At 53.5% G+C, this 137,702-nt stretch overlaps 7 protein-coding genes and 1 pseudogene across 17 annotated transcripts in view; 3 read left to right on the forward strand and 5 right to left on the reverse strand.

Annotated features, from left to right (window-relative positions):
- Positions 1 to 39,993: 39,993 nt before the first annotated feature.
- Positions 39,994 to 53,912, reverse strand: SLC4A3 (solute carrier family 4 member 3). 3 transcript variants are annotated; one of them, XM_087424769.1, is made up of 23 exons: positions 53,807 to 53,912; positions 52,916 to 53,059; positions 52,408 to 52,573; positions 51,530 to 51,804; positions 51,271 to 51,386; positions 50,637 to 50,836; positions 48,972 to 49,120; positions 48,661 to 48,841; positions 48,088 to 48,223; positions 47,649 to 47,832; positions 47,127 to 47,226; positions 46,502 to 46,686; positions 45,630 to 45,855; positions 45,197 to 45,415; positions 44,611 to 44,759; positions 44,250 to 44,444; positions 43,581 to 43,799; positions 43,142 to 43,231; positions 42,450 to 42,616; positions 41,747 to 42,000; positions 41,236 to 41,405; positions 40,891 to 41,064; positions 39,994 to 40,229 (listed from the first exon to the last, which is right to left on the reverse strand). In XM_087424769.1, exons 2-23 carry the CDS (start codon positions 52,964 to 52,966, stop codon positions 40,152 to 40,154), a joined length of 3,684 nt encoding a protein of 1,227 aa, XP_087280895.1. In that variant the 5' UTR covers positions 52,967 to 53,059; positions 53,807 to 53,912; the 3' UTR covers positions 39,994 to 40,151. The 3 variants fall into 3 exon arrangements, with proteins under 3 accessions (XP_087280895.1, XP_087280894.1, XP_004427669.3); XM_087424768.1 differs by lacking the exon at positions 53,807 to 53,912 and adding an exon at positions 53,211 to 53,318; XM_004427612.3 differs by lacking the exons at positions 50,637 to 50,836; positions 51,271 to 51,386; positions 51,530 to 51,804; ... (1 more) ...; positions 52,916 to 53,059; positions 53,807 to 53,912 and adding an exon at positions 49,540 to 49,874.
- An 8,795-nt stretch (positions 53,913 to 62,707) lies between these two features.
- On the reverse strand, positions 62,708 to 80,031 carry STK11IP (serine/threonine kinase 11 interacting protein). Of its 3 annotated transcripts, none has more exons than XM_087424771.1 (26): positions 79,960 to 80,031; positions 79,705 to 79,790; positions 77,420 to 77,625; positions 77,144 to 77,218; positions 76,769 to 76,864; positions 76,287 to 76,394; positions 76,092 to 76,163; positions 74,893 to 75,019; positions 74,547 to 74,650; positions 74,323 to 74,418; positions 74,029 to 74,070; positions 73,675 to 73,815; positions 73,389 to 73,473; positions 72,470 to 72,805; positions 72,086 to 72,291; positions 71,634 to 71,750; positions 71,353 to 71,530; positions 69,404 to 69,634; positions 69,182 to 69,285; positions 68,038 to 68,135; positions 67,761 to 67,939; positions 67,468 to 67,549; positions 67,180 to 67,250; positions 66,406 to 66,653; positions 65,571 to 65,716; positions 62,708 to 65,342 (listed from the first exon to the last, which is right to left on the reverse strand). In XM_087424771.1, exons 2-26 carry the CDS (start codon positions 79,763 to 79,765, stop codon positions 65,333 to 65,335), a joined length of 3,219 nt encoding a protein of 1,072 aa, XP_087280897.1. In that variant the 5' UTR covers positions 79,766 to 79,790; positions 79,960 to 80,031; the 3' UTR covers positions 62,708 to 65,332. The 3 variants fall into 3 exon arrangements, with proteins under 3 accessions (XP_087280897.1, XP_087280896.1, XP_004427666.1); XM_087424770.1 differs by having other exon boundaries at positions 63,656 to 65,342; positions 73,669 to 73,815; XM_004427609.3 differs by having other exon boundaries at positions 63,656 to 65,716; positions 73,669 to 73,815.
- A 7,329-nt stretch (positions 80,032 to 87,360) lies between these two features.
- On the forward strand, positions 87,361 to 88,078 carry LOC101400437 (UBX domain-containing protein 2B-like; annotated as a pseudogene).
- Positions 88,079 to 96,652: 8,574 nt separating this feature from the next.
- INHA (inhibin subunit alpha) lies at positions 96,653 to 99,811 on the reverse strand. Its single transcript, XM_004427608.3, has 2 exons — positions 99,434 to 99,811; positions 96,653 to 97,658 (listed from the first exon to the last, which is right to left on the reverse strand). Exons 1-2 carry the CDS (start codon positions 99,702 to 99,704, stop codon positions 96,826 to 96,828), a joined length of 1,104 nt encoding a protein of 367 aa, XP_004427665.1. The 5' UTR covers positions 99,705 to 99,811; the 3' UTR covers positions 96,653 to 96,825.
- A 645-nt stretch (positions 99,812 to 100,456) lies between these two features.
- Positions 100,457 to 123,305, forward strand: OBSL1 (obscurin like cytoskeletal adaptor 1). 5 transcript variants are annotated; one of them, XR_015550073.1, is made up of 22 exons: positions 100,457 to 101,801; positions 103,557 to 103,826; positions 103,911 to 104,162; positions 104,312 to 104,614; positions 104,768 to 105,064; positions 106,189 to 106,461; positions 107,620 to 107,892; positions 108,557 to 108,829; positions 111,630 to 111,902; positions 112,640 to 112,915; positions 112,989 to 113,276; positions 113,462 to 113,737; positions 114,313 to 114,582; positions 114,748 to 115,020; positions 115,937 to 116,203; positions 117,082 to 117,194; positions 117,762 to 117,918; positions 118,071 to 118,232; positions 118,560 to 118,664; positions 118,969 to 119,042; positions 119,147 to 119,238; positions 119,959 to 123,305. XR_015550073.1 is itself a non-coding variant. In XM_004427607.3 (21 exons), the coding sequence occupies exons 1-21, from the start codon at positions 100,790 to 100,792 to the stop codon at positions 119,964 to 119,966; spliced, it is 5,691 nt and encodes a 1,896-aa protein (XP_004427664.3). In that variant the 5' UTR covers positions 100,457 to 100,789; the 3' UTR covers positions 119,967 to 123,305. The 5 variants fall into 5 exon arrangements, 3 of the variants coding, with proteins under 3 accessions (XP_004427664.3, XP_087280898.1, XP_087280899.1); XM_004427607.3 differs by having other exon boundaries at positions 118,969 to 119,238; XM_087424772.1 differs by lacking the exon at positions 119,959 to 123,305 and having other exon boundaries at positions 118,969 to 119,361.
- On the reverse strand, positions 120,984 to 126,899 carry TMEM198 (transmembrane protein 198). The gene is made up of 5 exons (XM_014785333.2): positions 126,123 to 126,899; positions 125,601 to 125,805; positions 122,729 to 123,304; positions 121,477 to 121,679; positions 120,984 to 121,121 (listed from the first exon to the last, which is right to left on the reverse strand). Exons 2-5 carry the CDS (start codon positions 125,764 to 125,766, stop codon positions 120,984 to 120,986), a joined length of 1,083 nt encoding a protein of 360 aa, XP_014640819.1. The 5' UTR covers positions 125,767 to 125,805; positions 126,123 to 126,899.
- A 72-nt stretch (positions 126,900 to 126,971) lies between these two features.
- CHPF (chondroitin polymerizing factor) lies at positions 126,972 to 131,624 on the forward strand. Its single transcript, XM_004427602.3, has 4 exons — positions 126,972 to 127,285; positions 128,335 to 128,908; positions 129,415 to 129,594; positions 129,921 to 131,624. Exons 1-4 carry the CDS (start codon positions 126,972 to 126,974, stop codon positions 131,178 to 131,180), a joined length of 2,328 nt encoding a protein of 775 aa, XP_004427659.1. The 3' UTR covers positions 131,181 to 131,624.
- An 810-nt stretch (positions 131,625 to 132,434) lies between these two features.
- Positions 132,435 to 137,702, reverse strand: part of ASIC4 (acid sensing ion channel subunit family member 4) — a 21,307-nt gene continuing 16,039 nt past the window's right edge. Inside the window, exons 4-11 of one of the 3 annotated variants that reach the window (XM_087424776.1) lie at positions 137,466 to 137,628; positions 136,906 to 136,973; positions 136,469 to 136,535; positions 134,701 to 134,854; positions 133,437 to 133,528; positions 133,276 to 133,355; positions 132,856 to 132,960; positions 132,435 to 132,657 (exon numbers count right to left, since the gene is read on the reverse strand). In XM_087424776.1, coding sequence (XP_087280902.1) covers positions 132,544 to 132,657; positions 132,856 to 132,960; positions 133,276 to 133,355; positions 133,437 to 133,528; positions 134,701 to 134,854; positions 136,469 to 136,535; positions 136,906 to 136,973; positions 137,466 to 137,628 — 843 coding nt within the window. In that variant the 3' untranslated portion in view covers positions 132,435 to 132,543. The remainder of the gene's footprint in view (positions 132,658 to 132,855; positions 132,961 to 133,275; positions 133,356 to 133,436; positions 133,529 to 134,700; positions 134,855 to 136,468; positions 136,536 to 136,905; positions 136,974 to 137,465; positions 137,629 to 137,702) is intronic. The other 2 variants (XM_014785332.2, XM_087424775.1) reach the window with 2 other exon arrangements.

The following is a 137,702-nucleotide window of genomic DNA, read 5'->3' on the forward strand; positions in this document are numbered from 1 at the left end:
TTTTGGTACTAGGGTGGGGGTCCTGGAAGCAATCCCCCGCGGATACCGAGGGATGACTGTATACACATATTTTTTCTGAACCATGTGAAATAAGGTGCCAAAGTCATGACCCTTCACCCCTAAATCCATGCATCTCCCAAGTACAAGGACATTCTCTTCCATAATCACAGTGGCAATTATCAAATTCAGGAAATTTATCACTGATACAATGTTATCATCTAATTACAATCCACATTCAAATTTTACCAACTTAATTCTTATATTTAAACATCTTAAACAACTACCAATTGAGTACAGCTAAAAGCTTAGTCAACTGGACAGAACCCTGTCTCAGAAGTTCGCCAGAAAAGTATGAAAATATCCCCCAGTAAGACCCCAAAGCTGGGAAAGTTTCAGGGAAAGTAAAACCGCTGGGTTTTCTCTGAACAGAAGCAAACCAACTCTGAGCACAATTCCAGGATCAGTTTGGTCTCTTGAACATCCTGCAGAGACAACCTCCATGGGCTTAAGACACTTCCATCTGAGCAAATCCATCATTAATGCATTGCTAGATAGGTCAATAGCAGAGCCCCAGCTCCTTCCCAAATGTAAGTTCCTCCTCCCTCGACTGGACCAGAGTGAGACATGGACACCGAGTCTAGAAGGGCAGCGACAGCGGCCAGCTGTAGGACAAGCACGGCCAGGGGACACCTGGTAAATTAAATGGCCCAGGGGAGGCAGCTCACACTCGAAAGCGCAATTTAAACTATTTATGATCGCTGATGGGCCCTGAATTAGTTATAATTTCTTAAGGAAAAGATCTTGAAATTATCACAAAGAGAGGACTGAAGACGGCTGCTCGGTGCTCACTGGAGGTCACGGAGGAGAATGAGCTATTAGTCTGTATTAAGGAGGCGCGGGTGCCATGGTAATGGTGTTCTAGTGTGTAATACAAATGCGGGTGGCTCGACCTTGACCGCCATTCAGCTCTGGGCACTTCATCTCGAAAGGAAATAGAAGAGGCCACAGGGGGGCCACGGGATGATTCGAGCAGCGGCGAGGGCTCCAAACCTCTAACTCTGGAAACGTTTAATTATACAGTCAGCTAATTAGGGAGAAGAAAAGGGAAAATGGACAGAGGTGTGGACATGGGAAGAAGCGGATTCAAGGGTGACTGAGTGAGGCCCCGAAGGTTGTCAATTAGGCTTTTATAAAACATCCGTGAGGCTGCTTTTCAAAGAGAATTTTTAGTGGATCCACAAATTCTTTTGAGGAAATAAAAGGCTGACTCGGCCAAGCAGTTAAAACACCTACGCAAGTACGTGCCTGTTTGGAATTGACAAAAAAAACTTACTTTTTTTAAGTCTATAAATTAACCATTTATGAACTGTGTTTTATCCAGAAAACTGGATGGAACAGAGTTCTGAATCCGTCATTTATGGTTGTCAGAAAAATTGCCATCAGCTAGAAAGGGGGGTTGGAATACTCACTCTAATGTCCAAGTCAGCAAACCACTGTGGGCCAGTTCCAGCCTGTTGCCTGTTTTCGTACCATTGGCAAGCTCAGAATGATTTGTACATTTTAAAATGGCTGGAAAAAATCAAAAGAGGAATAGTATTTCATGACACATGGAAATTACATGAAATTCAATTTTTTGTATTCAGGAAGTTTTGCTGGAACACGTTAGTTTCCGTATTGCTTACGGCTGCTTTTGCGCAATAACAGCAGAAATGAGTGGTTGCGGCAGAGGCTGTAAGACCCACAAGTCTAAAATATTTACTTTCCGGCCCTTTGCAAAAAAAGTCTGCCCACCCCTGCTCTAGTGTGTTGTGAGCGTCAAATATTTTCAGCCAAGGCCCTGGACGGTCATCAGGGTGTTGCAGTGTCTGGTCTGCAGCTGAAGGATCATTTACATCTATTACCAGGGTTGGGGGGGGGGCAGGAGGTGGGTAGCAGGTGAAGATGCCCGTAGGAATGAAGGTAAAGAGACCAAAGGAAGCTCCAGCAAAGAGGACCACACACCACAGCAGACCCCAATCAGGGCTGCCCAACCGCCTGCTGGACTCTGCAGAGGCCCCTTGACCACCAGGAGTCAGATGCTCAGAAACTTGACATCACAGCAGCACTGGGTGAGTGGGAAAAGACTGTCTGTGCCCCAGACCCTGTAGAATACCTTATTTGTCAATGAGATGTCCAGGGTGTAAGACACATCTCAATTTTACGGAAAGTTTTTTGGAAAAAAAAATACATAAATTGTAAGGGAAAATATGAATTCATATAAATATAGTATACAGTATTGTGACTCCATGAAAAATAATAGATTTTTGATATGCAGTCATAGTCATATGCATTCCCTAAAAAGAAAACTAAAATCACAGAGCTCAAAAGAAATATCTTGGCATCTGTGAATCTATAACATAAAGGGCATTATCCAAATTCTTCAAGTAACCTTGACTAGTCACTTCGCTGTGCTCTATCAGACAATGCACAGAGTTTTCATGGCTAGTTTTTTCAGAAGTTTCTTCCTAGTCTGGAAGCTCCGCTGAAACCTGTCCACCATGGGTGACCCTGCTGGTATTAGAAATCCCGGCGGCATAGCCTTCAGCATCACAGCAACACGCAGCCACCGCAGTGTGACCCCCGACAGATAAGTGGTGTGTTCCCCGACCGAGAAACGAACCCCGGGCCACAGCAATGAGAACGCAGAATCTTAACCACTAGACCACTAAGGCTGGTTGTTTTTTGATCAGAAGAGGATATAAAACTTGCACCTTCGCTGAGATGTGTGTTGCCATGCTCTGCCACTAGGGGGCAGCATGACCCATTATTTTATCTCTTTTTTTCAGCTTTCCAAGCATCCCTAAAACCGTGTGTTAGACTCACAGGAAAACTTGTACATATAATATTCTATATTGCATGTATTATATATAATATATTCTATAACATACATTATATAAAATATAATCAAATGGTATATTGCATATATACCTTGGAAGAAAGTGGAGAATGGATCCTATGCACAGGTCAAAAAAGAAGGTCTTGCTGGAACACAAAGAATTCAGTTGGAATTCATGGGTTCTAACTAAAAGAAGGAGAGCAGTGATGTTCCATGTTAAGGAAGGAGTAGGTATATGAGAGCCTGCCCACTAGAATGCTCCAGAAAGGGCTTGGACCATCTAAAAGGCTGAGTGGCCATTGACGGGCTCGTGGAAGGAAAGGAAAGGCAGGATAGAGTCCACAGAACACGCAGAGTCAGCAGCCAAGAAATCTAAGAGATGCAAAAGCTAAACCAGAAACCAAGAGACGGTGACACACAAAACCAGAGGCCCGAGACTGAGATGACGCGAGAGAGCCCCGGGCTCTTCAGGTGAGTTCCGACCTCCAGGTGAAGCCAGGTTTAGATCCCAGGGTTATAAACAGCAGCAAACGGATCCTCCAGATAGCTCAGGGGCTCACATATTTAGAATCTCAAAAATGTGTCTTTAAGTCCATTTCCAAAATAAGACTAGGAGTGGCAGAAAGGAGATTAAAATTCCAGCCCGTTCAGACATTCTGAAATATAAAACTCTGAATGTTTTGGGGGAGTTAATCGGGAAAACATCTCAGTCAGCTTCTAATACCTGCCTCTGGGGTGAGGATGGGAAGCACTGAAAATGAAGAGCTTTCTGGAATCTTGAAATCTGGACAGGAGGGGCAGATCCCAGTGTGGGCATGAACATCCCTTTGCTGAGGTCAGGACTAAAGTTACCTTCTGCCAAGTCCATGGACATGAAACATCCTCATTGTGCTTTTCCTGTGAGTCATTTCATTTAATCTCCATAAAAGACCGCTGGGTAGATGCTAATATACCCATTGTACAGATGAAGAAACAGACTCAGAGAGCTGAAGTCTCTTGCCCAAGGTCACAACAGTGAGTGATGGTGGCAGCCCTTAAAACTGAAAACTCTTCTCACTCCGGAGTTGTCTGCTCTTTCTGCTACTAGAACTATTTCTCTAAGAGCCAAGAGGGGGGTCAGAAGGCAAGCTACAACAAGAGCAAAAGATTAGTCTATATTAAAAAGAAAAAGAAACCAACATAAGCAGTGGATTTTTTCCAAAGGCTGATCAGGAGCCTGAGGTCACAGAGAGTGAAAGAACAGACATAAGGGGAGACAAAATGTTGGATTCAGAAGGCAGGAGGGAGAAGAGGGCACTGGACTCAGAAGCGTCCCTCCAAAGCAGGGTTGGGGTGCCTGCCGCATTTGGTGGCTGAATGTTCTGGGGCAGTCTTTGCTTGGCCAAGGAATGGAACCAAGAAAAGTGCCCTGGACATAATATGAGCTCAATAAATAGTTGGGGAATGAGCGCAGGAAGAAGGTAGGTTTCTTGACTTATTTAGTGGCAAAGGACTGCAGTGGGACTCGGGGTTCCAGGGACCAAACAGAAACAATGAAATTCAGCACATCCACATTAGGTTTCTCCCCTGAGCTGCACAAAGCCCCATTCTTTGCCTAATGACTTAAGCCGGAGAGTCTCTGCCCTGAAAGGTTTCCAGCTGGTCAGAGGGGAAGCAGTTCTGTTTCTGCTGTTGATGCCTCAGTCGAGGGAGGGGCTCCAGGCAACCCTAGAGGCCAGGCCCCCAGGCAGGATTCCGGGGAGACGAGTCACGACAGAGGCCACCGGCCACCATCCAGCACCCTGGCCGAGGTGGAATGTCGGATGCCACGCTCCCCAGCCGTATTTGGTTCCATTTCAGCCCCGAGATAATGAAAGCAGCCTGGGATTTGCTGCTTTTCTCATCCTTCCTGTTACTTTCTTTGCTTCAATGTGAGAGAGAATGTGAGAGAGAGACACGTGCCTTAACGCTAAGAAAATGGTTGTACATTCAACAGGAAGGCAGGTGGAGGAAGAAAAAAAGATACGTGTGAGAGAAATTTCTGGCAAAGGTGGCCTGGTGAGAAACCTTGTAGTGTCCTCTGCAGGGGCTGCTGACTGCACAGCATGGCAAGCCCTGCCTTAGTTCATACTCGTCACCATTTCCATCAAGGAGGGGAGGCAGCTGCCTCAGATCAGGGGACCCTGAGACAAGTGCTCAAGAACACTTGAGCCCTATTGCTCCCTGATCTAGTGGTACCTGAATACATCGCTTCTCAAGGACTAGTCACTGTGGTTTTTGTCTACCCACCGTCTTCTGATGCCTTGGGGAACTCATCCCTCCCTCCCCCTGGACCCTTGGGGCTGTCACACATAGCGGAACATGGCGGGTGGGCCCCACTCAGGCTTTCCTTCCAGAGAGATCCCCCTTTCAGACTCCCTGTCTGTGCTGCACCCATTAGGCATGACCCAAGCCAGGCCAATGGTGGTCTTGACATATGCGCATTACAAGTCCAAACTCCTCTTACTCCAGAGGTTTCTAAGCTGGGAGAATGTGAGTCTAACCCTGCCGCTGGTCATCTTGTCTGTTACTGAAAGACAGCTCTCCAAGAACAAAGCCAGACAGAAAAGAGCTAAAAAGACAAGAGAAACAAACTCCTGAGGATGTAATTTACATTCCTGGATCCAGACAGGCCTGAAGCCGGTCCATTCTTGGATTCCCAATCACATGAGTAAATAACCATCCTTTGTTGTTCAATCTTGTTTGAGTTTGTTTTCTGCAACTTGGGAAATTGTTGGCACTAATTCACTGGTGGTCCCAGCTGTATCCTGCTTCCCACTTCTGCCTCCGCTCGAACTATAGCTTTTTCCGCCCGTCTCTACGTATTGAACCCTAAAGGCTTTTAAGTCCCAATTCAAATGCCACCATCACTTTCTCCGTGAAGCCTTTCCTCACCCCCACCCCATGCCAACTCATGTCTCCCGTCTTGACAGCCCCCTGACACTTCATCTGTATTTTTCTGTGTCCATCAGAATGACATTCTGCTGCAGGGAATGGAAAATCTGTCTTGCAGCAGCTTAGATAAATAGAGATTTATTTTTCTCCCATAACAGCTGCCAGCTTTTATTCGAAGGCCTCACAATATCAGGAACAGCATCTCCTCAGTGGCCTTCGTCCTAGGCTTGTTGCCTCATGGTTGCAAGATGGCTGCTGAACATCCAGCCATCATATTTGCCTTCCAGCTTCTTCTCTCTTTATCAAGAGATCAAAAGTTTTCCTGAAATCCATCAGCAGCCCTCTGCTTACTAACTCATGCCCGCAAACCACATCACCAACAACTTTTAGTTTCACTGGAGGATAGGAAGTGGAAATATAACTCCCCCGGTCTCTAAAGTAGATGAGGAAGGGGAGAAAGAAGTTAATAATGGCTGTGAGGCCAGGCCACGAAGATCTGCCCTGCTCTCTTAAGCCCCTGGTCACAGCAGCATCTTCTATTACAGTTTTTCGCTGCTGTACTCCTTCTGGGAAGAGGCTGAGTTCTCCATCACTGCATCAGTTGCAGGGCCCAGCCTAGAACGCTTGGCTAGATAGATGCTAGGTGAATGTGTGTGCTGCGTCTTGCTCCGGCTCATGGGGCCTCCTGGCGGGCTGAGCAGACGTGTGGCTGCCGTGGGGTAATTAAACGTGCGTCCTTCTTTGATCTCTGAGCTCTGCTGTTTGAAATTCATCTGGTTGGAGTGGGAAGATCCCAGGTACGTGTGTTGCTGGGCCTTGTCTAATCATCAGAAAGGGTTAAACCATTTCTGTTTCAGGTCTCCTGTGGTCAAGAAAGGTTGCCTGGCAGGAGTGTCTATTTGATGCCTTAAAGGTAAGCAATTGTGGGAATTAAGAATTAGCTCGCTCGCTCTCTGACTATCCCCTTGACTTAGTTAGAATAAAAGAAGCAGTGACATTGCCAATGACCCAGATGTTGGAGAAACCTTGGAATAAGCCACAGAGGCCCTTGCCTCCAATCCTATAATATTGCATTAACATGGGCTCAGCCCGCAGAATTGGATTTAAATCCAGCCCTTGAATGCTCGCCCTACCTCGCCCCTTCCCCACACCTAATCTCATTTTGTCCTCAGAGTGTTGAAAATAACGGCAATGTGGCTGCCACAGAAAGTGACTATGTGAGCATTTTTTACATTAGAAAGGCTCTTCATAAAGTAAAAGTGCTTTAAGTGCAGAAGTCTCTTCCTTTACGTTCCTCCTGCTGAGGGTATCCGTCTGCGCTGGGCTGTTGCATCTAGATCTGCACAGAAACACGGGACAGGAGCAAGTCAAGACGGGGACATCTTTATGGCCCAAACCCTCTCCCCCACCTTCACACATACGTGTCAGTAAAATAACAATTAATCATAATAATGGCAGTTACCATTTGTTAAGCTCTTACATACGACGTGCTAAGAACATTGCACACGTGACTTCGTTCAATCCTCTTGACCTCCCTAGAGGCTGGGTACCATCATCATCCCCATTTTACAGGTGAAGTAACGGGGCTCAAAGAGGTGAAGTCATCTACCCAGGATCCCACAGCTAACAGGTGAGGGATCTGCTCTCAGACCCACAGAAGCCCCCATTTTACCTGGGCCTCCTCTGTGTTAGTGTTGGGCATGGTTCTCAGCCAGGTGCGGTGGGAACTTTAGGGACCCCTGCCCAGACCAATTAGATCTGAATCTCTGGGTATGGGGCCAGGGCATCGGGAGTTTTAGCTCCAACTACACTACAGGTGAAGTGGAAAAGGCACCTTTCTTGGAGTCGGACCTCTGGGGTCACGCGTTCTGACACCACACCCAACTAGCTGTTTGACTTTAGGATGTGAGGACTGCCCTGCCAACCTCACAAGCAGAGGAGCCAATGGTGCAAACACACCGTGTGAACTCTAACGGGCTCTCTGATAGGTGACAACAGAGACAGACCCTGGCTCGGGGCAGCGAGGCTGGAAGCTGGCTGCTCGGGGAAGTGCACAAAGAGCTGTGATCCTGTGGCTGGTCCCTCCACCCACGGATTTGTCGATTCACCCAATCAACATTCACTAAACCAGCACTTATCATGTGCAAGGCTGTCAGCTGGAGAGGGAGGAAGACAAAAACTTCCTTCCGTCCAGAGGAATCGTCTCGCAGTTCCCTGTCTTCAACCCATTTGTGATCTAACTTGGGAGAGCTGTTGGCATAAGAAAAACAAGAGCCATGTTTACATCAAGTGCCAGATGAGGGGCCCAGAGCAGGAGGAATTCAAGAGTCCTAACAGAGAGTGACCCCCAAGGTCAAGAGGCTTCACGCAAGAGAAGGGACTTGAGCTGGCCTTCCCAATGTCAGCACAGACTTCCCACCGGGCTGCAGAACCCAATATGTACCAGTGGGTCCAGGAGAATCTGCCCCATCCCAGGTGGCCTCCAGCCCCAACAGGGCTGGTAGCTCATCATGGAGTTTGCGACCCAACGTTCGCCATGGGCAGAAGGGCATTGACGGTGGGAAAGAGAACCAATCAGAAAAGCCAACCGTCCTTAGCATGTGGGTAACAGCAGGACAGCAGGCATCTTCCGCTCCATCAGAAGACCCTCAGCAGACAGAAAGACCCGATTTTCTCATCTGATCAACCAGGACCAAGGTACCTCTTGGAGCCATTGGGAAGATCAACCATTACAACAGCCACCAGCTCCACCACCATCGTGGCGTTCCCTCCATGGGCCAGACGCAGTGTTCACCACTTTACCCACTTTCCCATCTCAGTGAATCCGCCCAACGATGATGGGAAAGGTGCCAATATTATATCCCATTTTCCAGAGAAGGAAACTGATCCTCAGAGAGATTAAGCCATTTTCTCAAGGTCACATAACTAGTCAATACCACAGCCAGCTCAAGCTGAGTCCTCCCAGTTTGCAAAGCCCTTACTCTAAACCAGCCACACCACACAACAGGAGTTAGTACCCTGGAGTCTGAAACTGCCAAGGGGTCCGGGGTTAGAATTCAGAGATATGCGAACTTTGATGGGGAAAAATTATACCTTTATTCAGTGGCATTCTGGGGTTGAGGGCTGGGGGCAGTGGGAATCTTTGGCCCCTGCAGGGAGGTTTTTTATCACTGATACTGTTTAAAATCGATGGTGCATAATGATAATAAAAGCAAGACTGATTTTGATTTTGTTATTGTTTTAAAATTTGCCACAGAGCATGTACCCTTCTTGGCTGCACTAACCTCTAACTAAAATTTAGCATTTCCCTCAACTATAAATGTAAACACCTCCCACGGAAGTATTAACTGTACCCGGGATTTTTGTCACCAATAGAAATTGCAGACATTTTGGACCACATTACAGTTGTCACAGGGACCTCCCAGGTCCCAGTACAGTCTGTACTCACTGCTACTTCAGAATTATGATGGTTATGAGACTGCTGCTGGGTCTTGTTATTTAATGGGTTAATACAGAAAATTAGCTGTTGCTACATTCACTAATTTGTTTTGGTTTGGGTTTTGGTTTTTAGATGATGTTGGTTTGGGGTTTGAATAGCCATATTTCAATAAGTTTGGTTCCCTCTGTTATCCTGCGTATTATAAAAGGAGTCCCTGGGCTCCATCAGACTCACAAAGAAGATGAAGAGCACCTGCTACCCACTCTCAGAGGTGAACATTCTATTTAAATGCTGGACATATTATAATCTTTGAGCTACCTTACTTTCCATATATGTGTCTTATTTCCCCAAATAAACTACCAGCTCTTGACAGCATGGATTAAGTCATATTGTTCTTTATTTCTTCCATAGGCCCTTAAAAAGAGTAGTCATTCTACCACTGTTTGTTGATTGACTGGCTGATGGAACTCCGTCAAGCTTCAGTGATCTAAACCCAATATCACATTCACTGAGCAGGAGATGAATAATATGACAGGAGGAGGAAAGGTATTGAGATTAAATCTTTCGAATGATTGGCAAACCCTGGAGGTGGGGTGCTGGAGCTTGCTTCTTAGAAACAAAACATAGCTCTAGGATAAAAAGGTCCATTGGAATTTTCCATCAAGGCTGATAGACTAGGGCAGAGTGCCCACATGTCACGGGAACCAAAGCAGACTTCAAGCTGGGAAAATACTCCTGGGCAAGATGGTATCATTTTTGTACATACTGGAAGACTTATAAAATGAAGACAGACAGCCTGGGATCCTAGTTTTTGCAAATAGCCTCGCTCTACACAGAACATTATACAACTACGAACTCTCTGGTACTAAGGAGTTGAAGAAGGTTCTGGCATCCTTGGTTGTAGTTGATATCAAAGACTCCAACAGTTCCAACTGTCTTTGTTTTGTAATAAAAACTCAAGACTGCATGACACAAAACAATCACCATTTTCTCTTGCTCACAGATTCTGTGGGCCTGGATTTCAGGCGCCGTGGGGATGGCTCCTCTCTTCTTCGTGATGTCTGGGGCTTCCAAGCTGGCTTCTGCAGGCACATGTCTGGCGCCTGGGCTGGGATGGCCAAAGGACAGCCCAGAGCATGTACATGTGGCCTCTCCATGTGGGTTGGGCTTCTCACAACATGGCAGGAGGGGACTTCTCAAGAGGGGGTCTCTGGAGAGCGAGCATTGTGAAAGGACCAAGTGGAAGCCACATGGCCTTTTCTAGCTCTTCCGCCATACTCTACTGGTCAAGGCGGTCACAACCTGCCCAGAATCAACAGGAAGGGACATAGACCCCACTCCTTGAGAGGAAGAGTGCCAGAAAACTGTTTTATAAGCACCACAATGACCAAGCCAACATTACTGCTCCCAAGCTGAAAGATAATATCTAGGGCCACAAGTGGGCCAGACATGGGATGGTTCTCACCTGGTGGGAGAAGAGGGGTCATGGGTGGCCCCAGCAAACCCCTCAGGGTTGTCTCTCAAGAGTGAATCCACCAGGCACCCCAAAGGAGTCTCAGCCACCAACAATGCTTCATAAAAGAAAAAAACCCTCTCCTCATGGTAACCCACCACCCCACCCTGATTGCCCTTCCTCCTACACATCCCTAAACATCCAAGTCACCCTGCAGTGAAAAACCTGCTCCCACAAAGCAAGCTCTGCATGCTGGTGTGTCTCATTGTTCTTCTCTTAAGACACATCATTCACGAACGCTGTGTTTCTGAAAAGATACCCTCAGCTGTCACTTACACAACAGAACTTGACAAAACAGATAGAGCGCTCCAGTGGTGTCTTTGCCTGGGGCAGTGTGTGCTAATATCTTGGCACAGGCACCTTGAACTACTCGGTTTCCCAGGAAAGTTCCATCAGCTGGAAAGTTCCAAGGAGTGAGCAAGATCAGGGAAGAGTGAGTAGAGGAAGCTTTTCCTTTTCCCCAAGAAAATAGAACCACCTTCTCGTCAGTCAAATGGTGGGAGAGATCTATGGAGCTACTCCCCAAAATCAACAAGAAGAGAGGAAGTTTGATGCTATGGAAAGAAAGGTACTACACATAGAAAGAAGGGACGTGCTACCCAGGACTAGGAGAAAAGGGCATTTCAGAGAGAGAGGAAGGCAGGCACAGAGATAGAGAGGCAGGAATGTGCCATGCTTATTCCCAGAGCATCAAGATGGCTGGCCTACCTGGAGTGGAGGGCTCGGGTTTGGGAGTTGTAGAGGACATTTGTTAGTTCGTCTAACCAGAACAGCACCCCCACCTTCTCTGGGAAACAGCTCCTCCCCCGTTTGGTTCTCTACAGCCCTGGGATGGGCATGTGACCCAGTCAGGGCTAATCCCAGTAACTGGTCCAAGGATGGGTAAGGGACCCAGCCAGGCCAACCAGAGCCCATGCTCAGGAATGTTTCCAACTGGAGTCCTTGGGAAGAGCTCACTTTTCTCTCTGCTCTTGGGAGGAGAGGCAAGAGAATGTACAGGGGTTGTGAGCCCAAGCTCTTCAACCAGAATGACCCCAAATCCAAGGCCCACCTCTTTAACTGGTTTTGTCTTCAAGGCTCCATTTCCTCATCTGTAAATTGGGGCTACCCATGCCCAGCTCATAGGGTTGTGCTGAGGGTTCAATGAGAATGTATGTCACGTGCTTAGAATAGTGCCTGGCTCTTACTAAGAGCTCAACAGATGGTTGTTATTACTTTAAAGACAACATCTCCAAAGCTGCCTACACCATAGCACCAGCTTTAGGGGTAAATCAGTCCTCAAAGGAGGCAGGAATGAGCAACCCAGCCTTCCCAGAGCTTGGTGACAGGAGTCAAGAAATTCTCCTTTTTTAACTTAAGCTGGTTTGATTTTGACTTCTTTCACCTGAAAAGTGCTTAAGTGGTTAAAAAAAAGAGGGGAGGCAAAATACACTTAGAAATATAGTCATAATATGCTCCCCTAATTACATAATCAGTCCATTAAAATAAGGCTAGTTTTGTGGCTATTTCTTTTTTGTTGTTCCTTTCCCAGAAGATGACTTGCTAAGCTCCAGAGAACACAAGTCAAGCTAGAGGAGGTTCCACGAAGAAGTTGGGATGGGGATAGGGATACACGTTATAGATGTGGAGAAAACTAAGTGGTCCATCAGCCTTGTGGGTACCAAGCCCTAAGAATTCCCTCTCCCCCTACCACCCCTGATTCACACACCTCAAACCAATGAGAGCCCAAAGTGCTAGGTCAGAATTCAGGTTTAGTATCCCAAATCATAGGTGGCATCAGAGAAGCAGACTCCTCATGAGAAACCAAAATGAAAAACTGAGCAAATAGAAGAATGCCCATTTTCACTGCTGTAACTTAACATTGCGGTGGGAGAATAAAAGTCATAAACATCAATAAGAAAAATCATCATTATTTACCACTAGTTTTGACTCTATACCTGGAAAACCAAAGAGAATCAAGTTAAAAAAAAAAAAAACTGTTAAAATCGATAGGAGGGCCGGCCCCGTGGCTTAGTGGTTAAGTGCGCGCACTCCGCTACTGGCGGCCTGGGTTCGGATCCTGGGCTCGCACTGACACACCGCTTCTCCGGCCATGCTGAGGCCGCGTCCCACATAGAGCAACTAGAAGGATGTGCAGCTATGACACACAACTATCTACTGGGGCTTTGGGGGGAAAAAAAAGGGAGGAGGATTGGCAATAGATGTTAGCTCAGAGCCGGTCTTCCTCAGCAAAAGAGGAGGATTAGCACAGATGTTAGCTCAGGGCTGATCTTCCTCACAAAAAAAAACAAAACAAAACAAAAAAAAAAAGAGGATAGGAGGAGGAACCAGCCTAGAACAGAATGGAAAAAAAAAAGTAGATAGGAGAATTCAATAAGGTGGTTATCTATAAAAATTGACATATGAAAATCAATAGCTTGCTACATACACACAACTAATTTGAAAATATAATGAAAGAAAAAAATCCCGTTTAAAAAGTAGTAACCAAAAACCGTCAAAAATTCAAAGCAAAACCAAAAAGAGCTAAACAGAAACCTAATAAGGAATGTGCAGACCCTATTATGAAGATAAACTTTAAAATTCTAATGAGGGCCTTACATACATTTTTAAACACTGGGCAGATGATGAGGCAGAGGAGGACAATATGCATATGGCGCCAGAGAGTAGAGATTAGAGAAACCAGATGAAAGAGAACACGGAAGCAGAGGTGGGAAGGCAGAGACTGGAATTCTTGGGCCAACGAGAGGTGATTGCAGGTGCTTTCCTGGGGTGCCCACAGCTCTGGGCATGGATGGGGAGGAACTGATGCCCACTCCCATCTCTGAGTCACCACTCCCTCTCTGGGGACATATTGCACACCAGGACCCCAAGATTCAGGGGGAAACCGGGGGACTGAGCAAGCCAGCAAAGGTGGACACCAGGCAGCAGAGGTGTTGCTGTCAGCAGAAGCAGGCAGCATCCCATCCCAGCTGAATGAAAATCAGACACTCTGTTTTAAAACATAGATTTTATCATTATTCAGGCATGGTGAGGTCAACAGATCAGGAGAGGACTGCCTTGAAAAGATAGTTTGTGTCTTTTCAACAAACGGTGCCGGAACAATCGGACATCCACGTGCCAAAAAAGGAATCTGGACACAGACCTTACACCCTTCACAAAAATTAACTCAAAATGGATCACAGACCTAAATGTAAAACACAAAACTATAAAACTCCTAGAAGATAACATAGGCGAAAACCTAGCTGACCTTGGCTATGGTGATGACTTTTTAGATACAACACCAAAGGCACAATCCATAAAAACGATAATTGAGAAGCTGGACTTCATTAAAATTTAAAACTTCTGCTCTGTGAAAGACAACGTCAAGAGAAATGAGAAGACAAGCCACAGGTGAGAGAAAATATTTGCAAAGGACACATCTGTCAAAGGACTGTTATACAAACTATACAAAGAACTCTTAAAATTCAACAATAAGAAAAAAAACAACCAGATAAAAAAATGCGCCAAAGATCTTAACAGATATCTCACCAAAAAAGATATACAGATGTCAAATAAGCACATGAAAGGTGCTCCACGTCATATGTCATCAGGGAACTACAAAGTTAAACGACATTGAGACGCAACCACACACCTATCAGAATCGCCAATTTCCAGAACACTGACAACACCAAACGCTGCTGAGGATATGGAGCATCAGGAACTCTCATTCACTGCTGGTGGGAATGCAAAATGGTGCAGCCACTTTGGGAGACAGTTTGGCAGTCTCTTCAAAACTGAACATACTCTTACCATACCATCCAGCAATCAGGATCCTTGGTATTTACCAAAGGAGTTGAAAACTTATGTCCACACAAAAACCTGCACACAGATTTTTATAGCAGGTTTGTTGATAATTGCTAAAATTCAGATGCAGCCAAGATGTCTTTCAGTAGGTGAATGGATAAATAAACCATGGGACATCTAGACAATGGAATATTGTTCAGTGCTAAAAAAGAAATGAGGGCCGGCCCCATGGCTTAGCGGTTAAGTGCACGCGCTCCGCTACTGGCGGCCGGGATTCGGATCCCGGGCCTGCACCGATGCACTGCTTCTCTGGCCATGCTGAGGCCGCGTCCCACATACAGCAACTAGAAGGATGTGCAACAATGACATACAACTATCTACTGGGGCTTTGGGGGAAAAAAAAAAAGGAGGAGGATTGGCAATAGATATTAGCTCAGAGCCGGTCTTCCTCAGCAAAAAAAAAAAAAAAAAGAGGAGGATTAGCATGGATGTTAGCTCAGGGCTGATCTTCCTCACAAATAAATAAATAAATAAACAAATAAATAAATAAAAAAGAAATGAGCTATCAAGCCATGAACAGACATGTAGCAACCTTAAATGCATATCACTAAGTGAAAGAAGCCAATCTGAAAAGGCTACATACTGTATAATTTCAACTATAGGACATTCTGGAAAAGGCAAAACTTCAGAGACAATAAAAACATCAGTGGCTCCTGGGTATTTATCCAAAGAACACGAAAACACTAATTCAAAAAGATATATGCACCCCTATGTTCATTACAGCATTATTCACAATAGCCAGAACTTGGAAACCTATGTGCCCATTGACAGATGAATGGGTAAAGAAGATGTGGTATATATATACATAATTGAATACTACTCAGCCATAAAAAAGATGAAATCCTACCATTTACAACAACATGGATGACCTGAGGTTATTATGCTAAGGGAAATTAAGTCAGATGGAGAAAGGCAAATACCGTATGACTTCACTCATATGTGGACAATAAACAAACAAACACATAGATATAGAGAACAGATTGGTGGTTACCAGAGGGGAAAGGGTGTGGGGGAGGGCGAAAGGGGTAAAAGGGCACATGTGTATGATGATGGATGGCAACTAGACTTTTGGTGGTGAACACGATGCAGTCTATACAGAAGTTGAAATATAATGACGTACACCTGAAACTTATACAATGTTATAACCAATGTTATCTCAATAAAAATAAATAAATAAAAATAAAAAGATCAGTGGTTACCAGGGATTGGGAGTGGATGAATAGATTGAGCACAGAGCACCTTTAGGGCAGAGAAAATACTCTGTATGATACCATAATAGTGGATACATGTCATTATATATTTGTCCAAACCCATAGAATATACAACACCAAGAGGAAAATCCTAATGTAAACTATGATTATGGGTGTTTATGACGTGTCAGTGTAGGTTCATCAATTGTAACAAATGTACCAGTCTGGTGGGGGATGTTGATAGTGGGAGAGGCTATGAATGTGGAGGAGGCAGGGGGTATATGGGAAATCTCTGTACCTTCCCCTCAATTTTGCTATGGATTTTAAACTGCTCTAAAAAAAATCTTGATTAAAATATAGCAAATTAGGGGGCCAGCCTGGTGGCCCAAGCAGTTAAGTGCGCGCGCTCCGCTGCGGCAGCCTGGGGTTCGCCGGTTCAGATCCCGGGCACGCACTGATGCACTGCTTGTCGAGCCATGCTGTGGCGGCGTCCCATATAAAGTGGAGGAAGATGGGCACAGATGTTAGCCCAGGGCCAGTCTTCCTCAGAAAAAAAGAGGAGAATTGGCATCAGATGTTAGCTCAGGGCTGATATTCCTCACAAAAAAAAATATATATATATAGCAAATTAATTAATTTTAAAAAGATAGTTTGTTATACTCACAGATCCCAAGAGAAGGGGGCATGCCACACCACCAAGGGCCACACGGGGCAGCACCAGGGGCAGTCAGGAGGCAGAGGGAGTGAGGGGAAAACAGGAGTGAGAGCCTTTATAGTGGTTTCCACGTGAAGAAACAGATGAGGCAGAGTAGGCAGGCTGGTTTGAATAATTTCAGCAGGCTCTAGGACGTGGGGCTGTCCCCAGTTGTCTGGTACGTGGCCCTGGGGTGATTAGGGCAGTGGTGGCCTAGAGCGCAGGAGTTTGATGCAGCAGGTGGTTGGGGTGTGGGCTCTGGGTTGGTGGGTTTGCAGGTGAGTCATCTGCTATGGCTAGGAATTAGCCAGCCCTGGCAGGGGCAGTCTCTCCAGGGTCAGCAAGGCCCCAAGATGTCAAAGCATCAAAAATACAGACTAAAAAGACATGGTGAATACACCCTCCCATCACATCCTCCCAGTTCACAGAGCATTTTCACTTTTATGAGCCGGTATCTTCTTCACAACTTCCCCGAAAGAGAAGAAACCTGGGGCAAATATCCGTGTGCCCAGTGTTCTAAAGCTCACCCTGGGAAAACCAGCTACCCAGGGTCACACGTGGCTCTCCGGCGGCAGATTCTGGACAAGAACGTGGATCTTCAAGGCAGTTAGTTTTTCCTCTACAACGCTCAAGAGACAACTTTATAAATATGTATCCACTTGTTTGATATAAAACATGGAGGAGGGGGTGAGGAATCTCCCATTCTGATCCAGTTGCCTAAAAACTCGTGACTTAGCAATGAGCTAAGGGTTAATGGCCCTGAAGCTCTCCTTTAAAATGCAAATATCATCTAGGAAAGTTGAGACACGAACCATCGTCTTTCATCCATCCCACAACCTAGAGCAGTTTACCAGTCACAAACTTTTCTCCGTGCTGCTCAGAGAACGCTAACTTGGGACGTGGCTGGACTAGACCCTGAATAGGGTGGGAACGGGGTCTGGCAGGAACACCTGTGTTCTGGCCTCAGTGTTTTCACCTGTAAAACAAGTAGGGCTGGATTTGATTATCCATAAAATCCTGAGGTCCGTGCCCCCGTTCCATCAGAGGTAAACTCTACCTTGTACATGTCTCGGGCACCCTGGCCCAATGGTGTCCCGCCCCGGATCCATCTCTGACTTTTAATTCAAATCTCTTTGTTCTGTCAGGCAGCTGTTTAGGGTTTTTTCCTCATTTAACAGGTAAAGCTTTCTGAAGTTCTCATTTAAAATAATTTGATATTCAAGCGATATGTGTGTGGCTGAAAATCATAAAATTATTCATTTGAAAGACTTCCCCTTTTTTCTTGGATACCAATTGAACTGTGTAGCAGTTCCCCCGAGCAAAGCTCGCTGCCTAGAAAGCCTTCTTTCAGCGATGCTTTGCCACCATCACTAAATTGAGTTATTCCGACAGCTTTTGATGCTCCGGGTTTTTTGTTTTTTTTTTTTCCTAAGTGTTCATATGAAAGCTGAACAGCAACATAATTTAATTCTTCAAGATTTACTTTTTAATCACCAGGGTGGTTATTCTGGAGGTACAGGGAGTTGACCCCATTTTCTCGAGTTGAAATTGACTTAGGTCAAATAATTCTTGGAATTTGAATTAGGTATTTTTCTCCTTATCAGCAGGAACTTCAAGCTTCATTTTCCAGTAGCTGGGAACATCTGTGCTACCTAGGAATCACAGATGATTTGAGGAAACCAAATGTGGGCAGAGAAGGTATTCACAACTCACTGAATCCTATCGGCAAAATTCTTCATGACGATCTGAATTGGCGTCAGGGTACAATTGTGTTAGGTGTCTGAATTCCTTTTACAAAAGGAAAATGAGACAATTATCAAGGACTAAGAGTGTAATCAAAATAACACAACCATTTTTCTGTTGAATAAGAAATCTTGCTGTAAACGCTATGGCATATTATTCCAGAATAAAAAACATTTACCGGGAGGGGATTCTATTGAAAAATCTGTCATGGAAAGTTAAGGGCCGTCTTCCCCTTACCTCCAATGTGCACCCCCAGCATTAAAGTCTGATTATTGGGCTGGCCCCGTGGCTTAGCGATTAAGTGCGCGCGCTCCGCTGCTGGCGGTCTGGGTTCGGATCCCGGGCGCGCACCGACGCACCACTTCTCCCGCCATGCTGAGGCCGCGTCCCACATACAGCAACTAGAAGGATGTTAAACTATGATGTACAACTACCTACTGGAGCTTTGGGGGAAAAATAAATAAATAAAAATTATAATTAAAAAAAATAGTCTGATTATTTATTCAATGAGCAAGGGACAAATCTATCTATAATAAAGCACCCTGCTTACATCAACAATGTGTTTCTCCACACAGGGACTGAGTTTGAGTATATAAATATTTCCATATGGTTTGCCAATTACTTTTAGTAATAAACATGCTGACTTAGGTTCCCCCAATGGAAAAGGATTCTCTGAAAACTGATTAAAGAACCAAAGCCAGGGATGGGTTCACTTAAACATCAAGGACCTAAGGCAGAGCCTCCCCCGTGACATCCACCTGCAGCTCTGCCCCTCAGCTGCCTGCAGATTCATACCTTCATTTATTTGACCGTCTGGGCACCCAGTGAAATAAACTCCATGGCTGTCCAGCTGTCCTCTAATACTTCCAGGTCAGGATTTTTTAGGAAGACAAAGAAGGGCTGGGGCAGATCCCCAGACCTGATCCCCAGGAAGATGTCAGTTTCAGAGAAGTCCTAGGGATTCAGACTGGACCAGGGTCTCATGAGCTTTTCTCCCTCAACCAAGGCAACCAAAACATCCCCAGCAGGAGAGAGAAGACTGAGACACTCTTATATCAATTCAATAAATACCTCCTGAGCACCAATTATGTGCCCAGCACTGTGATCATAAGATGACACAGGTGACATTCCAGCACACATTAAGCACTTGGTATTTTTGTGTGTGTGTACGGAAGATTAGCCCTGAGCTAACATCCCATGACAATCCTCCTCTCTTTTTTGCTGAGGAAGATTGGCCCTGGGCTAACATCCGTGCCCATCTTCCTCTGCTTTGTATGGGACGCCGCCGCAGCATGGCTTGACAAGCAGTGCATTGGTGCGAGCCCTGGATCTGAACGGGCAAACCACGGGCCCCTGAAGCGGAACACGTGCACTTAACTGCTACACCACCAGGCCGGCCCCAGCACTTGGCATTTTTTGAATGAAGAATCAGCTGAAGAAGAAGGCAATGTGAAGGGGAGAAATGAACAGAAAGGCGTTGAGCTCACAGTAATTGCACAGAAAACATTTGAGGAGCTAATGACTGGCTGGGTGGAGAAATGAAAGAGAAGGGAAAGTGAATTACCGCCCCAAAGGTTTCGAACTTTGGGGCCTATCTAACAGGAATACCATGGGTGCAAATAGGGAATTCGGAGGAAAGAAGTCAAAGATAATTTAGTTTACAGTAATAGGAGGACATTCTGGTAGAGACAGCAGGCCACCTCTCCTCACACTGAACCGGTCCAGAGCTGGCACAAACTGCCCTTGGATGGATCCCCAAGGCAGCCCCCAGGGGAGGATTCTGGAGGTCCAGGTATAAAGATATAGAAGCAGAAATTCTCGCCAGTGGGAGTTTTATTAAAGGCCTTTATTTCAACCACCCATATAACCTATTGATATATGGCTTACATTACCCAGATTTTCCTTAGATGGGCCCCAAGTCTACCTCTCTGAAATAATCCAGTTAGATCATGTCATTTCCAGAATTTCACATTTCCATCTTTTTTAATCTATTTGTCCATGGTATCTAAAAACACATTTCAGGTCTTTGTGCCTCCATCCAATTTTCCCCAGTCTTCTCCCTCAATAGAAACAGCTGATGTTCATTCAATTTGCCTTCCTAAGACATGGCAGATCTGATCTTTCTCATTTGGGAGAAGTGGGGAATCTGGTGTCTGGAGAGGGAAGCCATGAATAGGGCTTAACCAAACCCTGTCAGTTGTTCACAATTGATCGAAATGATCAATTTTTCACAATTCCACTTTCCAGTGTAGTGTGACACACACACACCCATTGTCCTGCACTGATGGTCAGAGTCTGTCTGTCTGTCTCCCCGGGGAGCCTCCATCCCAGTGGTCAGAGGAGGCGGGATCATGGAGAGGGTGTGGGCAGAGGATGGGCAGTCACTCAACTGACCCGGTGACGCATCTCTGTGGCCATTCACAAATGGAAAGGCAAGAGGAAGCCAGAGGGAGCTTCCTGTGAAGCACCGTCACCTGAATATAAAAATGCCCAAATGTATCAGCAATCATGACATTGATGTGCTGGAAGATCTTTTAGACAAGGTCGCCTAGTCTGCCGCTTCTGTCTGTCATGTCCTGCCTTCATAACTTACGCCTTCTTCATTTTCACCTATATCTACCATTTTCTTAATATTTTTGTTTAAATCAACTCACATTTTATTTAAATAAAGTTACTTTTAAAAAAATCTTTATGTACTGTTAGAGAAAACCGGTTTCACTTGCCATACAAATAGGAGGTAACCATAAAAATAAATATAATGAGGGTCTGGCCTGGTGGCATAGCAGTTAAGTTCACATGATCCACTTCAGCGGCCCAGGGTTTGCGGGTTCGGATCCCGGGTTTGGATCTACACACAGCTCGTTAAGCCATGCTGTGGCAGCATCCCACGTACAAAATAGAGGAAGATTGGCACAGATGTTAGCTCAGGGACAATCTTCCTCACCAAAAACAAAATTAAATTAAACTAATAAATATAATGAAAAATAGTATGACTACATTCTAACTAACTCTGAAACCAAGCCCTGCTCTCTAGCAAAGAGAGATTAGCAGGTGCCGAGAGAGGTTGTTAAAGATGTATTATCACCAAACCGAGACCTTCTCTTTACCTAATCAGAAGTACTGAAAATGACTTCATCATCATAGCAATGAACCCTTATATAGCCCACTGTGCCAGGCACAGTTCTCATGACAACCCCAACAGGCAGGTAACCTTATCCCCTTGAGAAATGTGGAAACTGAGACACAGAGAGATTAAGTAACTTGCCCCAGGCCATTTACCTAGTCCATGGTGAAGCCAAGATTCAAACCCAGCCAGGGTGACTCCAAACAGAATCCCTTTCTCGTGATGTTACTTAATGTTGTGCATCCCTCACCTAAAATCCCCTTCCCTTAGCAACCACTGATCAAGAGCAACCTGAATAAGAAGGGAAACGTGCCAGGCACAGTTCACACATTTAGAGTCAGGGCGAGTATTCAGTACACCGTGACCTTGATCAAAACAAATCCTGCTCTCAGGATCAATCTGCCTTATTAGCTTGTTACCTTCAACAAGTATTTCTTTTACAACTCACTTGTCGTTTCAGTTTCTAGGTGAACTCTGCCTGTCGCTCTGCTTCTTGTTCAAATAATGTAGTCCTTCGTAAAAGGAATGGGCACATTTCAAGATGCTTGAAGGTTTAATGCTGAATTTTTAGCTTTATCATCTTCAGGCTTCAAATCTTATCACAAGATTACTGGAGGGAGGAAAAAAAAAAAAAGACAACCCACCTGGGTTCCCTGAAAGAATTTCCCTGCAATTCTTTCAGGGAAAACATGACAGAGGCAGGAAAAAGAAGACTCTGGGCCTCCCCCTGCCTGAGACCTGATTAAAGAGGCAGCGGCAATTCCAACCGTTTTAGAATTATTGACCGACAAGGTGCCTTTGCTAATCACTAGAGCCAGGGTTGGCGACTTAATATACTTGTGTTTGGATTAGTTAATAGTTCAATTCCATGAAGGTATGATTTTAAATCCCAGGACTGCGGGCTGAGCTCTAATTTGCAGCTCAGGACTGTCTGTGAAGTTGTCATTTACATTCAATTTCCTCAGAGAGAAGGGGAGGGGAGAGAAGAAAATGAAAAGGAGTATTTGAATAGCAAATGAGCGCTTTCCATGGCCTATGTTAGTCCCTGGAGAATCACAGTGAAGTTGAGGGCACACGCGCTGAGACCACACACCACCCCCTAGGAGTGGCACATTCGTTCTTTAGAATCTAGAGGGTCCTGATGGTGGAAAATGGGTGAGCTTGATCCTCCATCCAGCTTCACCACCCATCCCTCAGCCCCTGGTGCCTGCCCCACCCCCCGCTCGTCTCTCTGCCTCTCCTGGCTTCGGTCCTGTCCAAACCTCTCAATTAATGCTCCTAAAGCCACCTTGATCGTGTCCCTGGTGACGAGAACTGGTTTCTGGCATAGTCCTGCCAGCCAAAATGGGGCCCAGAAAAAGACTCTTTCTAGAAGCTGCATATCTAGCTTTGCTACCTGCTAAATGACCTACATAAAAAGCCAGGTCCTTGCTGAGGCTAGAGCCAGGCTGCCCCCTAACTCGACCGTGTTTACAAAATGCGTGCAGAAACAGGGTAAAATAAGCACAAAGGCAGCGAGGGGGAGGGATTTGGGGTCATTTACTGCAGCCAGTGGCAGCCTGTCCCTTGGATCCCGGCGAGGAGAACGCCAGCTCCTTTTTTGGCAACAAGTCCACATGTCCTGATTCACAGCAGTGGGGTCCTAACTCGGGACTCGAGCACTGCAGAGCCCCCTACCCACCGCCTTAGCGTTAATAAACCACTGTTCTCCTCGATGAGGCAGGACGGAGCTTTCTTGCTCTCTCCCAAGCTAGAATGATAAAAGGGTCACCCCACGGCTTTGGTGAGATTAGAAACAAGAGACTCTTGGGCCGGCCCTGTGGCTTGGTGGTTAAGTGCGCGCGCTGCGATGCTGGTGGCCCGGGTTCGGATCCCGGGTGCGCATCGAGGCACCACTTCTCCGTTCATCCTGAGGCCGAGTCCCGCATACAGCAACTAGAAGGATGTGCAGCTACGACATACAACTATCCACTGGGGCTTTGGGGGGAAAAAAAAAAATAAAATAAATAAAATCTTTAAAAAAAGAAACAAGAGACTCCAAGAGCCTTAACGCGCTTGACTTTCGATCTAAGAGGGGACCAATATTGGCAAGAGAAAGATGCTCTCTTGTGGGCCTTCCACTCTGGGATGGTCGGAAAAGCCAGGCCCAGACCCAGAGGCAGATCTTCCGAGAAGCTAATGAGGCCCCCTCTGAGGCCCTGGGTTGGGAAGGGTGCTCGGCACGGACAAACAAGGTCAGTGGTTTTGTAAAATTTGCAAAAGTAAGACATTTTTGTATTCTTTTTCTTAAAGAAGTCACCCAAGATAGTATAAACTTCAGGCCCCATAAAATCCAGTTCCATCTCTGCCCAGACCTGGGACCACGCCCCCAGGCACCTCCTCCTGCCCATATCCTCCCACCCACTGATGCTAATCGGCTGACACACTGACCACAGAAACCAGAAAGTAGAGGAGGGAAGAGGGGGACTGAGGGAGAGGACAGAGTCAGAGCAGAGGAGGAAGGAGCCAGGAAAAAGGGACGTTCTGAAGCATCCCCCACCAAGAGGGCCTCCAAGGGGACTGGTGAGCAGCAAGGCAGAGAACTTTTTCCCAAGGTACTTTGGACTCAGAGTGTAGTCGAGGCAGCAGAGGGTACTGGAACCAGACTGCCTGGGTTCAATACAGGCTTGACCACTCACTGACTGGGTGATCTTGGGCAAGTTACTTGACCTCTCTGTGCCGCAGACCCAGATCATTGGTCAAATAAAGGAGTGGCTACCTCATTGGATTGTGAGGATTGAGTGAGCATATGCATGTAAAATGCTGAGAACAGTGTGTGTCATACAGAAAATGCTAGATGGTGACAGTACCTTCTTGTTCTTTTCAACACTAAATGCATAGCTAAGATATTCTGTAAGGAATGCCAACACCATACATTTTGTCACTCGAATCACAAATGTTGACACTATCTTCCTAAAAAGCATCAAGAGACCAGTTCCCCTCACCCCTGTGCACTTTCCCACCAGCAGGAGAGACCTGTCCGTCTCCCAGCATGGTTCCCACTCCCTCTCACACAACTGCCCTGTCTGGCTGGCGGTCTCCTCTCTCTCCCGTGATCAAGCCACGCCCCTCTCAACCTCAAACCATTTCCCCATCAGGAACGCCTTTCAGCCTCCTCTCTAAATCCAAACCTCTGAACTCCTAGGACACTCAAGTATGTCCTTCTCTTTCATTCTTCCACTTAATTACAGCCCTCTGGCTCAATAAATAAAGTATCGCTTTGCATTCCATGCTAATCATCATCTGAGCTTCTGCCAAAAAAGGAGAACATAGAAAGGAAGATGCACCGTGGCGGTTGTTACTCATATCCCCTCATTCACTCATTCGTTCATTCATTCAAACAATGGTCATCGGATGCCCATCAGGGCTTAGATTCTATAGGGGGGTGCAGTGTTATAGAACAGCAGGCATCAGGATCCCCTGGTGGGATTGTTAAAACACTGATTCCCAAGTCTGGGGTTGGCCCCATGAATTTGCTATTCTAACAAGATTCCAGATGATTCAGATGCTGCTGGTGCAGGACCACACTTTGAGTAGCACTGCCACAGAAGGCAGCCCTCACTGGGTGATTGATTAGTGATGATTAATAACTCACGGCCATCTCCCAAGCACTGTTCACTCACCCTTGCGTGCATTCATGCCTGCCTCGGGGCCTCTGCACATGCTCTTTCCTCTGTAAGATTCTTCAACCACCCCCTGCAGCCACCCACCTCCCTCCACCCTTCCTTACATAGCACACTTATCCTCTTCAGAAAGTCTTCCCACCCCCACACACGTATAACACACTATAGTCTTGTTTCTGCTCCCTATTTGTCTCTCTCATAGAACTTTTCCAAATCTGTATGAGGTATTGTTTGTTCACTCACCTCTCCCATGAGAACAGAAACTCCACGACAGCAGGAACAATGTCTGTTTTATTCTTCTGTGCGTCCCCAGTGCCTGGCACAGAGCATGGAAACAGTAGGTGCTCAATAAATATGTTGATCCCTTAACTAATTCCTTTGACAAATATTTAATGAGTATCAACTCTGCGCCAGGCTCTGTTCTAGATGTTGGGGTACAACAGGGGACAGAACTGGCTGAAACACTGGAGCATTTCATAGGGGAGACTGACAATAGTCAATGAGCATAATAAATAGCTGAATTGTATAACGTGCTGTAAAGTCTTAAGTGCTGGAGAAAAACAGGGCAGAACGAGAGGAGCAGGCATGATCAGAGCAGGGAGCTGGGCTGTGGGCTGAGATTTTAAAATGAGTGGGCAGGGTGGGCCTCTTGGAGAAGGTGAGCCAAGACTCGGGAGGGAGTTGAGGGAGTTTGCGTATCTTTGGAAAGAGCTTTCCAGGCACATAAAGTCCCTAAAGCAGCACTGTCCAGTAGAACTTTCTGCGACGATGAAGATGTTCCATATGTGCGCTGTCCAACACGATAGTCATTAACCACATGTGGCTAATGGGAAGAGAATTGGGCATTGCAGCCCTAAACATGGGAGGGACGTTGAGAGCAGGTGCAGCAGAGACAGTGGGGGAAAGTAAGAGCAGATGATCTCAGAAAGGGAGACAGGAGCCGGTAGGACCTTGTTAGTCATCCCAAGGACTCCAGGTTTTATTCCGAGTAAGATGGAGATGGGTGCCATTAGAAGGTTCTGAGAAGAGCAGTGATATGATATGATTTATGTTTTAAAAGGTCCTCTGGCTGCCGTGTTGAGAATAAACTGTAGGGACTGAGGGTGACACACGGAGACAAGTGGGGAGGCCAGTGGAGGCGGGCAGGTCAAAGACGATGGCAGATCAGAGCAGGATAGTAGCAGTTAAGGAGGTGCTAAGTGTCAGGTTCTGGATATATTTTGAAGATTGAGCCCAAAGGATTTCCGGACAGGTGCTGATTAAAACATATATTAAGCTCCTAATATATGCCAAGCACTAGCTATGAACTTCTTCGAAGCCAGATTTGCCAAAGAAATGTCACCCAGATTTTGACTGATACCAGCTTTTCCTAAGACAGATAGCACTACAGGGCATTTCTCACTTTGAGTGTCCTACAATTGGGTCTTCAAACACTGCCTCTTCAGATCAGAGCCAATATAGCCTACTGGCACCGTGAAATTTGTTGTTATTATTATTCACCCAGCATCACTCCATGGTACGTACATTAAGAAAATAGATGACTCGAGTTCTCCATAAATCCTTCATTCTCCTGTTTTATTCCCCTGTCCATCACCTCCTCATTTAGTCTTAATATTCAGGTTTTGCATTCAAGGCCAGGTCAGCTCTCTGGAGAACTTCCATCACCCTCCTCTCACATCTGCCCAGTCCTCCTCCTGGGACACGCACAGCCTGAGGATGGGAAATTGAGTCATCCGTCTTCTGTAACCATATGGATAAGATGTAGTCATTACCGTTGTCGGCATTGTTGTGCTTCGGAAGCTAATTAAGACAATTAGCTATTAAATACCAAAAACAATTAAGCTAATTGAAATAAACCATATGCAGTTTACACCCTTGCATAGATGAAAAATTAACATGTGGCTGGATGGTGGCACTACAGACATGCTGGTGCCAAAATAAATCAGGATATATGGGAGCGAAAGATGGAGGTGTCTTAGCACCCAATCACTTTCCTACCACAAATTGTCTCTCAAAAACATTTGGCTTGATTTTTTGGAGGTTTCTTCTATATTGAAAAAAAAAGTGTATTCCTTCCCAAATGTTTCTTTCAGGCTGTAAAACAGCAGAATCGTGCTGTTATCCTGCCTCTGACACAACTCTGTGGCTGGCTGCATTCAAAACACTCAGAGGAGAGAAGCAGCTGACTCAGGCGACCTCTGAAGAATATCTGTAAGTTAACCAGGTCTCTAGGTGGAAACGGGTTTCTCGTGGTTTTAGGTTGTGACTGGCAGTTTTAGACCACATATATAAATTCCAAATAGAGGGGATAGGGCTAGGGAGCCGGAGGAGGGAAGAGAAGCCACAGAGACCAGGGGAGGCTCTGTAAATAGCATGTGTTTATCTGGCATTTTGTTGGCTGCACGTGCCAAAAAAACTCAGCTAGAATTTACTTCAGCCAAAAATGGAATTTAGCTAGGAAGGACGAGCTGCAGGGAACAGGGCCTCAGGGGCTCCCAGGGACTCAGCCCAAATAAGACCCTGTCGGTCTGTCTCATCTCTGCCTAGCTCTGTGTCGGCCACACTTTGGCTGCAGAGAGGCCCTCTCTCTGCAGGGAGTGTGGATGCTGCCAGTGCCAATTTAGCAACTTGTCCATGCAAGCCACTGGACCAGTCACCATAGCCACAAGATGGGATAGGGTGGTTGATCAGATTGGTCTCCATCCACAGGCCCACCTCCCCCCACTCACATCCTCCCTGTGGCCAAATGGAAAAGCATGGGAAGGAAAAGTTTGCTGGAAGAGAAAAACCAATAGCTACACGGTCCCTAGATCGGGGTGCTAAAGAAAGGATCAGAATTTGACGGAGAGAGAGTAGAGAGGATGTTGACTAGGGAAAAGTACAAAGATAACTGAGCACTCATAGGGTTCTATTTTTTTGTAGTTCCGCCATCCTGCCATTTCTCCACTGAATATTCAAAAAACAAGATTATCAACAGCTGGGATTCCATTCTCCCAGTATCCTCTTCACCTACGGTCCACAATTACTTTGTATAAAATGAGAGTAGCAATGAAGTAGAGAGAAAACACCCTAAAGAAGAGCCCCGCTTCCTCCTCTCATAACTGATCTGAATCATTATCCATTTTTTGATGGACTTTTGATTTCTTTTGGTGGTGGGGGCCCAGTCTCTAAACCCACTTCCCATGTTTGGGAAATTCCTTGCCTTATAAGTAGTAGTGTCTTGGTAAAAGTTAAACAACCTGCTTTGAATGGAGGGGAGACCTCATTTGCAGTGTTTGCTCATTTTTGTGGTGTAGATACTCCCACTATGGCTGATTTCAAGCTAGCAATGTGATGTTGCCAAATGCAGAATTGGAAAGAGAGGCACAGTAGCACGTCATTACAGAATATTTCCACCATACTGATAGTGACAAATTTTGAGTATTTAATACCTTTGTTTTTAATATAATGTATTTAATTGAGTTTATGTAATTTACTTTTTTAAATTAGGTTTTTCATTCTGAGGTCAACATCACAACTAGGATATTGACCTTGACACAGCCAAGAGACAGAACAGCACCATCACAATAATGACCCTCATGCTGCCCTTTTATAGTCAGCCACCTCCCTCCTACCCACATCCCCCCCTTAACCCCTGGAAACTACTAACCTGTTCTCTATTTCTATAATTTTGTCACTTTCAGAATAATATATAAATGGAATCACACAGTGTGTAACCTTTGGGGATTGGCTTTTTTCACTCAACATCACTTTCTGGAGACACACACAGGTTATTGTGCATATCAAAAGTTCATTCCAGCCCCAGTGGCCTAGTGGTTAAGTTCAGTGCACTCCGCATCAGCCGCCAGGGCTCAGTTCCCAGGTGCAGACATACACCACTCATCAGTGGCCATGCTGTGGCGGTGGCCCATGTACAAAATAGAGGAAGATAGGCAACAGATGTTAGGTCAGGGTGAATCTTCCTCAGCAAAAAAAAAAAAAAAAGTTCATTCCTTTTCATTGCTGACTAGTATTCCAGTTTGTTTACCATTCACTCATTGAAGGACTTCTGCGTTGTTTCCTGGTTTTGGCTATTATAAATAAACCACTATAAACATGTGTGTGCAAGTTTTTGTATAATTACAAAAGAACATAAGCCTTCATTGCTCTGGGATAAATGCTCAGGAGTGTAACTGCTGGGTCATATGGTCCTTGCATGTCTAGGTTTTTAAGAAACTGCCTAACTGGTTTCCAGAGTGGCTGTCCCACTTTACCTTCCCACCAGTAAGGTATGAGTGATCCACTTTCTCCATATCTTCATCAGCCTTTCGTGTCATCACTATTTTTTATTTTAGCCATTCTGATAGGTGTGTGGTGATATCTCGTTGCAGTTTTATTTGCATTTCTCTAAGGGCTAATGACACTGAACCTCTTCTCATGTGCTTATTTGCCATCTGTATATCCTCTTCAGTGAAATGTTTCCGTATATGTTTTGCCTATTTTTCCAATTGGATTGTTTGGTTTTGCTGTTGAGTTTTGGGAATTCTTTATATATTCTAGATACTAGTCCTTTGTTAGATACGTGGTTTGCAAATACTTTCTCCTACTCTGTAACTTATCTTCTCATCCTCTTGGGGTCTTTTGCAGAGCAAAATTTTAAAATTTTGATGAAGTCCAATTTATCAAGTTTTCCTATTATGGATCATGCTCTTGTTGTCAAGTCTAAGAACGCTGCCTAGCCTTAGATCTCAAAGATTTTCTCCTGTCTTTTTTTTTTCTAAAATTTTTTTGGGGGAGGGGGTGAGGAAGATTGGCCCTGAGCTAACATCTGCATCAATCTTCCTCTATTTTGTATGTGGGCTGCCTCCACAGCATGGCTTGATGAGCGGTGCATAGGTCCGCGCCCGGGACCAGAACCCATGAATCCTCAGCCGCCAAAGTGGAGCTTGCAAACCCAACCATCATGCCACTGGTTTGGCCCCTCTAAGATTTTTATAGTTTTAAATTTTACATTTATGTCTGTAATCTATTTTCAGTTAATTTTTGTGTAAGGTGTGAGACTTAGGTCAGGGTTCATCTTTATGCCTGTGGATGTCTAATTGCTCCATCATCATCGATTGAAAAGGCTATCTTTCATCCATTAAATTGCTTTTGCACATTTTGTTAAAAGTCAGTTGGGCATATTTGTGTGAGTCTATATCTGAGGTCTCTATTCTGTTCCGCTAACCTATGTGTCTATCCCTCCACCAATACCACATCGTTTTGATGACTGTAGCAAGGTAATAAGTCTTGAAATCAGGTAGACTGATTCACCCCAGTTTATTCTTCTTCTTCAAAATTGTTTTAGCTATTAGGTCTTATACCTTTCCATATAAACTTTAGAAAAATCTTGTATATATCTACAAAAAAAACTTGCTTAGATTTTAATAAAAAATGCATTAAAACGAGTCAGCCCTGATGGCCTAGTGGTTAAAGATCGGTGTTCTCACTGCTTTGGCAGCCTGGGTTCACTTCCCAGTAGCAGAACCACACCACTCGTCTGTTAGTAGCCATGCTGTGTCAGCAGCTCACATTAAGAACTAGAAGGACTTTAGTTGTACTAGGATATACAACCATGTACTGGGGCTTTGGGGAGGAAAAAAAAGAAGGAAGATTGGAAACAGATGTTAGTTCAGGGCCAATCTTTCTCATCAAAAAAAAAAAATTTCTTGCATCTGTATTCATGAAGGATACTGGTTTTTAGTGTTCTTTTTCATATTATTTTTGTCTGGTCTTAGTATCAGGGTAACACTAGCTTCATAAAATGAATTAGGAAGTGCTCCCTGCTCTTCTATTTTCTGGACAAGATTGTGTTGAATTGGTGTTAATTCTTCTTTAAATGTTTAGTAGAATTCTCCAGTGAAACCATCTGGGCCTGGAGATTTCTTTTCCTGGAGTTTTTACATTAAGAATTCAATTTCCTCAATTGTTATAGAGCTATTCAAATTCCCTCTTTTATATTGAAGAAGTTATGGTAGTTTGTGTTTTTTGAGAAATGGTCCATTTCATCTAAGTTGTCAAGTTTATATGTACAGACTTGTTCACAGTATTCTCTTATTAGTCTTTGGATGTCTGCAGGGTTGGTAGTGATATGCCCTCTTTCATTCCTGATAGAGGTAATTTTTGTCTTTTTTTTTTTACTTCAGTCTAGCTAGAGGTTTGTCAATTTTATTGACTTTTTCAAAGAAGCGGCTCTTTGTTTCATTGATTTTCTCCATTGTTTTTCTGTTTTCAGTTTTACTGTTTCTGCTCTTATCTGAATTATTTCCTTCTTTCTGTTTGCTTTGGATTTAATTTGCCCATCTTAATTCTACATTCTTGAGGTAGGAGCTTAGATTATTGATTTGAGACTTTTCCTCTTTTCCAATGTAAGCCTTTAGTGCTATAAATTTCCCGCCCAGCACTGCTTTGGCTGTGTCCCACAAATTTTGACAGGTATTTTCATTTCACTTGGTTCAATACTTTTTTTCATTTCCCTGGAGATTTCCCTTTTGACTCATGGATTATTGAAAAGTGTGTTGTTTAGTTTAGAAGTGCTTAGAGATTTTCCTGTTATTTTTCTATATTGATTGATTGATTGATATTGATTTTCTAGTTTGATTCTGCTGTGGTCAGAGAACAAACTTTGTATGATTTCAACTCTTTTAAATGTGTTGCAATTTGTTTTATGGCCCAGGGTATGGTCTGTCTTGGTATATGCCCCACAAGCACTTGAAAAGAATGTGTATTCTGATGCTATTGGGTTACTGTCCTCTAAATGTCCATTTGATCCTCCTATTGGTCAATAGTGTCGCTGACTTCTTCTATATCTTTGCTGATTTGCTATCAATTGTTCTATCAATTGTCGAGATGAGGGTGTTGAACTCTCCAGCTATAATTGTGATTTGCCTGTTTCTCCTTTCAGTTCAATCAGTTTTTGCTTCACATATTTCGTAGCTCTGTTGTTTGGTGCATACACATTTAGGATTGTGAAGTCTTCCTAGTAGATTGACTCTTTTATCATTATATAATCTTCCTCTCTGTCTCCTACTGCTGGGCAATGGTGAAAGTTCTCACTAGGCCTCCTCTGAGACCACCCAGGCAGAAGGGAAGAGGGGGCCTCATTACTGCTATGTTGGGGTGAAGGTCCAGGCCCCCTACTTGGCCTTCTGTGACACCACCCCAGCAGGGGTGTTGAGGAGCCTCGTCACAGCCCCTCAAGGTTGGAAGTCTAGGCTCTCCACTTAGCCTTTCTTAGCACGGGTGGGGATGGGGCCACAGTTTTCTGTGGTCTTTGGCGGTTATTGTCTGAAAGTTTTCTGTCTTGCTCTGTTGCTCCTTTCCTGGTCCTTTGGCCAGAGAGAGCACACTTTCGTTGGAGCTTTTTTGTCTGCACTCATTGGCATTTCTGGGGTTGCCAGTTCCTTCAGCCTCCTGTTTGGGAAATATGAGGCAAAAGGAAATCCCAGGGAACTCACCGATGTGTTGGTCCTCCGGTTCCAAGGATCCTAGCCGGTCTGCCTTCTTCTCTCCTCCTTTCAGAGTCTTCTTGTGTTTCTTTTATATATAATGTCCAGGGGTTTTAGTTGTACTTTGTAGGAGGAATGGGGAAAAATACACTACTATAATTTACTTTTTTATAATGGCCGTGTTCAAGAACCAGCTCGCAGGTCCCTGGAATTTTAACAATCAGCTCTTGTCAGCTGGCTCCGACACACCACTACTATGAGTCTCAGAGGCAGCCAGCGCTCACCTCCCACCACAAAAGCTAAAAGTGCCCCCTACTCTCATTGCCAGCCTTCCCCGGAACTTGAGCACAGGCACATGGTGTAAGCTTAGCCAATCAAATGCATCCACCTGAGACCTTGGACCAGGCACTAGCGATGCTGAGAAGCAGGATAGTGGAGACTCCTTCTGGTGGCCATTCCAGGGGCAGCCATGACAGCAATACTGGGGATGGCACCCACCACCAGGGGCTTGAACTGTGGTATCTTTTGCTCAGTGGTGGCAGCAGCAATCTCACCAAATTTTTTCCTGTGGTAGATCTTTCATGGTGGTTCTGGGCAATATCACTTCTGAGTTGGATTTTCCCAGTGGTTCCGGGAGTGGCTTTTCAGCAGCTCGGTTTCGCTTAAATTGGCAAGAGCTGGCTTCTGTTGGGTGCAAATACTAATTCTGATTGCTGCATGTTCCGCTGGCTCTCAGCTGCAAAGCCCTCTGGGAAACAAAAACCTCAGGCTCTACCATAGAAGATCCTTATTCTTGCTCAGAGGAAATGATTGGAGGAATAACTTACAGCTAACAGAACAGCGCAACTCAACCTAGGAGGGCTTGCTGAGAGGGGCTCCTAGGAGCCCAAAGCCATCACGATTTAACCCACTATCTTAGCTGCCAAATACCCTCGTCAGCTATTCTGATCCCCCACACGGTGAGTGTGCACTTAATTATAGTCTCTCCCTGAGAGATGAGCAATTTGGCATTAGGTGGAATACACTAACTCACCTGACCTTGAGAATAAGACAACCCCGACACTAAACTCTTATTTTCCCTTCTCCACTTCCCACTCACTCTCCTCCCTCCTGCTCCACTGAAGACCCAGTCACTGGTTAGAGGAAAGTTTTTATGTCCTTGAGGGTGGCACAGAAAAGACCATTCAGAGCTTTACTTGGGTCTCGAAAATTAATATTTGATTTATTAAATGTACAGACTCAGAAATTTATGGCTCTTTTTTAAGCTTTTAAAATCAGCTTAGGAATCTTATTATCCTATTTATAAGTCTAGCAAATATTAACAATCACTTTGAGAGGGTTTTGATTCATGTTTAGTCCCATTTATATACTTAGTTAATTAAACCTCTTTAACATTTTAAGCAGCATTTATAAATTTAATATATTCAATTCCTTTTTAAGTACTTCACTGACTGACAAACCTTTCCAAGTGCTAAAGTGACTCTTAGAGATTTAATAAATTAAGCATACAAAAAACAGTGAAGCTTAAATTCTCTTAAATTTCCAATCTATATGTAAACCGGGATTTCAACTTAAAATCACAAATCTCAATCAATTATTCAAGTACAAATATTAAAGTGGAGTGCTGAGTAGTCTATTATTCTAATAGCCAAATTCTCTTCAAAACAGCATGTCCATAAAGTATCATTGCTATAGACTGAATGTGTCCCTCTAAAATTCATATGTTGAAATCCTAACTCCCAAGGTGATGGTAGTAGGAGGTGGGGCCTTCAGGAGGTGATTAGGTCATGAGGGCAGAGCCCTCATGAATGGGATTAGTGTCCTTATAAAAGAGACCCAGAGAGTTCTATCATCCTCTCTGTTATGTGAGGACACAGAGAGAAGATGACCATCTATGAACCAGGAACTGGGTTCTCACCAGGCACAGAATCTGCAGGCACCTTGATCTTGGACTTCCCCGCCTCCAGAACCGTGAGAAATAAATTTCTGTTGTTTATAACCCACCCAGTCTGTGGTATGCTGTTATAGCAGCCTGAATGGACTAAGACACTCATATACACACAAATTCTTTTAACTTGAAAATATTAAAACTACAGTTTTGATTCCCTTAAACATTTGCATGCTGAATTTTAAATTTTCCCTGGACTACTGAAATATATACCCATAAGGGAGATAATTTCCTTCTCAGCTGAGATTGCTAATCAACCAGAGATTTTGGCTGGGATGCTGACTGGATCCTCCTTGATGATTCTATGGACCCATCAAGCCCATTCCAGTCTCTAACTTCCTAACTTCAAGATGGAGGTGGCCAAGGAGCCCACTCCCTTAGACACGAGTGAGTGATTTTCAAACCAGAGTCCAGTCCATAACCCCCATCCAGGGCCCACATCTGATTTTGCATTTATTTGACTCTAAAGAATCCTGCTTTCTCTTCATATGCTTCTTACCTCTTAGGATTGCACAATTCTTATGGATATTAAACTTTCATCTAATTGAATTCTGGTTGTCTCTCAGAGCTTTGTCTGATTATTCAGTCATGACTCCCAAAGTCATTCCCCAAGGTCATCGCTCAGCCCCACTCCCTCACCTTACCTCCCCCCTGTCGTCCTTGAGTCCCTCATTCCCCTGGGAAGGGAAAAGGGGTTCCTCCAGGGCCTATGTTCCGTGTCACCTGGCAACACTAAGGAAAAAATTCTTAAGCCTGGTAACTTCGCCCAGAGGTTGTTTGGGGGATAACATGGCATATAGCCTCCTGCTTCCCACCCTTCCTGGAGCAGGCACTGCAGCAGTCAAGGTCTGTTGGAAAAGCGAGGTCCACACAAGAGACGCCAGAGCCAACCCTTAATCTCCCAGAAGGATGAGGCAACATGACCAAGGTCACCAGCTAGTGCCTGAGGTGAGGCTAGAACCCAGGACTCCTGACTCCCAGCCCCGTGCTCTGGCCACTCAACAGCAATGCCCTCCACAAGAGCAAAGTCAGCAGAGGCAGGAAGGAGCTCACCGATCGCAGGCCCAATCAATCAGCCCAAACGTTAGAACGTGCTACGGAGAGCTTTTTGGTGGCTTGGTAAACAGAATAGAAAGAGGCACGGTTCCTGCCCTTTCTAACATAAGTATGCACACCAGGTATTTGTACTTCCATACTAAGGAGAAGCAATAACAAGAAATCACTTTCAGCTATAGTGGGAATGGGAGGTAGCACTGGCTCCCAAAAAGCAGAAGCTGGAGGAGAAAAAACAAGACATAAGGGTGGCCTCCAGGGGTCCGGCCTTGGGGGAAGCGCTCACAAAAAGCCCTGTACCCAAGAGGCCCTCCAAAACCCAGAATGAAGATGCTCTGGTCCCTCCATCATCAGCATTTTGAAGAACCACTGCGAGAGCAGGAACAGGACAGCTAAGATGGAATACTAACCCTCCTGCTGATTGGAGCCCCAGGGCAATCTCTCAGGCTCCCCGTCCATCCCCCTTCTTGTCTCCTACAGTTCCTGGGGCTCTGATGGCACTTTCTCTTTCCCACTTGCCACTGTCTACTCATCGGCCTAGTATGCAAGATGTAGGATCACCAACATCTCTCCCTCCAGGTGGCTTGGAAAGAAACCCACAATGCCTCTTTGGGTTTTGAGGGTATTATTACCGACAGACACAGAGAAAGTGACAGCTGTGATTGAAACTAACAAACATGAGAACCAAGACATTTCCAGAATTCTTTAAAAGTTCTACTGCTGTCACCCTTGGCCTCCACTGCATCCTTGACCTCTTGGCCACTCCTTCTCTGTCACCTGCTCACTCTTATGCCCTTCATGCATCCCTGTGACCAGGCACTGCGGGAGGCATCAGGTGTTCAAGAAAGGCTCAGACTGGGTCTCTACCCACCCTATGGCCTAAGGGGAGACAGACAAGTACAGGTTACGGGTGTGCAGTGGGAGAGGGGCTGGGGCAGGCATGCTAAGGGAGCTCAAATGAAAGTCTTGTATTGCATGCTCCTCGATGCTCCCTCCTCCCTCCATCATCCCAGCAGCTCCCAGCCCCTGCTCCATCCCCAGCTGTGCCCCACCTCCTCTCCGCCCCTCACCTCCCATGATCCTGGCAGCCCTGTCCTGAGAGCTCCCTCTTCCTCCTCCTCCTCCAGGTCCCCAGATCCAAGTGTGACTCACCTCCCACCCAGAGAACACCCCAATGGCTGTCTGCTCAGTCAGCATTTGATAAAAGGGTTGTTCAATAAAAAGAAACATTTCCAACTAAATTAAAAATAATCCCAGCAGAGGGCTCAAATATTAAGTCTTCCTTCTAGAACATAAACCTGACAAATATTGGAGTTTGCTCTTTGCACAAGTGGTCAGTCACGCAACCGATCAAGTTCTCTTGCAGACAATCTTATAATTTATTTATCTGGAAACCAAACTCCTCACTTTGAGCTTCATATTTGCCACACACTGGATTCAGTCCACTGTTTAGAGCTTGCCCAGAACCTGTTTTATTGTTGTTTTCAGCAATGGCTTAAGCGCCAGCCGTATGGGCAGCCTATGGCACCAGTGCCCTTGAATTCTATTTCGCCTTTCCGTGGCTGCTCAGAATTCCCTCTGAGAGCTCTAAGTGTCAACAGGCATGATCATGATTTGAGTCAGCTGATGCGATACAAGAAGAGATGTCAAACAGGCTGCCAAACGGGACACATTATTGCCAGGTTCTGTGCCCTAAAGGAGGGGCCCAGGGCAATCCAAGCAGATGGTCTGTGAACTCTGACAGCCAGAAGCTTTCACGAGGGCATCAGAGGTCTTGAGTGAGCTGAATCCTCAGCGAGGAACAAGGAAACGCCAGCCGCCCTCTTTGCTCAAAGTCGAAGGATGAGTTAGCACTTCTCTGGGCTGAAGTGGGCTTGAACTTGTCCAAGGATAATGAAAGCTTTGGGCAGCCGCCAAAGATGTGGTCATAATCCCACTCAGAAAGCCTCAAGGGGAAGGGTAAGCTGGAGACGGGCCGGCTATCCTCCTTATTGGAGGGTCCTGTGCCACCTGGCTCGTGCCCACTTGCTAAGCTGCTTCCAATCTAAAGCAGACAGCAGCAAGGTCTGTCACTTAAAAATACTATGGCCTCTAACCCCTCATTAGTCTCCCAGAGCTGAGCCACCCGGGCCAGGGGTGGGGGGGGACGCTCCTCTCCATTGGTTCCCCTCTACATGTGGAAGAAGGCCGTGGTCAAGCTACCCAGCCCACCACTAGAACAAGGTTGAAGGTCAGTGAAGAGAAAGTCAAAGGAAACACAGGGGCGACAAAGGCTTCCAGACATATTCTGAATGGCCCCAAATGAAAGGATCTCTGATTGTCCAGGCCCTAAGCCAGGCTGGTTGCCTTCCTATAGGCTCACCACTGTCCCATCTTCCCTTGTCTTTCTCTCTTCCATGTCCAACCTGGCCCGCACTGTCACTCTTTCCTCTCCCATCCCTCAAGGTACCCATCCCCAGCAAACCTGTGGGTTGCTGCAGCCCCCTCGGTCCTCTCAGAGCCTCCACAGGCCTCCACCCCAGGTGAGGAACAATTCCCCCTAACCAGGCCCAGCTCAGTGTGTGTGTTGACCAACTCTGGCCTCCAGTACTCAATAAACAGCAGCTGCCTTCCCTTTGGGGGGGTGGGGGGGACAGGGAACGAAGGGGGCTTGCGGTGGTCTTCAAGGCCCCAGGCTCTCAGGCCTTATTCATGTTCTTCCACACTGGGTGACATGTTCCCTAGCAAGAGGTTCTACCTTTCACTGAAACTTTTTCACCTGTTGATCTGAGGCCTCAAAGTCTCGTTTTACACGAGGCCACCCTAAACCCGGCAGCCAGGACTAGGACTCATTGCCTTCTCAAAAGCCCCACCCTCGTGGTTTTCACTTTCCAGTTGAGGAACGCCCACAGTTCTCCGCTATTTGCCAAGCAGAGATGACTGACACAAGCTGTGTCCAATGAAGAGCGAGCCTTCCTGGTTCAGGGGCCCCCTCCCTCTCAGGGGCTCAGGAAGAAGCAGGCTTCTTCCTGTAGGGTCTTGGCATCTCCCAGAGCAAAGCAGGGAGCCCGCCCACACCGAGACCCACGGGCCCCAGGCAGCCTGGCCGAGGGCTCGGAAACAGAGTCTTGTGTGCAGAGCTCTCAGCCAAGCCCGTGCGCGTGGCCCCAGCCATCCCCGCGTTTGGAGTCTGCTCTGCACACACTTATGTTCTAGGTTTTTGTTGGACCTCCCCTTTGTTCCTTGGCAAAGTTCCCTCCTCTGGAATCCCACCTGGCCTTGGCCAAGCTAGATTTTGCCCTCACATAGGCCAGGGGAGTCGGAGGCCAGATGCTGCTAGAGGCCATCGTGGCACCAGGGACCAAAGGGGCCGGGGCGACTGGAATGAAACACTTAAACCTGGATGACAATCCGGGACAGCTGGATGCGTAGCTGGAATAGCATCTCTTCGTCATGAACACAACGAACAGCCTCACAGTGGTCTGTGCCTTCTGACCAGCGTCGGGGTCTAGCTGACGACCTGAAGGCCTGGGAGGAAACTGGGAAAAGAATAAGGAAGAAGCAAGGCCGGCTCCGGAGGCAACAGCCAAGGTGGGGCTGAGGGATCCCGGCTCTGGATGCTCAGAGCCGCCCAGAGCTGTGGAACCCCACGGAACCGCTCTGGGCCCCTTGTCTCCCGAGGAGGAACTGAATGTGCTTGAATGGGATCTTTGACCACAGCGGGTCCACCAGGTGGCAGTGCTACTCCGGCCGGGTCGGAACAGAGCCTGCAGTGTGCAAGAGCGGTCACCAGAGGGCATCACATGGACAACCGGCTCCACCACGCTGCTGGTTGCCTAGCAACTGTGACGCAACGGGTTCCTTTTGCACCCTCCTCAAGGCCTCCCAGGTTATTTCTGGCAAAACGGACTGTTGCACAAGGAGTGGCCTCAGGAATCCCAGAACTGCCTCTCTTTTAAGCCGGGAGAATCTAAAATGGTCCAGGGACCCCAAATCCAGCACCACCCTGGCGTCTAGGGGATTTGGGCTACTGTCCCTGCTCCTCGGGGTGCCAGGGATCAGGAAAAGAAAATCAAGGTTTTCCATTCCCCTCTGCAGCCATTGGGGACGCTCTGATGTCCCCAGTGGCTAAAGCCAAGCAACCTTCTCCCTCTGCCCTCCCCACCCTCCCCCTTCAAGCAGGGGCTGGATTAACAGCATGAGAGCTTCAGCCAGACCTTGAGCCTCCTGCTCTTCAGCTGTACTTGAAGGGGCTCCAGAGGGGGAGTGATAAGGCCCAGCTCTGACGTTCTGTGATCTTGATTCTCTCCCTTTCCCCCAAGAACTCTCTGTCCTTGCCTGAAACTTCTCCCCGGGCTTTGATGACCCTGGAAATAGAATTCTTCCAATTCTTCCAATTCCAGGTGGCTAAGTCTGACCTGAGAAACCAGAGATGGAACCAAGAAAGTGGGGCAGACACAAGACAAGGAGTGTGGTTACGATGAGCTCGAAGCCTGCGCCGGTCTGGTCTGTGAAAGGGCCCGGGTGAGATGAAGTCAGCACCCCGCCCCAGGCAGAGTCAGGGGGCCGCTCTGGCCGTGGCATTGGTAGTGGTTCCAGGCCCGTCTCTGGGTCATGGGGAGCCCACTGGCCCTGGGGCTGGGCTCTGACGGGGCCCAGGTGTCGGTCACTAAGGTGTCGGGGTCTCTGAGGGGCACCACGGTGGAGGGTCACACGGGCATGTGCAGCTCGTTGTACTCATCCTGGCCGTCCTCGTCGAAGTTCGGTTCAGCATCTTCCGAGTCCAGCTGCAGACAGGAGCAGAAGGTTGGGAGAGGCAGGGAGGCAGACTCGCCCCTCCCGTTCCCCAGCTCCTCCTCCGGCCAGCAGCCCTCACTGCCCTCAGACCTTTCCAGGCCTCACGGTCTGCAGGTCCCCAGGGGAAAGCTCTTCCCTCTGGCCAAAATTTTCGGGTCACTCCCCCAGTGACACCTCCTAATAATAACGACAGCAGCTAACACATATGAAGTACCTTCCTGGGGCCTCTCCTAGCTCCTCAGTACCTTTGTACACACCAGGTTTGGGTGGATGATTTTGTAAAAGATGCCCCTTCCTGTAGCTGACCCAAACAGGGCTCAGGACAGATTTCAGCGCCACCCTACCCCACCCCCACTCATCCCTCAGCGGTGGGCTTTTCTGCAGGGCACAACCTGCACAGCTGTCTGCAGCAGCCCTGTGCTCACTTCATACCAAACCATCGCACACAGCGCTTTACCTGGATTAGTGTTTAATCCTGACCACAATCCTGTGAGGGAGAATGGATCATCAGCCCCATTATACAGATGGAAGTCAGATTTCAGCTTAGGTACCTTGCCTGCGGTCACGTAACCAGCAGGTGGCACAGCAGAGACTGCAACCCAGGTCTCCCGGATTCCAGCCCCCCACTCCTGCCCCAAGCACATCCCTTACCGCCTGCAGCTCCCTGTCCTGGAAGAGCCGGGGCAGAAGACAACGCCTCAGAGGCACCGTGAGCAGCAGCAGGAAGGGGAAGGCGAGCGAGGCCGCCGTGGACTTGACCACCCAGAGCAGCGCGATGCAGCCCAGCTGGATGCAGGTGAACAGGTGCATCCGCCACGTCTTCACCTGGGGACCGGGCATCGGGTCTCAGCACACAGCGCCCGGCCTGCTCCACCCACATCTTTGGGGACGCAGCTCCCCAGGTCCCAACTTATCCTTCATAGTCATCCAGCCCAGGGATCCCTCGGACCCCCTCCCATCTCCCCATCTCCCCACCTCCACGCCTCCTGGCCCCACCTTGGTCACGTAGGGCTGCTCGGGATGGTGTTTGGCTGGCATGAGGATGAGCAAGAGACGCTGGGACAGCTGGATACCGGACAATGACGTGACCCCCATGTACAGGAAGATCCCAAAGAGCACAGCCAACGGGATCCGGCGCAGCACAGCCCCCATGACGATGGACAGGCCTGGAGGAGGTGACACAGACCTACGTGACCCCTCAGACAGCCCCGTGAGGATGGACGGGGCTGGGGGAGGGGACATAGACCATCTGACTGATCAGCTGGGCCTCATCGCCACAAACAAGGGTAGAGGGAGCAGGATAGAGATCCAGGAAAGGGCTCGGGGAAATGGGGCTCATGAGTGTCAGGAAGCATGTTTGGAGGGCAGGATGGGGGCCAGACATGATGCATTTTGAGATTCAGAAGGGACCTGGGTTAAGCCTGGGATAGAGAATGGACATAAGGCCATGGGACCCATGGCAACTCTGGTGGGGGCGGCACTGGGGCCTTGCGAGGTGGTCGCTCACCCACGAGGCTGGCGATGAGCACACCAGTGACCCGCTGCTCCCGGACCTCCTGGATCTGGGGCTTGTCACCTGGCGCGATGGCCGTGCGCATAACAGTCAGCGCATTGACGTGGGTGACCGAGCGGACGGTGGCAGCCGTGAGCCAGGGCAGCCCAAACAGCCCACAGAGCCCGCCCAGGGAGCCGATCAGAAGCAGGTCCAGGTGGAAGCCAGAGCCTTTGAGGAGCCTCCGCGCCTTCTGGCTGACAATGAGGCTGCAGGGAGAGGCCGGGAAGTAGGGGTGATGGGCCGGGTGGGCAGGGTAGCGGCAGGGACCCGGGGAGCGGGGAGCATGTGCAGAGAAGAGCCCTCCCCGGGACCTGCCAGCTTCCTCTTTCAAGTTCCCAGATTGAAGTTCTCACATTTAAGCAAATTCGAGCCAAGTTCCCATACTGTAGATATTTAAAATACCACAAAAGCCAGATGCCAGATCTCACCACGTTATTGTGGTTTACCCAAAATGAGATACATGTGAGCATCACTGGGTGACAGAACATACTGCCGGAACGTTCTGAGGACTGGCAAATGCCACCTTGCACGTGGTGGCAGCGACAGACAGCTATCATGCCAAAGCACCACAGGGAAACCGTGGCCCAGACGCATGTACCCCCCTGCCAAGCCCACTGCTCCCCACTCCTCCCCCAGAGCCCCCCAGCCCTCTCACGCAGTGATCTGTGTCTCCATGAAGATCAGGATGAGGACGAGGAGGGCAGGGACAGCGGCTGCCACCATCATCCAGGGCGGGAAAGGACGGGCACTGCCCAGCGGCGGGATGAACCACGTGCGCTTATGTGGGGAGGTCACCGAAAGCCCCGTGGGCACCGTCAGCTTCTGCACGGTCGGCAGGAAGACAGGGTTCAGGGACATGGCCTCCCCACGCCAGGAACCCCATGCAGCAGCTGCTCCCACCGAGCTCGGCGTCCCCAGCACCAGGGCTCCAGGGAATTTGGGTGTGAACAGGTTTGGGGGAAATTCGTTTTGCATCCTCCAAAGTCACTGTCCCTCCAAGGGTCCGGTAGAAGGCAGGGAAATGACATAGCTCCTCCCAGAGCCCTGGAGCTGTCAGGAGACCTGCTGTGGGGACAACTGTCATTCTGCCCCCAGCCCCACACCTGCTCCTCGAGGATTCTTGACTAAGGGTCACACACGTGGCCTCAGACGCCCTGGCTGGCCTCCTCAGCTGGACCACACAGCCCACCCCCCGCAGTGGGGACCCAGCAGGTCCTGGCCACTCCACTAGGAAAGGTGGGTTGCAGCCCCGATGCTGGCTGCTGGGGCAATGGGGATGTGTCGTGGCCTCTCTCTCAAGGCCCTGGGGTGAGCACCAGCTTCCAGAGGGGGTCGGGGCTCACTCACCTGTGTGTAGGTGTCTGTAATGGAGTAATCCACCAGGACCATCACCAGAATGGAGATGGGGATGCCAAAATCCCCGATGATACGGCGAGCCTTGAGAGACGGGCCAGTCAGGGGAAGGGAGCAGAAAGCAGAGGTGAGGTCGGGACACGAACATGGGGGCTATTAACCCCCACCTCTCTTGGGTCTGAGCTGGAGCCAGAAGTCCCTCAACCTGTCCCTTTAAGCCCCCCAGGTGCCAGCCCAGCCCAGGAGGACATTCCTCTCCTGATTAAACTTTTCTGGGCTTCTGACGGGGATGGGGGCTACACAGACTTGGTTTAGGTCCACGGGTTGACGAGGAGAAGGGGCAGCCCCTCTCTGGAGCAGAGCCTGGTGGTGACAGCAGGAACTGAGGGGACCCACGGGGGCTCCCCGGGCCCAACACCTGGCAGCCACGCACCTTGCCGCCCAGGAAGCGGCTGTTCCTGAACTTGCGTAGGAAAAAGGCGATGAGGAAGGTCCCAAGCATGAGGATGAGGGACAGCAGAGCCGTGTTGGGCTGGTTCCTCGGGCCTGGTGGCCCCTCGGTGGGGGGCAGGGCGCTCCCATTCACACCCAGCACAGGCTCCAGTGCCCCCGCAGGGGGGTAGAAAGGCAGCAGTGGGTGCTCCGTGAACACCTGTGTAACCGTGAGGTGGACCTATGGCTCATCTGAGCAGGTGACCCTGACTTCATCACCATCAGTACACCTGCGAGGGAGAGGGCTGGCCTCTCACATACCTGACCAGGCAACAGCGACACAGGACATCCAGCTACATGCCACACACACGCACCCCCCTCTACAAACAGTGACCAGAGGACACCCAGCCCCGCAGCACTGACAGTGCCCCCTCCATCACATACTGTGCAGCGGAATCCTGGAGTTCCAACCAGCACCTTCTGGGTCTGACTCCTCCCCTTCAGCTCCAACCTGGCCCTGGGTGTCCCCAACCCCCACGCCCAAACTCAACGGAGTCCCCCTCCTTGTCCCCTGGGCCCCCAATGCTCCGCCGCCCCTCCCTTGCTCTCCTCCCAGGGCACTGCCCAGCCCCCATCTCCACCCACCCCCACGACCCCTCTGGACCTCCACCTTGTAGAGCTTGTGGAAGGTCTCGTAGATGAAAATGAGCGAGATGAGGAAGGCAAAGATCTCCTGCGTGAAAGGCGAGATGTAGCGGACCAGGAAGCTGCCTTCCGCGGCCACCAGGGCGATGACGAAGACCACCAGCCAGAGGCCAACCCACACCCGGCCGGTGAGGTACTCCAGGCCCTGGGCGCGGCAGAACTGGCGGTGGGGAGGGAGGGGTGGTTACCCACAGTGGTCTGCCCTGGACAACGGGGCCCCAGGGGGTGGCGGGAGGTGAACTCCAAGGAGGAGGAGGGACCCATCACCGGGCTGAGGGACAGGAATGGGGCAGGTGATCTCTGGGGAGGGGAGGCAGGGCTGACACCTTGAAGAAGGCTTCTTCGAAGACAAGCAGTGGCCCCGAGAAGCCGACCACAAGCAGTGGCTGGGCTCCCAGCAGAGAGAAGAGGACACCAAGCACGGCCGTGGACACGATCAGCTCGGACACGCCCATCAGCCCCTCGGTCTTCTCCCCTGGGGCGGGCAAGGGTCAGCGGGACGACCCTGGCCTCGCCCCTCTTCCTCATCTAGCTTCCCCTAACCTGGGGACCCACCAAGAATGGAGCAGCCCAACAGAACTACAGATAGGGCCCCCCACCACCCCATCCCTCTGCCCCTCACCACCAGCCCCCCAAGGTGATCTCAGGATCCCCCATCTCTCGCACCCCGCGTGTCCCCTCTCATTCTATAACCCCCCAAAAATGATCCCTGGGAGCCCCTGACCCAGCAGCTCCTCAAGATGGTCACACCGGAGACTATCCCCTCCCACCCATCAGCCCCCCGAGGTGATCACTGGGCCCCCTCACCTCTCCTCCACACCCTCCTCCCTAGCACCCCCCCCGGTGATCCCCTCACCTCTTCTCCATCCACCTCCCCTAGCAGCCCCCCAAAAGTGATCCCCTCCCCCTCACCTAGCAGCCCCCCGAAGGTGATGGCAGGGCTGAGGGCAGCGAAGTAGATGAAGAGCACAGCGGCCACGCACTGGGAGTGCAGAGCGTCCCGCAGGTCACTGGGGTAGTGTGGGTACCGGCGCTTCACGTCCCGGACGAGCCCCCCAAACACCGAGCCGGTCCGCAGCAGGGGGTCATCTTCAGGGGTCGCCTCAGAGCCCCCCAACTCCAAAGACAGCTCTAGGGGAACACGGGGCTGCTGGAGCAGACCACGCCTCCTGCCTGGGGACCCAGGGCTACATCCCTCCCAGCCTGGGGCACGGTGCAGAGGCCTGGGGTCAGGGATGGGAAGCTGGCACAAAGGACTCGGAGTCAGGACAGGGCTGGGTCACGGCCTTAGGAGCTGTGCAGGGAACGTGTGTGCGGGGGGGCCCTGGCCCCTAAAGGGTCTGACCTTTCCCAGGGGCCACGTAGGCGCCCGGGGTGGTCATCTCAACTTTGGTCTGTTCGCGCTCCCGCCGCTTCCTCAGCAGCTCGCGCTGGAAGGCGGCCACGGAGCGCAGCAGGTCGCGGCCCTCCACCTCGGACGGAGGGATCACGATGCTGCCGTCCAGGAACTCGCTGATGGCGCTCAGGAGGTCCTGCCGGTCGTCCGCCTGGTAGGCAGCCTCATGAAACAGCTGGGGGCAGGAGAGGCAGGGGATGAGCAGCCCAGGGATCCCCTAGGAGGGGGGCTTCAAGGAGGAGGTGTTGGGCCATCAGGGAGCCGGAGGCAGGGTGGACACTCAGCCACATACACAGCTCCAGTGCAGTTGTTAAAATACTGACTTGCATCCCTGCTGGCCGGCAAGCAGCCACAGCCCTGACCCCCCATGCCCTCTACTCCCCTGGGTGCCTCCAGACTTTTCCACAATGCAACGACTAAAGGGGTCCCACCTGGCACAGCAGGGGCCTCCAGAACCATTCTGATTGGAGGGTGCCCTTGCCCCACAGGTTAGTAAGTATTTCCCACATCACCCCCCGGTGGAGGACCCTCCTGTCCAAGCCCAGGAGAAGCCACAGCAGAGACCACCACATCCAGCCGTCCCATTCAGGTCTCATGTCACATCTGAAACGTGGGGGAGGTCTGGACTTCTTCTCCCCCCGCAACCACCTCCCCCTCCCAGAGCTCCAGCTCAGAGCTCCCTTTCCTCCCCTCCACCACCACTCCAGGGCGCTGCCTCCGCCCAGGAGGGCCTCCAGCCCCCTTGCATCCATGGGCACCACCAGAGACAGTGAGAGGGACGGGGAACGAGGGCCTGGGGGGAACAGGCCTAGAGAGCCCACCTTGTCAGACATGAGGGTGGCGATGGAGCGCCCGAGCTCGTGATAGTCAGTGCTGGTGTGGCTGGGCCCCAGCATCACGAAGAGGAAGCGCACTGGCACGGGGACCTCAAGCACAGACTCCAAGAGTACAGCCTCGTTCAGTCGCACAAAGGCTGCTGCCGGCTGCTCCAGGAAAGGCACACAGCCTGGGGGGAGAGTAAGGTCCAGGGCACTGAGCAAAGGCGAGAGGTCAAGGCAGGCCCTGGAGGGGAGATCTGGGGCCATCATGTACAGTTGAGCAGGTTGTGCCCTGCATAAAGAAACCCCAATCTAAAGGAGCCCTATTCATTTATATGTTTGCATATTTATTACAATTGACCGACAGATGGAAATTAAGGGTCTTAAGGAAGGGATGCTTTTTTCTAATCCTCACAAAAGAGCTATATGGACTAGCAGCAGTCCAAGAGAGCAGAAAACTGGACAGGAAGCAGGCAGACGATGGGGGAATAAAGGGTGCGGGCAAGACTGGTTGTGAGGAAGAGCCGGGGCAAGCTGGGGGCCTGGCTGGGGATGGAAGAGACCAGAAGACCACGGCGGAGGCACCCACACCCCGTGGCCCCTGCCCCCAGCGCTCGGCCCTCCTCACCCACGAGCACAACAGTAGCCTCAGCATCCTCGGGGATCTTCTCCAGCAGCTTCAGGCTCTTCCCCCGGTGACTGTCTCCCCCAGGCATGTGGAGGGGCTTCTGAGGACGCAGAACTGGAATAGGGCTGGGACCCAGACCGGAGGCCGTGGCAGGCCCTCCCATCCCTTGCTCCAGCCTGGACTCTGTCCTCCACCCCCGGATCTGGGCCCTGCTTTCTCCCTGCTCAGCCAGGGTGGGGACTGTTCTGTGCCCCACATTAGGGGGACCAGCCCGGGACCTGGGCCCTCCTCCATCCGCCCCACACCTCAGCCTTATCTTGTTTAAATGGCTCCCTGGGGTCTGCCCCATCATGCCATTTAAACCTCCTGTTTCTCCAGGGCAGGGGCCCTCGTGCACGTCTCTACAGACACCCCCACGTCTACGATGGTGCCAGGCATCTGCTCAGGGAAGCCGTCAGTGGCCTCCACTGGAACTGGAGGCCCTCCCAGTCCCCCAGCCCAGGTCAGAGCAAGGCGACTGACCTCCTTGGCATCAGGGTCGTGAGGCCAGAGCGGAGCTGGCTCCCCCAGGTCATCAGCCATGGTCGGCACCGCACCGTCAGGGCCGTGACTGGGGGTTGGGTGATGATTCCCCAGGACTGAGTTCACGCTGGAGCTGGACGGGTTTCGGGGAAAGAAGCCGCTGTCCTTGTCATCATTGGGATGGCTGGGGAGGGCAAGGCGAGTTAGGAGGAGAGGCCCTTGGTGGACTGAGGTCATAAGGAAGTGAGAAATGGAGGATCAGGGCCTCCATCCCTTCTGCCTCAGCATAAGAAAGAACTTTCTAATGGTGGGTACTGCCCAAAGATGAATGAAGAATGAGCTCCCCGTCACTTGGGGTATTCAAGCAGATGCTGGAGAGTCTGCTCCTGGAGGGGCAGCTGAACCAGAAGGCCCCCTCCCAGGCACCCCAGCCCGGCACCTGTGTTTTAGCAGCAGGGTGCGAAGGACGCTGGCCCTGTCCTCCGGCCGGATCTGGTCAGACACGATCATGGTCTCCACCACGAGGTGTGCAATGCCCGGCAGAGTGGTCTGCTCCAGGTCCAGGAGGGCAGCTCCTGGGGGTACAGTCAGGGGAGGGGCACGGTCCCATGAGATAGAAGAAAACCACCCCCAGCCACCCTGCTCCCCCCGGGCACACAGACGTGCTGGGCGAGCCGAGCGCCCGAGGTGCCCAGGCAGATATACAGTTCCGGAGGACCAGAGCCCAGGCGGAGAGAGGAATGTGGAAAGGGAGCGGGAGGGCAAAGCACAGCCCCTCCTCACCCAGGGAGGGGAGTCATCTGTTGATTTACTGGCTGTGGACTGCTGCCTCGTATGCCCGGGTACTAGCGGCACAGCCCCGCCCCTCGGAGCTCATGGCTGCGCAGGTGGTTGGACTCCCAATGACAGCCAGACCTCACCTGGGCCCAGGACTCCAGGGAGGAGTCCCCGGGAGCTGGGCGGTCTGTGAAGAGGGCGTGCAGCCCCAGGGCCAGGCCCGCAGGGCCCCTACCGTGGGCGATGGTCCTCCTGAGCTCCAGAAGGCTGCGGAAGGAGAGCGAGGCTACATGGGGCTTCCCCCAGCGCTCCGTCTCCTCCTCCACGTCCTCCTCAAACTTGATCCAGCGGGCCGTCTCCCGCCAGTGGGGCTCCTGGCTGCGGTCCAGCATCAGCTCGTTCAGCTCCACAAACACCTGGGGGGGGCGCTGAGCATGAGGGCCGGGGGCCGCCAGGCGGGACTGGCTGTCTTGGGCACACGGCGAGTGCCAGGCACGGAGGAAGGGAAAGGAGGCTGTGGGGAGGCCCACCCCGGGGCTCCTGTACCTCGTGAGGCCTCCTGTCCAGCTTCTTCTTCTTCTTCTTCCTGCGCAGGATGGGGGCCAGGCCCCCGGGGCTGCCCCTCCCGCCCTGCGTCCGAGACAGTTTCTTTACTAGGTGTCGCCGCACGCCAGGGTTGTCCTCCAGCCGGTGACCTGCGGAGAGGGGGGCTTGGTGGTCCCAGGGGTCCAGTCTGGGGCACAAGGTCATGGTCAGCCCCTCCAGCCCCCGGCTCTGCCCAGTCAGTCTACTTGGTGGCCATTTCACAGATAAGGAGACTGAGGCCCAGAGAGGGGGAAGGACTAACCCTAAGTCACACAGAGGACCACTAGCCAAGCCACAGTGAAAAGGCAGACCCCAACTCAGTCCATAGCCCCTGCGCGGCCACTGCCTCTCACTCTGGAGTACCATGACCCCCAAGCCCCCAGCGCTTTCCCTGTGCCCTCTCTCGGCACCCACATCTCCCCCCATAGGTACACATCCCCAAAGACTCAGGCTGAGCTGCTCTCCCTTCCTCCCCGCCTGCCCCTTCTAGGCCAGCAGCTGGGGCAAGGCCAGCAGCCCAGTTACTCACAAGCTGGTCCCCCTGCCCTGGGGCTCGGCTGGGCCCTGGGGGACTCCCTCAGGTCATAGTCCTCAAGGTCCAGCACAAACATCTCTAAGTCCTCTGAGGCCAGCGAGTCTCGAGGGCTGGGAGTTGGAGCCCTCCCGGGGCCCTGGCCCTCTGCGGCCCCGGGCCCAGGGCTCGGTGCCCCGTTGGGCTCTGTGACCTCCTCCAGCGGGCTCGTCATTCTCCCAACAGCTGAGGCCTCAGCCCCTGCTCCCTCCCGGAGCCCGGGCTCTCCTGTGAGGTGGGAGCCTGGACAGGAGCAGTCTGCGTCCAGCCAGACCTGGAGGTGGCCAGGCCTCCCGACCCCGACGCCCCACATCCCCAGGCCTGCTCCGGGCTGCTTCTAGCCCCCACTCTGGGTCTGTAAACACGCCCTCCCCCCGGCCCCCCCATCCCGCTGCCACCACTGCTGCTGCCATCGGATTGTTCCTGTCCCTGTCCTCAGGCCCTGGCAACTTTCCATGACGTACTAAGCTCAAAGCTCTCCCCCCACCCCCGCCCACACACTGTGGTTCCAAGGAGGAGAAGGGCGGGGTCGGTGATGCCCCTGGCCTGGGCACAGAGCCCCGGGGGTGATGACAGGTGGCACAGAAACCAGGGCGCTGATAAGATGGAAGGAATGTGCCGAGATCACAGCCAGGCCCGGCCAAGGGTGGTGGGACGGGAGTGAGGGGCCCCTGACATGGGGAGCAGCAGGGCCTGGCAGAGGGGCTCAGACTCGAGGGGCTGGTTTCAAGGGGGTGAAAAGAGTGTGTCCCGAGAAGAGGAGCTGTGGGGGAAGGGGGATAAAATGATGCCTCCAAACACCACGTGGAAGAGGGGGCCGCCTTATCCAGGGGTGACTCAGAGGACAGAATCAGGACAGAAGGACAGAGGGAAATCTCAGCTCTGGCAACCAGAGAGGCGGCCTGGTGAGAGAGTGAGCTCCCCGTCACGGGCCACGTGCCAGCAGACAGGGATGCTGCAGAGGGGACTCAGCCCGGGTGGGGAGAGCACGCAGCCTCTCCAAGTCCCTCACAGGCTGGGGGGGGCCGTGGGGGCTGCCACGGGGTGTCACTCACTCTTCATGTCGTCCAGGTCCGCGGAGCCCAGCATCTGGGCCTCCGCCTCGTCAGTGGGCACCTGCTGCTCCGGGCCACCTGGGCTGCCCAGGGCACTGCCTGGGCACAGCCGCTCCCGCAGGTCATAGCTGGCCAGTGGGCTCCAGGGCCGGCTCTTCTCCCCGGTGACTCGGGGGGCCCGGGCCCGGGGGCTGGGGGAGCTGAGGAGGCAACATGGCAGCCTTGGATGTGACAGGGAAATGCAGTGGAGAAGGGCCAGGTTAGGGGGTTCCCTTGGCCTCCCACAGCTTGGGGTGGGGCCTGGAGTGGCCCCCTGGACACTAAACATGGGCTCCTGGGCAGAGAAGGAAGCTCATCTCCACCTTCCTGCCCCCATGGCACTGGTCCCCCTTCCTCTCTATCCCCAGCCTCCTCTTCACTCTGACACCCTCTCTCCTGGAGGACTCTTTCCCTGTCTGCCTTCCAGTTCTCTCCTGCTTGTCAATCACGTGGACAGAGAAGGGGCGCGCCCCTCCCCGCCTCCTCTGCCCCTTCTCCTCTCCTCCTCTCTTCTTCTCTGGGGTCAGGGCTGGGGACACTCCCCAAGGTCAGGAAGGAGCCTGGGACATGTTCAGGGCCAGGCCTGGGCCAGTACCTGACCAAGTGCTGGGGGCTCTTGTCGGAGTGCGGGCCCACGGAGGGCAGGGGCTTGGTGAAGGCAGCCCTCCCCGAGAGGCCGGGGCTGTCATCCTCGTCACTTCCAATGGAGAACTGTGGACAAACCAACCAGACAGATGGACGGCTGTGCCCTGGGCCCCTGCCCCGACTTGGCCCCCACCCTCACTCAGCCCGGCCCAGGCCCTCTGCCGAGTCCTCCCCGAGCAGCCAGCCCTCCTGCAGGGGCAGACACCTACCTTTGCTTTCTGTGGGGACCCCAAGGCGGGGGGCTCCACAGGATCTGCCTCAGATTCCCCTTCCTCTTCCTCCTCCTCTTCCTCCTCCTCATCCACTCCGGCTCCCCCCTCCTCCTGGATGGGAGGGGTCCCCTCGGAGGGGGGAGCAGAGGTTTTCTCCTTCCTCTTCCTCCTGGTTTGCCGGGCGGAGGTGGGGGGCAGTCGCCGCAGCTTGTGGGGCGGAGGCAGGCGCGCCGAGAGCGGGTGGTGGGTGTGGTGGGATGTGTGCCGGTGAACTGGGGGTGCAGGAGAGCTGGTTGGGGCCCCCCCAGCAGAAGGGGGTCCCTCACCACCCTAGGGGCACACACCTTATTCTAGCTCAAGACCTCAAACAAGGGCACCCTAGTCCTTCCTCCAGAGCCAGGCTCCCCCCAACACCTGTGTCCATGTCCTGTCATGGGTAAGGCCTGGTAGAGTGGGGGAATGGGAGTAATGGAGAGGGGAGGTCATGAAAGGGGGCTGGGGGAGATGGGGAGACATGATACAGCAAGGAAGGGAAGGGTAGAGGCAGAAGAGCTGAGGAGAGGAGATGAGGAGGCAGAGAGCAGGGCCAAGGGTATGGCAGAGCTTTGGGGAAGATGAAGGTCACCGAGGGAGGCCTCAGGCCCATCTCCCTATGTCTCCCCTGCATCTGGGGCCCGGCTCCCCTGGCAGGCGGACAGGCGATGGGTGAGTGAGGCAGGATGACTTAACATGGCATGGTAGCCCCGCACAGCGTCCAGCACAGCGTCCAGCACAAGATGGCACTGGGTGACCAAGCCAGTGGTGAGCACGGTGATGGTGGCAATGAAGGTGATGGTGGTGAGGGCGGCCACACTAGGGGTCCCCGGGCTACCCACACTCAAAGTCCCGCTCGCTGTAGCTGCGGCTGGGCTTCTCGGGGTCCCAGGCCGGGGGCTTGCTGATGAGGTCCCCAAACCTGCTCACAGCCAAGGTCTTGCCCAAGTCATCATCCTCCTCCTCCATGTCTGGACTCAGAGGGGGCTCCTCCAAGGGCACCCGGACCTGCAGGCTCAGACAGCCTCTCCTAAGGACCCTCTGACCCATGAACAGCCCACACCCACCCCAACTCCAAGCCCTGGGTGGGGGCGGGGGAGACCAGCAGGCTCCATCTTCCACAGCCCCTTCTCCCTGGGCCCCAGGCTTGGGTCAGCATCCCAGGCCCCCCGTGCTTGGGAGAAGAGGGGACAACAGATCTGCAAAAATACCAAAAGGCCTCCTCTTTCTCTATACCCCCCAGCCCAGCTACTTCCCTGGATCTGGGGTCCCCAGGGTCGGCCAGAGGACGCCCCTCTCCTCCTCGGGGTCTCTGCCCCTCCTCTTCCCACCCCCGCGCGCGTCAGTCACCTGGGGTAGGGGGGAGGCGCCCCCGGGCGGCGGGATCACTCCGTTGGCCATGGCCGGGGAGGCGGCTTGGGAGGGTCTGGCTCACTGAGGGCCCCGTGACCCGGGTGAGAAGAAGGGGGCGCTGCAGAGACCTAGCGGGCAGCCCTGGGGGAGGAGGGCGGGGTCAGGATCCTCGGGCGGCCGCCCTCCGCCCCCTCCCTGGAGCCCGATCCCCCGCCCGCCCCAGCGCCCGTCGCAGGCCCCGCCACGCGGGACGCCCGGGGCCCCGGCCCTGGCCCGCCCCGCCCTGCGGTACCTCGGGGCTCCGGAGCGTGTGGGGCCCGGGCCGGCCGCCGCGCCCCATCTCCCCCCCGCGCTCGCTCCCGGGCCTGTGGCCGCGCAGGGCCGGACGGCCGGGGGCGCCCGCGGCCGCGATGAGCCGGGCCGGCCGGGCGGACGCAGGCGCCGGAGCCCGCAGCCCGCGGCTCCTCCTCCTCGCGCTCGGCTCCGCAGCTCCGCCGCCGCCGCCACCGCCGGGCCGCACAATGGGAGCGGGCGGGCCGTGACTCACCCCGCCCCGGCCGGCCCGGCCCCCACGCGCGGGCCCCCGCAGGACCCCACCTGCCCCGCAGCCCCTTCTCCGGGCGCCCCACGCATTGCGGGGGCCGGGCGCGCGGCCCTACAGCCCCATGATCCCCAGATTCACTCCCCACCCTGCTTTGAGCCGCCCCTCCTCTAAGAGCCCCGGAGATGACACACCCCCACCCCCCAGACACAAGGCCCTCCAACCTTGGGAACTCAGCTCACAGACCCAGGGAAGCACCCACCACCTCCCCCTTCAGTCCCCGTATAGCCCCAGATGCCCGGCGTCTGCCACCAGGCGCCAGCCAACATTTGACCCTGGCACATTACCTGCCCTCCCCGGGCCTCGGTTTCCCCATCTGTAGCCAGTGGGGCGTGGAAGAGGAGTGTTCCTAGTCCCATTGAGCTCTAAGATTCTGTGGCTCCGTTTCTGCATCTCCTCTCCCCCAACCCCCACTCCCTGAGGTCACATCCTTTTCCAAGGCAAAGGTCTTTGGAAGGAACTTCAGGATCCCAATTTGACCCTCTGGGATCTCGCTGAAACTGGGCACCTAGCACGAGGCCATGTCCATAACAGCCCCTCCATAATATCTGTTGAGTCCATGTCCCTGAATCCTTAGGAAAACATAAGAGGATGGGGGGTGGGGGCCCCAGGATGGAAGTGATGGGCAGGGGAAGGTGGAACTGGCCAGGCCCAGGGGAGGGAAACAATGCCTGGGGGTGGGCAGGGGGACAGGACGCTGAGCATGGTGGTGCTCTGTGTGGGGAAGAGGTTTAACCCTGTGACCTTGGGTGTGTAATTACCCTCTGACCCCTGCCCTCATCTGGGTTTCAGCTCAACCCAGAGGAAGATTTCCTACCTTCAGAGCCGCACAGGGGGAGAGGGGAAGGGCGGCTGGCATCTGTTGAACACCCACTTTGCTTTGCATCAGCAGCCCCTCTCCAAGCCCATCTCAGCCTTACCACACCGAGATCCAGGGAGGCTTGTTAACCTGTCATGGTCACAGCCGGGAAGCAGGCTGCCGACAGGGTGTCCTTGGTGTACAGAAGGTGACTGTCCCAGCCATGGCCATTTAACCACTTGACTGTCCAGGCCTCTTCCACTGAGAGAGATGCACTTGGCCTCCCTGTCTCAGGGTATTGAGAAGGTGGAACAAGACGCCAGTGTGGGAGTCAGCTGTATAGAAGCAGAGCCGTGCCCCAAAACTCCGGATGTGAGACCCATCTGTTATGGGTTGAACTGTGTCCCCCCAAAATTCATATGTTGAAGTCCTAACCCCCAGTACCTCTGAAGGTGACCTTATTTGGAAAAGACATAGTCACAGATGTTAAGATGAGGTCAGACTGGGGTAGGATGGGCTCATTTTCCAACATGACTGGTGTCCTTATAACAAGGAGAAATTTGGACATAGATGCACTCAGGGAGGACCCCATGTGAAGACTGGAGTTCTGCTGCTACAAGCCAAGGAATACCAGAATCTGGGAGAGGGGCCTGGAACAGATCCTTCCCTTGCACCTTCAGAGGGAACGTGGCCTTGCCAATATCTTGATCTCAGACTTCCAGCCTCCAGACCTGTGAGATAATAAATTTCCGTTGTTCAAGCAACTGTTGGTGGAACTTTGTTATGGCAGCCCTAGCACACTGATACCCCAGCGCAATCCCTTATTGCTCTGAGCCAGGTAACTCGGTTCCAGGTCTCTACCTTGAGTGCTGTTTTGGCAGGGCCTTCATGTCCTCAGAGATACGCAGGAGCCTTGGAGCCTCTCCCAGTCGGGAACATTGTGGAGAGCTCTCTGGTCTTCGCTCTACCTGCCACACCTGGTCCTGCTCATAGCCCCAGCCCCTGTCTTGCAGCCTGTAAAGTTGGACAGTAGCTACTTTAATACCAAGACAGGGGCCGGCCCGGTGGCGCAGCAGTTAAGTGCACGCACTTTGCTGCAGTGGCCTGGGGTTTGCAGGTTCAGATCCCGGGCGCGCACCGACACACTGCTTGTCGAGCCATGCTGTGGCAGCATCCCACATAAAGCAGAGGAAGATGGGCACAGATGTTAGCCCAGGGCCAATCTTCCTCAGCAAAAAGAGGAGGATTGGCATCAGATGTTAGCTCAGGGCTGGTCTTCCTCACAAAAAAGAAACAAAAAATACCAAGACAGCCTGAGGAGGGTCTTGCCAGCCTGAGACCCCTATGGACGGGGCCCTAGACTGATGCCTTAAGGGCACCACTGGACTGGTCCTCGGAGGCCCCTCCCCACTGCAGGGAGCATGCTGAGCACATGCTCGTCTTCATGGAGCCCTCAGATTCCCATCTTCTTCCCAGCTGGGGACTCGCCCACCCCACCCACAGTTAGCAGCTTTAGTCCCTAGCCTTGCAAGCCCCTTTCTCTATCCCCCATCCTCTGGGATGATGGAGTGAAATCTCCCCTCGAAGGATCTTTAGATGCCCATGTTTCTCTCCCCTTTCAGGGTGGAGGTGGACATGCTGACAGCCACCAGTTGTTTCATACCAGCTCATCCCATTGGACATGAGTGTATGCTTTCATGGTCCCACTCAGGTCTCCTGGCATCCTGGAGGCTTTTCCAATTTGTCCTACTGCCTCCAGTGCGCCTGGAATTATCAGTCCCCTACAGAGTGTTCCCAATGGAGTCTCCATTCCTGTGACAAGAGAGCTCCTTGCATGCACAAAGGATGACCACTGTGTGTGTGTGTGAGAGAGAGAGAAAGAGAGAATGTGCCTGTGGCTGCCCTGTCAGCTCCCAGCTCAGAGCCTGTAGATGCTCACGTGGTGACAGGGAAGGTGACAGCACAGGCAGAAGCTCAGAGAACCTCCCTTGCACCCTCCTTCACAGGCCAGTCTGACTTGAACGTCCCCACCCTGCAAGCAGAGGCCCCAGGACGCCTGTCTGGCACAGGCAGCACCACCAAGACCTGTCCCATGCGTCCAGGGGAGCACGAGCCATCCCATCACACCATCCTGATGTGGAGACACAAGCACACCGTTCTCTGGATTCCTCATGAATGGGCCAGGAGTGCTCGGGGGTAGGTTCCTCTCATGGCCATTCCCTGGAATCACTGTCTTGGGGTCAAACATTTTGGGAACTAGATTGATGTAGTAGATATTTGTCATCTGTGCCCATCCAAATCTTTGAAAACCCTCTCTACATTTTGGTCATTTCCCATGAGTCCTGTCTCTCCAAGGTAGAAGCCACATGCCCAGACTCCCTTGCAGCTGGGGCACACACACATGACCTGGGTTCCACCAAGCAGACTCACCTGTGCAAGACCTGAATTCTGAAGTGAGCGATGTGCGTGAGATACTTGCGCTTCTGTGAGCATGGGCTGGAGGTGTGTGGGTCTCTGAAGGCGGCAGTGCTGGAGGTTTTGGTGCTCAATGCGAGTAGTGTTGCTGCTAGAGACGCTCTGATAATGTGGCTGGTCATTATTCCTAGCTCTCTATTCCTCCCCAAAATATCACCTAATATTTCATTATTTCCTTTAATAAATTCCTTTCCAGCTTAGAGGAGCTGTGGCTTACAACTCAACATCCTGACTGATAGAATCAGGGATATGGGCTCTGAGTCCAGGGCACAGGCTGAGCAGGCACCAGGCACTAGAGGTACCAATATCAGGGAGCTGGCAGAGAGCAGGTGAGAGAACGACTTTCTGATTTGCAGGCCTGGGTAGCCCCTGCCTCTCTCATTACTACGTCATTCCTCACCTTCTTCAATCTTGATAACAATGATAACTTCACTACCTGAAATTTAGGTAGTGCTTTCTAGCTTACAAACCACTTTGATACCTATATTCTCATTAGCTCACAACAACTTCCTGAGGTAGAGCATCTTCATCCTCTTTGACAGGTGAGAAAAATGAGACTCGGGAAGTTTCAATGACTCATCCAAGGTCCAAGGCTCGTAGGCAGCATGGCCAAGAATTGTCCAAGGGCTTCTGGTTTCATGTCTAATATTTATCTCCATATACCAGTGCCTCGCACCCCCCCACCACATCTTGATGCCCTCCCGCAACTGTTGAACCTTCCATGCCATGCGCACAAACTGAAATACACCATTCACTTCCCAGATGAAGTTTTTAAGGAGACTTCATTTTGCTACCAGAGGCCGGAGGGAGAGTGGTTAAGCATGAGACATCTGGAGGCAAGCGGTCTGAGCTCACAGCCCAGCTCTGCCATTTGATAACTGCATGACTTTGAGCAAGCTGTTTACCCTCCATGAGCCTCAGATTCCCCACCTGTAGAATGGCGATAATAACGGAGTTGTTGAGAGGATGAAATGAGTTCATTGCGTAAAGCACTTACAACAGTGCCTGGCAAGTAATGCTCCGTAAATGTTAGTTTCAGTCCTACTACAAATTGAAGACACACAAACACCGAAAAGCCCTCAGGTAACTTGCAATATGAAAAATGGTGAAATGTACACACATAAAATAAGTGGAAATTGGCACACACGTAAAAGGGCAATAAGTCTTCCAGCCAAATTGAAGATACCAACCATGCAAATTCAAACAAGACAGAGAAAGCCACAACAGCTTTTTCCTCCACCCGGGTAGATTCCAACACTCCTTGTCCAATGGACCAATCTTTGCATTTGTAATCCTAACTTAGCAGGCTGAAGAGTTTCTGGAAGATGGTAGGGTGTGGGTTCAGGTAGCTCCCGGTTGTCACTTAGACTGGCCTGGAATTCCCTCTGACCAAGAGTGTCTCTTCTCTGCTCCCCAGAGCAGAGCACCCAGGGCCATTTGCTGGACTGGGCTCGTGGGAAGACCTTATTTTTACAAGAGCAGAACATGGCATTTTAAAAACCCAGACTCTGGAATTAGAGATGCTATATATAAAGTACCACTTCAAGGCTTGGCACACAACAGGTGCTCAATAAATGTCATTCTTGTTATTTACTATTGTTATCCCTCCACAGTGGCTCATCCCCTCATAATCCACATGTGTTTCTCAGTGGTCCTGGACTCAGCTTTGAAACCAATCCAATCAGGACAGCACTGCCCCCTGTCCCTGAGGGTCTCTCACCGCTGCAGAGCCCACCTTTCAGCTCCAGACGCACGGATTCGATTGTGGCTAGGATGCCATTTTGACAGATGAGTGTCCTTCCACTCTCCTCCCCCAACCCCACCCAAGCAGGTAGCCTGCTTTGAATTGTGTTCTTTTGGGGGAATGGGGAGGACAGAAAGCCTGAGCCTCTCTGCCTTTTGTTCATCCAGAGCTAAAGTCTCAGGAAACCTAGGGAGGTTTGCGGAGGAGGAGAAAGAAAGGGGGACCAAGAGTAGATGCACAGTCTTGGCCAGAAGCTGGGGAGCGGGAGGAGGAGAGAGCCTTTGGCCTCTCCAATCAGCAAGGCAGAAGGAGGCTCCCCTAAGATGTTGTGACAGGGGGCGTCAGTGAGTCCTGCCAACCCCACGGGATGGGGGCTTGAAATAAAAGGTTGTTTTGAAAATGTCATAAAGGAATATTTCAGGCATACCCAAGTGTGTAAACCAAGACTCACACATTCACTCGATTCTCTGCGCCAGGTGTTGTGTATACATCGGTGAAAAAAATTGACATAGTCCCTGCCCTCGGGCAGCTTACAGACAACAAACAGGCAAACACATAAATTTATAATTACGAAACATGCCATGGAGAGAAAGCATAGTGTAGAGAACACCCAGGTGGCAGAGTTAAAGACGCACTCTGTAAGGAGCGGACGATTAAGCAAAGACCTGAAGGACACAAAAGACTCAGCCATGCAAGGAAGGGTGGGTCGGGCAAGCAGGAGAGCAGAAGAGCTCGGGAAATGTTGTGCATGCTTCCCGTGTGGCAGGAAAGAACCGGATCTGCAAGGATGTTTGGGTGCTGGGGATCTGGATGGTGTTCTTCCGGTAGAATGCGGTATCTCCAGAACGTGGTGCCACAGGGGACAGATTTAAAAGGACTAGAGGCTGAACCAGGGTGCGCATTCTAGAAGGTCTAAGAGGCAATACAACGTCCTGGAAAGAGAGAGGGCTCAAATTTGAGAGCAGCATCCCCTTGGTGAGAATCACCTTTCTAAACCTCAGCGTCAGCTTCCTCACCTGGAAAACAGATGGCGCTTTTCCTTCCGGGTTGTCCTGAGCGCCATAATGTGAATGAAATGATTAGTACAAAGAGCAGCACAACGCTGGTGCTCCAAAATGGCCGTTATTACGATATTCTCCTGCTGTCATCTTTTTTTTTTTTTTTTGTGAGGAGATAAGCCCTGTGCTAACATCCGCCAATCCTCCTCCTTTTTTGCTGAGGAAGACGGCCCTGGGCTAACATCTGTGCGCATCTTCCTCCACTTTATATGGGACGCCACCACAGCATGGCTTGCCAAGCAGTCGTCAGTGCACGCCCGGGATCCAAACCAGCGAACCCCGGGCCGCCGCCGCAGCAGAGCGCGCGCACTTAACCACTTGCGCCACCGGGCCGGCCCCTCCTGCTGTCATCTTACCCCTCCTTCATGACCCAGCTCCAGGGCGCCTCTCCACTCCCTCACTGGACTGTGAGGCCCCTGAAGCAGGAGCATGTCTGATGCCTCCTTAGATTCCAGCCTCGTCTTCCCACACAGAGCCTGGCACACTTTAAAAGCTCAAGAAATGTCTGCGGACTTGAAAGCAGTGCACAAGTAATTATAGTAACTACTAAACTGAAGAATGTTTTTGTGGAGCACAGAGAAGTCACTGAGTTCAAGATGATCAAATGACAAAGGATGAGCCAAGAAACAACATGCCGTGGCTTGCTCACATCCCCAGCAGTGTCTGAGGTTCCCTCTGCGGCACAGGGGAGAAATGTCCACTCACAAACACACGGGCAGTAAGACACAGGGCATTTCTAGGCAACAAAGCGGGTCATAATAGCTAACAGGCAGGTTTTTCAACCAGCATTTATGTAATACTTCATGGTTCACATAGTGCATCCACATACATCATTGCACTCAACAGTTCTGTGAACTGAGTAAGTTATTGATTAGTTTCATCCCCTTGCCGTAGATGAAGGTGGCAGGGATCAGCAAGGACTAGTCGCACGTGGTTAAATAGCCACAAAATTAAGACATAATCCTGGACCTTTTGGATCTCAGTCCACTGTGTCTTTTCCTGTATGACAACCACGCCACACTGACTCTTGAGCAGGTCGATGCAAATAGTGCACACAGCTAGAGATGGGCAAAGCATAACACACAGAACTGTGGCTGAATTTCCAACCACAGCAACCAATCAGGGCAGGAGCTACCACAGCTTCTTGACAAAGGAGGAGGAAGGATGGCATCCCTCACTCCACGAGAAATGACTCATCAGCAGAGAGGGACCCTCTCCCATTGAGAAGTAGAGACGGGTCCTTGAAGCTGACCCACTCCCCGCCTTCCAAAGTCTTAGGAATCAATGTTTTACCGTTCAGTTTGGCCACTGACCCCCAGAGCCTCATAAATATTTGTAAATATTATTTTTGAATCATAATATATTCAGAGGGTTTAAAAACACTTTTTAAATAAAAAGTAAACAAACCTCAATATGACTCCTGTCCCCCTTCTGCCTTGCTCTCATCTTCAACCCCCACCACCAATTTCTGTTTATCCCTCTAGAATTTATACAAAGAGAAGCAAACATGAATATGTACTTGATCCCCTCCCACCTTCTTTCTACAGAAAATGTAGGATAGTATTGTTATGCAGTTTCGGGGAGTGAATCCTTTCTCTCCACCGCCTCAGGCCTCCACAGCCAGCAAGCCCAAGGCCAGGCAGATGACAGGCGATCAATAAGCGCTTGCTGGAAGGGAAAGGCCAGATGGAACGGACAAATCGATCTCTGGGGACAGTCCAGGGTGTGTAAGGCAAGTTCCTGATGACTATATCTGTGCACACGTGTCAGGAACAGAGCAGTCCCACCGGCTCAGGGTGCACAGGGTCTGAGGAGGAAGTGAGTTCTGGCACCTTCTCCTGGTGAAGCGCAGAGCTAAAGGTCAGACACTTCCAGGAGTGGCGACGGCCTCACCCTGGACCACGTCCTCGGTGGGCAACCCCAGCACCTCTGTCTTCTGAGTCACCAAAGAAACAGCACCCACAGGACAAGGGGTGCAGAGGACTTGGTTGAATTGTTAAAGAAAACAAAGATGTTCACAGAGATTTTAAGCACAGAGATGGAAGAAGCTCCTCTTTCAACCGCCCCAGCCTCACACTGCTTTGCAAATCACCCTAAAATGACGGGATTATTCTGCCCCATCTGAACCACGACATGACGGGGCTTCTGGGGAAACGCTTGTCAATGGGCCCGGGCTCCATGAAAGGCAGCTCCGGGCCAGAGGCTGAGGAAGGCCTTCCTCAGGACAGCACTGGCTCCAGTTTGCAGATGGTGCAAAATCTCTGACAGGGAAGGGGTGTGCACACGGCCAAGAAAGTGGACTAATATTTTTGGGAAGTTTTAATTTGCTTCAATTAAAAATTCAGGCCAGCTCCGAGTAAAACAGAAGTAGGTGAACTTGTTTTTTGTGCCTCTGCACAGTCCTTTCTGGGCCCCTCCACGCTTCTGCAGGCCTGTCACCAAGGGACCACCACCCCACCCAGCATCTCCCAACTGGCCAGTTCCAAGATTCACACCATTTCCTCCCCACTCTCCCACTGCCAGACCAGACCAGGGTCCTACTGGGGAGGGGAGAGAAAGAGAAACCATCCGGTCTGGGGCCTCAGCGCCAGCCTTCCAGGTCTGGGTCACATCTATACGCCGAGGGCTCTTTTCTTGAGCTAATTGGCTCTGCATCCTATGATCAAAGGAGGGTGGGAAACACTTGGACGATCAGATGCTGTGAACAATGCACGAACCATAGTGAGGGCTCACTAAGCCCTAGCTGTTGGATGATTACCTTCATCATTACTTAGAGGGGTTCCTCTATAAATGTTCAAGGGAGCTTTAAATACTGGCCCCACCACCCCCTCCCTGCCGTCCTGGCCCAGAGAAGGTAGCTGCTTTCACGGGGCTAGTTTACGAGCCACTGGGGAACCCCTCCTGCCCTGACACAAGCTCTAATGGGCTCTGTGGTACGACCTGGGTCCTATTCTCTGTCAAGTGAAGAAATAAATAAATTCATCCATTCAGTGTATTTATGAATGAATATGTAATGAACGTGTTTCAGGACAGGAACAACGCTGACCCACCCAGGGCTCAGAAAAAGCAGCTAAGAGTGGGCCCTAACTGACCTGCAGCCTCCTCCCCCACCCCCCACCCCGGGGCCCAGCAGTTCTCTGCCCTCCTCGGAATCCAGGGGCCCGGCAGGAGTGAGTGACTGTCTTCCAGAGGCACTGATTGTTTCCCACACGATTCCACGCTCCCGGGCTCCAGGGTTTGCAGAGGGCTGGCTGAGTCAGGGGTGGCACTGGGCATCCGGAGGATTTAAGTCTTCTCCAGCCTACTACAATCCACCCCCCCAGGAGGTCCCACCTTGGACTTCCCCCAAACAAAGCTTTACAGTGAGGTCTGACCAAGTTATCAGAACTCATCCCACCACCAGGAACCCTAAGTCAAAGGCCTTCTAGACGAGGGAAAGGAGAAACCCTCAGACACCGTAAAAGAACGACCCCTTGTCCTCTAGGCCCACACCTTCCAAATCTTTCAGTGTTGACCTTTCCAACGGTAACAGATGGGAATGCCAGAAATAGAGCAGTCCCCTAAATTCAGGTATGCAAAAATATAACTTTTTTCTCTGTAACTCAACTTTACCCTGGTAATAAGCCCCCATTTCTAACCAACAGAAAAGTTAACCTGATAACGTTAAAGTAAACTCAGCCCAACGAGTGATCTAAACTCGATGAATTCAAGTCTAATGTGGTCACATCCCCATCTGGGGGCTGGGCCCATCCCATCCTCCTGCTGTCCTCCCGCAGGGGCCCCGGCACGCTCTCCAGCACCTCTCAGCTGACCTCCGTGCCCCACAGGCTCCTTGGGACCCCCTCCCTTCTCCAGTCAAGAGAAATCTGGGCAGCTGTCACCAGCCCTATCCTGCCAGGTCCTTCCAAACTGCCATTTCCATCTGCCCTGGTGGCATGGGGAACATCTGACAGGCCACTGTCCTCCCTAATTCCAAACAGGGAGCAAGGCCCAAGGCCCCCCTACCCTGAGAGCCCCCCAGTGTCAAGGGGATTGCTCCTACACTGCTTCTAATGCTCTTCTCTAAGACCCCTTCCTCTCCCCACCCCAGGTTCCTTTATCTGTTCATGGTCCCTTTCAGATCTCCTCTCACAGCTTAGCTCTTTCACTTAAAACCTAAAGATCCAGCATCTTTGTTCTCTCCAGTTCAGCAGGGAGGGGTGAAAGTCACCCATGAATTAATACTTCACCTAACAACTCACCACAGCCTGGAGGAAAGAGAACCTCCAAATACAGCGCATCTGGGCCTGCGTGTCCTGGACGAGCCTAGGACTATTCAGGAGCTCCCCAGCCCAGGGCAGGGTGGGCAATGGTCCCCCTGTGAGTGGGGCCTGGCACACAGGCCCATCCATGGCAGGGAAGGGGGAGGCAGTAGAGGCCAGTGGTTTGCTGACAGCCCAGGCTTTGAAGTCGAACAAGCCTGGACTCACCAGGTCTCCTCCACTTACTGACATGATCTTGAGCAAGTCATCTGACTCCTCTGAGCCTCAGTTTCCTCTCCCGCAACAAGATGCCACCCACCTCCCAGGACCCCTGTGAGGAGAGGATACTGTCATTAAGCAGTTAGCTCACTGCCTGGCGTGCCAACGCTCCCTACATGTGATCCACCCATTGGTACCCAAAACCACACACACACACACACACACACTCTCAGCAGGAGCCCAGCTTTTGGGCTCAAGGGCAGCCTGACTTGTCCCCACTCCTTCCTCCAGCCCTCTTCCCAGGGCCTCTACACAAACATGTGGGTGCCTCTATTCCCACTGTGTTCATCCTTGGGGACAGGAAACAGATCCCTACTCAGGCTGGCTCCAGTCGGAGAGGAGTTTATGCGGTTAGGACTCTTTCAGTGGCTCATACTTGGTTCAAAATAGCTTAAGCCAAAAAGAAAAAAGGAGGAATCTCCTTTAGCCCTCATAACCTAAAATTCCAGAGGTGTCTGCCTTCAGTCACAACTGGGCCCAGGACTCTGGGGACACCAGGACTCGGTCCTGCTGGCTCCACTTCTCAGCTCTGTCTTCCTTTCTCTGCATGGTTCCACTTGCAGGAAGGCTCTCCCCTCATGGCCAGCGGCTCCAGGCTCATCCTCTCAACAACACTCATGGGGAAACTCGCCTCTTTCTTGGTTGCCCCAGCAAAAGGCCAGGACTCGGTTTGGTAGGCCAAACTGGGCCCCATGAGCATTCCTGAACCGATCACAGTGGCCACAGAGACAGGTAAAGGAGTGGGGTCAACCCAACCAGGCCCCGGGCCAAGTGAGGTGGTGCTGAGAAAAGGCAGGAGCAGAAACCACCAGATGCCACCCTGCCTCCAGAGCCCAGCTCCACATAGCCTCTCCCCAGTCAGCCTCTTGTATGCAGCTCCCATGCCAACGGCCCAAGATCCTCACTAGCTCCCAAGTGAAACTGGAGAGAGGGGGGCTCTGACTGGCCCAGCTCCATTAGGCAGGGAGTTCCACGCCAGGCCACGTGACAGGTGCTGCCATTGAGGACTGCTGCCCGTGGGGGTCAGGAGTACCACTTGATCCCACCAGCGGGGGCGGAGCAGGGTTGGAGATCAGGTCTCAGGTTCAAACAAGGCCGCTTGGCCTGCCCGTGCGGGAAGAGCGTTGGGCGGGCAGGTTCTGTGAGAAGTGGCAGAAACGCAGGCCTCACGAGTGACACATCTCAGTACGCCCAGGACGTCGGGAGTGGAAACAGCTTTATTGATACCTGAGAACAAGTGCAGGAGAAACGATCCGACTGACCACTCGGCCTGTCCCCCCAGGCCAGATCTTCTAAAGGCCAGACCATTTCTCTGGCCCTTCCCTTGGGCCGTGGGTCATTTGGGGCCTCCCTAGCCAGCACCCAAAGGCTGGAGAAGTCCACCGCCAGAGTCTGGAGAGAGAACATCTGTAGCCATGGCTCCTGAGGCTGAGGCGGGGTCAGTGGAAGCCTCACCGGTCAAGGTCTAGAGCCTCTTGGGTCACAGTCCGGAGTCCGATGGAAAACAGCTCCTCCCAGGGCTCCCGGATCCAGGCCAGCAGGGCTGTCAGCTGCTCTGGACACACAACGCGGAGGGCCCAAAAACTCTCCAGCCGGGACACCTGGAGATCAAGCAGCAGGGGGGTGAGGCGCACAGAGCACAGCCCAGAGCGGGAGGGGAGGTCTCGGGGACGACCCTTCTCGGGGACGACCCTTCGCGGCTCCTTGGCTCATGGCCTCTTCCCTTCCCCAAGCCTGCGCACTCCCCATAAAAGATCCCGACTTGGAACTTTTTAAACAGAACACACTCAACACTTACTGAAGGCCCCCAAAGGGCTTTCACATTTACTATCCTGTTTCTTTAATCCTCCCTGTTTTCCAGAACACAAATTATGGAGTCAATTCCAAGGAATTGCTCGGGGCTCAGTTCCTGGCTCCACCACTTGTGACGTGGGCAAGTTGGTTAACATCCCCTGATCTGTAACAGGACTAATAATAGTACCTCCTCACGCGTGGGTTTTAAAGATCAAACGACTGGCACATGGGCCCACTACAGGCCTCCCAGCTGGCAAAGGCTGGGCTCCAAGTCCGGGGTGTTTCCACTGCCTACACCTGCCTCCGTCTCTACTTGCTGCCGTCTAAACCCCGTGGGCCTCTAGCTTCTTGCACCCTATTTCTCTGTGTTCCCCCACCACGACTGCCCATGGCAAGGTCCACACTGCCCCTAATTCCTAGCCTTCCTAGACCCATTTCCCACACAGCCCACCACCTCTGCCCCACCACACACTTACACGCATGCACACGCACACACCTCATCATAGAAGACCAGCCGCAGCTCCTCCGGGGCCGTGCGGTAGAGCAACACGGAGCTCAGACTGCTGAGAGGCTGCTGCTCCCGGACACGCACGGAAGGGCCTGGCCCCGAGGGTGGGGCCTTCTCAGAGGGCTCTCCAGATGCTGCTGCAAGAGGTGGCTCTGCCTGGAACCCTACAAGGTCCTCATCCAACAAGTACAGGGTGGAGAGAGTCAGCAACAGGGACACAGGGCAGGTAGCAGAGCCTGGAGGGCAAGAGGCAGGGTGAGGCCCAGAGTGGAAGGTCACAGATGAGCCCAGGGCCAGCGTCCCCGTGCTGCTCGGGAGAAGAGGAGCCAACCACACTGAGGGGGCCACAAAGCAGCCTGTGCCTCGGGGCCACGGCCTTCCCTGTTCCAAACTCCAGGCATCTCTAGCCTCCAAAACCTCTAAGGCCCAAGACAAAGGGAACCTGCCACACCACCCACCCACTCAGAAAGAAGGGTCCGCTCTCGCCTTCTCCAACAGGATGAGGCGGAGCCAGCAGACCCAGCCAATCTGCTCCACCTTACAGAAAGCCTGGGCCCGAAAGCAAAGGTCTCTGGGCAACTGAGGCCCCAGGGCACCTCCTGGCCCCACCCAGAGGCCAGGAACACCAAGACTGTCATGTGGGTATGCCCACCAGTGAGACGAAATGCAGATTCTGAGAAGTGAGAATTGCTACAACGGCACGCAGAGGCGCTAGGCGGCCGGGCCAGTGGCCTGGGACAAGATGGGGGACAGAGGCCTCACCTTCAACCAGGAACACCCGAAGGTAGAAGAACCGGCGAGGCTCGGAGGAAGAGTCTCTTTCCAGCAATGGCCTGAGGGGAAGGAGTGGTCAGCTGGCGGGTGGGAAGTACCATGAGGGGGGAGAGCAGGAAGGAAGGACCGGGCCTAGATCAGGAGGCACGGGATGAGGATAGGCGGCAGGCCCAGGTGCTCAGGGCCGGACTATAGCTGGGGCTGGTGGAGAGAGGGCCTGTGGTCCAAGAGCAGCGTCTGGGCACCAACCCCAGCCCCAGGCTCCTATCCACTCACCAGAGCCGGTGCTTCGGGGTTACCTCCTCCTGTGTGGTGATAATGCTGCTCCTCCGGGTTGAGGGCAGAGACTGCAAGACATCTGGAGAGAGCCAGCAAGGACAGGGAACCCTCAAGCCTCCAGCTCTTCTATCCCAACCTCTCCACCTCTCAACACCTTCCCATTCTCCACACTTCTAGATTCAGAAACTTCTTCAAGGGATCAGTCCCATCACCTGTCTGTCTCTACTGTGGGAGCCAGACATGGGGCCCCTCAGCCCCACCCTCCCTGACCGCTCCCAGCCCTCTCTCACCGCTGAGCTCCTCTAGGAAGACCCGGCAATGCTTGGCATCTCGGGGCAGCAGAACACAGCTGCCCGCTCCACCCGCCCACTCCAGCCGCAGGCTCTGTCCTGCTAGGCCCAGCTCTATGCCGCTCAGATCCTGCAGGGGAACAGCCAGGGTTGGCTGTAGCCAGCTAGCTGGAGGCCCGCTGTGGAGAGCGAGGGGCAGAGGGGCAGAAAAGAGTAAGACTGGAGTGACACCACAGGGGGCAGTGACCTTTCCCTGGCCACAGCCCCGCTCACTCACCAGATGTCCCCTGTCACCTTCAACACATAAAGCCTGTGGTCAGACACAACCACGAGACACAGAAACTCCCCAGGGTGGCCTGCCAACAGCAGTGGCACCTAAGGGGAAGAGGACATTGATGAGAAACAGGAAGAGAGGAAAGGGATGGGCCGACAGAGAGCCGAGGTACTTGCGACGGCACCTTCGGCCTGACCCTCCGCACACTCATCCATCCCAGCCTCTCCACCGCCCGCCCTCTATCCCACAGCCCCTGCCTGCACTCAGACCCGCGTCGGGCTCTTAGCAGGCTTCCAGCCTGTCACCTCGCCCCTCCAGTCTGCCCTCCACTCTGACAGACGGTTCTAAAACACAAAACCAATTGCCATTTCCCTGCTTCCAGCCCTTCAGTGGCTCCGGCAGCCCTCGGGATCAAGGGCAAACTCCTTGGCAGACACATGACATTGCTCCTGAACCAGCCCCCGCCTGCCTGTTCAGACTCCTCTCGGGACACCTGCCCCCCACACCCCACATCTGGCTGCCCCTACCAGGGGCAGTGCTCCCCACCAGCCACTCTCTCCAGCCTCCACGCAAGTGCTGCTTCCCAGACCTACAACATCCTTTTCCTCCCTCCTCCGGAACTCCTCCTTCAAGACCTGGCTTAGCCATCACCCCGCCCCAGGAACGGTTCCTGGCCCACTCAGGCTGGATCCAATGCTCTTCTAGGGCCTCAGCCTGAGCCCAGCCTTGCATATTGCATGATGGTTGTCTGTTTCTCACATCAGAATATAAGATACGAGGCAAGATGGGTTCATTTTAGATCCTCAGCACGTAACATACAGCAAGTGCTCAACAGAGAGGGTCCAATGACACTGCGTGTTTATAATAATGACACGAGCTCCCATTTACTGAGTGCCAGGTGCCGTGGTAAGCAGCCTACAGACACGAGCCCTCACTAATGCTGCCACCCTCTGTAAGGCAGGTGTCATCATCCCCGTTGTCAAGGGTGACAACTGAGACTCAAAGATCAAGGAATGTCCACACAGCAAGTAACTGCTGGGGCCGAAACTGGAAGCCAGAGCCGGTGGTTCCAAAGTGACTGCTGTGGTGGAAACAAGTGGGTGCCCTGCTCAGTTAGGGGCCCGGGCAGTGCCAGGCTGGCACAGACCTTGACGCAGCACTGGAACTCCTCCTGGGCATCAGTGAACACCTCCACGTCCAGGAAGAGCCGGAGCCGGTGGTCCACAGAGCGGAGGCCACAGCGCTCAGGGGCTGGGGACAGGCGGTGGGCAGTCAGCCTGCCCTGGCAGCCCACGGCTCCATCCCCAGCTACCCATCAGTGCCCCTTCCCCCCCAAAAGCCATTCCTCTCTCCTTTTGCCTATACTCACGGGGACTAAGGCTCCAACTGTGGCGGTCATGGGAGACCGGTGCCTGAGACAGGGCACTGTCGGCCCTGTCGCTGTGGTCACTGCGGCCAGGAGGGTCATGCCCGGCACTGGGGGATGGCGAAGGAGCTGGCGATGGCTCTCCCTGTCTCCGCTCCATGTTGGGGGTGCCCAGGGACAGAGCCAGGAGAACCACATGATCACTACCACAGTTCGGACACACTGCAGGAGATTCTGGAGGGAGGGATCCAAGTTTCTGTGAACACCCCTCCCACAGTACCACAACCCCCCACCATGCTCATAATGCTCCCCCGCAGCTCGGACTCACCTGGGTCCACATCTCCAGCTTCATACATTACCCACCAGTCCCAACCCACTCGACTCCCGGCTGCCGACCAACCACTCCTCATCCCAGTGAGATAAGCAAACCCAGACCCTCGGCCCACAGCCTCCTCAAAATACACCCTGCCTTCTCATTTCAGGCCTTCTCAGAGAGGGCCAAACTCAGCCAGGCCCTGCTCTGGTCCCCGCCCACAGCCTCGGGCTGATCAGGTACTTCAATGCTCTACCAGCAATGTCTGAAAGCCCCAAATCACAGATTGGGAAGGCAAGGTGCCAGACACGGGTCAGATTCCAGGCTCCATCACTTAAAGGCTGTCATCTAAGCAATGATGACAAGTCACCTGAGCTCTCTGTGCCTAGTTACTCATCTGTAAAATGGGGATGATGACAGTGTCTGTCCTACAGAGCTGTCAGGAGGAGTGAACAGAATCAGGTAAAGAATCCAGGACCCAGATGAGCAACAAGAGAAGACACATCTTCACAAGGCTACAGCGCTCTGGGCACGTGCAAGACCCTTTGACGGTAGTGTCAAATCTCGCCCTATTCCACTTTGCAAACGAGGAAAGCAGAGATCAAAGAACCGACCGTCCTGCCCAAGACTGGAGAGCTGAGAGTGGCGGCAGCAGCTGCCACTGATGGAGGACCTCTGTTTTGAGCCAGGCACTGTGCCTGGTGCCTTTTTGTCACATTTAAATCTCCTAACAGCACCATGGGGCAAGTTCACACTCTTCTCTGTTCAGATGAGGTAACTGAGGCTCAAATACAAGAACGGAGCATAAAGAAATGTTTGTTGATAAGGCCACCACGAAGGGACCCTAGGGACCACATGACCCCATGAAGTACACGCAGGGTCCGGGAGCGGGTGGGGCTGTGTCCATTGCACACACTGAACTGCTGGGCCTCAGGGTCCTGCAGCCGCCTGGGCAGGTTCAGGGTGGGGGATGGAGAGGGTCCATTTTCTGAATAAAATTGAAACCCCTGCTCCAGCTGCTGCCAAGAAGAGGACAGTGGCTAAAAAAAGTCATGGATTTCAACAGAGATGTTATCAAGAATATTCCTTTCTTCCTCTTCAATGTCTTCCAAGACACTGCTTTTCCCCTGGTCTACGATGGAAAAATCTCTCTTCTTAAAGAACAGAATGTGCAGAGATACCACGAGGCCCAGCTCGATATCAAGCAGCTCACGAGGTCAGTCAAGGAAGGACAGTCTGAGCCAACTCCCAGAGCATCTTACTCCACAGCCCAACGTGCTCAGAGGGCAGCATGCAACTCGATACTGCACGGAGGGCTCAGGGGGTTTAGGGGGTTTCTGAGTATCAGCCAAAACAAGGGGGAAAAGACTTCAAGTTATGAAACAATAATGAGTGTGTTGAAACAATTACAGAGATTGTATGTCCTGACTTTTAGAAAAAAAAGAATATAATTTCATTCTTTCTATTTTTTTTTTTGTAAAGGTAGCGGGCAGATGGTTTTATTTTTCCCCCAGGCAGAAAAGCTGGCCCCCACTCTTTTCTTCCCTGGGGTTCCCCCTCCACACTCCCCACCTCAAAGCCATTTTCCCTGAATGGTGGGAGGTGCGTGGGCAGGGGGGCAGGGCAGGCTTGCACTTGCCTGTCTTCCCGAACACAGGCCTCCAGCCTTCCTCACTGTCCAGTCCCAGCCTGGGCTCCTCTGGCTTGAACTCGTGGCCACAACGCAGACACTGGAGTCTGCCCGCCAGCAGGTCCCTTGCTTCCCCAAGCTGACGCTGAGCCGTGGTGGCTGCTGGGGTCAACACAGCAAGCAGTTCCTGAAACAGGCGGGCCAGACGCAGGTGTGAGCAGGTGGACCCGGCCCTCAGCCTTCCCATCTTCCCGCAGCCTCCTGGGCCCCAAGCTAGGGTCCCCCGTCACCTGGATGGCCGCGTGGGCATCAGGCTCCAGCACCACATAGCGACGCCACTGCCGGTCCGGGCAAACGTAGGAGAAACGCAGCACGAGGATGGGGGCTCCGGGGAGTGGGTCTGCACCCTGCGCCCGAAGAGGGGCCCCAGTGGAAGAGAGCGGGGCAGGGGTTAGAGGGATTATGGTTATACTGAGAGTGTGGAGGGAAACAAGAGCTCTGCACTCCGTTAAAATGATTTTGCTGACATCCTCCAGTCCAGAAACTCTACTCCTCAGCCCCACCTCCCAAGGGGCCTCGGCCACATCTTTGCCCTTCCCAGCTCCCCTCCTTGGCGCCAAGTGCCAGGAGAGACTGTGAGGAACACACAGCCCAGACCCTGGCACCCAACAGCCATGCTGTCAGAGCTGGCTCCTGAAAAGGGCCCAGCAACTCTTCCGGAACGGCCACTCCCCCCACTCACCTCAGGCACTGGTTCTCTCCGGGCTGGGGTCTCGGGCTCCACCTCAGCTGCCTCCAGACTCTGGAGCTCGAGCCGTTCCAGGGTTCGAGCCGCTTGGAGCTCCACCTCAATCAGGTGGCCAGAAGTGACCCGGAGAAAGCGTTCCCGGCCCCGAACGCCCTCAGGGCCCTCCAGGGGACACACCAACATGGGGCGACAGAGCTCCACTGAGGAGACACCAAGAGAGGGACCCTGTAAGGAGGGAAGGTCCCCAAGACTCTGCCCTCCCGTGGGGTGGCCCTCCATCCAAAAGGGGTCAGCCACCCCGTGTCTGGGTTTCCCTAACTCTCCCAGACGCACCACCATCACTGGCCCCAGCCTTCCCGATGGCCAATGGGTGCTCACCTTCTACTTCACTCTGCTCCTCCTCCTCCTCCTCCTCCTTTCCTTCCTCTTCTTTTCCCTGTTCTTCCATCTCCTCTTCCTCCTGTGGCTCTGGTTCCACGCTGACTTCCTCTGCCATTTCCTCGGGTGACTCCTTCTCTGGGGGCGGAGGGCCAGGCACAGTCTCTGGGCTCAGGGCATCTGGGCGCAGGGTGCTGAGGGCGGGGGTCTCAGAGGCAGCCACAACGGGGGTCCCAGAGGTCTCCAGGTGATTCCTATACTGCAGCCAATCACAGCCGAACCGTTTCCGGAAGCTGTTCATGAGTTCAAGTTCCCGATGCTGCTGCACAAACCATCCTGGGCAGGTGGGGAGTGCAGAGCTTAGCAAGCCCACACCCCACCGCAAGCCGACGGCGCAGCCTCTTCTGTGAGTGTTCCGCAGGGTGAAGGAAAAGGGTCTGTAATGTGTGTGCAGTGGGGGGGGCGAGGGGGGAGTCAGAAGGAGGCTAAAGGCTCCCCTCAGCAGCATGTCCCAATGTTCTATGGAACACTGTGGTCACGTGCAATTCAGAACTGCACGTCACGGGCTGCTTTGGGAGCGTCACAACCCAACACAGCATATTTAAGGTCCTGAGAGGTCCTGGAAGGAGGACACCTATTTAACTTTGTTTAATCTCGCATTTCCCAAACGCAGCTGGCCATGGAATCCTTTCATTATATGACCTTGCAACATCTCACAAACTTAATGTTCCTTGAAAACACTTGGGAAAACGCGGCCCAAAGGAGCAGTCTCTTCTCCTTTCCCTAAACTAAAGAGAGGAACGAGGGAAGAGTAAGAGGCCCTCCGCCATGCTCCACTCCACCAGAAGTCAAATGCCTCCTAACTAGAAGGTTGGAGAGCGCCGGATGGGGCGTGGGGACAGGGGTAGGGCTGACTCACCAGCCGGGGAGGGGTCCAGAGTCCGGGGCTCTGGGTCCGTATCACTGGGTTCCGAGATACTGGCCCGCCTCACACGGACTCGGCTCTGAGGTTGGGTAGAAGGATGAAGTTCTATGAAAGCCAGGGCCTCCCACCCTGCCATCCATGGCCACCACCCAACCTACCACAAACACCCCACCTCCAAGCAAGGTAAGGCTTTACTCCTCCCAGCCCACCGACAACCCAGAGCCCCGTAAAGGAACCCGACCCCAGGCACAAGGCAGTCTACGACTTCGTTTACCTTCACCTTACGAAGTGGGGGCTGGACCGCAACACTCCCTGAGGAGAGGCTGTCACTCAAATCGGGGCCACCTGAGGTTTCGGTGGTACTCCCCACTGGCCAGGGCGGGGGTGGAACCGTGGAGCCAAGCCCTGAGGATGTGGAGGTCTGTGACATGTGTGACGAGAGAAAGGAGAAAGAGGTCGGAACCAGGGGAGCACCTCTGCCCTGCACAAGCTAGCCGGGAGACGGGACCTCCTTTCAGGCTGAGCAGGAAGACCCTTACCCCAGAAACCCATTTCCCTCAGCTCGCGCCCTCCCTTCACGTCCTCCCAAATCAGTCCTCACTCTCCCACTCCCATCACTCCCCACAACGCTTACCTGAAAATCAGTCAGTACCAAGACCTTTCCATCGAGAAGGAACTGAGCAGAGATAAAAGGGGAGGGCAGTGTTGGTGGTGGAGCGCACGCCCCGGGGGAGCTCCAAGCCAGGGTGGGAGCCCTCCTCGTCCTGTAAGGACCACCAGGCTCAGCAGGCTGTAACAGCATCATAAGCAGGGGGGTCCAGGCCTCGGCCCCTCGCCTAGGGATGGGGTGGGGAGAGGCCAGAGGGGGTGGGGGCGGGGTAGGACCGGGCAGGAAGGGGAAAGCAGGGGGACACGGAAGATCACTCACGCCAGGAGCAGCATCCTTGGCCCGGGGAGACAAGTACTGGGCGGTGGCCGCTCGGTGCGCAGGGTGGAACCACAAAGGGTTCCCCTCCAGGTAGAGCTGAGGGCAGGAAGAGGAGCCTGAGGTGGGCCTTGGGCCTCCATGGATGAGGACGGGCACTGACCAAATGAGCTTGGGAGGGAGAGCACAAACCTGGCTCCCAGGTCCTTGAAGCACCCAAGTCTCACCTTGCGGAGCTCAGCCAGCAGCCACAGCGGCGACAGCTCCCGGTGTCCTTCCAGCAGGTTGTACGCCACATCCAGGTGCCGCAGGTTCCTCAGCTGCTCCAGGCCTGGGGCGGAGGCGAGAAGGGAGGACGGACGTGTGGGTGATGGTGGGGTGTGTGGTGTGTGCTGGGGGAGGGCACCGTAGAACAAGCCTGGGCCCCCCGAGGCCTGCCCATGAGCCCGCATGAGGCTCTGGAGGCACATGGTTCCCGGGCCACCCTGCCACTCTGAGTCTCACACTGCCCCCATTCCCCTCCACGTCTGGCCCACCCTCTCCGACTCCCTGGTCCCCATCTCCCCCACTCACCGTGCAGGCTCCGGAGCTCATTGCCTCGCAGTATCAGGGTCGCCAGAGCAGCCCCCGAGGGTCCCATTCTCGGCACGGAACGCAGGTGGTTATAGGAGATGTTCAGGTGGTGGAGCTCAGACAAGTCCTGGGAGGGGGTGCGGGGGACAAAGATTCTCTCCTTGAGCAAACTCCAGCCAGGCTCTTTTGAGCCCTCTCCTCAACTGGGCGTCAACCTTGGCCTATAAAGACTGCAGAGACTCTAAGCACAAATGATTTCATCCACCCCTCCACCCCCACCCCATTAAAAGACTTGAACAAATACTAGCATGGATCCTAATAGCTCAAAGCCACATCCCTAGGATGACAACTCCAGTCCCTTACGTTCCTGCCTAGAAAAACTCAAGGCTGCCAGAAGAATTTAGTTTGTTCCAGCAATGCCCGAAGATAGGGCCCCCATCTCCCAGCCTCCATGGGAGGGTAGGAGCCTAACTTCGGCAAGCACCAGTTAGCAAACCCAGATGGGTTTCACATAGACCAATGCCCCTTTCCTGCTTTTTGTAAATTTCCACTTCCTTGACTTCAGAGGAGCCTGACTAGAGTTTGGTCAAGGACAGAATCTGGTCAAGCCCTGCCGTTCCCCCTCCCCACTCCCGTACTCTCCCTTTAAAACGCCCAGTTACCTCTGCACAAATGGAACTTGGGCTCAGTTCACAGTGAATAGCTTAGTACTGATTAAAACAGTTTTACTAGTGATTAAATATCACAATAGTTTATGACTACTGCAATAGTTTTTTACTGATTAAAATCTGTTCTTACCACTTTAACTCATGCCCAGCTTTGTTTATCATTGATGGGGAGACATGGGAGAAGGGTTCTTCATCATCATCATCACAAAAGCCACCCTTTTCTGAGCCAGGCACTAGGCTAAGTAACATCAGACACTCCTGACAATCATCTCAAAACTACAAAAGTAGGTGAAGAAACTAAGAGGTTAACTAATTTCTCCCAAGTCACACAGAGATTAGGAGATGAGATTTGAACACTGAGTTGTCTTATGCTAGAGCCTGAGCCCCCAAACAGTACTGCTTCCCAGGATGTGGCTCCACCTGGGGGGGCAAGAGCAAGGTGGGAACAAAACTAGGTTCAGGAGAGAGGGTTCAGAGCAGAATGATCAGAGGCCCCGGGGGCGCTGGGCACGCCAGGCTGCTCATACTCACCATCAGGAAGCCCTCGCAGTCCTGGACTTGATTGTGGCTCAGGTTCAAGAAGCGCAGAGCTGACAAGAGACGCTGGGGAGATGGGAAGAGGAGGCAGAGAATTGGACACCCCCAGGCAGCCAGCTGGCCCTCTTCCCTAAGGCCCTCCTGCCCACCCCTGTCCCTCCCCAACTCCCTTCCCTCTGAGGCCCTCACCAGGGAGCTGTCTAAGGCAGTCAGTGCATTGTAGCTGAAGTCAGCAGAAAGCAGAGCCAGCCACGGCAGGGCGGAGCAGAGGTCACCACCGCAGGCCGAGAGGATCTCCTGCGACAAGGTGTTCGGTTACCTCCACTTTCCCGTCCTCCCCACCCAAGGCCACACTCTATCACCACTCATTCATTCGTTACACACTAAGCTCGGTCTGGAGATGCAGACCTAAAGAGAGCCCAGGGCCCTGGCCCCAAGGAGTTCACTGTAGGGAGAGTGGGGAGGCAGACACCAGAGTATTTACTACAACATGGTAGATGTGACCACAACTACACAGACAGGCAGAGAGTGCTGTGGGAGCACAGCAGAGGCAGCAGGACACTGTCCAGAGGGAGGAGGCAGGGAAGACTGCAGAGGAGAAGGAATGTCAGAGCTTGGTCCTCTCTGTCCCTCAGGACAAGGCGTCTGGGCCCACCCCTCATCCTCCTTACCTCTAATGCCTGGATGCTCCTGCTGCAAATCAGGGTCTCCAGCTGGGAGTAAATGCCACGGAGGCCATGGAGGCAGTGGAGGGGGACACCTCGGAGCTGGGACAAGGCAAGGGAACAGAGGGAGAGAGACAGAACTTCACAGAAGACAGAGGGCTCACCCACTTCCCCTCACTGGGAGGAGAGAAAAGATGACAAAGCCAACTGTGGTTCAGGGAAGTGTTAAACGGAAAGAGAGTGGATGCCACATTACTGCAGAGCAATGGGCACACTTAGGCCTGGTCCCCCCCCACCAAAAGAGGCCATTTCTCTTTCTCCATCCCCAAATGGCTGCCTCAAGCTGGCTTTTGTGCACCAAAATCCCCTAGCGCCCCATACCTCCAGCTGCCGAAGGGACTTGAAGGGAAAAATCTTGATAGGCCCTGGGAGGCCAGGACCAGGGACATGGACCAGCTAAAAGAAAAAACACTCAAGTCACTGAGGCCCGGCACATCTCTCTTTCCTTGGCTTCTCTTCCTTAGCACTGCCACCAGTGGCTCTCACATCTGATCTGGGCCCTGCAGATCTTGTAGTACCCGTGCCCGGCCCCCCCAGCCCCTGCCTCCACTATTCTCTTGGGTTCTCTGTACCACTGCTCCATTCCCACCCCAGAACCTTGAGTGAAAGCGTTTTCTGCAGCACATCGAAGAGGAACTGAAGCTGGAGGATGATGGGAGAGTCGGCGGGGTGGGAGGGCAGGGCCACAAAGCCTGTCTGGCCAGGGCCCCATGGCCCCAGGTGTAGCTCGAATACGTGGTTCAGCTGCTGCAGTGTGGCAGTCAGCAGGCTCAGGGTGCTACAGCCAGACAGGACCACGTCCCCTGCAGGGAGAGACGCAGACAGGAAGGACGACATAACAAAAGGGTCTTTCCCTTTATTCTAAGACTTTGTGACCCCGGATACACCCACTCCAATCCATATTGTACACCTTCCACTGCAGGATCCAACTTGCTATCTCCTCCCTACTCAAAAGTCTTCAACGTCTCCCCTCTATCTTCAAAAAAAAAAATTCCTAATTCTTCAGCCTGATATATGTGATTGCATCATGTAATGACTCCAAACAACTTTTCCAAATTTTCTTTTACCATCTGCTCAAAAGAACCTGGTCTCCTCACAGTGCTGGAAATACAGTCAACTTGGTTCACAGCTCTCTCATTTTCTGATACATCCCCTTCCACTCTGCCCAGCTTAAGACCCTTCTCCTCCAGGCAGGAGGAGATCTTTCTCCTCCTCTCAATACCCAACACTGCTGAACTTTTACACTATAACCACTCATGCTACATAAAAGTTGATTGGGTTTTTTATCTTTATTTCTTTTTCTGATTGCAAAAGTAACATGCACGCTTACAGAAACTTTCAAACGATATTAAAATGCATGGCATAGAAAGAATAACCACTCATTATAGCACTGAGGTATTGTTATTGCTCTCCATGTTATAACTGCTCTCTCCAATAAGGCTGTCATCCTTGAGAGCATCTTTTGGTCACCGCACCTAAAAAAGTACAGCTACAAGGTAGGTATGGAGAAATCTTTTTTTAAAAACAAGGATAGAGTCAAAGGATGTTGCTAAAATAGTAGAGAGGTACCTATACTCTTCACCCAGTTTCCCCCAATGGTTACATTTATGTAAACAGCAAGACCAGGAAACTGACGTTGGTATGTGAATGTACTATAGTTCTATGCCATTTTGTCACATGTGTAGATTCCTGTAATCCCCACCATAATCAAGATACAAAACTATTCCATCACCATAAAGATCTCCCTCCTGCTACCTGTTTGTAGTCATACACACACACACCATCATCCCTAACCCCTGGGGCCAAGTCATATTTTTGCTGAATAAATTAACAAATCCTGCCACTTTGCATGAAAGATTTTCTATGTACTAGAGACACTCGAGATAGATACAGACATGGTACAAGGACTCTTCCCACCCTCAAAGAGCCTCCCAGTCTACCAGAGGAGATCAGACGTGTCCATATTTAATAAAACAAGCCATAAACCAAAAATGTTATAAAGAGAGATTCCACAGATGCCGTCCATGGGAGTGCAGAGTGAAGGAAGGCAGCTAACATTAATTGGGTAACACGTGGCAGAGGACTGTGTTACCTCATTTAAACTTCATCGGAATCTCCTAAAGAGAAGCACTATTGACCAGCTCTCACAGATATGGAAATTGGGGCTCAGAGAAGAATATCGGTTGAGATCATATAACTGGCAGGAAGTTGCTACCTCTGTCTGATCTCAAAGCCAAGGCCTGTTCCACCACAACTAATGTCAACCACATACTGAACAACTACTGTGGCTCCACTGTGCCCAGGCACTGAGGGAGAAATTACAGTAACAACAGTTACCAATTTCGAGCACTTACTATATATGCAAATACTGTACTACATGCTTTATGTGAATTAAAATTAATCCCTACAACAACCTGTAAGGACAACCATTATGGCATTTTGCTAGTGAGGAAAACTAACGCTCAGGAAACTTCAACGGCTTGACCAAGTTTGAAAGAGAGTTGGGATTCTAGTCCAGGTGGGTCTGACTCCAAATCTCGAGCTTTAACTACACTAAGCGCCCTGCCACACAGCAATGATTATGACCAGTCCCTGGTAGTAACGATCACCTTCCCTCTGAGAGTAGCAGAGAATGCACAGAGGAAGCAACACTGGAGTTTGGTCTCGAAGGATGATTCAAGTTTAGACTGTCAAAGACAAAGGCCACTGCAGGCAAAGGTACCAGAGCCAACAAACCCGGAAGCAGTAAAGAAATGAACTGACACCCGACCCCTGGTGACTCTAAACAGCTGTAACTCTGTGACCTTAAGGGGGCGTGTCTCTGCAAGGTAGCGAGCACCCCCACCTCGCCCCAGCCCCAGCGCAACCGGAAGTCCACTCACCGGACTCCCGCAGGAGCCCCGCGAGCTTCCACACCAGGCAGTCCCGCGGGGCGGTCGTCATGGCCACAGGACGCTGGGGGCGGAGCCTGAGGAAAGAGGAAGCGGAAGAGCCTCAGGTGGGTCGTAGAGCCAAAAGCCCAGGACGTCCGCGCAAACCGAGGCCTCGCAGGGAGAAAAAAGCAAGAAAGAGAGCAAGGAAGAGCGTCCTCCTGGGTGCCCTCTGGAGAAGCATAAAGCCTAGTCAACCAGACTGACCCTCCTGTTTGGTCCTCCCACCGCTCCGCAGCTCGGCACCTATCAATGATGGACAGGAAGTCCCACCCCGGAAGGAAGGCCAGCCCGCGGGACGACCGGAAAGCACGCCTCCGCTGCCGGAAACCACGCCCATAGTCGTGCAAACGTGTCGGGTGGGGGCGGGGCCGGCAGGGTTCGAGCGGGGCGGGCCCCCCGCGGTGGGAGCTGCTGGTCTCGGACCCGGTCCCCGAGCTGGGCCCCCATCATCCCCGACCTGCTGTGGGCCCCGCACGGCCCGGGACGCCCTCTCGGCTCGCTGCGGCCCCTCCGGGCCAGTGAGGAAAACCTGACTCGTTGCAGGCTGGTCGGGGGAGCAAAATTTGGAGAAATGGAATTTTCTGTTAGTAAAAGACTCGTCCAAAGCGAGCACTCGTTTTCCAATTAGAGGAGAGCGTGTCTGCCATAGAAGGGAGTTTGTCCATATCTGTTGAAAGAGCTGAGGCTGACGGAGGTGCCCCCTCTGGGGTTCCTTTGATGCTTTTTCCTTAATCTCCCTCCAGATTCGTTTTTCTTTTTGCCTTCAGCGGTATCAGACTCTCACATTGCGATTGGTAACGCTCCACGTGTACCTAGTCCTTTGTTTTTACTGTGTTTCATCTCATTACACCTGCATCTAAAAGTTGTTATTATCCCGGGTTTGAAAATGAGAAAACAGGTTCACAGAGGCTAGGTTACTTGCGAAGGTCGTTCAATTAGTAACCGGTAGGGCAAAGACTGCCAAAGTTTCTTGGTTCCAAGTTCCCATTGTAGCTTTCCCCGGGTTCCTGATCAAATAAGGACGTCAGCTAGTGAACTAGATTAAGTGAAAAATGTAACAGAATTTCTGGTTTTCAGGGTGGGGTTTTTTTTGTTGTGTTTTTTAATGAAGTGCGTTTTCTGCTGAAGAAATCAAAATGAATTGTAAGCAAGGGAGAGTAGGAATATGGTCATAGTCATCTTTATCCCAAGTTGCAAAATTTGAGAGATCTTATTTTCCTAAGACAAAATATCTGAAATGGCGATTTATACCTCTAAACCACACAGTTTAGCATTTAGGGCATGCTATGTGATCTGAGCCAAAATCCTAAAATGCAGTGAAGTGAAGTGAAAGTGCATCATGAACAGCAACAAAGCAGGATATAAATATAAAGTAAGAATAGGAGCTCAATATATTTTTATTGAATTATTAATCCCATATCCATGATGCTTGTCGGGCCCTGCTTGTCAATCACCTGGAACTAGGGAGGGAGGGTCCTTGGATACTGTTACTGCCGGCTCTAACCCTCTTAGGCAAGAATAGACAAATTCTTTGGAAGTTCCTGACATCGCAGTGCTTTGAAACCTGTTTCAGGCGTGACTCCCCAGTCCACAGAGTTTTTCTGAGAATTGCTCCATTCATACGGGTAGCCCCTGTAGCCAGATTTGTTCTACATCTATTGCTTTCCAGAAATGTAAAAGGGGGACAAAGAGAGCAGCAAAGAAAGCTGAGCTACAGAGGGAGAGAAAAACACATCCACTGAGAGAAGTGGCAACAGGAGACCAAGCAGTTCTTGTTTCCAGCCCCCTTGTGAGGCCCACTCCCCTTTCTGTCCTTGGCCTACAGGGGAGGCCTTGGCCGCCTTCCAAAGAATTCTCCCTTTTTTTTTTTTTGGCCCAAATTGTTTTGAGTGTATTTCTGTAAATTGCTACCATAAGAACCTTGACTATGACAAAACCTTTTTAAAAAATAAAAATATGAAAGGAAAAAAAAATTATCCTAATCACTATAACAGAAAAGAAAAAAAGAGAGAATGTACCTAGAACATTTTAAGAGATATGCCAGATCTGTATGATGAAAAACAGAGAAATTTAAGGACGTTAAAGATGACCTAAATAAGCGAAAAGATACCATGTTCCTGATGAGAAGATTCAGTATTATAGTGATGTCAATTTAATGCAATTTCCATCAAAATCCCAGTGGGAAGATTTTGGAACTTGACAAGTTGATTCTAAAATTCCTCCAGAAGACTAAACACAGGAGCACAGCCAAGACATTCTGAGGGGAAAAAAAAGAACAAGAGGCACCAATAGGGGCCTTGCCCTACCAGACAGCAAATGTCCTATAAAGCCACAGTAACCAAAGCAGCCTGATACTGACAAAGAGATAGCCAAATATTGATAGATCAGTAAAACACAATACAGAAACAACCATGATTACATGGCAATTTTGTTACTATACATGATAAAATTGACTTTAAATTAATGGTATACATATGATTTCACTCATGTGGAAGATAAAAAAACAAACGCATAGATATGGAGAACAGATTTGTTGTTAACAGAGGGGAAGGGGGTTGGGGGGAGAGCAAAAGGGGTAAAGGGGCACATGTATCTGGTGATGGGTGGAAACTATACTTTTGGTGGTGAACACGATGCAGGCTATACAGAAGCCAAAATGTGATGATGTACACCTGAAATTTACATAATTTTATAAACCAATGTGACCTCAATAAAATAAAATGAAAAATGAAAAAATTAAAGTAAATAATAGTGTAAATAATAAATTGTTCAATAATTTTGACAACGAGCTGGCCATCTGGGAAAAGCTAAGTTCCTTCCCTCACACCATGCACATTAGGTTCCAGAAGAATTAAAGAGCTAAACTTTTTTTTTAAAAAGTAAATCTAAGGACTCTTTAGAGTTTAAAGTTCAAATTCACTTCTTAAAGAAGTACTATCTTTATCAAAAAGGCATGCAATACCACCTCAAAAAAATTTATCTTTAGAAAGAAATATGTATGTCCTGCTATTGCATAATTTCATATTACCGTGGATGAAATTGTGTTTCTCAAAGAAATGCTGTGATATCATGCTCTTAACTTATAAACACTCTTCTGAGTTTTATTCCCCCAGAGTAATACTCCACCTAAAATCAGAAATGTGCAGCTGAACCTTCCAAGCACATGACCAAGACCTGCCAGCATAGCAGAGGATTTGGTACTAGAGAGGCATGTTCCTCTGCCTCATGCTCCAGCCACATGTTATTGTGTAAAGAGAGAAGTAACTTGTAAGCAGCTGCCACTGGTAGCTTCCCTGCCGCCCCTCAGTTCCCTCTGCAAAATGCTTATGATCAAAGGAGTAAGGAAAGGTGAGCTGGTTACTAGCTTAGGCAGCAGAGATGGAGGGAAGGGAGGAGAAGGTATCTTCATACAAGAATGACAAAGTCAGCTGCCAGAGAATATAGACCTCAGCGTCCTGGTTCAAAACCTGCTTGTTACTGATACCCTGGAGCGTGCAAGCCCACAGGGGAACAGAAGTAATAGTTCATCTTTGGGACGTGAGCCATTGTCCTGGATCTGGACCTCACCGCTCTGATGCAACAGCATCTTGTGGCAGATTGGATGACTGAGACCTAAAGATTCCTCCGAAATGAAAATTTCACACTTGAAATTGGGTTGTGAGTGGGGAGGGTGAAATTGAATGATCTATTTGTTTCGTCAACTAGATATCTTCATGGAGAGGGAAAGGGGGGCAAATGGAAGAGAATGAAGAGGTATGAATATTACCTGCAAAAATAGGTTTTGGTAAAAGAGTTTGTACTACAGAGCAGTCTGTGTGCCTGACACCCATGGCCCCAGGCTTGAGTGGTCAGAGGCAGGTCTTTCCACATAAGTTACATTGAATCTCTCGGCTCTGTTACCAGACCTAGCCAGAGAAGACTGGCCCAGGAACTGACCCAATCACCAAAGTCAAACATATGAGACAAATCAGCAGCATTGGAAGAAGTCTGGCATAAGAACTCTGCATTAGAGCGTGACCGAGCAAGCCCATGAGAGCCTCATTCCGGGAAAGACTGAACATGAAGCACGTGGAGGGAAAGCTGGAGAAGCAGAAGCCAAGCTCAACGCAAAATTAAGAGAAGCCAGGGATGGCTGACCAAAAATGAAGCGACAAAATAACAATATTCCAGGGCCGGCCCCGTGGCTTAGCAGTTAAGTGCGCGCGTTCCGCTACTGGTGCCCGGGTTCGGATCCCGGGCGCGCACTGACACACCGCTTCTCCGGCCATGCTGAGGCCGCATCCCACATACAGCAACTAGAAGGATGTACAACTATGACATACAACTATCTGCTGGGGCTTTGGGGGAAAAAAGGAGGAGGATTGGCAATAGATGTTAGCTCAGAGCCGGTCTTCCTTAGCAAAAAGAGGAGGATTAGCATGGATGTTAGCTCAGGGCTGATCTTCCTCACAAAAATAAAAATAAAAATAAAAATAAACAATATTCCAGTGGCCTGCAGCAGCTCTGGTCACCCATCCTGAGAAGACTTTGCAGTTCTGCACAAAATAAACTGAGGGATGCCCTGCGTGGCTTTATAGTAAATCTGTGGTCCCCGAGAGTGCCTTTAGTTCTTTTCACTGTCTATCCTGGAAACCCGTGGAATCATCTGAGAAAGGATTAGGAAAGGCTATAAGAAAGATGGGGACCTTGTGCTTAATTCAGAACACAGAAAGGAACAGATGAGATGAAGACGACATTTCCCAATCAAGCTGGTTGGAAAAGAGCAGGAGCCTGATGGAAATGTGAGTGGAGGCAGCTGTGGAGAAGAGCAGACAGCAGGCAGGATCTTGGAGAGGAAGAAAAAGCCTCTGTTCCAGGCATAACCCACAGAAGGCCTGTTGGCAAAGTCAGGTACATATGAGACACCTGTCTTCCATCTCAGGCCTCTTCGCACGCGGGGCTGGAGGGAGGAGGGAAATGGTCTGCAGCAAGGGAGGAAGCTGCAGATGGAATAACACTAAGACCTGCAGTGTGAAACGCGAGTCAGTGGGAAAAGGAAAGAGAGAAGTGTGAGATCAGAGGGCTTAGGGTCTCCAGGGCCACGGGAAGGGGGAAGGCAGAGGCTGCTCTGGAATCTCAGAGCCTCTGTAGAACTTCAAAATTCGAGCAGTCTTTCATTCATTCGACAAATATTTACTGGGCCCTGACTACATACAGGTCCTGTGCTGGATTCCGGGTAAATAAAGGAGACAACAGTGTGGCTCTTATTCTCAAGAAGTTGGCACTCTGGCAGAAGGACAGACACCAAGAATCACATTTCAACATTGTGTTCATTTCCTATTGCTGCTGTAACAAATTATACCAAACTTAGTTGCTTAAAACAACACACATTTATTATCTTCTAGTTTTGAAGGTCAGAAGTCCAAAATGGATCTCACTGGGCTAAAGTGAAGGTGGCAGCAGGGCTGTGTTTCCTTCTGGAGGCTACAGGGGAGGATCTGTTTTCTTGTCTTTTCCAGCTTTGAGAGGCTGCCCACTTCTCTCGCTCATGGCTGCCTTCTATCTTCACAGCCAGCAATGGCCAATTGAGTCTTTCTCACATCGATCACTGTGACGCTAACTCTTCTGCCTTCCTTGTCCACATTTAAGGACCCTTGTGATTACAGTAGGCCCATCCAGGTAATCCAAGATAATTTCCATATTTTAAGGTCAGCTGATTAGCAACTTGAATTCCATCTGCCATCTTAATTCTCCCTTGCTATGTAGCGTAACATTTGCACAGGTTCTAGGGATTAGGACGCAGACATCTTTGGAGGAGAGGGCCGTTATTCTCCTACCACAACCATGATGCATGTTATGGTAGAGATAGTGCTATGGGAGATGGTTCCAGTCCAAGATGGCAAACTGAATACATGCTGCAGCTTCTCCCTCCTATTCCAAATGGTTAGAAATAACAGAAAAGACATAGAAATAAGTAAATAAATTCATAATCACTCTGGACAACAAAAAGAGCCCTAGGTGGACAAGGAACCGTGAAGAATCCCTGAAAGATGGATGGCAGGTGGGAACTGATCAGAGAAGAACACCACAGCCCAAAATGTACATAGCAGTAAACTGCCACAGGACTTGAAAATAGCACCAAGAGCACTCAATGGCCCGAGAGGGTGGATCGTGGGAGCTCCTGGGTGCTCATTGATTATTCAGGGTACCACCAAGTCACCGCCAAGCATGTCAACCACTGTGCACATACTCCCTCTTGTCCCCTGGGGTAGAAACTCCAGCAGGATTGTCTGCCTTCAGGTGGGAGCTGTCGATATAAGATCACTAGGTGGAGAGAAAGGACAGTGTTCCTGGTTGCTGGTGACACCCAGGGGGAAAGAGAAGTGCCCACTTGCAGAAGATGTGCTGCCGTCAGACAGTTACTGACAATAGATTATGATAGACACCATGACATTATCTCATACCCTTTTTGCTAAGGAGTATACAGAGGAGAGGGCAAACAGTCTAGCAGGGAATCTCAGATAAAAGATGAGCTTCCAACCAATAATTACCCAACATTGGAATAAAGTCAACGTCTTGAAAGAGATATCAAATCCAACGTATAGAAGAACTTTCACCCAGTGAAACAGCCCGGAGAGAAAGAACAGGACTTGAGAATAATTATAACATTCTAGGACGCAAAAAGATATCACATTCATTTTTTAAAAATCAACTGAAAAATTGAACATGATTATGAAACAACAAAAAACCCTCAATAGAATGATCAGAATGGGCACAGGACTGGAAAATAGCACCAAGAGCACTCCATGGCCCGAGAGGGTGGATCCAGCTAAAAGGTCATGTGTGACCTGGAGGACTGAGCAAACACGTTTTTCTATCACAAAGCACAAGACAAAACATGGAATGTATTTATCAAAAGAGAAAGCTAAGATAAGCAGAGGACCAATCTAAAACTTTCAACATCAGCTAACGAAAGTTCTGAAGTAGAAAATAGAAAGAACGTGAGAGGAAGTTTTATTCAAATAAGTAAAAGACGAAAATGCCCCAGAATTGAGGAAAACCATGAATTTTCAGTTCCAAAGGGCCCACCAAATGCCAATCAGGATTCTTTTATAAAACTAACATGTAGATCAATTGTGATGCAAATGTCACAGTCAGGAGGAAATCCTGAAAACTTCCAATGAGGAAAAAAAAGATGAACTACAAATGTATGAGAATCATATTGACATTAAATCTCTCAATGAGAAACAGAATGCAAGAAAGAAGAGAGAATTTTTTAAGGATCAGAGGAAAGATATCTTTGAATCTAGAATTATATACACAGCCCAACCATCATTCAAATGTGAAAATAGAAAGACTTTTTCAGTTGGGAGGGTGACAGAAAGTTTATCATCTAAAGACTTACTCTGAAATAAATAATAAAAGGAGACAGATCAGCACTAAGGAAAATGAATCCAAGAGGAAGAAGTGAGAGGCAAAAAGCAATGGTGAGCAAAGACTTTAGTAAATTTGTTCAAACTAAAGAATAGGACAAATTAGACACCGACATACCAAAAAAAAAGAAAAAAAGAAGGGGAGGAGAAAAAGAAACATTAAAAAGATAAAAGGCCAGGGAGCTGGCGGAAGATGGCAAGGGTAGCGCCTGGCCCACAGAATAAAAGAGGAGGTCTTCAGGACCCCCATCCAGGGCTCAGGGTTTGCAGAATTTAAGAAAAATGTGAAGACCTTGCCAAGAAACCTGAAAACAACTAAAGTGTTGAGGTATCAAGAAATAAATTGGCCTTGGCAGAATTACATGAAGATGAAGGGAAATGCAAATCCTCCAAATCTGATAGACCTAAAGTTATAGTCTTTAGAAGCTCATGAGCACTACCTCAGAGGTTGTCCTGCTACTGGGGTGTGTTCACTTGGTTCAGGCGCTGACTGCCATGGCACTCCATTGTAAGGTTCTATCCAAGTGCGCATGAGTACAGTGGATGACATATAACTTTACCTTCAACTGGGAAAATTGTGAATGCACTTTTCAAAGAGGAGAGGGAACACGGGACTGTCCCTCCGAATGAAGCCACAGGAGCTTCAGGTGATGATAAATCTAAATCATTTACAGGTGGCCGGTACAGACTGGGTCATTCCTTCTGTAAGCAGTCTGAATACATCTATGGAGAAAATCAGCAGCAAGATGTTTTTGCTTAAACTGTGGAGCAACAGTTTCAGTTTAGATGGTGGAGAATTGAAACCTCACGATGACTCAACAAATGCTCACTTTCTGGAGTCTGTTAAGAGAAGGGTGACTCTCATTGCATGTTTGCCTGAAATTCAGCAGCTTATATTAGAAATCCTTTAAAGTGGCATTACTACACGCAGAAGATTTCAAAAGAGACTCCCCTGGAGCTTTAGTGACTGGTTCATGGTGGCCAAGTGAATTTGGATATGGAGGATCATCAAGATCAAGAATACATAAAGCCTAGAATCAGGTTCAAGTCTCCTAGTGGAGAAAGGCAAAAACTTGGAGACCCTCCACCTGAAATAGTCAGTACACCTTCCTCCCCAGAAGAGGAGAAGAAGTCAATGCTTAATGTAGTTGTTCTTACTGATGAGTCAGTGCCAACGACAAAAATTCAAATCAGGTTAGCAGATGAGATACAAAGAGTCAGTAGTACACACAGGATCTTGGATGTTGGGCACTTTATTGTACAGTTCCGTCCTGAATTTGCACCTCTTGACTTTATTTTTGTGACTTCATTTCCAAGCAGAAAGGTAACTGATGAAAGCCTGACACAAGATGCAGATGTTCTTAACACCGTGGCACTCCAGCAACTAAAATAATATTGCTGCTATCCAGGAAGTAGCAGGCAGGAAAGATAATGTGCCATATTAATAAGAAAATACTTCCAGCACAAAAACAATCAAATTGTTTTTATTACTTTTACAGACACATTTTGGTTTTATCCTTATTCTATCTTCCAGACTTAGTATAGATTAATTTGGACTACATCTTGAGATAAATATATTTGAGTTTTTTAGTTGCAGGGCTGGCTTATGTTGATAGCTTTTAAATAGCCAGGCAAACAATTTGCTACATGAGTAGTGTTAACATAATATTTGTTAGCAGAAAAAAAATGAACAAAACCCCTTTTGATAAATGCATTTGGTAGAATTTGCACTAAAGTTTCTTGATGCCGTGTTGACCAATAGCCATTAAGAATTCTTGTTATCAAATAAATTGAAAGTGTTTCTGTGATATATACTGAAAAGTATCTATATTCTGATTTTGAAATAGTTTGATCATGCAGCAATTATTTCTCCTGTTAAGATTTTATGCATCCTTTTTACTTATTGATTTAGTATATTACTAGTATCCAAAAATACAGTTTGGCATTTTGTATTTTATAGAACTGTGACCATCATAAACTAGAAACAAAAAGACATGAGGGTCAGCAATTCTTGAGAAGATGTGGTGAACAGCACTTTAAAATCCAGTAATTACAGTCCCTCTCAGAGCCTTGTCTGCATCACATTCATTTATTCATTCAACACATTTTTTTCAGGGGACCTACTGTATATACTAAACACTGTTATAACTGCTCAACCTAGAATATATTCTACTCCGGGAGGAAACTAGTCTAGAAATTTAGGAATGTCTTTTCTATCAGACATACTGGATCTAAAGAATGACCAGCATAAATGTCTGCATTTCTGCTGAAGCCAAGTTGTTCCTGAATGAGGCAGACTACATCAGGAATGCTAGAAAAGCTTTTTCTTCTTCCCAGATACCACTTCATCTTTGGTCACTACTCCTGATTAGTTCTCTATTTCTGCCTTAACAATTTACTACAAACGTAGTGGCTTAAAATAACACAGGTTTATGATCTTACAATTCTGTAGGTTATAAGTCCAACATGGACCTTGCTGGGCTAAAATCAAGGTGATAGCAGGGCTGCATTCCTTTCAAGGGGCACTAGGTGAGAATCGTTTCCTCGCCTTTCCAGCTTCTAGAGGCTGCCTGCATTCCTTGGCTTGTAGTCCCCTTCTTCCATCCTCAAAGCCGGCAACGTTGCATCTCTCTGACCCTTCTTCTGTCATCACATCTCTCTTACAACAGCCAGGAAATGTTCTCTGTGTTTAAGGACTCGTGTGATGAGATTGGGCCCACTGGGTAATCCAGGATTATCTCTCCATCTTAAGGTCTGTAGTAACCTTAATCACACCTGCAAAGTCACCTTTGCCTTGTAAAGTGACATATCACAGGTTCCTTCTGGAAGCTCCAGGGGAGAATCTGTCCTTTGCCTCTTCCAACTTGTAAAGGCTTTTAGCATCCCTTGGCTCATGACCGTATCGCTCCAATCTCTGCTTCTGTCCTCACATCTTTTACTACCAACTTTGATTCTCCTACCTCTTTCTTATAAGGAACACTGTGATTATGTTTGGCCTACCTAGATAATCCAGGATAATCTTCTCACCTCTAAATGCTTGACTTAATCACATCTGCAAAGTCCCTTTTACCATATAAGGCAACATATGCACAGATTTGGGGATTAGGACATGAACACTTTTGGAGGACCATTATTCTGCCTGCCACAGTCCACCTTTGCCCCAAAGATTCACATCCATCCCAAATAAATTCACCCCATCCAAAGGTGCTCAAAAGTCTCAAGCCATTACAGCATCAACTCAAAGTGCAAAATTTTACCTGAGTTTCACCAGTTTAAAAGTCCCAAACCTCATTTAAATTATCTAAAACAAGTATGGGTGAGAATTTGTGTATGAGTCCTGGGGCACAATTCTTCTCCATCTGTGCACCTACGTACCTACAATACAAGTTATCTGCTCCCAAATGTAGTAGTAAAACAGGCATAGAGTAGTAGTTATAGACATTCCCATTCAAAAAGCAGAAAATGGAATGCTAAAAGGAGCTATTGATCTCAAGCAATTTAGAAACCCAGCCAGGCACACTGCATTCATTAGGTTTCAAGGCCTAGGAATAGTCTGTGGCTCACAGCTCCATCCTTTGGACTTGTGCTTCCCTCTCCTAGTCATCTTTTCTTTTTCATGAAAGATGGCACATGTTTGTAGCTGAGTAATTTTATCAGCTTGTTTCCTGATGGTAGAATTTTGGGGGGGTCCAGCCACCTTCTTTAATTTTATACTTTATTCCTTTCAGCTTAAGATGGAAGTATTTCTGCAAGTATAAGATTCTCAAGAAACTTGTGGGTCTCCTGTGTAGGTCATGGTAGACAGGAGGCTTCTCCACAGATCTTTCCTAGATAACCTCATCTCTATTATCAGCTTTGTGTGAGATGGCTGAGGGGATCTATGAGTCACACACTTAAATTCTTCAAAGAGCCTTTTGTGTGACCACATACTCAGACCTTATCTTTCTGAGATATTAGCAAAAGGTTGTACAGCCACACCCTCATCCCTTTCTCTAGAGCAGGCGTTCCTGACAATGAATCTCTTATTTTAGTGTCTTTTGCCATTTGGGTAGACTGAGAATTTCCCAAATCATCAAGTCCTGGTTTCTTTATATTTAACAGTTCTTTCCTCAATTTATCTATCTCCTCTCACATTTTTCTGTAATCAGCAAGAAGAAAGCATGTCACACCTTCCACACTTTGCATGAAAATCTCCTCAGCTAAATATCTAAGTGTATCACTTACACCTTCTGCTTTCCACCTAACTGCAGTACACGATTCAGCTAAGCTTTTTGCCACTGTAACAAGAATGTCTTTTCCTCCAGTTTCCAATAGCATGGTCCTCACTTCCTTCTGAACCCTCACTGGCAGTGCCTTTAATGTCTTTATTTCTTCTAATGGTCTGTTAACAATAATTTAGATATTCTCTATGGTGCATTACATTTTGCCTACTATGCTCCTTACTTCCTCAAAGCCCTCACTAGCACTAGCATCCACTACCTACTAAGAGTCTGTGCAAAGCGCTCTTGGCTCTTTCTGTCATGCTCCTCAAAATTCTTCCAGCCTCTACCCACTGTCCAATTACAAAGCCACTTCTGCATTTTTAGGTATTTGTTACAGCAGCACGTCACTTCCCGGTGTCTAGAAAAGCCCATTCTGCCTACTCACTGCCAGTTGACTTGAATGTGTTAATAGGAATTTAGAATTCACCTTTCTCCAGGGGCTCTGGTTATTTCACGGAGGTGAATTTACCTATGCTAGGGGTTTTAATACTGGGAGTGCTAACAGAACAGGATAAAAGTGTTGATCCCACCAACACAGAGAAAACTTTTTCTCAGTGTCATAACATAGAGGACAAAGATTATTTCTAAGTCTTCCCCTCAGAATAGGAAGGCTTGCTCCTTTCTATGTATTGAAAAGGACTTGGATAATAAATAATAGTCAGTCTCAGTTCAAAAAGACACCTAGGGGGGCCAGCCCCGTGGCTTAGCGGTTAAGTGCGCGCGCTCCGCTACTTGCGGCCTGGGTTCAGATCCTGGGCACGCACAGACGCACCGCTTCTCTGGCCATGCTGAGGCCGCGTCCCACATACAGCAACTAGAAGGATGGGCAACTATGACATACAACTATCTACTGGGGCTTTGGGGGAAAAAAAGGAGGAGGATTGGCAATAGATGTTAGCTCAGAGCCAGTCTTCCTCAGCAAAAAGAGGAAGATTAGCATGGATGTTAGCTCAGGGCTGATCTTCCTCACAAAAAAAAAAAAAAAAAAGACAGCCAGGGATAAATTACATTTTCACTGGAGCAAAGTCATCGTCCTAAGGAAATAATTTATTGAAAGAAATGAACATTTTAGGGGCCAGCCCGGTGACATAGTGGTTAAGTTCGTGCGCTCTGCTTTGGCAGCCCAGGGTTCATGAGTTTGGACCCCAGGGCACGGGCCTACATGACACTTGTCTAAGCCACGGTGTGGCGGCGTCCCACATACAAAATAGAGGAAGATTGGCACAGGTATTAGCTCAGGGACAGTCTTCCTCACCAAAAAAAAAAAAAAAAAAAAAGATAGTGAGAGAGGAAAATAAAGTCAAAGACAGCTCTTAGAACATAAAAGAATTACATCACAATGCATAAGGCAAGATACCATTTCTGGGGGAGAAAAGATGATTTCTACAAGAAATATGTACGTGTGTGAACTCAAAGAAATATGTCTGGTGGGATACTTACCTCTGTGGAGGGACTAGAATTGGGAGAAATGACCAAGGGGAACCTCAGCATTATTTTTAATATTTGAATCTTTACTGTGAGCACGTCAATCTCTGTGTTATTTATGAAATAAAAAACAAGTAACGTTTTTTAGAAAATCCATGTTAAAAAACAAAGTGCCCAGGAGGTAATGAGAAGAGAGTGGCTAGCTCTGCCAGCTGGGAGTCAGGGGAAGCCACACAACAGATGACATCAAAACTGGATCTGCACCCACTCATTGGCTGAGGAAAGAAGGAAGACTGATGACATGGCAGCTTGAGGATAAAATGATGTACTTGAGGAACAACCAGAGATTGTATCAACGGAGTTTGGGAGCTCGTGGTTTGGTGGAGAGAGGAAGGGAGCAATGGGTATGAGATCAGGCTGCAAGGATGGGCTTAGGGTCAATTGTAAAGGGCTAGTCTACCACACAAAGCAGGTGGAACTTTGTGTAGTCAACTTTTTAAGCCACCTAAGGGACATGATCACAAAAGAAGTCTCCTTTGGCAGCCAGGCTAACCTGGACTGGAGAGGTAGGGAGTGACTGACTGCTAGAGAGCTGTTAAGGAGGCTGCTGCATTGCGCAATCAAGAATTGCCTCTGGGGCCAGCCTGGCGGTAATGGTTAAGTTCACATGTTCTGCTTCCTTGGCCCGGGGTTCACAGGTTCAGATCCTGGGCGGGGACCTCTCACTGCTCATCAAGCCATGGTGAGGCGGCGTCCCACATACAGCAACTAGAAGGATGTACAACTATGACAGACAACTATCTACTGGGGCTTTGGGGAGAAAAAGGAAAAAAGGAGGAAGATTGGCAACAGATGTTAGCTCAGGGCCAATCTTCCCCAGAAAAATAAAAAATAAAAAAAAAAGAATTGCCCCTAAGTGACAAAATGGTGTCTGCGTAGGGAGAGAGAAAGGGCTTGATTTGAGAGATCATTAGGAGGAGGAACCCACAGTACTTGCCACGCAGCATCTATCCCACCTTTTTGTGATAACTGTACCCTGCTTTGGGGATACACCTGTCTTCACCTTTAGCCCTTGTGCTTTAGGCTCTGGGCTCTGGGGGTAAGATACGTGATCTAACTCATTAACTCATTCTGTTCCCTCAGCCACCTTTCCTGGAGGAGTACATGACCCCAGTCAGGGCAATCAGGCCACCAAGACCCAGTCTGGGACTTCTGTAAGCAAACGCCCTCCTGCTAGACCATGTGGTGTGATGATGGGAGCCTGGAGCTGCCCAGGTCACCATGGACTTGGGATGGAGTCCACCTAGGGGAAGCAGAGCCTGTAGCTGGATCCTGAGACAACTTTTGAGCTCAGAATCAAGCCATACCTTAGCCAGCTGTGATTGTGGACTTGTCATGAGCCAGTGATTATTTTATTTTATATTATTTCTTTTATTTGGTTTAAGTCAGTTTGAGTTGTGTTTTCTGTTCAAACTGACTCTGAATTAAGAGTATTCAGTGTCCCTAATGATTAGCACTGGGAATGGGGAGCACCTCTGAAATCTCTTGGCATGCTCTTAGTCTCATGGCAAAGAGTGAGGACAAAAAGATGTCCTTACCACTGTCAGCCCCTCTTAGGGAGCGGTGGACGTATCTTCCTGATTTGCTAAGTTAGCAGAATCTAAGGCCCAGAGCCCTGGAAGGGTTGGCCCAGACCAGTGTGACTCCCAGACTTGAGATGTCACAGATTTCAGCAGCAAAATTACAAAGAAAAATCTTAGGGTCCAAATTAGAATTTCCACGTTTTAATTTTGTTAAGTAAAAACTTAAAAACAAAATAAATAAACCGTCACCTTCTACTATCACCATAATATCATAAAAGAAATACTACTTTCACATACACACACACACACAGAAAGGATAACCTTAGAATAGAGGACAGTCCTTTAAAATGAATACTTTTGGCTTCATGAAAGACACTACCTTATATTCACTTTTCTCACTCCATCTCAGATGTGTAAAAACTTTTTACTAGCAGCACCAGTCTGCTAACTGGCCTAGTGGAGAACACTGTGCCCCTCAGTAGAGTGTCCTCCCCACCTCAGATCTCATCCATACCCCTGGGACAGGGAAAATGTGGACAACACAGGGTCCTAGGCAGCCCCAGCAGGAAGAAGGAGGATCCTGAGTTTAATAGGAGGATTGAAGATCCCAGGGAAAGACTTGGCTCAGGGTAGGAGGATCTGGCAAGGGAAGCCAGACAGGGAGAGAGTGGCGCTCAGACAGGCTTGAAGATGATCTATTCCCACCACTGGCCCAGCCCAGCCAGCCCTCTCGCGAGTCCACCACGTGAGTAGGGCCCCCAGGAGCCCTGAGCACAGACTGGTTGCAATGCCGGATATAGATGAAGGTGCTGGGAGAGACTCGGGATTAGGAATAGGCAGGTTCCCCCCTCCACAGCAGTGGCAGCCTCCTTGGGGGTTCAGTGTCAACAGAGACTGAGGCTGGCACAGGAGCGTGGACGTGGGCTGCTCTGGCGGGTTCTTGTGCTGCAAGGAACAGAAGCTCATTCAGTTCGGCTCAAGTAGGGGGAAGGTGTTAGCCTCACGGTGACAGGATGGGATTCTCTCCCCCACACCCCCTTCCTGGGGCAGGCGCTTACCTGCCCGCTGCATGGAACTGGACTTTGACAAATCACTCTGTTAGCATAAGTACACACTGTGGTTGTACAGTCAATATCAGACGGAGCTCTCGAGTTTCAGTCTGAGGGACCTGAACATCCCCAACCCTCCCCCTCCACACACACACACACATCTCCCTTAAAGGGAGACTGGATGGAACCAACTGGCAGAGAGCCAGGATCCTGGGGCGGGCGGGTGGATAGTGAGACAGAGGGGAGGATGAGGAGGGTGGAATAAGCAGAGAGGAAGGCTCGGGAAGTGGGGTTCCAGACCTCCAGTCAAGGTGGGCAGAATGGACTAGTATGAGACCAATGGGAAAAAGACCCTTTGCATGCTGCTCCAGACTCTCTGTGTGTACACAAAGTGCGTACACAAATTCACACAAGAGCACACGTTTGTCCGGCAGTAGGTTCTGCCTTTCCAAGCTTCCAACATCAAGGACTGAGTTAAGAGGCTACAGAAAGATACACAGTGTGCATCAAAGGAGCCAAAGATTTCAAGAACCCAAATCCCAGTACAGCCAGGCCTCGCAGAGGCTACAGCAAGACCCAGTGATAGGTTCAAAGGAGTCCAGGACCCTGGCAAATTGAAACCCTCAGGTCTTCATTCTTCCGCCTCTCTGCCTGGTCAACCTTCGGATGCTGCCAACTCATACATCTCTCCCTTACTTCCCACCCAAGTTCCTGAGAAACCCAAGATCTGACCAGCTCTGAACATCTGTCTCAGTGGGGCCCCAAGCCATGGTCTCTGGCCAGTCTACGAATCACCTGACCTTGAGCTAGTGTCCATCAGCTAGCGCAGAGAATGGCAGGGGAGGGGCTATGGCCACCGTGGATGCAGGCACTGAGAGCAGTCGTTGCCTTTAGGTGTGGCAGGGCAGGCCACCCAACTGACATGTCAGGTCCGGCTTGCAGGAGGGCCGGTTCTGTCTCCAGCGTGGCTGTCAAGAGCCTGGAGCACCTCTGTGTCATCCCCAAGCCTTGTGGCTTCCCACCAGATGCATATCCAATCCCAGCTCTTGAACCTCAGATCTCCAAGGTCAGGTGAGGCTGAGTGACCTGAGATCCCACAATCCCATGCTCCCGGGGTCCAGACCTGCCCCCCGCCATATCAGAGAAGCCTGAGAATTCACGCCAAGTCATATGCACTACACTGTTTATTGTCACATGTTACCCATGGGACAGCGGTGGGACGGGGGAGGAGCCTTCAGGCAGAGAAGTGGGAGGAAGGGGGAAGTAGAAACCATCAGTCTCCCGAACTCTGCCCTTCCTCCCAGCTGATGGTGGGGGCTTGGCCCCCCGCAGAACTCTCTTAGATGCAAGCACAGTGTTGTGTGAGAAGGTTGGGCACCATCTCGTACTTGAAGGAGTAACCTCCATCCGAGGTGGTGCGGACACGTAGGGGTCTCATGGTCCCCGGGAGAGAGGCACAGCAGGCCTGGGCCCCTGGCACCAAAGAAAGGGGCTGGACAGGAGTGGGGGAAACCCCAAGGACCGGCAAGGGCAGATCTGGTGGGGCGGGCAGCCCGCAGCCACCGTGACAATAGTGGAAGATGAAACTGGGAGGGTGCACGATCCACCGGTCCCAGCCCAGTTCCTGGAAGGAGATGTTGAGAGCCGCTCGGTGGCAGTTGGCGTGGGCAGCCGGTTCCTCTGGAGGCCTCTGGAGCAGGCGCAGCGCGGCGGGAGACCACGGCCAGGGCAGTGGAGGAGTCGAGCGCCGGGCTCTCTCCCCTCCACTGGGCGGCCTGGCCCGTGTGTGGGCCACCAGGAAGGGTGTGGCCTCAGGCCGGGCTGAGCAGGAACAGAGAGGACAACGCAGCAGCAGCACCAGGACAGGGCGGGTCAGCAGAGGAAGGGCCGAGGCGGCCAGGTGCAGCACAGCCCAGCGAGGGGGTGCCTGGCCCAGTGACATGGGCACAGCCATGGGACTCCCGGATGACAGTGCCAGCAGGCCTAGCAGGGGCCCCGAGCTATTAGAGGCTGCTGTGCCCTGCCTGTCCAGTCCGGTGTGGAACCACAGCTGGGCCGAAGTCACCTGGCGGCTGCGTGTGTGCTGGGACGGCCGGAACACATACGTGAAGAGGCCCTCTTCAGCCTCCTGGGCCCACTCACCAGCAGCTGGCATATCCTCACATCTGGCACCTACAGGAGACAGAGGGAAGGGAGAGGGCAGGCCTGACTGGCAGACTGGGGAGCCTTCCTCCTCAACAGAAGGGATGTGGCTGCCATGCATGAGCCTGCCAACCACTCCATCGAGTGCTCTGCCAACTTGGGGCCTCCCTCCAGTCTTGGGAGAACTGACAGAGGCTCCCCATTTATTATCTCATCATTAAAGGACTTAAAAAATACAAGATGTTGCCAACTTCTCTCTGAAGTGGTTTTACCAATTAATATTCCCATCAGCCGTGTGTCAGAGGCCCTGCCGCTCTCTACCTTCACCAACACTTGGAATTGTTCGTTAGACTTAAATTTTTCTTCATCTGGTAGTGTGAAATGGTACCTTGAAGGGTCTGTACACAGGCATTTGTTGTGTTACTCTTTATATCTTTTTACATGTTAGAAATAGTGCCTGATAGGGGCCGGCCTGGTGGTGCAACGGTTAAGTGCGTGTGCTCTGCTTCAGCGGCCCAGGGTTCACAGGTTCGGATCCCAGTCGCGCACCAATGCCCCGCTTGTCAAGCCATGCTGTTGCAGCGTCCCATATAAAGCAGAGGAAGATGGGCATGGATGTTAGCCCAGGGCCAATCTTCCTCAGCAAAAAGAGGAGGATTGGCATGGATGTTAGCCCAGGGCTAGTCTTCCTCACCAAAATAAAAAAAAAAATAGTGCATGATAAATTCTTTAAAATAATTCCACTTTTAATGGATGGCAACTAGGATTTTGGTGGTGAACACAATGTAGTCTAAACAGAAATCGAAATATAATGATGCACACCTGAAATTTATATAATGTTATAACCCAATGTTACTGCAATAAAAAATTTAATTAGAAAAAATAATAATTCCACTTTAAAAAGACAGGTTAACACCAAAAAGAAGAAAGAGGAGAAGAGAGAATATAGCTCAGGATAGAGGGCAGCACGTTCTAAGAAAGTGCAGCTGGCATCCTGACCCTGATGGGTACATGGACCACAGTGAACCATCATGGATCAGCACCAATAGGACTGGCGGTTAGAGCTATACTGTTACCTGGATTATCTTTATCTATTATAAACCTCACAACAACCGATCCATTTTGCAGATATGGAAACTGAGGGTTAGAAAGGTGAATGACATTTAACTTAAGCGGCCAGGCTGGGACTCTGCCTGATCCCAAAGCCACACTTTGACTGACTGTGCTGCACAGGGAGTGATGAGCAGGGAGGCAGCCAGTCCTCTCTAAGGGAAAGGTGGGACAGATTACAAGAAAGTAGATCCAGAGGAGGGCTTTATTGGTTCGGTCCATGGAACATGGGGACACACACAGGGAGATGAGAAGGGAATTCAAGAGAAGATGGACCGGTTTCCCAGAAAAGTTTCCCAACTGCTCTTTCTCCTACATCTCTGATATCTCTCAAGTCTCAGCTACTTGGGGCTAAAGGAACAAGGTTTGGAGCAGGGAGCGGAGGCAGAGAAAGAAGGGAAGGTGGCAAGAGGGGGCTCATGCCCAGATATCTCTGTCTCTAGGGACTTTTGTTCTCCCAGACGAATATCTCCCAATGCCTCCTATGTGCCATGCACTCTAGATACACCATCTCACTTAATCCTGAGAGGTAGGCATTATTGCCCATTTTACAGATGAAGAGACAGAGGGTCAGGGAGGTTTAGTAACTGGCCCATTGTTGCAAAGCCAGTTGAGTGAGACCACCCTGGCTTCCAAGCCCACACTGAACCATGCTGCTTCTCAAAGTCGCTCTCCAAGATCCCCGCCCTCGTTACCTGAAGCTGGGAAAAGGATGGCCTGGGAGACATCCTCCTCCTCGGGCTCAGAGGCCCTCCGCACGGAGCCTCCCAAGGCATGTCTTCGGGGCAAACGCCTGACTCCAGGATCCCCACCTTCCCCGATCACTGCCGGGGGCCCCAAGGCGTCCAGGAACAGGGCCCTCACCTTGGCCAGGACAATTTCCCGGTCCAGCTCTGACCCCTGGCAGCCATGCCCAGCCTGTGGAACCAGGAGCAAGAGGAACAGCAGTGGCGGCTGGGGCACCATCGCTCACCTGGCCCTGCCAACGGTGACCCCACTCCCTGCCCTGCGCCCCTTCAGTCAGGGTCTGCCCAGGGCCACGCCACTCCCCATCCCACCAGCCGCCCTCTTCTACCCTTCTCCCCGGGTATTCCCCAGCCCTTCCCACGCCCTGCAGTCCGAGTTGCCCCTGCCGGTGGCATTGAGACCTCCTATCTCTGACGCAGATGTCTGTGGCCCTGAGCCTTATCTCCCACTCCCGCCAGGAATGTGGGGGAGGGGGCTGGTGAGGGTTTTCACCCCAAGTGACCTGACCCACACAGACAAGCCTTCCCCGTACACACACACACACACACACACACACACACTGCGAGTCACATCGGAGCACGCAGCACAGAGGTGACATCAGGTGTGACAGGAGCCTGGCAGCTGGGGTCTGCCAGCTCCTAAGAGGGTTATTTGTCGGGAAGACAGAATGTGCCAGCCCCTCAGACCTTCTGGGGCCCCTTTCATCCAAGCAGCTGCTGGACCAGTCCTGGGGGAAGGGATGAGGCTGGGGCTAGAACTGGGGCTAGGGCGGGGGGCAGGTGGTCCCGCCTGCTCTATACTTAGCCTGGAGGAGCCAGCCCGGGCTCTTGTCCTCCAGCTGTGTCATCAGAGAATATTTTTGGGATTGGCAGCTGCAGGCGACTCTGCCACTCAGGCCCAAGCCTGGCGGGCGGCTGGGGACCTGGCGGCTGGAGGGGGGAAGGAGGAGGGGAAAGAGGCCCAGGCTGTGGGAGGGGGCTGGGAAGGGAGGCTCTCCGGAGCAGGAAGCCAGGCCGCGGGCAGGGGAGGCTGCGGGGCCCCTCGCCGTAAAGGCAAACAGGAAGGACTGCCCCCTGAGCTCCGCGCTCCGGGCCCGGGATCGCCGCCGCCGCAGAGCTGCAGCTCCGGGCCCAGGGTAAGGAGGCGAGCCGGGAGCGGGCGGCCCCGGGAGAGCTCGGCGGCTCCCCGCGCCCCGTCCCTAAATCCGCCCCGCCTCCCGGGCTCCCGCCGCCGCTCCGGGCCTCCGCGCGCCCGCAGGCCGCCCGCGCTGCCCCCGCGCCGCGGGGCCGTCTGCGGCCGGCGCGATGAAGGCGGGCTCGGGGGATCAGGGGAGCCCCCCGTGCTTCCTGCGCTTCCCGCGGCCCGTGCGGGTGGTAAGTGGCGCCGAGGCCGAGCTCAAGTGCGTGGTGCTGGGGGAGCCGCCGCCCATCGTCGTGTGGGAGAAGGGCGGGCAGCCGCTGGTGGCCTCGGAGCGCCTGAGCTTCCCGGCGGATGGCGCCGAGCACGGCCTGCTGCTGAGCGGCGCGCGGCCCACCGATGCGGGGGTCTACGTGTGCCGCGCCCGCAACGCGGCCGGGGAGGCCTACGCGGCGGCCGCCGTCACCGTGCTGGAGCCGCCGGCCCCCGAGCCCGAGCCCCAGCCCGCCGAGCGCCCGCTGCCGCCGCCCGGGGCTGGAGAGGGCGCCCCGCTGTTCCTGACCGGGCCCCGGTCCCAGTGGGTGCTGCGGGGGGCGGAGGTGGTGCTGACGTGCCAGGTGGGGGGCCTCCCCGCGCCCACGCTGTACTGGGAGAAGGACGGGATGGCCCTGGACGAAGTGTGGGACAGCGGCCACTTCGCGCTCGAGCCGCGCCGCGCCGAGGGTGGCCCGGGCGCGAGCCTGGCGCTGCGCATCCTGGCGGCGCGGCTGCCCGACTCGGGCGTGTACGTGTGCCACGCCCGCAACGCGCACGGCCATGCGCAGGCCGGCGCGCTGCTCCAGGTGCACCAGCCCCCCGAGAGCCCCCCCGAGGACCCCGACGAGGCGCCCCCGCCGGTGGTGGAGCCGCTCAAGTGTGCGCCCAAGACCTTCTGGGTGAACGAGGGCAAGCACGCCAAGTTCCGCTGCTACGTGATGGGCAAGCCGGAGCCCGAGATCGAATGGCACTGGGAGGGCCGCCCGCTGCTCCCCGATCGCCGCCGCCTCATGTACCGCGACCGCGACGGCGGCTTCGTGCTCAAGGTGCTCTACTGCCAGGCCAAGGACCGCGGGCTCTACGTGTGCGCCGCGCGCAACTCGGCAGGCCAGACGCTCAGTTCCGTGCAGCTGCACGTCAAAGGTACTGCGGCGCCCCCAGCAGCCCGGGCCTGGAGAGCCCTCCAGCGCCCTCCGGGGTCCTCCTTACTCCAACGCCTCTCAGTGCCCAGCGCCGCCCAAAAGACGGTGGGGGAGGGGAGACGGGCTATTAAAATACAATTTCCAGCCCTCCTCCCACCCCCCAGGGATTCGGATTTAGCAGGTCTCCAGGGTACCCAGGAACTTCTTAGCAAACCTCCCCAAGTGATTCTGAGGCAAGTGGTGGAAAACTACCCTTGATAAGCGGCTTTAAGGAGTGATTGATGTACAAACCCAGAGGGGCCTGGATCTCTTCTACTCCAGTGGTTTACAACCTCTTTATTAATTCACTCCTTCTTCCCCAATGGAAACCCCATCTGGGGCCCCGATATATAAAACAGATAAAAGGAACATTTTATCCGTGTAAATTTCTAAATCCAAATGTATAACACATACCTCTAAAGCCAACCAGTGAGAACAAGGGGGCTATTTTATTGATTACTCTCATTTTAAGTGGAGGCTGTGTTCATAACCGGCTCTCCTCTGTGAGCCTGGGGAGAAACACCTGCCTGCAGGCCTCACATTGAGAAACTCCTGATTCACCCCAAAGGTAAGCTTGAGGGAAGAAAAATACTCTGGCATTTTTGACTATTCTTTCACTAAACTGCTGTTCAGGTTTGAAAGAAGAGGAAAAGAAAGGAGAGGAAATTTATGTTTCAAAGCTGAGTCACCAGCAATATCTAATAAATGCTTACGTTGCTCGTAAACAGAAAATTCAGGGGTAAAAAAGAACACCCCAAACTCACACCGGAAGTTAAAGCTCTCCATGATAGGACTTCATCACAACTCGAGGGATTGTACATTTTCTACTTATTGCCTAGCTTTTTCCCTCAGAGGAGAAAAAGTTGGCAAATCTCCTGAGCTCTGCCTGGCACGCTGTCAAGCACGAGGCACCTGTGGTGCCGTGGTGGCCTCGCTGGTACAGTTTGATGTGCACAAACTGGCCGGGCCGCGTTGAACCCTGACTCCATCGGGAGAGAAGCCCAGCAGGAGGGCAGAGCTGCAGGATGAACATGCTTCTCCAGCAGCCCAAGTGAACCCACTGGTCATTTCTGTCATTATGCTTTCTTTTTATAAGATGCAATTTTGAAAATGGTTAAAGTTGTTAAAAATGAAATTCCACTCAGACCCTTGCAGAATTTGTGAGGTGCCTCTGGCAGAGCATGCCAAACTTAACCACTGATTTTCACAGTGTGAAAATCACTAATGTGGGTCCGGCCCCATGGCCTAGTGGTTAAGTTTGGCGTGCTCCACTTTGGCAGCCTGGGTTCAGTTCCCGGGTACAGACCCACACCACTCGTCGGTGGCCATGCTGTGGCAGTGACCCACATACAAAATAGAGGAAGATTGGCACAGATGTTAGCTCAGGGCCAATCTTCCTCAGCAAAAGTAAAGAAAGAAAAAGAAAATCACTAATGTGGTCCATCTCTTTCCCCCACTTTACAAGTAAGGAAACGGAGGCCCAGGATCATTAAAATGGCCTTGCTCGGGTGATGTGGCTAGTGAGTGTCAGGGTCAGATAAGAATTTAGGCCATCTTCTCTTCTGGTGATTTTTCTGTGATTCCACAGTGCCTGCCAGCTCTGGGAGAGAAGCAAACGGCATGAGCTAATGTGGGTTTAGGCAGCTCAGGATGCCAGGAGGAGTCCTTCGGGTCTGGCCCTCTCCAGAGCCTTCTCTGGTCTTGCCCCTCTCCACAGAGCCCCGTCTCCGGTTCTCGAGGCCCCTGCAGGACGTGGAGGGCCGGGAGCACGGGATTGCCGTGCTGGAGTGTAAAGTCCCCAACTCCCGCATTCCCACCGCCTGGTTCCGCGAGGACCAGCGGCTGCTGCCCTGCCGCAAGTACGAGCAGATCGAGGAGGGCACCGTCCGGCGCCTCATCATCCACAGGCTGAAGGCAGATGACGACGGTGTCTACCTGTGCGAGATGCGGGGCCGCGTGCGCACCGTGGCCAACGTGACCGTCAAAGGTCGGCTGGCCAGTGGGGGGAGGCCAAGGCTGAGGCAGGCAGGTGCCCAGACCCCAGGCTGATGGATTCCCGTCCGCGTCTCAGGGCCCATCCTGAAGCGGCTGCCGCGGAAGCTGGACGTCCTGGAGGGAGAGAACGCAGTGCTGCTGGTGGAGACACGGGAGGCTGGGGTCGAGGGGCGTTGGAGCCGAGATGGGGAGGACCTGCCGACCACCTGCCAGAGCAGCTCTGGCCACATGCATGCCCTGGTCCTTCCGGGGGTCACCCGAGAAGATGCTGGCGAGGTCACCTTTAGCCTGGGCAACTCCCGGACCACCACTCTGCTCAGAGTCAAATGTGAGGGCATGAAAGCCCCCGGGGAAGACCCCTCAAGGCTGCACAGGAGGGCCAGGGCAGGGGGTGACCAGAGGCTGGGTTAGCAAGGGGGACTAAGGTGGGAGGGCCGTGGGAGCAGGGCTGGAATGCAAACCCTGCCTTTGTCTCAGGCGTGAAGCACAACCCCCCAGGACCCCCCGTGCTGGCAGAGATGTTCAAGGGCCACAAGAACACGGTCCTGCTGACCTGGAAGCCTCCCGAGCCAGCTCCCGAGACCCCCTTCATCTACCGGCTGGAGCGGCAGGAGGTGGGCTCGGAAGACTGGATCCAATGCTTCAGCATCGAGAAAGCCGGCGCCGTGGAGGTGCCGGGCGACTGCGTGCCCTCCGAGGGCGACTACCGCTTCCGCGTCTGCACGGTCAGCGAGCACGGCCGCAGTCCCCACGTGGTGTTCCACGGGTCTGCTCACCTCGGTGAGTCGGTCCTGCCAGACCCGGCCCGGTGGCAGCCGTGCCCCAAATCACGCCCTCCCCATCACCCCTCCTCCCTTCTCCAGCCCTCGCTCCCTGTTCTCTATGTTCCTCCAACCTCTGCCGTCTGATGGCTGCACTCTGTCCCCGTCCCAGTGCCCACGGCTCGCCTGGTGGCAGGTCTGGAGGATGTGCAGGTATATGACGGGGAAGATGCCGTCTTCTCCCTGGATCTCTCTACCATCATCCAGGGGACCTGGTTCCTTAACGGGGAGGAGCTCAAGAGCAGTGAGCCGGAGGGCCAGGTGGAGCCTGGGGCCCTGCGGTACCGTGTGGAGCACAAGGGCCTGCAGCACAGGCTCATCCTGCAAGCCGTCAGGCACCAGGACAGCGGGGCCCTGGTCGGCTTCAGCTGCCCAGGCGTGCAGGACTCTGCCGCCCTCACCATCCAAGGTTGGTGCTGGTGGGGACCAGGGTGGGCAGAGAGGGTCAAGACACAGAAGTCCTGTTGGCAAAATGAGGCAGACGCTGTTCCCTTTTCTCACGTCTGGGCCGGGAGACTAAGGAGCACCTGTAGTGGGCTCAGAGAGAGGGCTCAGTGGTCCGGAAGGCCGATTTCAACCCATGTGCAATGTACAGGGGACCTGTTGTTATCTTCATCGGCATCGTATCCAAATTCTCTGGAGCACTTTGTGGTTTATAGAATTCTATCACATTTATCATCTCAGAGACATGGGTCCTGGCCCCTAGTTCCTGACTGCTTCTTGCCCTGTTGTGTAATTGCTGACGTATCAGAGCAGCTTCCCATGTGCCAGGCACAGTCTGATCATTTCCATATAGTAATTATCACAATCCTCTCAACAGCCCTATAAGTTAGGTTCTTTTGTCATCCCATTTTACAAATGGAGAAACTGAATCACAGAGAGGTTAAGTGACGTGCCCAAAGCCACAGAGCTAAGGAGTGGTGGTGCTAGATTATGAACCCAGGCAGTCTGGCTCCAGGACCACCCTCTGCCACCTGTGGAAACAGGGAAGGAGAGGGAAGGAGGCATCCCTGAGGAGGACGGTTCTAGGTGGATGTCTCAAAGTTCAGGGTGCATGCTGGCATTTGCCAGCTCACCATTGCTGGGGTTTGTAGGGCCAATCAAGGAATTCCTCAGCTCCCAAGAATAGCACCTGGGGCAGTTAGCTGCCACCATCCCAGGAAGAGGGCAAAGTGAGAAATAACCAGCAACCAGAGCAGCGTTTCCAAAATGAGGCCTGGGGTCAGCGACATGAGAATCCCCAAGAGGGCTGACTAATGCAAACTCCTGGCCCTTGCACGCTTGGGAAAGGGCTGTCTAGGAATGTGCATTTTTAGCAGGCTCCCTAAGAATTCTTAGGCACCCTAAAACCACTGCTCCCAAGAGTTGGTGGGGAGGCCTGAACCTGTTTTTTAAAAGTCCAACAAATGCGTGGACGGCGGTTGTCTGGCCTGACGGCCCATGCCCTGCACCGAGCCCGCGCACCGGAGGGGGTGCGTATCCCAGGCGCAGCACAACGAGGCACCGCATGTGACTGCACTTCTCCCCACTCAGAGAGCCCGGTGCACATCCTGAGCCCCCAGGACAAGGTGTCCTTGACGTTCACAACCTCGGAGCGGGTGGTGCTGACCTGTGAGCTCTCCCGGCTGGACTTCCCAGCCAGCTGGTACAAGGACGGGCAGAAGGTGGAGGAGAGCGAGGCGCTGGTGGTGAAGACAGATGGGCGCAAACACCGCCTGATCCTGCCCGCGGCCCAAGTCCAGGACAGTGGCGAATTCGAGTGCAGAACGGAGGGGGTCTCAGCCTTCTTCAGCGTCACCGTCCGAGGTCAGAACCGTGGCGGCCGGGGCTCCTCCGGCTGAGGCCGACTCTGGGGGCCGTGCAGGCCCTGCCCCCTGGTCTGCCTGCTTGGGGGTCCCTTCTAGGGAGAACCTCGTGGGCTGGGAACATGTTTTCAGATCACTCTGCACTTGCTTCTTAATTCTCCCGTGCACCAACACCCTCCAGCACACTTGCCCCCACATCCCCTCTGCTGGGGGTGGGGGGAGAACTAAAATCAATTAAGGAAAGGAAGGGAGGAACTCACATTTTTGGGGCATCTCCTGTGAGCTAACTACTATGTGATACTTCAGATATACACTATTTCATTTAATCTTCACAGATGAAGAAACTGAGGCTGAGAAAGGTTATGTGACTTACCCAGTATTATACAGCAAGCACACACCCTAGCTGGGTTCACACCCAGGACCGTGCTTATCCTACTGCCCCAGGTGGTCAGGGTCAAAGGGAAGCTTTAAGTGCAGTGGTCCAGTGATTCTCAGAGGCCAGTCTGTGGCCTGGCTGCCTCAGAACCACCCTGGAAGCTTGTTATAAATGCATATGCCCAGGCCCCCCAGACTGCCAGAGCCAGAATATCCGGCAGAGCCTGGCGGTCTCCTCTGGGAAGGCAGCTTGGGAACCATGGATCCAGCTCATCTCGCTGAGTGGAAATCCTGTTTCAACCCCATTGCCAGGAGGTTCTCTAGCCCCTGCCTGAATGCACCCAGTGATGGGGAACTCACTACCTGTAGGGAGCAGCTGAACCACTGTGGCCCCGCTAAGTCATTCCCAGTTCTTGCTCATCCTCGGGCTAGCATGGCAGGGGCTTCCTGGTGAAAGCAGCAGCCAGCGTGGCCCTGACGTGGCCTGTGATAGTGACCACCTTTCAGCCTAGACGAGGGTTCTCTGCCTCCCTCCCTCCGTGTCCGCACCCAGCCACCTCTGACCCTCTGGGGACCCACGGAGCATTAAGGGTCCACATGATCTGCCATGCCTCACCCTCCATGTCCTCAGTGTCCCCTGTCATTGCCCCAGAGCCCCCTGCACAGCATGGCCTTAACCCTCCATGTGTCCTCCGCGGAAGAGACTGTCCCGGCCAAGCGGCCGGTGTGGACTCATGTCTCCTGTGTGTGGGGTGTCTGTGTGACCCCTGCTCTGCTCTCCCAGACCCCCCGGTGCACATCCTGGACCCCCGGGAGCACGTATTCGTGCACGCCATAACCTCCGAGTGCGTCATGCTGACCTGCGAGGTGGACCGGGAGGACGCCCCCGTGCACTGGTACAAGGATGGCCAGGAGGTGGAGGAGAGCGACTTCGTGGTGCTGGAGAACGAAGGGCCCCATCACCGCCTGGTGCTGCCCGCCGCCCAGCCCCCGGACGGCGGCGAGTTTCAGTGTGTCGCCGGAGACGAGCGTGCCTACTTCACCGTCACCATCACAGGTGGGGGTCCAGGCAGGCCCAAGGGACAGGGGAAACTGGCGGCCCCCCAGGCAGCTGTCACATTCTCACCCCCGGGCCACAGTTCCCAGCCCCTACTCCCCTCCCCCAGGCTGGTCAGATGCCCCACCTTCTCCCCGACTCATGGTCTGCACCCTGAGGTTCAGTCACCCCCAGAAAAGGCACTGTCATAAACACACTGGTCACGGCTGCACGGGGCACAGGGAGGCCCTGCCTTCTCCATTCTCCCGAAGACCCTGCCAAGGGAGACCTTTAAGGACAGCAGTTCTACTGCAGGGCAGGTGGCCCAGGCACTAGAGGGGGCAGAAGGTCTTAGAGGCTGGCGGGAGACCCCAGCTCCATCTGGGCACCCGACCCCCCTCTCCCCGGTCTCACCCTTCATACCGTCCCTGTCCCAACCCAGAGAATATGGAATGTGTCTACAGCAGAGGCTGACACGTGGTCCCCCCTGCGCCACCGTGCCCCTGATGTCCTTTGGTGACTGTGGTTGTGTCTCCAGCTGTGCGTGGAGACACACTCCGAGGGAGGGCCCTCTTCTTCGACATGTGACCCACTGTCCAGGAGTAGGGAGCAGGCGTGGATCAGGGAGGGCAGCAGGGTGCGTCGGCCCCAGCCACTGATGCCCAGCCACGCTGTCCCTGTCCAGACGTCTCCTCGTGGATCGTGTACCCTAGCGGCAAGGTGTACGTGGCAGCCGTGCGCCTGGAGCGCGTGGTGCTGACCTGCGAGCTGTGCCGGCCCTGGGCCGAGGTGCGCTGGACCAAGGATGGTGACGAGGTGGTGGAGAGTCCCGCGCTGCTCCTGCAGAAGGAGGACACCATCCGCCGCCTGGTGCTGCCCGCCGTCCAGCTGGAGGACTCGGGCGAGTACTTGTGTGAGATCGATGATGAGTCGGCCTCCTTCACCGTCACTGTCACAGGTGTGGGCCCACCCCAGCTGCCCAGGGCCACCAGAGGACAGTCCTGAGCCCTTGGGGGAGCTGGCCACACACCCCTAGCTAGCACACTGGGGAGGAGGGCGGAGGGGCTGCGGGTGCATGTACCAGGGTTCCCTGCCCGGAAGAGCCCAGGGCCCCTATTCGGGTAAGCAGGCTCCTCCTCGCGCCCAAGCCCAGGAACAGCCGTGCTCCACCGGCTCATTCACTGAGCACTTTCTCTGTGCCAGGCAGTGGGCCAGGGGCTGCGGGTCACTGGTGCGTAATGCAGACACGGTCCCTGTTCTCCGAGAGCCGCCAGTCTAGCTGGGGAGGCAGCCGTTAACTAGGGGTCGCAAACAGGCAGTTCCTAGGGCCCCATGCAGCCCACAGATGTGTTTTGTTTGGCCTGCAGAGTCTTACCAAAGTCAGGACAGTTCAAATAACAATCCGGAGTTATGCGTCCTCTTGAAAAAGCCGAAGACCCGGCGCCTCTGGTCCCGCTTCCCCCCGTGGCGACGAACAGCTGGCGCTGAGTAGGAGCAGCCCCCATAACAAGGGGCCCACATTCCTCTGTCCCCCCTGCCATTCCTTTTTGCCTCTCCCCAGACCGCCTCAGCCACTTACCTTACCTACCTGGCCCCCGTGGGCATTTCAGTTAGCGACCCCTGTGTTCAATCAATAAACACACAAATAAATGTACAGTGACACCTCGTGACAAATGCTGTGAGGGACGAGGGCAGAGGGCTCGAGAGAGCAGAACAGGAGAGTCAGGGAGGGCCTCGGAGAAAGGCACCACACCACCCGCCAGAGCCAACCCTGGGCTGGGCTCTGGATTCTCCGCAGCAGGCAGGCAGATGCGCCCGCTTCCCTCCAGGAGCACACAGCCTGGCAGGAAAGGCAGACACGGCAGAGGGTTAGCGTGTGTGTGGGTTGTCGAGTGTCACGACAGGGTGCAGTGGGAGCCCAGCTAACCAGTGGGGCGGCAGGCAGGAAGTGCCTTCAAAACGGATCCGTGGGGCAAGGGCTGAGTTAGCTAAGTAGGGGTCAGGGTTTGGGCTGGAGGTGGGGGGAGAATGTTCGATGTGGAAAAGCACAGGACGACTGTGGAAGTGATGGCGGTTCAGCGCCGGAAGCTTTGGGGCTGCAGCCCACAGGGCCAGTCCAGTGTGTATGTTGAGGGGAGGCGTGTAGGGCTTAGGCGGCTCTGGGTGGCACAGAAGAACCCCGCTGACTGCAAAGAAGTGACCATCCTGCCGCTGGCACAGTCTTGTCGCCCTCTCCCCTGCCCTGCCCTGCCCTAGGCTAAGCCACTTAGGGCCCCCCACTCCCTGCACCCTAGATAGCGAGCCTGGCACACACAAGCCACAAAGCCAAAGAGGCCTTTCTGCACGTGCTCAGTCCTGTAGTGAGTCCCTTCATCCTCTCCCACCCCAAGCCCTGGCTAGACAGAATGGGCACAACTGCACACACTTCAGCCCACACCCGGCCTCCCCACCAAACACCAGATTCCTCACTCAGAAGTTCACACCAACACTACCTCGGCCAGGGACCAGAGAGGGCCAAGTCCGGCCAGAGCCGAGGTCCCACGGCTGTGCAGGTTTCCCAGCCCCATCACTGTACTCTGTCCTCACCCCACTGCCCCTGTCCCCTGGCCCACCCTTCAGGCAGCCGCACTGTGCAATCTACCGACCTTGCTGGGCCGCAGAGACCCAGCCTGCTTCAAGCCGAGTTAAGGAGGTGGACTGCGGAGGCGGAGGGCCCAGCGTGGGCTGCTGAGCGCGTCTGCCCATGCGCGCCCCTGCAAAACCCGCGCCCGGGAGGTTGCAGTTGCCCAGCCAGCCACAAGGGGGCTGAAGGCTAAAGGAGCACGAAAGTGTCCGGGAGACGTGAAGATTCTGGGGGACCCCCGGGGAGCGTGGAGAGGCCCGGGATCAGGGCACCGGTCGCCTCCGATATTGACATAGCCCCCTTTCTTTGGAGGACTGACCACTTTCGAGCAGTTGGAGATGAACTCCCAGAATCAGCATGCAGCCTCCCTCGGGAACTCTCAGATAGGTGTTGGCAACTCTTAGCCACAGATGCAAAAATCATTACTGAGTTCCTGTTTTGACTTGGAATCCCCGCCACTGCTTGCAGAGTCGGAGCCTCCCTCTAACAGACAGTAGTTCTTCCTCTTGCCCCAGAGTAGGTGTAGCCAGCTGTGTGACCGTAAGGGAGTTGCTTAATCACTCTGTGCCTCAGTTTCCTCATCTGGAAAACAGGATAAAACAACACCTACCTCCGAGAATTGCTGTGAGGGTTCAGTGTGTAAAGTGCTTAGAACTATTCCTGGAACCTTAGAAGCGGTACGTAAGGATTTGTATTACAGATTCATGATCCCTTACCAAAAAGCTCTCAAAATCAAGAGGCTTTTGCTAAGTTTGGTGCTCAAAGTCATTTCAGTAAAACCGGACCTTAACTGCTGGAAGCTATTTCTACTCTTTAATTATCCTGCTTAGGGTGAATATATCTACATGTTACACTGCAGAAATGTGAATGCGATTGATTGAGGGGGAGCCCCAGCGGGGGCTACGGGGGGATGTGATATATGATAAATGCACCATTTCTGGAATCTGAAGCCTTCTGGATTCTGTTTCACCTCTGGCCCCAGGGATTTCAGAGAACAGATTGTGGACCTATTGTTCCTCATTATTATTACCCTTATTACCCTTATTATTGTGGTAACAGGGACATCATGCTGCCAGATGGCTCCAGGAAGGCTGGCGGTGAGTTTGTGACAGCCTGTGGTTGCCCCCACTTGCAGAGCCCCCGGTGCGCATCATATACCCCCGGGACGAGGTGACCTTGATCGCCGTGAGCCTGGAGTGCGTGGTGCTGATGTGTGAGTTGTCTCGGGAAGACGCTCCCGTGCGCTGGTACAAGGATGGGCTGGAGGTGGAGGAGAGCGAGGCCCTGGTGCTGGAGAGCGACGGGCCCCATCGCCGCCTTGTGCTGCCCGCCGCCCAGCCCGAGGACGGTGGCGAGTTCGTGTGCGACGCCGGAGATGACTCGGCCTTCTTCACCGTCACCGTCACAGGTGGGCAGTCTCCAGCGCGCCCTTGGGAGCTAGAGAGGTAGGGGGTTGGGAGACAGACACCCAACCCTCCCACTTCCCACACTTAGGGGCCCCCACAGCCTTCCCCTTCCCCAGCCTCCTCTCCTCCCCCAGCCTCCTCATCCTCAGCCATAAGAGAGAGAGCCCGGGCTTGCCCAAGTCGGGTGGGGACAGCGACCAGAGGCCTGGTGGAGACAGCTCAGCAATTAGGAGCATTCATTCATTCAACATTCATTCAACAAATACTTATCGAACTACTGTGTGCTCGGCACTGATCTAGATGCTGAGGGATGTGGTGATGAAGGAATAAGACAAAAACCCCGTGTCTCCGTGCAGTCTCAGGAGGGTGACAACAAATAAGTACAATAGATGGTTTTTCAGGTGGTGATAAGTGCACGGGAGGCAAAGCAGAGAAAGGAGATGGAAAGTGGGGGAGGGCGGGAGGGGTGTGCACTGGGGTCACATAGGTCTGCATGTGAGTCTGGGGCTATCTCTTCCCGTCCACCTGACCTTGGGCAAGTCACTTCCCTCTAAAGAGGCCCCGGGGCCTCATCTGTAAAGTGAAGCCAACAGCCGGCCAACCCGGCGCACAGTAAGTGCGGCTTGTAGCTGGTACCCTTCTGAGAGCTGCGCTGCGAAGGGAGTGGGCTGGGAATCGAGCGGGTGAGGCAGCGAGGCCTGCCGGCTGAGTCGTGTTCCCCTCTCCACCCGCCCACCAGCCCCGCCAGAGAGGATTGTGCACCCGGTGGCCCGCTCCCTGGACCTGCAGTTCGGGGCTCCAGGGCGCGTGGAGCTGCGCTGCGAGGTGGCCCCTGCGGGGTCCCAGGTGCGCTGGTACAAGGATGGGCTGGAGGTGGAAGCGTCGGACGCCCTGCATCTGGGTGCCGAGGGGCCCGCCCGCACCCTGACCCTGCCGCACGCCCAGCCTGAGGACGCCGGGGAGTACGTGTGCGAGACCCGTGATGAGGTCGTCACCTTCAACGTCAGCCTGGCTGGTGGGTGCTCCCGACCAGCCCTGGCTGGGGAGGTGGGGCACGCCCGAGCCGACACCCTCGCCTCTCTGTCCAGAGCCCCCGGTGCAGTTCCTCGCGCCAGAGACAGCCCCTGGCCCGCTCTATGTGGCCCCCGGGGAGCCGGTGGTGCTGAGCTGTGAGCTGTCCCGGGCTGGCGCCCTGGTCTTCTGGAGCCACAACGGGAGGCCGGTGCAGGAGGGTGAGGGCCTGGAGCTCCACGCTGAGGGCCCCCGCCGCATCCTCCGCATCCCGGCCGCAGAGCCGGCCCACGCGGGCCTCTACACCTGCCAGGCTGGGGCAGCCCCCGACGCCCCCAGCCTCAGCTTCACGGTCCAAGTGGCTGGTGAGTGTCGCCTGGACCGAAAGCCTGAGCTGCGCCCCAAGCTCAGGAGTTCCCCAGCTCCCTAGCAGGCCTTGTCCACCCCTTGCTCCACCTCTCTCAGTGCCCCTCCCCATCCTGCCTCCCCCTGCCCTCCTCGCGGCCCTTGAGCCCCTCCCTCCCGGTGACCCCCAGCTCTGACCCCGCAGAGCCCCCCGTGCGGGTGGTGGCCCCCGAGGCAGCCCAGACGCGGGTTCGCAGCACCCCAGGTGGGGACCTAGAGCTGGTGGTGCACCTGTCCGGGCCGGGGGGGCCCGTGCGCTGGTACAAGGACGGGGAGCGACTGGCGAGCCAGGGGCGGGTGCAGCTGGAGCAGGCCGGGCCCAGGCAGGTGCTGCGGGTTCGGGGGGCACGGAGCAGGGACGCCGGGGAGTACCTGTGCGACACGCCCCAGGACAGCCGCATCTTCCTTGTCAGCGTGGAAGGTAACAGCGCACCCCTCACCCTTCTGGCCCTGGCACCCCCTCCTGGGCCCCCCTCATCCCTCGCCCCCACCTCACTCCCTCTGGCTCCAACCCATACAGGCACAACTGATACATGGATGAGGGCTCAGGGCTCCCTTTTCCAGGAACCCTCAAATAGGAGGCATAGCCCTGTGGCTAGAAGCCGTGGCTCTGAGGTCGACCCCTTCAGTTTCCAATCTGGATGCTGCTTCCCAGTAGCTGCGTGACGCTGGCAGCTTACTTAATGTCTCTGAGCCCCAGCTCTGAAGTAGGGGAATAGTGCTTGTCTTACAGGGCTGCTGCGATAATTGATTGAGACAGATAGGGTCCATGGCAAATGATCCATTACTATTAGGGAATCAGAGAGGTGGTGCCAGGCCAGGACTGAGGGGAGTTGGCTAGGAGTGGCCGGGAGTTGGCATCTTGTCCTTTGGGGCACCTCCCTGGCTGACACACAGTAGGTCCCCAGGGAAGGTCTGTTAATAACTGGGGGATGAGGACCTGTACCCCAGGAGTACTGGGGGCTGGGCCCACCTCACTGTGCGCCCCGCCCCCAGAGCCACCGCTGGTAAAGCTGGTCTCGGAGCTGACACCACTGACTGTCCACGAGGGTGATGATGCTACATTCCGGTGTGAAGTCTCCCCACCGGACGCCAATGTCACCTGGTTGCACAATGGGACCGTTGTCACTCCAGGGCCCCAGCTAGAGATGGCCCAGAATGGGCCAAGCCGCACGCTGACCCTGCGAGGCTGCCAGCTCGAGGACGCGGGGACGGTGACTGCCCAAGCAGGGAGCACAGCCACAAGTGCCCGGCTCCACGTTCGAGGTTTGGTCCTGATGGGGACGAAATGGTCTTGTTCCCTGTACCCACTCTCCCAGCCCCGGCCCTAGCGGCCTTGCTCTTCTGCGCAGGGACAGGCCAATGAGATGGAGCAGGGGGTCGGCCTCCAGGCCCCACCAGGCTCCATGCCCCCTCCCTCTTCCTCCCCAGAAACGGAGCTGCTGTTCCTGCGGCGGCTGCAGGATGTTCGGGCGGAGGAAGGCCAGGACGTGTGCCTGGAAGTGGAGACAGGCCGCGTGGGTGCAGCAGGGGCCGTGCGCTGGCTGCGAGGCGGGGAGCCCCTGCCCCAGGACTCTCGCCTGTCCATGGCCCAGGATGGCCACATCCACCGCCTCCTCATCCACGGCGTCATGCTGGCCGACCAGGGCACCTACGGCTGCGAGAGCCACCACGATCGCACCCTGGCCAGGCTGAGCGTAAGGCGTGAGTGCCCTGTCCTCTCCTAACATCACCCGCCCCATGGCACAGCCTTTTCTGCCTGGCCCAGGGCCCCTCAGACCCCCACCAAAGTGCCCCTCACCGCTGAGGCAAGTCAGCCCTGGCTGACCTCCAAGAATGGGACCTCAAGCAGCCTGCCCAAAGCAAAACTTTCCTTTTTCTATGTTTTTTGTTTACCTTAGAAGTCCATGTGGATTTAGCATTCAATTTCTCATGTCCATGTTGGCTTTGCTATAAATATCAATATTACACTCCAGAAAGGCTTGCCGCGTTTGTCCTTCAGTCACACGCCCCAGCACACAGAGGCCCGTTTCAGTAGCAGGGATGGCTGGCAAATAGCGCCCCCCACTCTGCAAGCTGGAATCCTCTATAGGCTGTGTGACCTCATGCAAATTCCTTAACCTCTCCGAGCCAAGTCTTCCTGAAAATGGGGTGATCCCTACTGCAGGGGTCTTTGGGAACATTAACTGAGATAACGTGAAAAACGCCCACCCAGAGCTTGCCCATGTCTCAGTGCTGTTCACCTTGTATAGTTGGGGAAACTGAGGCCCAGAGGTCAAGCCGTTTGTCACAGCTCACACAGTGCACAAACTATGTGGCAGAGCTGGGGTCCAGTTCTGATGTGTGCTCCTTCTGGTGCCACAGAACCCCTCGCCCAGACTCCTCCACCCCCTAACCGCCCCCCTCCTCCTTTGTATGCCCCCCTTCTAACTCCAATAAGCCTCTCTGTCCCCCCAAGTCTGGCCGGCCGTGCTCCCTTCTTCCTGCACCCTGCTTCTGAACTTCATTCCTAGGTTGGGTGTTAGGGATGGTGCGGGCAGAGCCAAGGGGTGTGTGAGTCCCCAGAAGCCCCTACCCAGAACTCCCTCATCCTCCCTCTCTCCCCATCTCCCCCCACCAGCAAGGCAGCTCAGGGTGCTGCGGCCTCTGGAGGATGTGACCGTCATCGAAGGGGGCAGCGCCACCTTCCAGCTGGAGCTGTCCCAGGAGGGTGTGACCGGGGAGTGGGCCCGGGGTGGAGTCCGGCTGCAGCCGGGGCCCAAGTGCCGCATTCGCGCAGAGGGCCACGCTCACCACCTGGTCCTCAGCGGCCTAGGCCTGGCAGACTCTGGGTGCATCGCCTTCACTGCGGATTCCCTGCGCTGCGCAGCCAGGCTCACCGTGAGAGGTGCGGCCTCTGGGACCGCCGCCTGCCTGCTGACTGCCCTGCCTGTGACTCTACTGACCCCACTCCCCGTGTGGCCCCCACTGACCTCCCTGCCAGAGTGTGACTCCCCTGACCCTTTGGCCTGCGGCCCCAGTCACCGCCCTGCTCGAGTGTGGCTCCACTGACCCTGAGTCCCTGTGACCCGCTGACCTGCCACTGTGAGCATGTCTGTGCCACCGGTCCCTGCTGTCTGCCTGCCTGACCGTGGCCCCGCTGACCACTCCAAGTGTGACCCCACTGACCATGCCTGCCTGCCGTGGCCGCCCTGCCTGCCTGATGGTGCCCTTCTGACCACTCCAGTCCCAACCATCCACTGACCGTGCCTAAGGGTGACTCCCCTAGCACCTGTTTCCATGTCCCCCATTTTGGCTCCCAGTCCCAGTGTGACCCCACTGACCTCCCTGCTCGAGGGTCCCCCCATTACTCCTCTGACCTATTGTGTCCCCCACTGGCCAGTGTGTCCTGTGCATTCCAGCCAAGTGTGGGCCCCCACCGACCATGCCTGTTTATGGGTGACTCCACTGGCATCTGTCCTGGCATCCCCCATGCCCCTCGAGCCCCAGCATGTCCCCCACTGACCACCTTAAAGTCTGACCCCCAGCTGGCCACTCCTGCCCCATTGCCCCTGTGACCCTGCCGTGTCCTCCGCTGACCAGCATCCCCCCTGGGCCACTTGTCCCAGCACGTCCCCCATTCACTAGTGGCCTCCACCAATCACCCTGTCTAAATGTATCACTGTCCCCTTGTGCCCAGTGTCCTCCTGTCGCTGCAAGCTGGGTCCCCGTCCTGTCCTCACGCCTCCTCCCTGTGCACTGTCCTCCTCCCTCTCCCACTCCCAGAGGCCCCGGTGACCATTGTGCAGGGGCCACAGGACCTAGAGGTGACCGAGGGCAATACAGCTACGTTCGAGTGCGAGCTTTCCCAGGCCTTGGCTGATGTCACCTGGGAGAAGGTCAGAGTCCAGCCCCAGCCCAGCCCAGCCCCCCTTGGCATCATGACCACAATAATAATGCCCCAAACAAACCACTAATACTCACTGAGCGGATGTGCCTGGCACTGTGCTAAGATTTACTTTAAATTAATCCTTTAATCCTCACAACCACCCTATGAGGTGGGTCTTGTTATCCCCACGTTATCTATAAGGAGACAGAGGCTCAGCGGGGTGAAGTATTGCCCAGGGCAGACAAAGGGGTAGGGCCCACATTTGAATCCAGGTTTGCCTAATTCCAAAAGCCACGCTCATCGCTGTTGCGATCGGTACAGGACTCTGGGCTTCCGGAGCCCGTGGCGCCCCTTCTCAGCCCTAATGTCCCCAAAGGGTGACACCTTTCCAATGAGGCTCCTGGCGCGGCCCTGAAGGCGTAGGATGGCCTGACCCCAGCCTAGGGAACCCAGACAAGCATAAACGCGCCTCGAGACCACTTTGCATCAACAGAGGGCGCCGCCCCTCCCAGGGCCGCGGCCGCCTGTGCCCAGCCGAGTTCCGTTCACCCCGACCCTCTGCAACTCCCGCCCCTAGGACGGGCGCCCGCTCACCCCCAGCCCTCGGCTCAGGCTCCAGGCCCTCGGCACGCGCCGCCTTCTCCAGCTGCGGCGCTGCGGCCCCTCGGACGCCGGGACCTACAGCTGCGCGGTGGGGACGGCTCGCGCCGGGCCCGTCCGCCTGACCGTGCTGGGTGGGTACGGGGCGCTGCCGGGGCCGGGTACTTCCCTCGGGACTTCCCTCGGGACTGACTCCGCGGGCTTCCAGGGAGAGGGGCGGGCAGTGGGCGTGGCCGGGTGCGCCCCCCCCCCGCCCCGCCCCGCTGACGCCCCGGCTCCGCCCCAGAGCGCGCGGTGTCGGTGCTCTCCGAGCTGCAGTCGGTGCGCGCCCGCGAAGGCGACGGCGCCACGTTCGAGTGCACCATGTCGGAGGTCGACATCAGCGGGAGCTGGGAGCTAGGAGGCCGCCCGCTCAGACCCGAGGACCGCGTCCGCATCCGACAGGAAGGTCTGGCCGACTCTCTTCCCCACTCTGGCCCCTTGCTGCCCCGCCCCCAGCGCAGACAGACCCCGCCCCACTAGGAGAAGCCGCGCCTCCAGCTCGAATGGGCCCCGCCCCTCGGCCCAACGAGCGGCCTCCCTGTGTTTCCGCGGCCCCCAGCTCTGAGCCCTCTGTCCTGGACCGCTCCTCTTCCCCCTCGGCATCCCGATGCTGCCCAGCCCAGCACACATTTACGGCGTCCGCACAGACCCGGGGACCCACTCTGGCTCCACCCTCATCCCTGAACCCTCCCCAGAGGCGGCTCAGCCTCGCTAGCGCCCTCCTCACCCCCAGGAAAGAAACATATTCTGGTGCTGAGCGGGCTGCGCGCGGAGGACGCCGGTGAGGTCCGCTTCCAGGCGGGACCCGCCCAGTCCGTGGCTCACCTGGAGGTGGAGGGTAAGCAACTGGGGCGGGAGCGGCCAGGAGTGGGCATCACCTCCCACTAGGACTGGCAGGCTGGCGGCTGGTCCTAGGAACGCTGCCTCCCCCCTCCCTTCCTCGAGGGGCTCTCCTGGGGCGGGTCACGGAGGGCAGTGCATTTCCTGAGGAGATGACTTTGGGTTGGGGGTGCTGAGGAACGGGCTGGTGGCATTGAGATCTGAGACCAGGAGTGGAGGCCGCAGGGGAAGGGAAGATGCGTCTCTCCTCCTGGGGGCCCTGCGTGTGCCTATTCTCTTAAGCCCTCGTCCTCCACCCCCAGAACTGCCTCTCCAGATGTGCCGCCGCCCCCCTCGCGAGAAGACGGTTCTGGTCGGCCGCCGGGCGGTGCTGGAGGTGACTGTGTCCCGCGCGGGGGCCCACGTGTGCTGGCTGCGGGAGGGGGTCGAGCTGTGCCCTGGAGACAAGTACGAGCTTCGCAGCCATGGCCCCACCCACAGCCTGGTCATCCATGACGTGCGACCTGAGGACCAGGGCACCTACTGCTGCCAGGCCGGCCAGGACAGCGCCCACACACGGCTACTGGTAGAGGGTGAGTGAAGCCGTCTGGCCAGAAGTCAGAGGGGCAGGCAGGCTGGCCAGGCAGGAGGGGTTGCCTGGGAGCTGGTGGGCTGAGACACACCTACCGCAGGTTTTCCAGGACTTGGGATGGCAAGTTGGTTCTGGGATGTGTTGGAGGAGGCGGTGGGGAGGCGGGGGTGGATCACACCCAGGGCTGAGGAGAGCAGGGAGCCCCGTGTTCTCAATAGGAACCACTGGGTTCAGGGCAGCTCTTCCCCCCTTTCTACGCCCCTCCCTGTCCGGGCTTCTCCTCACTCCCTCCCGCCTCTGGACTACATCTGTCTCTTCTGAATGCCCCATTTGTACCCCAGTTCCTCTCTTTTCCACCTACTGGCTCCTGGTCTGTGCCCCCCCAGCCCCATCCCTCACCCCCTTCCTGCTCTCTGCCCATCTCAACAAGTTCAACCTCAGCTTCAGTAGAGGGCTCCTGTGCTGGCCCCATTTCTTTCCTCTTCCACATAGGAGATGCCCCACCCTCCACCTGAATTCCTGCATCCCCTTCAGATGCCTTGCCCCACCCCTAACTGACCCCCACTTTCCTGCCCCCATAGGCAGCCCTGACAGAGGCCCCAAGAGGGTGGGGCAGAGGTGAGGGCCTGGCTCTTCCTGTGTGGGTGCCTAGGCTCTGCCAGGGGAGAGGACGGTGGTACCCACTCTCTCCCCAGCCCCACGCAGAGTCATTCCTCTGCAGGTAGCTAGGAGGACCGAACCAGGCCAGGCGGGTGCCCTCGGACAGCTTGGAAGGCGTGTGCCCTAACCCCGGGCGGTGGGGGGGTAGGCAGGGGAACAGAGGTGTTGGGAGACAATAAAAGTGGTACAGTCCTTTTCCCTGGCTCTCTGTGTGACACAGGAGGGTAGAACTTGCCTGGAGCCCCTGTGCAGTGAGTGACACGGGGCACCAAGGGCTGCAGTGCTTCCAGCTTGGCCCACGGAGGTGCCAGCCACCGAAGACCACCACTCCTGGCAGAAGCCACACAGTTTGGCACATTTATAAAAGATGTAAAACAGGGTGGGATGGGAGGAGACAGAAGCATGAGGTGTCCGGGTGGCAGGACAGACACCAGACATGCACCGTGCATTTAAGCCCCCTCCCCACCAACCCTCTTCCCTAGCCCAGCCCAGAGCAGCGCCCCCAACCCCATCCCCTGCCACTGCCCTCAGGCTGGTGGCTTTGCAGAGGACAGGGGACCAGGGTGAGGGGTGCTGCAGTTTGCCCCGTGGACAGACAAGAAGCCTTAGATGAGTCTGGTTTGGTTGAGAGGCAGAGCGATGGGGGAGGAAGGCAGGCCTCCTCCAGTCAGACATGCAGGAGGGTGGCCCAGAGCACCCCAGCAGTGGGAGAGGAGGGGGCCCACCTTGGAGAAGCCCTACCCATCAGAAATCTAAGGCAAAAGTCCCAGTGTCCCCTCCAAGCCCACCCCTCCACACACAGGCACACACAGGCGACACACTCATAACCCTGAGCACACCCCAATGGGGCTCACACCCCGAGTCCCTCAGGAGCCCCTCGGGAGCATGGGAGGGGGCTTGCCCCTCAGGCCAGGCCCAGCCTGAGACAGGTCCCCCCTCTAGTGGCTAGGCCATCTCTCCTCAGGGCGGGGAGAGGGACAGCCAAAGGCCGCAGAGTCAGGCGGGCTGGGCGGGGGCCCAGCAGGCCTCCCCGAGCTGGCAGAGCTGGTGACCACAGAGTCTGGGTGGGTAGGAGCAGCTGTACTGCTATACCCGCACGGGGGGGCCCGAGCAGGCCGTCAGTGGCCCCTGGGACCCATACTCATAGTCCGCATCTGTGGGCGGGGCCATGAAGGAGCTCAGGGAGCTTCCCGTCTGCCGGTCCCGGAAGCTCTGGATGTAGCTCTGTGGGAGAGTAAGCATGGGTGTGAGAGCCACTGCAGACTCTGCCCTGAGAGCCACCTCATCCCATCCCTGCAGACCCACGAGCCTGCTGGACGCCCAGAACCTCCCCACCCCCGTAGTGCACAGCCCTGGGACCCTGCCCCACACCGTACCTCATTAACATTCATACTCAGGACACCTTTTCCCAATCCCAGAGCTGGACCCATCAGGCTGCTGGGGCAGGGGTTACGAGGGGTGGGTACATGCTAGGCCTTCTCAACAGTGACCAGCCCCTGGGGAAGGCCTGTCCTGCCTGGACAGAGTCTACCACACTCCCTTCTCCCCACTTCGGGCTGGAGGGGCTCTGGGTGCTCACCGGGGAGAGGACATCTCCGTTGAAGCGTTTGATGGGCACTGGCCTGCGCCGATAAGCAGGGTCAGGGGGCCCGGGCCTTGGAGGAGCCCGCGGGCCTCTGGAGGGTGCCCGCGGGGGTCTCTTCTTCCGCCGCCTCTCCTTGTGCTCTTCCTGCCGGCGAATCCGCATCAGCTGCACACGTCGTCGCTGGCGGCTGATGACCACTGTGAGGGGAGCGCAGAGGAGGGTCTCAGGTCCATGTGCCTCCACTCCCCCAAGCCTCCCTGACCCTCCCTCCCTAGGGGCTCCAGGCTTCCAGATTCCCCTTGTCCGTAACCTCCCCACCCCTTCCTTCCCTGTCTCCCACCTCCCAGATGGGAATGCAGTTGTTCTTTTCCTCCAAAGGCCTTTATGGACGATTCCTAGACTTCCAGGTCCCACCCCCCCAGCTGTTATCTCTCTCCCAATCCTGAGCCATAGGTGACTCACAGAGACCAGTCATCATCCTCTCTCCACTGGACCACCACAGCTGCCCCCTCACTGGGTTCCCTTCTGCGCCTGCCTTCCCCAGTGCTTTCTACATTCAGCAGCCAGAATGAGCATCCCAAATGCCGAATTAGATTACATCCTCCCCTGCTTTCGACCCCCAGTGGCATCTCATCGCCCTCCCAATAAAACCCAAAGTCCTCATCATGGCCCACAGGCCCACACAGTCAGCACCCCTCACCCACCACACTGCAGCCTCACTTCCTCAGCAAGCCCAGCTCACTCCTTCTTGGGCCCTCACCCCTGCTGTTCCTTCTTCTCTAGCTCCTTGCATGGCTGGCCCCTTATCTTTCAGTTCTCTGCTTCAATGTCACCTCTTCCAAGTGGCCTTCCTTGGCCACCCTGTCTCTATTCCGTATTACCCTGCATAGCTCTTTCATATCACTCTGCACAGCTGGAATTATCTGGTTTGTTTGCATGTCTGTTATCTGTCTCCCCGACCTGAATGTAACCCCATGAGGGCAGGGACCTTTCTGTTTTGTCTCTGCTGTGTCCCCAGTGCCTGGAATGGGCCTGGGTCAGAGCCACTGCTCCATACATTGTTGTGGAATGAATGGTGGCACTGAGGTCCTGTCTTCCCAGACCCTGAGCGAGTCAGCTCTCACACTAGCGGGGCCATCCACTGCTGGTGTGCACGGCTGCTTCCCCCACTCCCCCGTCACTCAGCCCCCCACCCATCCCTGGCCGCCCATTTCTCTCATGCCCACCCTGGCCTGCGCGCTCTCACCTTCCGTATGGGAGTCTCCCTCGGCCGTCACCCGCCACTGCACCAGGACGCCCATCAGGCTGAGCAGGGGCCACAGTGCCAGCAGGGCCCAGCTCCGCCAGCAGAGGGGGGGCACGGGGGCGGCCCGCAGTCGCTCCACCGCGTAGCGCCCCAGCAGCAGCAGCTCTGCAAAGTAGTCAGCGGCGGTGGCGATGAGCGCAGCACCCGTCACGGCAGTGGCCAAGGTGGTGAGCGGGCGTGGCCAGCGCAGCGTGAGCAGGGCGCAGAGCAGGCCACCCCCCAGCAGCAGCCCCAGGGGGCCCCACACGGAGCCTGGCTGGTAGTAGGGTGCGGAGCCCAGCAGGGCAGCAGCGGCGAGCAGCAGCCCGAGCAGCAGCCCCACCAGGAAGAGGCCCACGCTGCGCACCAGCATGGCCACCAGCCCGCAGAGCAGCCCGATGCCCAGCGCGATGCCCGCACTCGCCCCGGCACTCAGCTGTGTCTCCAGCACCCGCTCTCGGTAGCACAGCAGGAAGATGACCACCGAGCCGAACAGCAACCCAGTGAGGAAGAGCACTGCCTTGAAGCAGCGGTAACCTGGAGGGGAACAGGGGCCAGTGAGGGGCCAAAATGAGGTCACCAAGCTGGAGGCAGGAGGTCAGAGAGGTCAGGGATGTGGAATCACAGGGGAGCCAGGGGTAGGACTCTAAGATCAGAGAATTGGGGGTCACCGGGGTCCTGAGGGCCTCAGTGATGGGACCACTGGGGTCAAGGGAGGTCAGAGAGATAGGTCATTGGGATTCACTGGGAAGACAGAGAGTGATTGAGATAAGCGTGGGGTCTTTGAGGGTCAAAGGAGTCAGAGTTAGATCATTGGTGTCAAGAGTGAATCAGTGATAGTGTCATTGGGGTCTTTGGGATCACAGGGGTCAGAGCTAGGTCACTGGGGTCACAAGGGGATCAGCAATAGTGATTGGAGTCTTTGGGGAGGGATTGTTCAGAGATATGAGGCATTTGGAAGTCAGAAAGAACTTGAGAGATGAAGGTCACACAGGTTCAGAAAGATGAGGTCTTTGAGGGGTCCTAGAGATACGACATCATTAGAAGGTTGTAAAGAGAACAGAGAAGGAGGATTACTGGGGAGAGGTTCCAGGAGATGAGGTCTTTGCAGGTCAGGGGGATTGACAGACATGGAATCATTGAGAGTGTTAAAGGGTATCTGAGCGAGAGGGTAATATTGAGGCCAGAGCAATGGGATCATTGAGAGAACAGTGAGGGAGGAGGCAATCAGACAGTGGGGTCATAGGGATCAGAGAGTTAAGAGCAATGGAGGGAGTCAGATGGACGGAAGGTAAGAGATAACTGTGGGGTGGTTGGGGGTCCTGGGCTTTCAAGGGGTCACAGGGAGTCAAAGAGGATTATAGGGAGAAATAGTCGTTGTGGAGTTTCAGGAAAATGGAGGTTATGGGCCATTAGGCCCATTAAGGGTACCTGGAAAGGTGCGGTAACTGTTCAGGGTATCCTGAACAGTTGGGAACATGGAAGTCAGAGATGGGGTCAGGAGGTCAGGGAGCCCAAAGAGAAAGGTCAGACAGAGGAGATTCAGTTCTAGGAATGAGGGGAAGCATCAGGGTCCAGGAGGTTCTGGGGTAAAGGGGGGTAGGACATGGGCAAGGGGTCTGAGTCCAAGGGCCTGGGAGTGGGGCATCCAAGAGGGCTGGGTGGCAGGGAAGCCCCAGAGAGGGAGTGTCAGGCTGCACTGAGCCACTGCAGAGGGAGTGGGTACCGATAGTGGAGGGGGTGAGGTGACACAGACTCTGGAGGCCCAGAATGTGTCCTGATTCCCTAGGGGGCACTTCCTCCTGCCCACTCTGCGGTTGTTCAGCCAGAGTGTGGAGGTGGAAGGGGAGGGACCATCGGCTCCCATCTCTGCCTACCCAGCCATTCTAGGGGGAGGTGAAGAGGCTGCAGAGAACAAGTCTCGCCCCACCTCTGCCCAGCCTAGAACCCAAACCTCCAAGCCTCCTTTGTACTTCTTCAGTTGCCTATAATCCAGTTTCCTTGGGCCCCCGGCCCGTAGAGTTTGCTCCCCTTTCTGAAGTTCTGTAACTCTTGCTGCAGAGTCACTGGGCACTTCCTCCACAAGCCCATCTGGCACCTTTATGTGAATTAGAAAAAGATGTGCCTTCCTCTAGGCAAAGCAGCCTTGTGCCAAGGCCTCGAGTTTGGCAAGTGGAGCATGGGCTGGATTTCAGCCCCCACTTGCCCATTCAACTGAACTCCTTTGTGCAGTACCCATCCTGTACAACTGTTCACAGCAGCCCTTTTTACTGGAGCCTGCCTTGTAGGCAATCTCCAAGTGTATGACTACCATCTAGCCCACTCTAATATGTGTCACAGGTCTGAATGTTCCAGAAGTCTCTCCCCCATCAGACAATATGCCCTGTGTTAAGGGACCGTGTTTAATCACCCTGCTAAATGTATTCAGTGCCTATCTAGCACAGGGACCCAAATACATCTTCACCACAATGGCTATTATTTATTGAGTGCTTACTGATTCTCACAACAACCCTATGTGAGACAAATAGCATTGTTCCCATTGTTTAGATGAGAAAACTGAGGCTCAGACAGGTTAATGTGCCCAAGGCATCAGAACTAGTAAGGTGCAAATCCAGGTTCAAGTTCAAGCATGCCCAATTCAAAAACCTATGTTCTCTAGGATCTAGAGTCTAGATGATCTATGAACATGAGTGGGATGAAAGAAAGAGGGGAAAGATAGTTATTCACGGTGGTAAAGGTGGCGGTGAAGTTCTGGAGAAGATTTGGGGTGCCTCAGAAAAATAACTTGGGGAAACAGTGGGGAACCCAGGAGAGGGATGAGATGGGGTCTCACCAAAGAAGCAGTAGACGACTCCAAACAGACAGCACATGATGCAGACGAGGGCCGGCAGTGCCTGGTACCTGCGCTCCAGGGGCTGTTCACAGGGTGCACCCCAGAAGGCATCGTCTGGCTCGGGGGGCAGCAGCTGGAACCGCAGTGTAGCCGTAGTGCCTGGCATAGTGCTGGAGACGAGAGGGAGTCAGTCTCCCAGGCCAGCCTGACAGAGAGGAAGTCGGGGTCAAGGAAGAGTCCTGGGTGTCCACCAGGATGGGGGCGAGAATGGGAGTGGGAGAACTAGGCAGGGACCCAGTGGACAAAGGAGTGGTGCCCACATCCTGCCGCTCTGGAAGCATCCCTGAAGTGGGGGGAAAAAGACAAAGGGAAACAAAAGTGCCTGGCTAGAGGGAGCTAGGATGAAGAAGTTAAAGCCGGGACTGGGTGGGGGAAGATGAGGGCAATGTGCTGCCGGTGAGAAGGAGGCAGCCAGGACACTCGTCTGTGGGCGGCTTAAATCTGGTATTGTCCAAGATCTACCTGGGCTGGAGGCGACCTGAGCTTCTGAGCCAAAGAGGGCGTGCAGGGCCCGGAGGGGTCGGGGTGGCGGGGCGCCGGAGGCCCCCGCTGACTGGGGTCCGGGGAAAGTCCGCCGAGCGGGGAAGGGGGCTGCTGGGCCGGAGAGATCGGTCTCCGTGTGGCAGCGTCGCCGCCCCGCCTCCAACACCAGCTGGCACTCCAGTCCCGCGGCGTCCGGGGCCTAGGGCTGGGCCTGGGGAAGGGAAAGGAGCAGGAGCAGGAGCAGGGGCGCGGGCTGCCCCGGAGCCGCGGCCCCATGCCCTGAGCCCGCCCGCGGCCTTTGGTGCTGATGGACAGCTCCGGCCTCTGCTCCTGACGTCACTCGGGGCACACCATCCTGGCAGGGGCGGGCTGCTTCTGACGTCACCCGGGCGCACCAACCACGCCGGCGGAGGCAATGGACTCCGCCCCCGGCGTCTCCCTCTCGCGCACTGAGGAGGGGGGGGCACTTCCGGGGGTCCTTCCCCTTTAACCTCCCCCTTCTCCGCCCTCTCCGGTAGCTGGAACCCGAGGCCCCACCCCCCGGGGGCGGGGCCCTCGCAGTGACACGTCGGACAGCGGCGGCCGCGGCGGGGGCTCGCGCGCCGGGCGCAGGGACCGTGCGCGGTACCGAGCGGCGGCTGGAGCGGGATCGGAGCGCGGCGCGGGGGAGTCGGCTCGGGCCGCGGGCGCTGCTCGGCGGGGAGGGAGCGGGCCCGCCCGCTGGGCCCGGGCCCTCCGGATCCGCCCCCTCCCCGGTCCCGCCCCCACGGAGCCTCCTCGGTCTGCTCTGGGGCCGCTCCGGGGCCGGGCGCCCGCGGTCCGGGCGCCATGCGGGCATCGCTGCTGCTGTCGGTGCTGCGGCCCGCAGGGCCCGTGGCCGTGGGCATCTCCCTGGGCTTCACCCTGAGCCTGCTCAGCGTCACCTGGGTGGAGGAGCCGTGCGGCCCAGGGCCGCCCCAGCCCGGAGATTCTGAGCTGCCGCCGCGCGGCAACACCAACGCAGCGCGCCGGCCCAACTCGGTGCAGCCCGGAGCGGAGCGCGAGAGGCCCGGGGCCGGCGCAGGCGCCGGGGAGAACTGGGAGCCGCGTGTCTTGCCCTACCACCCCGCACAGCCGGGCCAGGCCGCCAAAAAGGCCGTCAGGTAGGGATCGGCCTCGCCAGCCCCACCCCCTGGGCACCGGTCGGGACGGGCGCGCCGGGGCGGCCGCCGGGGCCGGGTCAGGCTCCGGAAGGAAGGAGCTGGCCGGCCAGGAAGTCTTTGGGCCCTGATAACTTCCGATGGCCCTGCTTCCCTGGGAGCTGGGGAGACCATCTGAGGCCCTCTCTGGGCCCTGTCCGGGCTTGGGCTGAATTTGCCGGCGTCTGTGCTAAACCAGCTTGACCCCATGGTCCCCAAAGATCCTGTTAGCTCCCTGGCTGGGCTGTTGGGTTTAGAGAAATGACTGGTATATAGAGTGTATGCATAGAGAGAGAGAAAGAGGAAAAAGAGAACTAGAATTTACGTGTGTCTCTTGTGCCTGGGCGGGGCAACTCGGGGTGAGATTTATAGGGGAGGGGTGGTATACCCATCCCATTAGTGCCTCTGCCTATGAGTTAAGATAATTTCTCCTAAGTAACGCTGAGTTCAGATTCCAGTTCTGCAACTTACCTTCTGCCTTATGGAAGGGAAGTTACTGGAACCCCAGACCTCCAGTTTGCCTCTCCCCCAAACACACCAATCCATCCCTATGCCATATATTTGTTTACATCACTTATGTGATGTATCTGTGGTGTAATGGCATATTTATATAGATGTAAGTGTGTACATGGTGTGTAGAGTAGCCATGTGCCAAGCGTTTCGCTAAGTGCTTTAAATAGATATGATCAACCCCATTTTACAGAAGAGGCTAATGAGGATCAGGTGGGTTAAATAACTTGCTCAAAGACACAACTACTAAGTAGTGAAACGGGGAATCAGACCCACAATATATTTCTCATACCTGCACGGATACTGCCATCTCCCAAAAGCACTCTGTAGGTGAGGCCAATATTTCACTTAAATCCTCATGACCCCTGGGAGAGAGCTGTTCTTATCCTATTCACAGGTAAGGAAAAAGGCCCAGAGAGGAAATGACCCGCCAGAGCCTTTGTATGCTGCCTCCCGCCTGCCCTGTTGTCTTTTTGATAACCTTGTGCCATCTTCTCCTCCAGGACCCGCTACATCAGCACGGAGCTGGGCATCAGGCAGAGGCTGCTCGTGGCTGTGCTCACCTCACAGGCCACGTTGCCCACGCTGGGCGTGGCCGTGAACCGCACGCTGGGGCACCGGCTAGAGCGCGTGCTGTTCCTGACAGGCTCGCGGGGCCGCCGGGCACCACCGGGCATGGCCGTGGTGACGCTGGGCGAGGAGAGACCCATCGGGCACCTGCACCTGGCACTGCGCCACCTGCTAGAGCAGCACGGCGACGACTTTGATTGGTTCTTCCTCGTGCCTGATGCCACCTACACGGAGGCGCACGGACTGGCGCGCCTAGCTGGCCGCCTGAGCCTGTCAACCGCTGCCCACCTCTATCTGGGCCGGCCCCAGGACTTCATCGGCGGAGAGCCGGCCCCAGGCCGCTACTGCCATGGCGGCTTTGGGGTACTGCTGTCTCGCACACTGCTGCAGCAGCTGCGCCCCCACCTGGAAGGCTGTCGCAATGACATCGTCAGTGCGCGCCCAGATGAGTGGCTGGGACGCTGCATCCTTGATGCCACCGGGGTGGGCTGCACTGGAGACCACGAGGTGGGAAGATGAGCCGCCCCACTGGTGCCTCCTATCTGAGCTTGTGCACTTCCCCCGAGAGGCAAAGCAGTGGTTGGAGATATAGGCCTGGGTGCCAGTTCTGTCATTTTCTATCCCTATGACCTTGGGTAAATTACTGAATCTCTTGAGCTACGGTATCCTCATCCATACCAATGGAAATCATTATTGCTCAGGGTTGTTACAAAGATTAGAAAAAATAAGGGAGCCTTGCACACAGTAGGTGTTCAGTGTTGGCTATTATTATTTTATTTGAGCCCCCGAACAGCTCTGAGATAGGATGCATGCCCATTTCACAGACGAGCTAGCAGAGGCTTGCCCAAGGTCACACAAGCTACAATTAGTCAAGGTAGACTTAAACCCACAGAATTCTGACTCCAAGTCCACAACAGGTAATAGGACGGGGAGATGAGACACACTATGAGGTGAGGGAGGGAGGCTGCCGCATCGTTCTTCCCATTACGGACCCCTTCCCTTCCTCTCCCCAGGGGGTACACTATAGCTATCTGGAGCTGAGCCCTGGGGAGCCCGTGCAGGAGGGGGACCCTCGTTTCCGCAGCGCCCTGACAGCCCACCCTGTGCGGGACCCGGTGCACATGTACCGGCTGCACAAGGCTTTTGCTCGAGCTGAGCTGGAACGCACGTACCAGGAGATCCAGGAGTTGCAGGTATGGTCTGGGCCGGGGGAAGTCGGGCGGGTCCTGCGAGATCTCAGATCCCAGGGAAATAAAAATTAGCACTAGAATCACAGAACAAACCTGCTTCCCAGTCCCTGTTTGTTTCTAGCTTTTCAGAGAAGCCGCTCCAGAAAACCCCCTTTTAACTCTTAGGCTGCCTCAATCTGGAGAAACCATAGATAGGGGCCCTGGGAGGGCGGAGGTTGGCAGGGGTCTGGGGGCCCATCCTGCGTAGCACCTGAGCAGCTGCTCAGTCCCCCAGCTGTGTGCCGGCCCCCGGGTCTGGGCCTCCCTCATGGTCTTTTTCTCCATCGCAGTGGGAGATCCAGAACACCAGCCGTCTGGCAGCTGATGGCGAGCGGGCAGCTGCCTGGCCCGTGGGCATTCCAGCGCCATCCCGCCCGGCCTCCCGCTTTGAGGTGCTGCGCTGGGACTACTTCACAGAGCAGCATGCTTTCTCCTGCGCGGATGGCTCGCCCCGCTGCCCGCTGCGTGGGGCTGACCGGGCCGACGTGGCCGACGTTCTGGGGGCAGCCCTGGAGGAGCTCAACCGCCGCTACCGCCCGGCCCTGCAGCTCCAAAAGCAGCAGCTGGTTAACGGCTACCGCCGCTTTGACCCTGCCCGGGGCATGGAGTACACGCTGGACTTGCAGCTGGAGGCGCTGACCCCCCAGGGCGGCCGTCGGCCCCTCACCCGCCGGGTGCAGCTGCTGCGGCCGCTGAGCCGCGTGGAGATCTTGCCTGTGCCCTATGTCACTGAGGCCTCACGTCTCACCGTGTTGCTGCCTCTGGCTGCGGCCGAGCGCGACCTGGCCTCTGGCTTCCTGGAGGCCTTCGCCACCGCGGCGCTGGAACCTGGGGATGCTGCGGCAGCCCTGACCCTGCTGCTACTGTATGAGCCCCGACAGGCCCAGCGGGCGGCCCACGCGGATGTCTTCGCGCCTGTCAAGGCCCATGTGGCCGAGCTGGAGCGGCGTTTCCCCGGTGCCCGGGTGCCCTGGCTCAGCGTGCAGACAGCCGCACCCTCCCCACTGCGCCTCATGGATCTGCTCTCCAAGAAGCACCCTCTGGACACACTGTTCCTGCTGGCCGGACCGGACACGGTGCTCACACCCGACTTCCTGAACCGCTGCCGCATGCACGCCATCTCCGGCTGGCAGGCCTTCTTTCCCATGCACTTCCAGGCCTTCCACCCGGCTGTGGCCCCGCCGCAGGGCCCTGGGCCCCCGGAGCTGGGCCGAGACACGGGCCGCTTTGATCGCCAGGCGGCGAGCGAGGCCTGCTTCTACAACTCCGATTATGTGGCAGCCCGCGGGCGGCTGGCGGCGGCCTCGGAGCAGGAGGAGGAGCTGCTGGAGAGCATGGACATGTACGAGCTGTTCCTGCGATTCTCCAGCCTGCACGTGCTGCGGGCGGTGGAGCCGGCGCTGCTGCAGCGCTACCGCGCCCAGACGTGCGGCGCGCAGCTCAGCGAGGACCTGTACCACCGCTGCCGCCAGAGCGTGCTCGAGGGCCTCGGCTCCCGCACCCAGCTGGCCATGCTGCTCTTCGAGCAGGAGCAAGGCAACAGCACCTGACCCTGCCCTGCGCCCCGGAACCTGGCCTGGTGGCGCCCCGTCCTCCCCAACAACCCGGGGCCGCCTGCCAGCCTCGCTGGACAGGGCTGGCCGCAGCCTCAGACCCCAGGGCAGCCCACTGGCCCCCTCCCTCTGGCTTTGTGGGTCCTCGGGCTCAGGACAGGCCCTGGGGGAGGTGCCCTCCTTCCTGCCCCAAACCTGGTCTTGGGTCTCCCTGCCCCCTTGACGCTGCTGATTCAGGCTGTGGCCTCTGAGTATTTATGCAGTGCAGTGTGCAGTCTGCCTGACGCCGGCCCCGCCTCCTAGGGTCAGGCCCTGGGGCTGGGCTGTAGATGAGTTGCTGGAGAAGGGGGAGCTGAGAGAGGAGGGTGGGGCAGCTCCCCACATCTCCCTTCTGGACCCCTGATGAAGCTCCCTGCCTTTAATAAACTGGCTGAGTGTGGACTAGTGCTTCTGAGTTTTTGAAAGCAAAGCATGGGGGCAGGGAGGGCCAGCGGTGAGGATGGAGGCTCCCTTGTCCTGGCTGGGGCCTGGATTTCCTTTTCCTGGGGACCAAGTCATGCATATGCCCAGCCCCGCCCCAGCTCCCAGCTCCATTACACATCCACACAGAGAATTCTTTATGCCTCTTTATTCCCAGTTTCGTCAGCACTTTATAAAACCAGACTGGAGGGAGAGAGGCCCGAGAAAGCTCCCCTCCCCACCCCCAAGCTCAGCCAAGGTCTGAAAGGTCTGCCTGCTCTCAGTGGAGGGGATTTGGGGGGGGGGGGGTGCTGGGGCAAAGGGATCTGGGAGCTGGGCCAGGCCTGCTGGGTCACCCGCTCCCCCTGTGCAAAGGGGAGCTGGGCTTGGCCAGGGGCGGGAAGTAGGACCAGCCCAGCACTCCTGAGTCCTGGGGGCTTGCCCTCTCCTGCTGACTTGTAGGGCTGGGACCCTGGCTGTACCTGAATCACCCTCCCCGTAGCCCCACCCACCTTCTACATCTGTACCCCCACCCCCCACCCTGTCCTCCCTAAATATATACAAATGTACAGGGGGTTCTACCCCCGCCGGGTGGGCCCCTTCCTCCACCTCTCTCTCTGCTTTCCTCCCCTCTCTCCACGGGGGCCCATGGCCTGGTCTCCAGCCCTCCCTGGGCACCAGCCTGGGGTGGGGGTGTGGACGAGAAGGGCCCTTGTGCAAAGCAGTGGGCTCCAGGGTCAGGGAGAGCAGGAACCGAGTCCGCGCCATCCCAGTGAGCAGCGCCCTCTCCCCCTCAGCTGTGGGCTGCCCCAGATCTTCTGTCCCAGGATCAAGAGGAGACTATGTTGGGGATCCGGGGAGGGGTCCCAGACTTCCGGGTCCTTTCAGACACAGCACCATCCTAGCAAGCGAAGTCTTCAAAGAGGCCTCCTGGGGGGCCATGCGGGTGGTGGTGGTTGGGGAGCAGGCTGCTGGCTCCCCCACCCTCAGCGCGGCCCTGGCTCGGGCAGGGACTCTGCAAGGTGAAGAGGAATGGGACAGAGAGAGTTCCAGCGGTGCCTTCAAGCCTCATGCAGCCAGCCTGTCCTTGTTCCTAGGGGCAGAGGCTCCAGGGGAGCCCAGGAACCCCTCCACAGGCTAGTTCAGAAATTCTGGGGGGCATTCAGTCCCGGGAGGAGGCGCTGGCTGCATACTCTGCAGAGCTCGTCCTCACCTGCTCCTTCAGCTCCTGCAGCCCCAACATGGAGATGCCCCCAGTGGAGGTCCGCAGAGGGGTCTTGGGACGACGCCACACCCGTTTCAGTCGGTCCCAGGACACCTTGGGGGTCAAGGTAGGGGGATAGCAGTGGGCTCAGAAAACTTGATAGAGGAGAAGGGCCGGCCTCACCAGGCCCACCTTCTAGGACTTGCTGCCCCAGCAAACCCCGACTAGGACTGCCCGATCCTCCTCACCCATCCGTCTCCTGACTCACAACCCTCAGGCCTTCCAGCCAGTCAGGGGACCCCAGCAAAGAACCCCGAGCTTGACTTCCCACCAGAGCAGCTCCAGCAGGAAGGCCGCACTGCCTCGTGCTTCTCCCACAGCCCCTCCCCCCCCACTCCCCATGTGGGGGTCCAGGCCCCCTTCCCTTGCCTCATAGATGTAGTCGAGGATCTCCAGCAGCGTGAGGATGCTGGCCCCCATGAACAGGCCCATCTGTCCCCCGAGGTCTCCTGGGGAGCAGGAGAGCAGGGTCAGAGGGAGCAGGCTGGGCTGACCACCCCCGTGGACTCCGGGCCAGGGCTGGGGCTCACCCAGCAGGGCTGACAGGCCATAGGCTGCTCGCTGCTCCATTGCCTCCGAGGTCAGGGCTTCAAAAAAGACATCTAGGACCAGGAAGTTCTCCCTGCGGAGACAGGAAGCAGGGTGTCCACGTGGGGCCACCTTCCCGAGGAGGTAGCTGGCAGGGACATCCCAGGCCCAGCAGATCTTGGTCTGAGACCCCCTGCGCCAGGAAGCTGGTGACTACCCTCAGGCTCCAAAGGCTGTGAGGGGAGGCAGTCCCAGATGCATACCAGCCTCAGACCCAGAGGGTTAGCAAAGGGCCCAAGGAGAGCAAAATAAAACTAGGCCTGCAGGATTCCCTCCTGCCTTCTTCTCTAAGCAGCAAATAGTGTTCACTTTGCCTCATCCCTATAGCTCTCTAGAACCTTCAATGGCTCCCTATTGCCCAACGGTCTACTCCAAAATTCCTCTTCAGACTTTTAAGACTGCCCATGATCTGTTGCACTGTGTCTTTTTATTCACACTGCTTTCTTATCTGCTTCTCTCCGCAAAGTCTCCCTACAGCTCAGGCTGATCTCTGCATCATCCCACATTCTCCAACTGGGATGCCTTCCCTGTCTCCTCCTCTCCTGGACCCAAACCCGGGGTCCTCAGAAGCCCAGCTCACGCCTCCCCTGCTTTCCCTACCCAACCCACATGAATCTCTCCTGGGGCCTGAGAATCTATCACACCATCAAACATGGGCTCATCCATAAATTGTGGCATGGATTTTGTGTCGTAATCATCTCTGTCCCCACAGGCCCAGCACTGGGCCTGGCACCCAGAGGATGCTCAGCATTTGTAGATTGGCCACAGGGTACCAGACCCAAGGCTCAGTGCGGCACCCCCTGCAGGCCACCTGTTCCTCTCCCATCCCTCCCAGTTCCTCTCCGTCAGCACAGCATTCAATCAACGTGCGTTCACGGCTCCCAGGTTGCTGGGGGCGAAAAACACACAAACAGAGTTTCTAAAACAACGGGTAAGTGCAATGACAGAGATATGTACAGGGTGCCGTGGGAGCTCAGACAAAAGGCACTTGGACCAAGAAGGGCTCCCCAGAGGTGGAGACACAGGATGTGACGTAGAGGAGGGGTAGGGGTTAGTTAGAAGAAAAGGATGCTGAAAGGCATTCCTGGCAGAAGACTATTATTAACAGAGATGCAGCCCACTCCCAGTCTCCAACACGCACCACGCCCCTTGCAGGCCTCTACCACGCACACGCACACGCACACGCGCACGCACACGCACACATACCGTATGTAGGTCTCGTTGCGGTTGTACTTCCTTGCCAGGTACCGGGCTGAGCCCCTGTTGGGGATCCTGACCATGGAGATTTCTTTCCCGTAGCGGGTCAGGTTGCAGGGGGTAGGGCAGAAACACGGGCCCTCGGAGCCCCCACCCAGGGAGTCTGCAACACAGAGGCACCAACTGCAGAGGGGGCGGGGCGGCCCAGAGGCCCACTATCTGCAGGGAGAAGGTATCGGGGCTGTCCTGAGGCAGGCAGGTCCACATCCGGGGCCTTTACTGGCCAGCCCTGGCACTGCCTAGAGGAACTGCCTGGGGGTCCTTTCCTGGACCAGCTTCAACTACCAAAGAAAGCAGATGAAGACAGAACCCCCCAGCACCCTCCCTCAGGCTTATCCCTCTGACTCCCAGCCCTCTGGGGCAGGGAGGTCCTCGTGGCTTGGAATGAGGGCGCAGCCCATCCAGCAGAGCTAATCAACCACATGAGGCCTCAGACAGACAAGGGGGCTTGCAAAAGATGCTGGGACAGATGGATGGACGGACGGATGGATGGGTGGATGGATGGACGGATGGATTGATGGAGAGACGGAGAGATGGATGGATGGAGAGATGGATGGATGGAGAGATGGATGGATGGATGAGATGGATGGAGGTGGATGGATGGATAGAGCAACAGACAGAAGAATAAATGGACAGACAGGATTTGTATGCTCAGTATGCTGGGTTTTCTCTGTTCGCCCCTTCAGATCCACTCTCCACTCTCCTCCACCTTGCTTTGTGCCTAGGAGGCTGATTTCTGGCAAAGGCATCACCTAGACTCCCTTGTCTTCTGGCTTTGGTTGGATTCAGCTAATGGGAGGCCTGGCAGGGTCAGAGGGCAAGGAGGAGAGGGATGCCAGGGCATTTATTCCCCCCGCTTCCTCACTGCAGGCCGTGGGTTGGCAGGGGCCGCATCCCTCCTCTTTTGCCTGCAGCTCCCGCCCATGGGCCCCTCTGACAGCCCCAGATCTCTCCCTGGGCTCCAGAGGCGCTCCCTTCCCTTCCCCCTTCAGGCCTGGGAGCTAAAGGCTTCCTGCTGTAGCTAGTTCTGTGGAGTCTCACCATCCCTTGTGGTTCCCCTGTCCCTGCTGGCACATGTGCTGCTTCACGAAAACCCCTTCAATTTCCTCTCTGGCTGACGCAGTTGGTGTGGGGCAGAGAAGGTCTCGATGTGGTTCCACTGCTCAGCGTCTCAACCCCATCCCTTCTCCCCCAACCCAGCCCCTTCATCTGGATTACTGCAGTGCTCTCCTGACCAGTCACCCTGCCTCTAGTCTCACTCCTTGCCTGTCCATTCTCCACGTCTAATCAGAGTCACCTTCCTAAAACCAAGTGGCGTTCTGGCCTTGCCTTTGGCCGTTGTTGGCTTCCCAGAGCCTCCTCCAGTCTTTCCACCCCCTCCCCTGTTCTCTGCCCTCCAGCCACACTGATCTTCCGGTGCCCCGGACACACATGCTCTCTCTGGCCACAAGGTCTCTAGCACAGCTGTTCCCACCACCTAGAACATGTCCCCCTTTCCACCTGCTGACTCTTTCGCACCTTCAAGTCTCAGCTAATATGTCACTTCCTCTAGAAGTCCTCCCCGCCTTCCCAGGTGAGGCTGCCTGCCCCTCGCTGAGGCCTTGTAGGATCGCTGAGGTTCCCCTACCCAAGGACTAACACACTGCATCGTAATGCCTGTCCACAGCCTGCCGGGCAGCAAGCTCCACGAGAGAAGGGTTCTTGTTCCCTCTCTCACCTCCAGCATGAGCACAGGCTGTAAACATCCATAGAATGAATGAATGAATGAATGAACGAAGGAAGCGCAGATCAGGCGAGACTTTGGACAGATGAGGTTTGCCTTACCCATCCTGATAGCCAGCAATGCATCTTTTCTCAGACCAAGAGAGAAGTGATTTCACTTTCCCAGAGAGGCAAGCTCGTTTGCTGAACCACGACGAGAAGCCCAGACCTTCTGTCTCAGTCCTGGGTTCTCCGCATCCCCCACCCTGCTGCCTCCACTTACCCAAGTGTCCACACCCGCAAAGGTCCTCAGACCCCCAGAGGTACGGGATAAGGCTCAACCTCCAGGAAAAAACCCCCAGGGAGAGACAGGGAGGAGGGGAGCCAAGGCAGTGAGGAGGAGGTGGAAAGAGAGATGGAGGGGAGGATGACGGAGAAGAGGGAAGGGAAAAGGCAGCACGGACCCAGTGTGTGGTCAGCACACTCAATGTAGATATTTGGCGGGCAGATGGTCTCATTGCCTGAAAGAAGAGAAGAATATTCCTGGAGTCTATGTTTCCATCCCCTCTCCCCCACCACATTCCCAAAGGTGGGCGCACATGTGCATTCACACACGTGCACACATGCATTTATACACGCTCATGTATACACGCTCATATAAGCATGAAAATGTACACAGGCATATATACTTGCAAACACACACATGCTTGCATGCAGGCACATATGCACACACATGTGTATGCACGTGTTCAGGCACATGTACACAACCCCCACAAGTACACAAACACATGTATGCATACACATTAGCATGCACACAAACATGCATGTGTGCGTTCCCATACACACATGTGAAAATGCATAAAATCCCAAACATACATGCATGCACACTCACATGGGTACAGACACACACGCATGCGTGTTGTACACATGCCCCTGCCTGTGCAAGAGTAGTGCTCCGCCCCTGGAGGTAGCGCCTGGCAGGGCGGCACGGAGGGGTGTCGGGGGGCGCGCACCTGGCATGTGCACCATCCGGCAGTGGCAACGCTGAAGCACAGCCTCTTTCTCACAGCGCAGCCGGCAGGCAGACACGCTGTAGGCCGAGTAGCCCTGCAGCTCTGGCTCCCCGAGCCCGCTCTCCACCCGGCAGTTGCCCCAGGGCTGGGGCAGGTAGGTCAGCTGCAGAGGCAGGCATGATCGGGTCATGCCCAGGAGGCCCACTCGGCCCTCTAGCGCCCACAGCCCCAGCAAAG

The sequence above is a fragment of the Ceratotherium simum genome, chromosome 37 (genome assembly GCF_057802395.1).
Source record: "Ceratotherium simum simum isolate JZ-2026a chromosome 37, ASM5780239v1, whole genome shotgun sequence".
In the NCBI taxonomy this organism is placed as follows: Eukaryota; Metazoa; Chordata; class Mammalia; order Perissodactyla; family Rhinocerotidae; genus Ceratotherium; species Ceratotherium simum.

Coding starts and splice junctions, on each gene's coding strand:
- TMEM198 (XM_014785333.2), bottom strand. CDS start 125,766: ATGCCAGGCACTACGGCTACACTGCGGTTCCAGCTGCTGCCCCCCGAG. Junction 123,305..125,600: donor AGTCGTCTACTGCTTCTTTG/GTGAGACCCCAT, acceptor GTTCCCCTCCAG/GTTACCGCTGCTTCAAGGCA. Junction 121,680..122,728: donor GGGAGACTCCCATACGGAAG/GTGAGAGCGCGC, acceptor CTCCCCTCACAG/TGGTCATCAGCCGCCAGCGA.
- CHPF (XM_004427602.3), top strand. CDS start 126,972: ATGCGGGCATCGCTGCTGCTGTCGGTGCTGCGGCCCGCAGGGCCCGTG. Junction 127,286..128,334: donor GCCGCCAAAAAGGCCGTCAG/GTAGGGATCGGC, acceptor CTTCTCCTCCAG/GACCCGCTACATCAGCACGG. Junction 129,595..129,920: donor AGGAGATCCAGGAGTTGCAG/GTATGGTCTGGG, acceptor TCTCCATCGCAG/TGGGAGATCCAGAACACCAG.
- SLC4A3 (XM_087424769.1), bottom strand. CDS start 52,966: ATGGCCAACGGAGTGATCCCGCCGCCCGGGGGCGCCTCCCCCCTACCC. Junction 49,121..50,636: donor GGACCTGGACGACATGAAGA/GTGAGTGACACC, acceptor CCCTCTCCGCAG/GTCACCGGCTGGAGGACAAC. Junction 42,001..42,449: donor ATGGAGACACAGATCACTGC/GTGAGAGGGCTG, acceptor CTCTCCCTGCAG/CCTCATTGTCAGCCAGAAGG.
- STK11IP (XM_087424770.1), bottom strand. CDS start 79,765: ATGACGACCGCCCCGCGGGACTGCCTGGTGTGGAAGCTCGCGGGGCTC. Junction 69,635..71,352: donor GCCTGTGTTCGGGAAGACAG/GCAAGTGCAAGC, acceptor CCCTCCCTCCAG/AATCTCCTGCAGTGTGTCCG. Junction 65,717..66,405: donor GGCTGGTCTTCTATGATGAG/GTGTGTGCGTGT, acceptor CTTGATCTCCAG/GTGTCCCGGCTGGAGAGTTT.
- INHA (XM_004427608.3), bottom strand. CDS start 99,704: ATGGTGCCCCAGCCGCCACTGCTGTTCCTCTTGCTCCTGGTTCCACAG. Junction 97,659..99,433: donor CATCCTTTTCCCAGCTTCAG/GTAACGAGGGCG, acceptor TGTCTCCTGTAG/GTGCCAGATGTGAGGATATG.
- OBSL1 (XM_004427607.3), top strand. CDS start 100,790: ATGAAGGCGGGCTCGGGGGATCAGGGGAGCCCCCCGTGCTTCCTGCGC. Junction 101,802..103,556: donor CGTGCAGCTGCACGTCAAAG/GTACTGCGGCGC, acceptor CCCTCTCCACAG/AGCCCCGTCTCCGGTTCTCG. Junction 111,903..112,639: donor CTTCACCGTCACCGTCACAG/GTGGGCAGTCTC, acceptor CCCGCCCACCAG/CCCCGCCAGAGAGGATTGTG.